Source organism: Schistocerca serialis, chromosome 11 (assembly GCF_023864345.2).
Source record: "Schistocerca serialis cubense isolate TAMUIC-IGC-003099 chromosome 11, iqSchSeri2.2, whole genome shotgun sequence".
Classification (NCBI taxonomy): Eukaryota; Metazoa; Arthropoda; class Insecta; order Orthoptera; family Acrididae; genus Schistocerca; species Schistocerca serialis.
In genome coordinates, this window is record NC_064648.1 from 64,505,549 (window position 1) to 64,649,727 (window position 144,179).

Consider the following 144,179-nt stretch of genomic DNA (forward strand, 5'->3'; position numbering starts at 1 on the left):
CATCTAAGACACAATTAGGAATGAACTACACACCCACAAGTAATATATATATATATATATATATATATATATATATATATATATATATATATATATATATGTGTGTATTGATCGTGACTGGGCCAAATATCTCACGAAATAAGCGTCAAACGAAAAAACTACAAAGAATGAAACTGGTCTAGCTTGAAGGGGGAAATCAGATGGCGCTATGGTTGGTCCGCTAGATGGCGCTGCCATAGGTCAAACGGATATCAACTGCGTTTTTTTAAATAGGAACCCCCATTTTTTATTACATATTCGTGTAGTACGTAAAGAAATATGAATGTTTTAGTTGGACCACTTTTTTCGCTTTGTGATAGATGGCCCTGTAATAGTCACAAACATATGGCTCACAATTTTAGACGAACAGTTGGTAACAGGTAGGTTTTTAAAATTAAAATACAGAACGTAGGTACGTTTGAACATTTAATTTCGGTTGTTCCAATGTGATACATGTACCTTTGTGAACTTATCATTTCTGAGAACGCATGCTATTACAGCGTGATTACCTGTAAATACCACATTAATACAATAAATAAATGCTCAAAATGACGTCTGTCAAGCTCAATGCATTTAGCAATACGTGTAACGACATTCCTCTCAACAGCGAATAGTTCGCCTTCCGTAATGTTCGCACATGCATTGACAATGCTCTGACGCATATTGTCAGGCGTTGTCGGTGGATCACAATAGCAAATATCCTTCAACTTTCCCCACAGAAAGAAATCTGGGGACGTCAGATCCAGTGAATGTACGGGCCACGGTATGGTGCTTCGACGACCAATCCACTTGTCGTGAAATTTGCTATTCAATACCGCTTCAACCGCACGCGAGCTATGTCCGTACATCCATCATGTTGGAAGTACATCGCCATTCTGTCATGCAGTGAAACATCTTGTAGTAACATTGGTAGAACATTACGTAGGAAATCACCATACATTGCATCATTTAGATTGCCATCGATAAAATGGGGGCCAATTATCCTTCCTCCCATAATGCCGCACCGTACATTAACCCGCCAAGTTCGCTGATGTTCCACTTGTTTCAGCCATCGTGGATTTTCCGTTGCCCAATAGTGCATATTATGCCGGTTTACGTTACCGCTGTTGGTGAATGACGCTTCGTCGCTAAATAGAACGTATGCAAAAAATCTGCTATCGTCCCGTAATTTCTCTTGTGCCCAGTGGCAGAACTGTACAAGACATTCAAAGTCGTCGCCATGCAATTCCTGGTGCATAGAAATATGGTACAGATGCAATCGATATTGATGTAGCATTCTCAACACCGACGTTTTTCAGATTCCCGATTCTCGCGCAATTTGTCTGCGACTGACGTGCGGATTAGCTGCGACAGGAGCTAAAACACCTACTTGGGCATCATCATTTGTTGCAAGTCGCGGTTGACGTTTCACATGTGGCTGAACACTTCCTGTTTCCTTAAATAACTTAACTATCCGGCGAACGGTCCGGACACTTGGATGATGTCCAGGATACCGAAAAGGAAACATAGCACACGCTCGTTGGGCATTTTGATCACAATAGCCATACATCAACACGACATCGACCTTTTCCGCACTTGGTAAACGGTCCTTTTTAACACGGGTAATGTACCACAAAGCAAATACCGTCCGCACTGGCGGAATGTTACGTGATACCACGTAGTTATACGTTTGTGACTATTACAGCGCCATCTATCACAAAGCGAAAAATGTGGTCCAACTAAAACATTCATATTTCTATACGTACTACACGAATATGTAACAAAGAATGGGGGTTCCTATTTAAAAGAACGCATTTGATATCCGTTTGACCTATGGCAGCGCCATCTAGCGGACCAATCATAGCGCCATCTGGTTTCCCCCTTCAAGCTAGACAAGTTTCGTTCTTTGTAGTTTTTTCGTTTGATGCCTATTTCGTGAGATATTTGGCCTGGTCACTATCAATGGACCATCCTATATATATATATATATATATATATATATATATATATATATGTGAATACGTAATCATTTATATACTAACAACTGAAGTAGTGTACTTTGAGATTGACACAGCATTGAATAAAGCTACTTAGTCACTGAGTGGATCACTACATCATTGTGAACGTGACTGAGAAGGTTACTTAACTAGTAGTTGAATAGCACTAGAGTTGCTTTATTCTGCCAGTAATGCTGTCGATTAAAGTAGATAACCTAAATCTTTTAGACTCTGTGTACAACCTCTCTTTCTTCGTATGCATCTCCAACTCTGGTAACCCTTGAGAAATCATTAGAAATTATCATCAAGAGTCATTTAAAATACTCATGCGCTGTACTCTGCTGAGACCCAACATCTGTCAAGATTAGCAATGAAGCTGTGACGAAAAAAATATTTCCAGATCAACATTTTATTAGCAAACAATTTGTATAAAAAAGTAGGAAGACAGAATACTACAGTTGTATCATCAAACACAAAGTTGTCAGACAGTCAGTTGAGCACAGTTATCAAAGATAGTCAACGCCCTTGCTCTCCTCAGGTGGCAGAGTCCTCGGGTAAATGATAACCAGACCCAACTGGGCCACTGATAAGACCAAAACAATCACATTCTGGAAAATCAGAAAAGCACTTCCAATCATCACCCCGTAAAGCAGCCACAGTAGGGTTACAACAGTACCCGACAGGACCATCGGCAGTGGTATGCTGATGCTGTTCTTGGTTCTGATGATCTCTCGCAGTGAAAAGAGTGGTGAAGCGACTAGGAAGAAGAACAGGACAGTGAGGATGGCACCGAACCGGAACTCGACCACTGCGGGGTCCTCGAGGCGGGCGTAGGTGAGCAGCCCCGCAGCCAGGACGGTGGCTTTGGTCAGTGTTCGGTAGAACAGGGGCCGGTCGTCGCAGTAGTACCAGTAGCAAGCCAGGTAGCCCAGGTTGAGTAGCATGATGGCACGGTTGGCGCGCAGCATTGCCGCGTCCTTCATGATGCGGGCGAACTCCACCATGACGACGCCCAGCGTGCCACCCATGACGAACATGGTCGGGGGCATGCCACGTGTGGTGCCCTGGCGAGCGAAGTTGCGGCACATGATGATGCCAGAGAGCATCTGAGCGATGGCAGCATAGCTTGCCACGGTGCCCACCAGGTCTTTATAGTCCGAGAGTGGCATTCCGTGCTCTCTGTTCCAAACTCTGGTCTTCACTGCTCAACTGTGGAAGGAGACATGTAGTTAGTTACAGTATTCTCTCAACACTATAGTCTGGTACCTAGTATTCTACAGTTAACCACATGAAAATTACGTTTCTATAAGGGAATTAAATGTTCAGACAGCTTATTGGGATGCAGCTTAGTGGCATCTTCAAAATGCAATGAGAGGGTTCTGGGCAATGAAATTTAAACCCTTTGTAGGTGAGCTACACCAGAGAAAAGCCATAAGGCAGCATATGTGGACAGACAAAACACACACACACCGTAAACAGGTAGCACCACCACATAACCAAAGATGACCAAAATGAATAATAATAATAATAATTACCAACGAGTGAGTAGCTACCAAAATCCATCATTTCTATTTTTGATTTGACTTGCTAATTTAATTTGAGCTTGCTTCCTTAATACCACTATCTCAATACCTGGAAGCGCATACCACAATATTCGTGTTGTTATCCTCCATATGATAACTAGTACTGAGGCAAAACTATGCAATAACTAATTTGTCACTTGTTGTAAGCGTGTGTGACGCTTATGCTCTACAGTGAGATGACAAAAGTCATGGGATACCTCCTAATATAATGTCCAATCTTCTTTTGCTCGGAGAGTAGTACAGCAGATCGACGTGGTAGGGATTTAACAAGTCATGGGAAGTCTCCTGGAGAAATAGTGAGCCATGACACCTCTACAACCATCAATAATTCCGAAAGTGTTGCTACTGCAAAATTTTGTGCATGAACTAACCTCTCGATAGTGTCCCATAAATTTTCGATGGGATTCATATTGGGCGATCTGGGTTGCCAAATCATTCCCTCGAACTGTCCAGAATAATCTTTAAATCAATTGTGAACAACTGTAGCCTGATGACATTGTGCATTGTCATCCATAAAAATTCCGTTGCTGTTAAGAAACATGAAGTCTGCAAATGGTCTCAAAGTAGCCAGAAATAACCATTTCCAGTCAATGATCGGATCACTTGGTCAAGAGGACGCAGTCCATGCCACGCAAACACTGTCCCACTGCCCACAGAATTATGGAGCCACTGCCAACTGGTATAGTGCGTCGTTGACAACAGGTAACAGCTTTCCAGTCGTCAGGGATCCAATCGAAATGGTCACGAGCCCAGGAGAGGCGTGGAGGCTGTGATGACTTCAAACCCCCAGGAAAAATAATTATCAAAATCTGAACTGTGAAGTCATCCAAAATTCTAGTTGGAAAACCACACTCTTTGTTATACTTCTCAATTGGTCACGATCACACTTTGTTTATGAACTGAAAAGTCTAATATTCACGAGAAACTGCTCTGAAATTTCGTGAATCACACACAATACTGTTAATAATTGCATGAACACTGGGGGGGGGGGGGGGGTTCACCATACATCTACCCACTTTTGAGTATAACGACTGTCTCTTAATACTAGGATTCGTAGCAATACAATATCAAAAAGTTTTATTACTGGGTAAACAATCCCTACGTGATTTGACAGCTGACATTTATAATTCACGCTCACGTCAGGAAATGCACCATTACGGGAATAGCAGCTCCTACATTATTGGTCAGAACGCAACCAATTATGGCGGTCTCCGTAATTTTCGCGCGAAGCCATATTTCGCGACAAAATACTCTTATTAGTCACTGTCATATATCTAGTCTCATAACAATACATAAAACTACATAACATAACTACAATAAGTAGTAAGTGGGTCACTTGTGTGCAGTTGCAGGTTATTTTTTAATGATGTCTTTCACTGTCTTATAAACTGCTAGACTGCGCACACTAGCTACTAAAATTTTTTATTAATGGATGCAACAACAAAAACTGAAAACTTTCAACTAAAATTCTATGCTGCGAATCATATGTCAAATTGTTTTTACTATACATTACCACATACATAAGCGTATCTTTCGGAATTTTATCAGTAAAATTTGCACACAACTTCATTGAAGTTTTCTGTGTAGCTAATACATTCATTCTTCTAGACATATTTATAACATAGATAGGATAATTTTCAATAAAGCTGAATGGACTCACATTAACATCACCATTCAATTGTTTAGTTTCTTAAAATCTAAGAAAGCATCATAAGCTTTTAAATAAATATTTGGCGGATCTAGATACCGCATTTCTTGAGGAAAAATCTCGTTGCTGCCATTTTTAATATAGATATTCTGTAATTTAACATGATCGAATAAGGAAGAGTCAATGAGCTGATTGTTTTAAAAAAATTCTACACAACAAACTCTAGATCATGAAATTCGTTATCATTATTTTTAGTTCTCTTCATTCCTTTATATTTTAGTTTAATTTCACCATCTTTAAAAAATTGGAAGTCCCAGTTATCTATTATTTTATTAAACGTTTCTGGCAAAATAATTTTAAATTTATTATTGAGCTCTAGACAAATTTTATTACCATATCTAGTTTTTAAATGTTCAGAGTCAGTAATGTAATAACGCTCATTTACATCAAACTAACTAATCTTTTTAAACAGATTAGAATTGCTGACATTATTGAGCTTCTTCAGTAGATTTTCCATTTATATAGAATAAAATTTTAATAATCTTTTAAATTTTTATTCTATATAAATATGACTAATGTTTGGGATGAATTTAAGTTTGACATCTTTGCGAAAGAAGTAATAATCCAAGAGAGAAACAAGTTGAGTGTAATACTTGCACAGAATATTTTAAACCATCATTAATTATAGAACACTTGAGAAGTCAGAAGCATAGTAAACATGGTCGTGCATTTAACAGAATTTATAAAGAAAAACACGAAAAGTACTTTGATAACTACTGGGAAACAGATATAGAAATATGGGAGGAGATAGAATATTCCAATTCTCTCTTTTCTATGACAGTAAAACAAATAGTAGATTCTAATTTACCAATTAATAATTTACCTACAAAATTACATTAAAGTTTATTTGTTATTTTTAAAAGTTTATCATTCATAACTAAAAAGTTAGACATCTTAGAATACAACAAAATGCAACTAAGTAATTTATTCTATTTGTATAAGGAATGTGGTATGAATTCTTTATTTACATTAGAAGATACAGATAATTTTTAGTATCCATAAGGCACTGTATCATAGTTATCCAGAACAATTCTTTTATCATACTGAAATGAAAATTCTTTCTTAACCAGTTTGTTTACTAGATTTTTAGTATCAACATCTCTAGTTATCTGATTGTATTCTAATTGTATCTTTTCTTTCACTTCTTTCACTTCTGAGCATAGATGTGCCATTCTACTTTGGAATATTCTTGTAATTTAATCTGATTTCTTTTACTTTCATTTCTGTCTTTTTATCATTTTTCTCATAATAATAACTTTTTGGACCTGTTGAAGCCCAAAGTGTAATCCAATTATTTCCCAATTCATCTGTCCATTCACCTAACATACAACCTGTTTCCACAGTATTTTTATCATCATCTATATACACTACAGAATCAGTATTGAAATATATAACATTTTTTCCTAATTTATCTAACATATCATACAATCTAAGTCTTGCATTTGATGTAGATAGTGCAGCTATAAAGATATTCGTTGCTGCATTGTTTTCCACATAATAATTTTTGGAATTATACCTCATCTGGACCATTTCCTCTGTAATAAAATTTACATCTAAGTTATCTAATTGACCATCCAACAGTATCTCATAAAATTGTTGCAAATTTGTCACATATTCTGTTTGACTCATGTTTTGTCTTTGTCCAAATTTGCCCCATAATGAATTCAGACAGATCTTGGCAACAGCTCGCTTTCCAGGATTTTCTTTTATTCTATCACGATCCAAGTCAATATCCACTTCTCTTTAACTGTTTTGATGTATTCTTCGTCAGTCTCAAAATTATGTGAACTAATTTCTAATTTTATTTTCATAAAGTGTTTCACATAATTTATAAACAGTATATTGCTTTTATTTTTAAAGTCCCATACTTTATAAACTTCTAAAACTTTATCTCCTTTTTCTACAGCTTTCTTTACTTCATCTGTCGACCAAGTTCCAATAAAACTTCTTTCTTCATCACAGTGATTGCATTTACATAGCTGTTCTTCTGCACATTTGACACACAGAGGAAACAATAGTTTTTCATTTTTATCGATTTGCATGCATACAGGTAAAACTGGATGATACAATCTTCTAGGAGCGAATACTTTACATTTTATTAACCCATACCAATTTTTAGAATAGTATCTTGGTCTATATATTTTCCTTGGATGTTGTTGAGGATAATAATCATAATATTGCACGGTTGGATAAATACTACATACATCAATATATTTTATTTTTGAGCTAATACCATCTGCTTTAGCTCTTAATTTTGTCTCATCTGTTCGTCCAACATAAAATGCATCTCTTGAATTCAATGGTTCAACAATTTTAGGTTACTGTATAAGATTTTTGTACTGTACTGAGTTCACTGAATCACATTCCCACATTTCCACCAGATTCTATCCAGTATTTCGTATTTCTTCTCTTGTCTTTTGATAAAGATCACTCATATTTTCCTTATTTCTGTTGTTAATTGTTGCACTTTTAAAACATTTTTTACAACCATGCCAGAAGCAACCATGATATTGGTAAACAGTATTAGTTGCTTTATCAAATCCACCTACTTTTGCTCCTGCAATTCCGACTTCTCCAGCGTTAAGAGCATGTGAGATGTTGCTATTATTTAAACTATTCAACCAGGCTATCGATTGTTTACAGTAATTCTCATTCTGTTCTTTATCCAATACAGCGATTGTATTTTTCTGTAAATATTTCGATCTGTAAATTGCTATACAAACGCCAGCAATTGTTAACTGACAGAATGCATCAATGTTAGCAATTTCCAGAAACTGTTTTCTTAATTCTAAACAACCTCATCTTAATATATCTCTATCTTTTGGCTTCATACTGTCAACACAATAATATTCAGTATCAGGAATCAGTCCTATATAGTTTTCATTTGCTGGCGTATTGAATAAATGTGGGAAGTAGCCATCTTCAAATCCTTCAAATCAAAAGTTTTTGGAAAACTACTAAGTGGACCTTGTAAAAAATTACTGCTGTCTTTAATTTTTGTGCCTAACTGTTTGATCTCCAATAATATTACTTTAGTTCCTGTGTAGATGGTAGATGGCATTATTGTGTTTTCAACACAGTACTTCAGAATGAATTGGGAATCATAACCTTTTGCATAGTGAGCTATGAATGTGTGATAACTGTTCTTTTGAGATATCATCCACTTACAGAATTCATCCTTTGTCTTAAATTTATAAACAGTATCACCTTTAAAATTGTGAACAATTATAAGATTTGGAATGTGTGTTCCAGTTTCTTGAGTTGCTTCATAATCAAACCACATGTATCTTTCAGTATAGGTACAATTCATTTTCTTTGGAAAGCCTTTTTCACAACATTTAAACTCTTTACCACCAACTATTTTATTACACACGAAGCACTGGTAAATAAAAAAATCTTGGAATTCAACATTAACATAGCAACCTTCTTTATTACAATTTGGGCAACCTTGCACTATAAATTCATCACCAAATTTTCATTCACAGATACCACCTTTTTGCAATACAAGTTGCATATAACATTTATGATTTCCAATTTCCACTACTTGTTTACAATTTCTGCAAAGTTCAAAGCCACATTTATGTTCTTTAGATCTTAAACAAATCTTTTTACATCCTTCACACTTGTAAGCTGTATCACAAACTTCTTGGTGATTGTTTAAGCATTGTTCATTATAACAGTATCTCTTACATTTCTCACAATAAATCTTATTTTCTTCACTTTCATGTTCTGGTCTTTTGCATAATATACACACTTTTCGATCTATTTTACATATGTGTTTCTCCTTGTTGTGATATGGTTTCTTGCATTTATCACAGAAATATGATGATCCTAAGAAAGCAGTCATACTGTTAATTACATCAAAATGATTGTGATCTTTGTACAGATAAATCTTGATGTCTTTCTCAGGACCACTATAGATAATTGCATTAAAATGTTCAGCACATACTACATTTATTTGGATATCCAACAATTCTTCAATATTTTTAATGTCATCCAAAGTAAATCCTTCTTCTCTGTATTCGCCCAACTGATTACATAATATATTAGTTAACTCTTTCTGTAATTTGTATTCATCTCCAACTCTTAATTTCATTATCACTGAGTTCTCTTCCCAAAATATTATTTGTGTGATATGCCAAAGCCACAATTACAGCTCTAGGACAACACAAATTATCATTGTTATGAATTCTTGTGATGCATCTCTTAGGCTTTTTGTCTTCTGCCAGATTTATTATTTTTTCATGCCCACTACCTCTAGGAATTGCTAAAACCTGAATATTAAATCATGTTTTTACTATATCAACAGTTTCATCTTATGTTAAGATATCCCTCATTTTGTTGCACAAAATTTGAACAGACTCTTGTGTATTATTCGATGCATCATAACCTGTAGAAATTGGAGAAAACATTTTTAGGTCGTTGGTTGTTATATTCAGATTATCTCCTTTCCTGAAATTATTCCTCTTTTTAGCTACATCTACCACGGAATTGAGTGCTTTTGTTGTATAATCTGTTTTCTCACTAACAATATCGACTTTGACAATGTTAGCATTGTTAAAGACAATTTTATAGTCAACAGACCGTGCTTTAAATTTTTCATTAAATTTCGATTTAATTTCTTTTATCTCAATTAAATTCTTTTCAGAGGGCTCAGCTTCCTTTTCTTTATCAAATAATTTACTACTAAATGGTCGTGGTCTAAGGGTAGCGTCTTTGATTCATAATCAAACACGTCTACAGTTCCGGGTTCGATCCCCGCCACTGCGTAAATTTTGATAAATAATCAGCATTGGCGGCTGAATACATTGAAAGCGTCTATGAGGGTGAAGATTTGTCTCATGTGACAGAAGAAGAAACAGGAGTCGATTTAGAAGAGATAGGGGATCCAGTATTATAATCGGAATTTAAAAGAGCTTTGGAGGACTTATGGTCAAATAAGGCAGAAGGGATGGATAATATTCCATCGGAATTTCTAAAATCATTGGGGGAAGTGGCAACAAAACGACTATTCACGCTGGTGTGTAGAATATATGAGTCTGGCGATATACCATCTGACTTTCGGAAAAGCATCATCCACACAATTCCGAAGACGGCAAGAGCTGACAAGTGCGAGAATTATTGCACAATCAGCTCAACAGCTCATGCATCGAAGCTGCTTACAAGAATAATATACAGAAGCATGGAAAAGAAGATTGAGAATGCGCTAGGTGACGATCAGTTTGGGTTTAGGAAAAGTAAAGGGACGAGAGAGGCAATTCTGATGTTACGGCTAACAATGGAAGCAAGGCTACTGAAAAATCAAGACACTTTCATAGGATTTGTCGACCTGGAAAAAGCGTTCGACAATATAAAATGGTGCAAGCTGTTGAAGATTCTGAAAAAAGTAGGGGTAAGCTATAGGGAGAGACGGGTCATTTACAATATGTACAACAACCAAGAGGGAATAATAAGAGTGGACGATCAAGAATGAAGTGCTCGTATTAAGAAGGGTGTAAGACAAGGCTGTAACCTTTCGCCCCTACTCTTCAATCTGTACATCGAGGAAGCAATGATAGAAATAAAAGAAAGGTTCAGGAGTGGAATTAAAATACAAGGTGAAAGGATATCAACGATACGTTTCGCTGATGACATTGCTATCCTGAGTGAAAGTGAAGAAGAATTAAATGATCTGCTGAATGGAATGAACAGTCTAATGAGTACACAGTATGGTTTGAGAGTAAATCGGAGAAAGACGAAGGTAATGAGAAGTAGTAGAAATGAGAACAGCGAGAAACTTAACATCAGGATTGATGGTCACGAAGTCAATGAAGTTCTGCTACCTAGGCAGTAAAATAACCAATGACGGACAGAGCAAGGAGGACATCAAAAGCAGACTCGCTATGGCAAAAGAGGCATTTTTGGCCAAGTGAAGTCTACTAATATCAAATACCGGCCTTAATTTGAGGAAGAAATTTCTGAGGATGTACGTCTGGAGTACAGCATTGTATGGTAGTGAAACATGGACTGTGGGAAAACCGGAACAGAAGAGAATCGAAGCATTTGAGATGTGGTGCTGTAGACGAATGTTGAAAATTAGGTGGACTGATAAGGTAAGGAATGAGGAGGTTCTACACAGAATCGGAGAGGAAAGGAATATGTGGAAAACACTGATAAGGAGAAGGGACAGGATGATAGGACATCTGCTAAGACATGAGGGAATGACTTCCATGGTACTAGAAGGAGCTGTAGAGGGCAAAAACTGTAGAGGAAGACAGAGATTGGAATACGTCAAGCAAATAATTGAGGACGTAGGTTGCAAGTGCTACTCTGAGGTGAAAAGGTTAGCACAGGAAAGGAATTCGTGGCGGGCCGCATCAAACCTGTCAGTAGACTGATGACCAAAAACAAAGGATAAATTTCATCTAGTCTTACTATTTTTTCCTCTCTTGGTGGACGAGGCTTTTCAATAATATCATCATCAGATCTGTAAAAGTAATTTATATTTGGTACACATTTTGCTCTTAATCTAGTTTTTTGAAATACATCTGGATGAAAATTAAACTCTTGTAATACAATGGCATTAATTAACTCTGATTTCTTTAATGTATTGTATCCTTTAATACCAAGATCTTTAGCTTTATCTATTAGTTCACTTACTTTCAAATTTTCTAGAGTTCTTGTAGCAACTTGTGAATTATTTGAAATAATTAAGTTGATAAGACCATCCTTTCTAAGTGCACTATACCCTTGTTAATTAATCCTTTTGCAATAATCATGAAGTTGAGCAACTGTTAAATCTCTCAGAGAGACTTACATTTTTCTATCTTTTATTATAGAAAAATTTTCATTAGCTTCTGACAAAATGGGTGGTGGTGGTGGTAAATAATTTGAAACAATTAAGTTGATAAAACCGTCGTTTCTAATTGCACTATATCCTTGTAAATTATTCCTCCTGCAATAATCATGAAGTTGAGTGACTGGAAACTTTCTCAGAAAGGCTTCCATTTATTAAAGATAAATTTTTAATAGATTTGAAAACATTGAAGATCAACAGCAAAGATGACTTCTAATTTATTTAAGATAATTTTTAGAAGATTTGCAAAATTGGAGAGCAGCAGCAAAGATAGTTCTAATTTATTAAAGATAAATTTTTAATAGATTTGAAAAATTGCAGAAATAGTTCTAATTTATTTAAGGAAAATTTTTAATACTCTAAGTATGTAGTTCATTTTTGATGTGTCTATTTGTTTGTAAATGTTTTTTATAATTAGATATAAACTGTTCAAAACATTCTTTTTTGTTATTATATGTATTTTTTGTAATCATTTTATGACATTCTTTACACATATATGAAAACTTATCCTTTGAGTATTTGTTTTGATAAAAGTTATCAATTGATTTCTCTACTTCACATTTTTTACACTTCTTGTATGCTTCCATATATTGAGATGAATTTTCATTAATAATTAAAATTTTTCCTTAATAAATGAATCCTCTTTCATGTTGCTGTTGGGTTGATAGCTGCATAGATAAAATGTTTACACTTATAATTTTCCTTCTCTCATTAGTATTTCTACTGATTTTTTTATTTTATTTATGAGTTTTTAGTACAATACACATTTGATGAAAAGGAAATTGTTATCTTTAATGACACACTCTTAAGGAAGTTGCAGATGCCTAAAAAATTTTAATTTACTAATGTATTTTTATTCTATATTAAATGGAAATATCTAATACTGAAATTTTAAACTGATTGAATCGTTCACCTTAAGAGGCAACGAAAAATTTTAATTTACTAATGTATTTTCATTCTATATAAATGGTCGTTGTCACTAGTTCAGAATTGAACATTTTCGAATTCATTCAAGAAAGGAATTATGAATTATGTTCAGGAAGTTGGTTCAATGACATTTGGATTCCTTTGTTTGAAGAGAAGAACGTGTTCATCACGAATGACATTCTTGAGTTTTTGTATGGAAATACAGTGGTCAATAACTTGACCTCTGAAAATTTAAGACAAAACAAGAAACATTATGTTAAATTCCTCAAGGACAATGCAATCCCATTCATCGAAATCCAACATGATAATCCTCTCACGAATACATTCAAAAAGAGAAGAAACTCTTGAAACCCAACAATCTTTATTTACCCAACTATTGTGCGAATTATCAAAACCTAACCATTTAACATAAACTTTATCTCCTTTCTTTCTTAAAACTTTTTCAACTAAGTATACATCCGGATATTTTGTTTTCTGTAGCTCTTGTTCATAAAAATTACCTTCAATATCTTTCAGTTTATATGTGATCGGATTAGAACGAATAACATCTTCAATTTCAGATATTTCTGTTGACCAATTAGCTGTATTTCCTTTTTGAAAGAGACCTTTAAGGTTACTAATTCTAACTTTATCACCTTTTTTAAATTTCACTTTTTCTTAGTCCTTTACCTTTCCAAAATGGGCGACTTTAAATTTTTTTCATTAACTTCTATTGGTTTCCTTTTTATAGTTCGATGAACTGTGTTATTGTATTTGTCACTAGTTTCGAGTTTATGTCAACCCATTCGTAATCTCCTTGTAAAGCAAATTTCTTCCACATCTTTTCTTTAAGTGTTCTGTTCAATTGTTCAACAACAGATGCTTTTAATTCTGAAAAAGTTGAATAATGATTAATGTTATATTTCTTGATCAGTTCTTTAAATTATTTGTTATAAAATTCTTTACCATTATCTGTCTGCAGATTTTTTGGTCTCCTGGAGCTGAATATTTTTTCAAATGCATAAGCCACATTCTTACCTGTTTTGTCTGTAGCTGGAACAGCCCAGACAAATTTCGAAAATACATCGATAACAGTCACATAAATATTTATATCCATTGTTTATTTTAGAAATTCCTTTCAACTTGCCCAAATCCGTTTCTACTAAGACAGCTTGCCATAAATCATCTACACTGAGAGAAATTACATTTCTTTGTGTAAAATTTTTCTCATTGGTTTATGTAATTCATTAATAATTTCTTCAGGAATATTATATAGACCATTGCCTACAAATTTTTTTGACGAATTTACTTTTCTTCTTTTTACAAACTCTGCAATGACTTTCCAATTCTTTGTCTTCCATTTTTTGTTGTTAATCTGTATGGATTATGTGTATCAGTAAATTTTTTACACTTCAAGCAATGAATGTGACAGTCATGTGAAGTATGATTTTCCATTTATATAGATTAAAAATTTAATAAAGTTATAATCAATCTAATTTTTCCAATACTTCGAGATCTTTACTTACTTTTTTTTCTAAGCTATTTTTAATTTCTGATTCTAATGATTTAGTATAACTTTCTACTGAATCAATTTTCTTTAATGCAATAATAAGATTTTTTCATATCGTTAATTTCTTTATTATTATGCGCCATAATACCATCTATAATACCATTTCTTTCCTTTAAAAGAAACTTGTTATATTATTCTCTATTAACATAGTTATTAAATTGTGTTAAAATGCTTGTATATTCTGGTATTATAACAAAGTTTAATAGTTCATTACCAAAATAATGTTTGTTAACTACATCTTTTGCATCAATTGGATCATATACATTAGCAAGTCTTCTACATTTAAAACCTATATAACCTTTAGTTACTTTAAAAGTAGCATTAAATTATTTTTGAAATTGTTTAATCGAATTAGTTATCTTTGGATCAGATTGTTTAATCATATTTTCTTCTCGATCGAATGAAAATGTGTTAACTACATGTTCACTTTGTTTAAATAAATGTATCTTATTTCTAAAAATGTCCATTTATTAAATCTAAAATATCATTAAAATTATAATTTTCACAAAGCAATTTTAAAAGAAAAAGACACAAATGGCCACATATTACTTTATCAAAATTTTGTATTCATTCTGTATTGTAATATAATTCATCTTTCCTAAATAATTAACTAATTACTTTGGTATATTACCACCAAATGAATCAAAAACAAATTTTTTATCTTTATTTTTATAATAACAAATCCAATGTGTACCAGGCTTATCAGATGTATCTAAATTTACTATACCACATTCAATTTCAAATGGCTTATTTGCTAATTCATCAATCATACATACTCCATGGAAGTCTTTAATTTTTAATTGCTTAGCAAATTCTTATATATCAAAATTACTTAATGCATTAGAATATTTATTAATTACTCTTTCGAAATTTTTTTGTTTTCTTTATTCCAGTTCCAGCTTTCTTTTCCATTTCTAAGTTATGTCTTTTTTGTTCTTCTAATTCTTTATCAGCTTTCTTCTTGTTTATAACAGCATTTGCAATTGCTGCAGATCCACCAGCTAAAGAACCAATTGTTGCTAAATATGGTAATGCAGCCAATAATAATGGTAAAAATCCGCCTTCATGTTGTGTTCATCCTTTACCATCTTTCTTTTCTGTCAGATATTCAATAATTTTTTTAACAACAGGAATACCTAATGTAAAAGTAAATTTCCACCAACTTTCTTTTTTTTCTTTCTTTTTTGAACATCTGTTAAAAATGGTTCAATTACATTTAATTGGTCATTGTTTAACTTTAATTTAATTGACTTTGTTTTTGTTTTGCCACTAGGTAGCAAAGTATAATCAATTGTAAACTTATTCATTTATATAATTAAAAATTTAATAAAGATTAAACTCCCCATCCATTTCATCCACACCTAAACCCATTCCTCATTTTCGTTTTCCATACATTATTCCTCCAACTGCTGTTGCTGCGACTTTTTCTCCTAAAGAAGCATCACTGCCATGCATTCTTTCTTTTGCAGTTAACTGGAGTTGTTTATCTGCATCATTTCTAGATTGTACATCTTTATGATCTCTGTATGCGATATCATGCTGGTCACAAGCTTCATCTAATGGATTTATTCCTGGATCACCACGTTCTAATCTTTCTTCAAGTTTAGTAAATTATATCCTGGTAAATGCATCTCAGGCTTTGGAACATTATTTAAAACCAATTGACTAATCCTTTACCATGTTTTTCGCTCTTCCAAAATGTGTGAGGAAGATTATTCAAAATTCTAATTAAGTATGGAATTCCTTTTGGATTGTTGACAACGAAATCACTAAATTTATTAGTCAGCCTTTGCATTATTCCAACTTTTTCATTGTGATAATTCTTATTTCCAGCTATTTCTTCACCATGAATTACAGCTAATCTATCAATTAATTGTCTAACATCACTCATGCAAACATATTCAATGGGTTTTTCTGTATATTTTTTAACAAAGCCTTCACCAGTTTTTTCATCTGAATCTGATGATGCCATTTTTTTCAAAAATAAAGTTCAACAATCTCTTTTATCAAATTTTTGTATTTATTACCTTTACTTGATTTTATTTTATTTGGATTATTGTCAGAATATAATGCTCCTGATTCAATCAATATATCTGCATAATTTGACAGATCAGAACTTGTGAATAGTGTGTTCATATCATCCATAATTATTTGCTTTTTAGTTAAAAGATTCATTAAGCCATCAGTTCCTTCATATGTTCTATTACCAATTGTCAATTTATTGCCTTCAAATTTTACATGCAATCTACCTACAAATTTAAATGTACCAACATGCTTTAATCCAAAAACTTTATCTTCACTATGTTTAATGTATTCTAACATTCTTTCACTTATTTTTATTTTTTTAACATCTTTCTGTTTTCTTTCTTCATCATAATTATCTAACAACTTTGTTATTTATGATTCGCTTGATTATAATCTCTTTTATCACTTTCATAATGTTTAATTGCTGGAACATCGTTAAATTCATCAAAATAATAAGGAACCATTTGTTTTTCAACTTCTCTATTTTCTTTAATTGCTTTCAAAACATTTCACCTAAGCCTTCAATTCCTTGTTTGACTTGTTCAATGGCATCAATAACTGGTTGATCTTCCTTTTTAAATTTTTCATATTCTGTTCTTGGTTGTTTTTTCCATTTTCTAAACTCTTCTTTTAACTGTTCTTTTACTCTCCTGTTCTATCAAGCTTTTTTAACAGTTTCTGGATCGTATTTTGCAAACATTTATTTAATAATTAAAAACATTAATTAAAAAAGAAATGTTGTATTTTATTTCTAAATTAACCTTCATTTGATTTTCTAGTCATGTCTATTGTGAAAAGTCCAAATTGATCATTCCAACATTTACTACACATTTCTTTAAAATTATCAGACTTTAAATCTCCACCAACAAACTCATGGTAAAAATGATTTAAATTTTTATCATCCTCTCAAAATATATTTAAAAAGTTTAAATTATCTCTAACTGACTGTTTTGGTATTTTTGAATAAGTTTGAGCTAGTAAAAACAATCTATACCTTTGTGTCTTCCTCTAGTGAAATATTCTCTAACAACATCCTGATTTTCAAGAATAAAGTCATCAAATACAACAACTGAATTGTCTAGGCATTGATCTAATGGGACAATTTCTTTATTATTTCCGATGAATGTAGTTATTTCATCTTGAATTTTTTCACATCCTTTCATAAATTCCAAGTATTTTGGTTGATCTAAGCTTTTTGAATAAACATATAAATGATTAATTTTATTCCAGTTTAACCATCCTGGAGCTAAAATATAATTATCAATCATTAATGTAGTTTTTCCACAACCACTTGGTCCAATTATCGTACATCTAATAGAATTTGATAAAAGTTTACCATGTTTATTTTTCGACTTCTTATTTTTGGTTCCCAATCTGTTTTGCTTATTCACTAATAAAAATTTGTAATAGTAAATGAGTCACCTATTTCAATTAATTGGTAAGTCATCTGTTCTCAAAAAAAGATTAACTTTTCCAATAAGGGACAGTTTTAGTAGTGTTTCATTAGTTGGTTTTTATTCAACTTTCCTAACTCCAAATATTACACCGAGAAATAATTAACTTTATTGTGATGGTGAAACGATAGAAATTCCTGTAGATCAGTATAGTTTGAAAAACTTGGAAAAATTTATTCATTTGGAGAAGCCAAATATCCACATTAAAGCAGATGAAATTTTAAACAGAATTGTTATTGAAAGTAATGTAAAATTGTATATGGATATAAAAGATAGTATTGGTAGTGTGCTTGGATTGGTAATCAAGTTGTTCAAGCTAAAGAAATGGCTATTGCTAAAGATGTTCCTAAAATTACTACATTTGGATTAATAAATATAAATTTCAATCTTGCTGATGGAATGTATGTAAAGCATACTGATCATTTTCACAGAGAAACTAATGTTATTGCTTAATTCAAGCCTAATGCAGAATTTGGTGGACCAATAATTCATGAACCAAATTATCCTGTAAATATTCCTATGTTTGACCCAATTCAGGACTTGGAAATTATTGTAACTGATGAAAACGATATTTTAATTGACTTTAATGGTGGTTGTGTAACAGTTATTTTAGAAATTGCTTAATATTTTTTATTTTTAAATAAATCATGGACAAAGTCGAAAGTTATCAGTTTTATTCATTCTCTGTGAATGAAAAGACTAAAAATAATATGAATCTCCCTAGCAAGAACACAGAGATTAATATAAATATTGGAGATGGTTGGGTTCATCTACATCATGCTCAATTGTACATGAATTTTAGTATTATTGGAACTGATGCTACAGATTATCCAACTTATGATGGAAAACCCAATAAAAAATTAATCGATAATTATGTAGCAAAACTGTTTGATGTTATCACCATAAAGGAAGGTAACAATATTTTGTCTAATGTGGCTACGAAGTCTTTCGCGACGTATTTCTTGAATAAAAATCTCACGATGTACATGCCGTGTTAATTCAGGATAAAACTCCAAGCGTTCGACCACTACCTCCATGGTCGTCGTCAGCGCTGAAACTGACTGTCGTGAACTAACGAGGTTCCCACTTTTATATGTAAAGGATGGCTTCTGATTGGCTGAAATACGTCATAGCAACAGCGATATGGCGCGTAGTGAAGTGGTGCCCTCTACTTCCATAGATGTAGTTTCTATCCCGCGTTGCTTGCAGCGCCATCCCTTGAATCAGGAGGTAATGTGCAGGAAGTTTTTCTCTGCGATTTTTCTTTATCCAGTGCACTCTTCCAAGTGTTGCTAAGTGCATAGCCGTTGTCTCTGTTAAAGTTATTATCGCTAAGTCTAATTTCGACTGCTTCCCGGATCACAGAGTCCCAGTAATTCGATGCGTGGGCTATTACTCTGGTTTCTTCAAATAAAATCTTATGCTTGTTAAGCAGGCTATGTTCAGCCAACGCTGATTTTTCCAAATACCTGTATTTCAGGTGGCGCTGGTGCTCGATGCAGCGGTCGGCAACGGTTCTTACAGACTGCCCCACGCAATTCTTGCCGCATTCGCAAGGAATAATATAAATTACCGGCACTCTTAAGCCGAGACTATCTTTGACTGATCTCAACATTTCCTTAATTTTCCTAGGTGGTCGGAAAACTGGTTTTATTCCTTGCCTCTTCAGGACTCTGGCTATCTTGCTCGTTGTAGCACCGCAAAAGGAAGCCGCACTATGTGTTGGTCCTCTTCTTGTATATGGCTGGCATCGTGTCTTACTTTCTTGGACAATACTGATTTAATTTCACCGGCAGAACAACCATTCCTCTTGAAAACAGTAGTCAAATGGTTAATCTCGGGACCGAGGTGGTCCTTGTCGGAAATAGTCCTGGCTCTGTGTACTAAAGTATTCAGCATAGCTCTCTTCTGAGACGGATGATGGAAGCTGTGGCTATGCAGATATAAGTCTGTATGGGTTGGCTTCCTGTACACAGAATGGCCCAGTCGTCCATCCGGCTTTCGCTCCACCAACACATCTGAAAAAAGTAACTTCCCTTCCTTCTCTACCTCCAATGTAAATTTTATGTTTCGATGTACACCATTTAAATGTTCGACGAACTGCTGCAGCTTGTCGCTGCCGTGTGGCCAGATTAAAAAAGTATCGTCGACGTACCTGTAGAAGCATGATGGGCGGAGGTGAGCACTGCTCAACGCTCGTTCTTCAAAGTCCTCCATGAAAAAATTCGCTATTGCTGGTGACAGTGGCGAACCCATGGCTGTTCCATCTGTCATTTCATAATAAGTTCCACTGTATAAAAAGTAAGTGGTCGTCAAGGTATGCCAGAACAACTTCAAACTTTTTGAGGAAAAATGAGCAGCCAACAGTTGTAATGTGTCATCCACAGGTACTTTGGTGAATAGAGAAACCACGTCGAGTCTGACCATGATATCACTTGGGTCTATCTTCATCTGTTTTATGATATCAACAAACATTTTTGAATTCTTAATATGATGTGGGCAGTGACCTCGCTAGTTCACGACAGTCAGTTTTAGCCCTGACAACGACCATGGAGGTAGTGGTCGAAAGCTTGGAGTTTTATCCTGAATTAAAGCGGCATGTACACCGAGAGATGTTTATTACCGAGCGAGAGATGTTTATTACCGAGCGAGGTGGCGCAGTGGTTAGCACACTGGACTCGCATTCGGGTGGGCGACGGTTCAATCCCGTCTCCAGCCATCCTGATTTAGGTTTTCCGTGATTTCCCTAAATCGCTTCAGGCAAATGCCAGGATGGTTCCTTTGAAAGGGCACAGCCGATTTCCTTCCCAATCCTTCCCTAACCTGAGCATGAGCTCCGTCTCTAATGACCTCGTTGTCGACGGGACGTTAAACACTAACCACCACCACCACCATCACCACCAGAGTTTTATTCAAGAAATACGTCGCGAAAGACTTCGTAGCCACATTAGTTTCCTCTACGGGGAGGATATAGCGCGCAGCGTTCGTCACCTGGAGAAGCTGCGCCTGAAACAGTCTCAGTTGCTGAGCAATCTGGCTTTTTTACAACGCTGTCGTCAAACACCACATCAGAACCGCTGCAGTAAACAGAATTTTACGAAAGATCAGGCATGCTATTGTGAAAGAGAGGATACGTCATATCAGGTATGAACTAGACATGAACGCTCGCCTGTTATTTAGTTGCCATTTATTTCTGGCCGGAGTCCTCTCACCATTGGACTGGGAATAGGTGGATGTGACTTTGGCGGCACACCAACGAGCCAATTTAAGCAGGACTATGGCGAAGCAGGCCGATAAATTTGAGCGACTTAACCGTGATGGAGGAACTACTGGGTCCAACGGCATTCACCGCACTGTTATCAACTTCTCTGACAAGGAACTAGATGAAGCTACCATCTCGGCTCTCAGTAAAGGATTTAACTTTGCCCCAGCCCCACGTAAGTTACCGGTGGTTGAGATTATTAGTGGAGTGGAACAAGCAGTTCGTCATATTCCTCAAGAAGCAGTGGATGACGTAAGGCTTGCTACTAGCCGGATTTTAGCGACATCCAAGCCGCCTAAGTCAAACATCAGCAGAGAGGAGAGACAAGGACTGAAACTGTTGCAGAAGGATGAAGATCTAGTTGTTTTACCTTCTGACAAGGGGAACGCCACGGTAATCCTCAATGCTACAGATTACCACAAGAAACTTGGATTATTACTGGAGGACAGCACATACCGGATTCTCAGACGGGATCCCACATCGGGGCTCAGCAGGAAGACAAGGGAGCTACTAAAACACTCTGGCCTCTCCGACGAACTGGTGAAGAACTTACTGCCGAGAGCACCTAGGCCACCAAGACTCTACGCTTTGCCAAAGGTTCATAAGGAGAGCGTCCCATTGAGATCGATTGTTAGCTTGTTAGCGCTATTGGCTCTCCTACGTACAGGCTTGCCAAACACTTAACTACACTGTTGGCGCCTATACTTGGTCACTGCCCACACCATATTAAGAATTCAAAAATGTTTGTTGATATCATAAAACAGATGAAGATAGACCCAAGTGATATCATGGTCAGACTCGACGTGGTTTCTCTATTCACCAAAGTACCTGTGGATGACACATTACAACTGTTGGCTGCTCATTTTTCCTCAAAAAGTTTGAAGTTGTTCCGGCATACCTTGACGACCACTTACTTTTTATACAGTGGAACTTATTATGAAATGACAGATGGAACAGCCATGGGTTCGCCACTGTCACCAGCAATAGCGAATTTTTTCATGGAGGACTTTGAAGAACGAGCGTTGAGCAGTGCTCACCTCTGCCCATCATGCTTCTACAGGTACGTCGACGATACTTTTTTAATCTGGTCACACGGCAGCGACACGCTGCAGCAGTTCGTCGAACATTTAAATGGTGTACATCGAAACATAAAATTTACATTGGAGGTAGAGAAGGAAGGGAAGTTACCTTTTTCAGATGTGTTGGTGGAGCGAAAGCCGGATGGACGACTGGGCCATTTTGTGTACAGGAAGCCAACCCTACAGACTTATATCTGCATAGCCACAGCTTCCATCATCCGTCTCAGAAGAGAGCTATGCTGAATACTTTAGTACACAGAGCCAGGACTATTTCCGACAAGGACCACCTCGGTCCCGAGATTAACCATTTGACTACTGTTTTCAAGAGGAATGGTTGTTCTGCCGGTGAAATTAAATCAGTATTGTCCAAGAAAGTAAGACACGATGCCAGCCATATACAAGAAGAGGACCAACACATAGTGCGGCTTCCTTTTGCGGTGCTACAACGAGCAAGATAGCCAGAGTCCTGAAGAGGCAAGGAATAAAACCAGTTTTCCGACCACCTAGGAAAATTAAGGAAATGTTGAGATCAGTCAAAGATAGTCTCGGCTTAAGAGTGCCGGTAATTTATATTATTCCTTGCGAATGCGGCAAGAATTGCGTGGGGCAGTCTGTAAGAACCGTTGCCGACCGCTGCATCGAGCACCAGCGCCACCTGAAATACAGGTATTTGGAAAAATCAGCGTTGGCTGAACATAGCCTGCTTAACAAGCATAAGATTTTATTTGAAGAAACCAGAGTAATAGCCCACGCATCGAATTACTGGGACTCTGTGATCCGGGAAGCAGTCGAAATTAGACTTAGCGATAATAACTTTAACAGAGACAACGGCTATGCACTTAGCAACACTTGGAAGAGTGCACTGGATAAAGAAAAATCGCAGAGAAAAACTTCCTGCACATTACCTCCTGATTCAAGGGATGGCGCTGCAAGCAACGCGGGATAGAAACTACATCTATGGAAGTAGAGGGCACCACTTCACTACGCGCCATATCGCTGTTGCTATGACATATTTCAGCCAATCAGAAGCCATCCTTTACATATAAAAGTGGGAACCTCGTTAGTTCACGACAGTCAGTTTTAGCGCTGACGACGACCATGGAGGTAGTGGTCGAAAGCTTGGAGTTTTATACTGAATTAACGCGGCATGTACACCGAGAGATTTTTATTCAATATTTTGTCTAGAATGGAATTTCCATTTATTTCTTCATCGGCTCTTATTAGATTGACTTCAATTATAGCCAATGAGTTAACCATGGAAGGTCATATTCTTAGTAATGGAAAGATAAAAAGTAAGAAAAATGAAGTAATTTATCCATTAGAATTATTCGGTGGATTTTATAAAGATTATGAAGAAACAATGTGGGAAGGAGATTTAACAGTTATTTTTACATGGTCATCAAGCTCTGGAGATTGTATTCTTCGTTGACCTGATACCAATGATGCTGGTGTTGAAGATGTGACTACACTGCCAAAAAAGGTAAAATTGTTGTAGAATCAATGGAAATTCGTGTTCCTGTTGTTAAATTTGAACCAGAATATTCGCTTGAACTAGAACAAGATAGACTTAAAAATCCAAAAATTCCCATATCTTTCTTTGAACCACAGACTGTAGAGATTGCTGGATTAGATGAAAAAAGAAATTTTGAGTTAGATATTACAAATTTTTTATAACTCTGCAGAATTTGATATTCCTTATTTCATCTTTGTTGTTTTCCAGACAAAAAGGAATAATAATCAGCTCACTGACTCTTCCTTATTCGATCATGTTAAATTACAGAATATCTATATTAAAAATGGCAGAAACGAGATTTTTCCTCAAGAAATGTGGAATCTAAATCCGCCAAATAATTATTTAAAAGCTTATTATTCTTTCTTAGATTTTAAGAGTACTACACAATTGAATGGTGATGTTAGTGTGAGTCCATTCAGTTTTATTGAAAAATATCCTATCTATGTTATAAATATATCTAGAAGAATGAATGTATTAGCTACACAGAAAACTACAATGAAGTTGTGTGCAAATTTTACTGATAAAATTCCGAAAGATACGCTTATGTATGTGGTAATGTATGGTAAAAACAATTTGACATATGATTCGCAGCATAGAATTTTAGTTGAAAATTTTCAGTTTCTGTTGTTGCATCCACTTATAAAAAAATTTAGTAGCTAGTGTGCGCAGTCTAGCAGTTTATAAGACAATGAAGGACATCATTAAAAAATAACCTGCAACTGCACCCAAGTGTCCCATTTACTACAACAATAATTTTGACATGCAAGGAGAATTAGTTCCAATGAGAAGAAGAAGTTAATATTTACTGGTGTTTCAACAATGACTACCAGGCAACTTTTAATTCACTGATTGTAATTTTATTTTCGTTAGCAGAAAGCAAGCATAAACTAAACAAAGGATTTATTTGAATAGAGTCTGTAATTCTTATACTTTTAATAGAGAGGGGACTGCCAAGGGGGAGGTTACCATGAGAAAAAGATTGAATAATCAACGAAAGGATAACGTTCTACGAGTCGGGGCGTGGAATGTCAGAAGCTTGAACGTGGTAGGGAAACCAGAAAATCTGAAAATGGAAATGCAAAGGCTCAATCTAGATATAGTAGGGGTCAGTGAAGTGAAGTGGAAGGAAGACAAGGATTTCTGGTCAGATGAGTATCGGGTAATATCAACAGCGGCAGAAAATGGTATAACAGGTGTAGGATTCGTAATGAATAGGAAGGTAGGGCAGAGGGTGTGTTACTGTGAACAGTTCAGTGACCGGGTTGTTCTAATCAGAATCGACAGCAGACCAACACCGACAACGATAGTTCAGGTAGACATGCCGACGTCGCAAGCTGAAGATGAACAGATAGAGAAAGTGTATGAGGATATTGAAAGGGTAATGCGGTATGTAAAGGGGGACGAAAATCTAATAGTCATGGGCAACTGGAATGCAGTTGTTAAGGAAGGAGTAGAAGAAAAGGTTACAGGAGAATATGGGCTTGGGACTAGGAATGAAAGAGGAGAAAGACTAATTGAGTTCTGTAACAAGTTTCAGGTAGTAATAGCGAATACCCTGTTCAAGAATCACAAGAAGAGGAGGTATACTTGGAAAAGGTCGGGAGATGTGGGAAGTTTTCAATTAGATTACATCATGGTCAGACAGAGATTCCGAAATCAGATACTGGATTGTAAGGCGTACCCAGGAGCAGATATAGACTCAGATCACAATATAGTAGTGATGAAGAGTAGACTGAAGTTCAAGACATTAGTCAGGAAGAATCAATACGCAAAGAAGTGGGATACGGAAGTACTAAGGAATGATGAGATACGTTTGAAGTTCTCTAACGCTATAGATACAGCAATAAGGAATAGCGCAGTAGGCAGTACAGTTGAAGAGGAATGGACATCTCTAAAAAGGGCCATCACAGAAGTTGGGAAGGAAAACATAGGTACAAAGAAGGTAGCTGCGAAGAAACCATGGGTAACAGAAGAAATACTTCAGTTGATTGATGAAAGGAGGAAGTACAAACATGTTCCGGGAAAATCAGGAATACAGAAATACAAGTCGCTGAGGAATGAAATAAATAGGAAGTGCAAGGAAGCTAAGACGAAATGGCTGCAGAAGAAATGTGAAGACATCGAAAAAGATATGATTGTCGGAAGGACAGACTCAGCATACAGGAAAGTCAAAACAACCTTTGGTGACATTAAAAGCAACGGTGGTAACATTAAGAGTGCAACGGGAATTCCACTGATAAATGCAGAGGAGAGAGCAGATAGGTGGAAAGGATACATTGAAAGCCTCTATGAGGGTGAAGATTTGTCTGATGTGATAGAAGAAGAAACAGGAGTCGATTTAGAAGAGATAGGGGATCCAGTATTAGAATCGGAATTTAAAAGAGCTTTGGAAGACTTACGGTCAAATAAGGCAGAAGGGATAGATAACATTCCATCAGAATTTCTAAAATCATTGGGGGAAGTGGCAACAAAACGACTATTCACGTTGGTGTGTAGAATATATGAGTCTGGCGATATACCATCTGACTTTCGGAAAAGCATCATCCACACAATTCCGAAGACGGCAAGAGCTGACAAGTGCGAGAATTATCGCACAATCAGCTTAACAGCTCATGCATCGAAGCTGTTTACAAGAATAATATACAGAAGAATGGAAAAGAAGATTGAGAATGCGCTAGGTGACGATCAGTTTGGATTTAGGAAAAGTAAAGGGACGAGAGAGGCAATTCTGACGTTACGGCTAACAATGGAAGCAAGGCTAAAGAAAAATCAAGACACTTTGATAGAATTTGTCGACCTGGAAAAAGCGTTCGACAATATAAAATGGTGCAAGCTGTTCGAGATTCTGAAAAAAGTAGGGGTAAGCTATAGGGAGAGACGGGTCATATACAATATGTACAACAACCAAGAGGGAATAATAAGAGTGGACGATCAAGAACGAAGTGCTCGTATTAAGAAGGGTGTAAGACAAGTCTGTAGCCTTTCGCCCCTACTCTTCAATCTGTACATCGAGGAAGCAATGATGGAATGGAGTGGAATTAAAATACAAGGTGAAAGGATATGAATGATACGATTCGCTGATGACATTGCTATCCTGAGTGAAAGTGAAGAAGAAGTAAATGGTCTGCTGAACGGAATGAACAGTCTAATGAGTACACAGTATGGTTTGAGAGTAAATCGGAGAAAGACGAAGGTAATGAGAAGTCGTAGCAATGAGAACAGCGAGAAACTTAACATCAGGATTGATGGTCACGAAGTCAATGAAGTTCTGCTACCTAGGCAGTAAAATAACCAATGACGGACAGAGCAAGGAGGACATCAAAAGCAGACTCGCTATGGCAAAAAAGGCATTTCTGGCCAAGAGGAGTCTACTAATATCAAATACCGGCCTTAATTTGAGGAAGAAATTTCTGAGGATGTACGTCTGGAGTACAGCATTGTATGGTAGTGAAACATGGACTGTGGGAAAACCGGAACAGAAGAGAATCGAAGCATTTGAGATGTGGTGCTATAGACGAATGTTGAAAATTAGGTGGACTGATAAGGTAAGGAATGAGAAGGTCTACGCAGAATCGGAGAGGAAAGGAATATGTGGAAAACACTGATAAGGAGAAGGGACAGGATGATAGGACATATGCTAAGACATGAGGGAATGACTTCCATGGTACTAGAAGGAGCTGTAGAGGGCAAAAACTGTAGAGGAAGACAGAGATTGGAATACGTCAAGCAAATAATTGAGGATGTAGGTTGCAAGTGCTACTCTGAGATGAAGAGGTTAGCGCAGGAAAGGAATTCGTGGCGGGCCGCATCAAACCAGTCAGTAGACTGATGACCAAAAAAAAAAAAAAAAAGAGAAAGAAAGTTTCTAGGTCAGGGGATAGCATTCGGCGAAATGTCTTAACTTTTTGTCTCATACGAAGCTTTGCGTTGGGCAGCACGATGTCGCCGGGTTACGATGATGAGAGCAGGATACAGGCAGCTCCGCTGGTTAATCTTCTGCGGCGAAACGAAAATAAATTTATGGCACAGATGTATCATTAACCCCGTGGTGATTAACAAACCACAAGACGCCAGTATATGAACGTTGTTGACATGTCCGCTCTTTCGAAGTACATTACGTAGACATCGTTCGTTTTTACACTTTATGCACTGTCAGTGACAGTATCGTCCATAATTACACAGTTCGTCACATTCATATAGTCTTAGCCACAAATACACAGTTCATAGAATTGTTCTTGTGTGTGAAGCGCACCGTAAACAATGTCCACTCTGTTCTCGCATTTCAAATTTCGACAACGTCACTGAAAGTAATTTATATTGCACAGTTAATTAAAGTCTTCACTTTCACGGCTTGATAGAATGTGATAGACATCAGTTCCACCACCCAAAACCAATACCAGCAAAGTTCATTCGCATAATAACACAGTTCGTGTCGGCGACAACAAAGTATTGTTAGCGGCACCTTCACAGTCCGGTTTATTTGCTCTTAAAGTTCGCTGGCGATGGCATTACATACCGCTGTGGTAAAGAGAATTAACAATCTGATAGTTGGGTATCACTGTCTATACAATTAGGTATACTTTTCATAAAACACAGTACTATTTTTTCCGCGCACGCTTCACAGACACACCATCCACCATTCCCTCTACTAGACAACAACCTTTCGACTATCGATATCACTATCGCTGTCCCCTGTCTATAGATGTTATATCGTTATCGTAAATTACATAAATCTTTATAAATGTTATTTGCATTTTTCACAATTAATAATATTCCAAAAGAGAACTTTACATACTTTACCACAGGTACGAAGCAAGAAACATATTTATCCATTGGCAAACGAAATAATCACAATTACATCTTTACATTTAAAAACCACAGTAGAATGTTATATAATCACAATTAGAAATGCCCATATGAACAAAAGAGAAAGAATAGAAATCTAAAGAAAATCAGGAAAAAAATTTTATATGCGTAATTAGCAATGCCTTCACAAGGCGATGTCGAGCTGTTAACAAAGGCACTCGAGTTCGCTGACATAGCCCGTTGACACCAAATTTTACCGCACTGTCCCAACCGATAAGTTCGTCGTACATCTCAAATTGATTTCTGCTCTCATTTCATGCAGTGTTGCTTGTCTGCTAGAACTGACAACATTAAGCAAACGCCACTGCTCTCTCTTTTTAAGTGAAGGTCGTCGGACAGCGCTTTATCCGTAGTGACAGGTAATGAACGTTGTGGATCTCGCGATATTGAATCCTAAACGATTTCCGAATCGGAATTTCCCATGCATCTAGCTGCAATTAGCATTCCACATTCAATGTCTGTTGTCCGCAGCTCGTGGTCCCGAAGTCGCGTTCTCGCTTCCTGAGCACGGGGTCCCAGGTTAGATTCCTGGCGGGGTCAGGGATTTTGACCTGCCTCGAGGTGACTGGGTGTTTGTGTCGTCCTTATCATTTCATCATACGCTGGCAACCGCGCAGTTGAGCGCCCCACAAACCAAAAGATCATCTCATCAATGTTTGTTAATTCCCGTTGTACGGCCGCAATCATGTCAGATACCTTCTCGGATGAATCGCCTGGGTGGAAATAACAGCTCGCCAATGCAGTGCCATTTTATATCTTGTGTACGTGATCCTACTATCTGTACATGTCTGTGTCACTGTCCCACATCGTTTGTTAGCTCTGCTTAAATGCTCTATAGAGTGATCCTTCATAGTCTTCATAGTGTGACCAATGTATGACATGCCAAAATTGCATGGGGTACATCAAACTGAGATCATTCTTTACAAATTGAAGGAGTATCCTATTCTTAGATGGTGGTCGAGAAACCGATACACATCTTACCTCCACAGGATGTGACCAATCCTGTTGGAAATGCTCCCTGTGTGAAGCTTCCCACTAAGTGTGGCAGTAGTGGCAGCCAGTAGTAAGTTGGTAAGTTCCTGTGGGACCAAACTGCTGTGTTCATAGGTCTCTAGGTTTACACAGTACTTAATCTAACTTAAACCAACAACAACACACACACCCAAGCCCGAGGGAGGACTCAAGGCTCCAGCCACTGGCACTAGCCAGTACTGGCCACTAGCAGTTGTCCCTCCACTGACTCTGTGTGCAGAAGCACTTCAACTTCACCGCCCAGTAGGCTGCTGGCGGCCAGCAAAGTCAAGCATTTTTGAGTTTGGTGGACACTGAAGGACCAGTAAGATGGTCATGTGATTTAGCGGTCGCCATTACTGGAAGTGTGCTAAAAGGTACTGGCTACCAGCAGAGTGCTGGATGCTGTTCAGGGAAGAGCTACTGTTGTCTGCATTGTTGTGAAATATCTTCAGTATCTGAAGAAGTGCAGTCAAAACCAACTGCTAGTGTAAAACAGAGTGTGGACAACATAGGTAAATTTTTAAAAACTTATAATAACTATGATCTACACACAAAGTTTTACATCACCCCAGTTCCCAGAACTACTGAAGATAGACGTTGACTGTGGATATTGTATCACAGACACAGTCCTTTTGGCTGTACAGAGATGTCACTAAACCCACCCAAAAATGTAAACAAACATACATGAACAGCGCCTATTACACAGAGAGTTCCGACAGCCGATCAGTTCCAGTCGTTCCACTAGGAAGTTGTCTGTAGTTCAACCAAGGGAAGTGTTCAGGCAACTCGGAGTGAACCAGAGCGATGTTTTTCGGACATGAAGACATACAGAGAGATAGGAACTCTCGATAATATGCCTCGCTCAGGCCGCCCAAGGGCTACTACTGCAGTGGATGACCGCTACCTACGGATTATGGCTCGGAGGAACCCTGACAGCAACGCCACGATGTTGAATAATGCTTTTTGTGCAGCCACGGGACGTCGTGCTACGACTCAAATTGTGCGGAATGGGCTGCATGATACACAACTTCACTCCGACGTCCATGGCGAGGTCCATTTTTGCATCGACGACACTGTGCAGCAGGGTAGAGATGGGCCCAACAACATACAAAATGGTTCAAATGGCTCTGAGCACTATGGGACTTAACTGCTGTGGTCATCAGTCCCCTAGACTTAGAACTACTTAAACCTAACTAACCTAAGGACATCACACACATCTATGCCCAAGGCAGGATTCGAACCTGCGACCGTAGCGGTCACGCGGCTCCAGATTGTAGCGCCTAGAACCGCACGGCCACTCCGGCCGGCTAACAACATACAGAATGAACAGCTCAGGACTGGCAACATGTTCTCTTCACCGATGAGTGTCGCATATGGCTTCAGCCAGACAATCGTCGGTTTGGAGGCAACTCGACGTTTTAGACACATTGTTCAGAGAGTGCAGCATGGTGGACGTTCCCTGATTTTTTAGGGTGGCAATATGTGGGGCTGACGTACGCCGCTGGTTGTCACGGAAGGCGCCATAACGGCTGTACGATACGTGAATGCCATCCTCCGACCGATATTGCAACCGTATCAGCAGCATATTGGCGAGGCATTCGTCTTCATGGCCGACAGTTCGGGCCCCTATCGTGCACATCTTGTGAATGACTTCCTCCAAGATAACGACATCGCTCGACTAGAGTGGCCACTTTGTTCTCCAGACATGAACCGTATCGAACATGCCTGGGATAGATTGAAAAGGGCTGTTTATGGACGGCGTGACCCACCAGTCACTATGAGAGATCTATGCCGAATCGCATTGGGGAGTGGGACAATCTGGACCAACAGTGCCTTGATGAACTTGTGGATAGTATGCCACGACGAATACAGGCATGCATCATTGCAAGAGGACGTGCTACTGGGTATTAGAGGTACCGGTGTGTACAGCAGTCTGGACCACCATCTCTGAAGGTCTCGCTGTATGGTGGTACAACATGCAATATCTGGTTTTCAGGAGCAATAAAAAGCGCGGAAATGATGTTTATGTTGATCTATATTCCAATTTTCTGTACAGGCTCATGAACTCTTGGAACTGAGGTGAGGCAAAACTCTTTTTGATGTGTGTATTATGGAACATATGTCGCTGTGATTATGTTACCAAGGCGAAGAGGGAGACTTCTGTGATAAAGTTAAAGAGTGACTTAATGCGAGTACAAGTCGCAGTTCCCGACGTGACAGCGAGTTCAATTAATGCTGACGAAGGAGAGACTCAAATTGTTGGTAGCGCTGTAGCTATCAACTACCCTGATGTTATCCAGAACCTCGTCGAATGCTGGTGACTCGGATGATGAATTAGTCCGTAAAGAAATTCTCCTTCAGCTATAAATGTCATTGCCTGATAAGCACGTTCTGTTCTGTAAAATATGTTTAATAATAAATTGTACTAAATAAAATTTACATATTTTGTTTAATCACCTCTTGTATGGCTGACATAGTTGTTGGGAGTGGCAATCACAAAATATACAAGGACATTTCTGCACTTAATTACTTTTAACACACCAATATTGGTAAGAATGTGCTCCTTTTTTTAGGACTGTTCATTACAAGAAGTACAGGCACAGCCCCACTATTAATTTTTCTTATACCACAGACTATAAATTAACTATGTGAGACCCGAGTTTCTCCTGGCGTATACAACTTCCAAATAACTTCCGGGAATTCAGCCAGGTAACACTTTCAGCGCCCGCCGATATTTCGGCGGGAGAACACCCCACCATTATCAAAGCAAACTGCAACGGACAGGAGGCGTACATGCGAATTTAAAACCTCGGTTCTCGGACTGAAGCGGGAAAGATAAGACACACACTGAACACTAGTGTCTCCAAAGATGACCAAAGTCAGAGCTTTCGATAGTGAGACTACTAGGTGAGGTAACATTGACTCTGTCCCTCTGTTTTCTGACAAGGAAGAGAGCCGGATTCCAAACAGAGTTTAAACAGAAACCTCCATCCCTTTTAACGAGGTTGTTCGCTAAGTTAATCTCAACTGCCTCCCTAATAACACTGTCCCAATAGCTGGACGTGCATGCCAATATCTCGGTGTTATTATATAACATGGGGTGACCAGTATCCAAGCAATGTTCGGCAATAGCAGATCTACTTGTCTGCTGTAATCGTGTGTGCCGTTTATGCTCAGTACATCGGTCCTCTACGGTCCTGATAGTTTGACCAATATATGCCATGCCGCAGCTACAAGGAATACAATATACACCCGCCTTACGCAGTCCAAGATCATCCTTAACGGAACTCAAAAGTGCTCTAATTTTAGATGGAGGTCGGAAAACACATTTCACATCGTATTTCCGTAAAATACGACCGATCTTGTTGAACGTGTTTCCTACGTAAGTCGAAAAGGCAGTAGACTTAGGTGTTGACTCAGAATTATCATCAATCACCTGATGTACAGTTGGTCAAAATGGTTGTAGTGATAGACAGATTGAACGTGCGTTGCGCTATCGACCAACTATACATCGGATGATTGATGATAATAAACGGCACACACGATTACAGGAGCCAAATAGATCTACTATTGCCGAACACTGCTTGGATACTGGTCGCCCCATGTTATATAATAACACTGAGATATTGGCATGCACGTCCAGCTATTGGGACAGTGTTATTAGAGAGGCAGTTGAGATTAACTTAGCGAGCAACCTCGTTAACAGGGATGGAGGTTTCTGTTTAAACTCTGTTTGGAATCCGGCTCTCTCCCTTGTCAAAAAACAGAGGGACAGAATCAATGCTACCTCACCTGGGAATTCATAGTCTCACTATCGATAGCTCTGACTTTGGTCATCTTTGGTGGCACTAGTGTTCAGTGTGTGTGTTATCTTTCCTGAACCGAGGTTTTAAATTTGCATGTACGCAACCTGTCCGTTGCAGTTTTCCTTGAAAATGGCGGGGTGTTCTCCCGCTGAAAGTGTTACGTGGCTGAATTCCCGGAAGTTATTTGAAAGTTATAAATTAACTAGTTAACAAGCAATAACTTATGAGATCTTATCATCATATTTTCTTGAAATGCTGTGGATACTGCCGTAAGTGCTTCTGACATAAAACTTGAAATGGTGTTTGTTGGTGTTCGAAACATGATGGGTAGAGTTTGGTAACTGTCACCAGTAGCTAAAAATCGTAAGGCAGCCTCTAATTTTGGCCGGGCAGGTCCTACATTTCTCACTTTGATACTTTACATTCAGTTAAATTACACAACTCGTTAAATTGTCTCACACTCATTCTCATAATTCTCTTGTATTATAGAGGATTCTTTAAACTAACACGACATATTTTTGGTCAGTACTTCTTAAAGCTCTTCACTTACACAATGCACAATTTCACTCACAGCCTCATCAACAGCTTCCTCGTACTCTTTCCAAATCTTCTCAATGTTCTCACACATCCTCGGACTACGTTGCCATCACCACATGCACACAAAGCTACTGAATACCATTAGAACAATTTCTCGGGAGGCATTACTGTCGTTGGTGTAAGCTTACTATCCCGGCCAATTCCCTGGCTGCCACTACTGCCCACGTATGCAGGGGGCTTAAGTCAAAATGGGTGTAGACTTTGGTGCCACTTCTCTACTTTCATCATTCACCCGACCCTGGTTCGCTAACAGAGCGATGCCTTTCTAATCTGTCTCTCATTATAATCATTCTGGTGAATGGATGGTGCTGCTGTTTTTTTTGAGAAAACAGAGTGGGCTGAATAGTACTCCCTTGTTGCATCCGTGCCTTAAAAATGACGGCTTGTTCATCTGCTGAAATATCGGCGGTTGTTGAAGATGTCACCAGGCCGGAGTCCTGTAATATCTTTGCACAGTAGACCGTATTTTACACCTACAACTTCTGTAGGTGGGAATAAAGGATCATGTGGTATAAGGACCCTCACAGAGTTTTTGAAGTGACTGCCATAGATTCAGGAGTTCACCACCAGATGGCAGGTTTGTCTTTATTGTAACTTATTGTTCCATGAAACTTTGTTCCCACTTGAAAGGCTAGAAAATGAGGTAAGTCTGTTTCTTACTACTTACATTTAACTTCTCTGATGTTTTACTTGAACATTGTGTAGAGTAGGATTTGAAAAGAAGAACCAACAGATTTATCGTTGACACTGCTGCATTTAATGTTGACTTTCATATGGAAGTAATGGTTCCAATTGGTCTCCAAAATCAATAGTGACACATTTGTCAGAAAATGCGGCAACTTGGTAAATCTCTGCAGGTGTTTTGGGATGAATATCCGCAGTTCCAACAAAGTAATGACAATTCTCTCTCCTGAAGAGATAATTCCACCGTCTAAAATAAAGATTTAGTGCATGTAATGCCTGTTGGTCGAGCTTCATCCACAGTCCATTGAATATTCAATGAACTGTGGATGAAGCCCGACCAACAGGCATTACATGCACTGATCAAAAATGGTAGTGCATTGAGAATGGCTAGTTTGTAGCTGAAATCAAGATCTGCCAATAAAATTTCAAAAGGACGACTGATAGCTGAAATCTATTATTTACAAGTCAGTAACAGTCGCTGCGTGCAACAGCCTCTGAGTGGAGGGTGACCTGATGAAGAAAAAGGTTGTCTGTTAAATGTAGGTTGTAAAATGCGTATTTTAGGAGCTGTGAGGACTTGTTCAGTAGAAGAGATGTGTTTTACAGTAGCGAAGAGGAACAAATGCTCACAGCTCTGGAGGTATGTATTTTAGAAACGATGTTCACTAAACTTTTTGCTTCGAATGATTATTTCTGTGATATCCCTGAATACTGACCATTCCTCCTTCGACATTCCGTTTATCCTACCACCCTAATGCATCCTGGTGGTTTTTTTACCTGTCACAGAGAATTGCGACTCTGGTCATTGACATACCCACCGATGGTTTGTGTAGGTACACTGACATCCAACCATATCTTCTGTATGCTTCACTTTTCTTGTTAGGTACTGCACACGCTTATTAAAACTAAATTTTCCTCACATGAGAGGGCTCCTATGAAAAACGAATGATTGCACGTCAATTAAACTTTGTAGTGTGGCGTATCGACCATATTATTTCATAAAACAGCATACCCAGACACTCTGGGATGATCGCATTGCAACAGAGGATGACACGCGTAAAGCTGAAATACTAAACACCTTTTTCCAAAGCTGTTTCACAGAGGAAGACCGCACTGCAGCTCCTACTCTAAATCCTCGCACGAACGAAAAAATGGCTGACATCCAAGTAAGTGTCTAAGCAATAGAAAAGCAACTGAAATCACTCAACAGTGGAAAGTCCACTGGACCTGACGGGATACCAATTCGATTCTACACAGAGTACGCGAAAGAACTTGCCCCCCTTCTAACAGCCGTGTACCGCAAGTCTCTAGAGGAACGAGAGGTTCCAAATGATTGGAAAAGAGCACAGGTAGTCCCACTTTTCAAGAAGGGTCGTCGAGCAGATGCGCAGAACTATAGGTCTATATCTCTGACATCGATCTGTTGTAGAATTTTAGAACATGTTTTTTGCTCGCGTATCATGTCATTTCTGAAAACCCAGAATGTACTCTGTAGGAATCAACATGGATTCCGGAAACAGCGATCTTGTGAGACCCAACTCGCTTTATTTGTTCATGAGACCCAGAAAATATTAGATACAGGCTCCCAGGTAGATGCCATTTTCCTTGACTACCGGAAGGCGTTCGATACAGTTCCGCACTGTCGCCTGATAAACAAAGTAAGAGCCTACGGAATATGAGACCTGCTGTGTGGCTGGATTGAAGAGTTTTTAGCAAACTGAACACAGCATGTTGTTCTCAATGGAGAGGCGTTTACAGACGCTAGAGTAACCTCTGGCGTGCCACAGAGGAGTGTTATGGGACCATTGCTTTTCACAATATATATAAATGACCTAGTAGTGTCGGAAGATCCATGCAGCTTTTCGCGGATGGTGCTGTAGTATACAGAAAAGTGGCAGCATTAGAAAATTGCAGCGAAATGCAGGAAGATCTGCAGCGGATAGGCACTTGGTGCAGCGAGTGACAACTGACCCTTAACATAGACAAATGTACTGTATTGCGAATACATAGAAACAAGGATCCTTTATTGTACTATTATATGATAGCGTAACAAACACTGGTAGCAGTTACTTCTGTAAAATATCTTGGAGTATGCGTGCGGAACGATTTGAAGTGGAATGATCACATAAAATTAATTGTTGGTAAGGTGGGTACCAGGTTGAGATTCATTGGGAGAGTCCTTGGAAAATGTAGTCCATCAACAAAGGAGGTGGGTTACAAAACACTCGTTCGACCTATACTTGGGTACTGCTCATCAGTGTGGGATCCGTACCAGGTCGGGTTGACGGAGGAGATAGAGAAGATCCAAAGAAGAGCGGCGCGTTTCGTCACAGGGTTATCTGGTAACCGTGATAGCGTTACGGAGATGTTTAGCAAACTCGAGTGGCAGACTCTGCAAGAGAGGCGCTCTGCATCGCGGTGTAGCTTGCCCGCCAGGTTTCGAGAGGGTGCGTTTCTGGATGAGGTATCGAATATATTGCTTCCCCTTACTTATACCTCCTGAGAAGATCACGAATGTAAAATTAGAGAGATTCGAGCGCGCACAGAGGCTTTCCGGCAGTCGTTCTTCCCGCGACCCATACGCGAGTGGAACAGGAAAGGGAGGTAATGACAGTGGCACGTAAAGTGCCCTCCGCCACACACCGTTGGGTGGCTTGCGGAGTATAAATGTAGATGTAGATATTAAATTACGACGGCCGACGTAGTAACTCCAGCCGGGGATGACACAAGAACGCCTTTCGGGCAGCAAACTTCACATAAAAGAACTCTCTGAGTCCCTGAAGCTAAACATTAGGCCAGTCAAGATCGTCGACAGACTCAGAAAATGAGAGAACATTCGGTCACACATACAGTTGGTATCACGTCATCGACTGATATAAAACGCTCTCCTCTCTACCAGTCACTCTCAGAGTTGGACCACGCCATCTGCGTCACTGGTATCAATGGAAGGACAGCTGTGTTAGCTGCACGATGCCCCGGTAACACGACGACGTATCCACAGCCGGCGCCACAACAGAGTCTACAGTGTGTTAACTGTAACACGGCAGAGTTGTGGGGGGAGTGTGGGGAGAGGAGGAAGCAAGCATTGGCTGGCGAGGGGAGAGGAGCCGTTGGGGGGGGGGACATAACTATGCGCTCACAAACCATTCATCCGACTGCAATGAAACTTTGGTGAGTTGTTCTCCGAACGACCGAAAAGAGTAATGGACAATGTTTCAACGAATATGTCACTGTAACATGTGCAGCGCAATTGATTAGGTAAAAGCAGACTCTGGTTCGATTCCCAGTGCTCACATTCTTTTTTTATTTTATTTCATCCCCAAGAATGTTAAACTATTAATTATAAAATTCGAATATACTTAAACAGGTCATACAGTATAACGTAACTGTCAATCTCTATTTATAAAAGTGAATGGATGTATGTCTGTCCTCTGTGCGTTCCCAAACCGTTCATCTGATTGCGATGAAATTTTGGTGATTTGTTCTCCATATGCCCACAAATGTACTGTAATATGAATGTGTTTCGAAATAATACAGTAACCAGTGGTGTTCCCATACAAAGCAATACGGTAGCAAGGAAAAATGAAATATAAGGTAATTCGGACGAAATAGGGGGCTCCTTCAAAGTGATCGCGAACAAAATATCTGAAATGGAAACTCACCTTTTCTTGCCAGGCGTTTGTGGTGATACGCCAGGATGATTCTTGGAAAACTGTTTGAAACTTCCAATGATACGCATGCTTTGTCCTGTGTATGTAGCAGCTCTCACTGAAGATTTGTAAGTGGGGTGAAGCAATTTTTTCCGCTCCCTTTCCCTTTCGCAGCATTCAATCACACGCAATATAATTTTGCGAGCATCGCTACGTAATACTGGTTTCCTTCTAACCGTATGACTACCGGTAGGGGTTGTTGGCAACTCCCGAATTGGGCCAGCAACTGCCTGTTCACTCATTTTGATAATGTTTAGCACAACTGCACAATAAAATCACGCAGAGCAGTACAGCGCAAAACAATAACGAAGCAGACGACAATGGCTACCTTGTACAACACAGTCAGCTACGTAATGTTGGCAGCAGTCGAAACTGCGTGCCTACCGAAGCCTCCCGACGTTTATCGACTTCTACCGATTCAGGACTAGGGAGAGGTCTGCCATGTAAAAGTTTACACACTGTGCTGCTACGAGTCAGCAACTGTCTGGCTGCAGGGGGAACTTGGACTGTGCCGTTCACAACAGTGGCTGACTAAAGGTGAGGGCCGGTCTGGCCATTTGTGAGCTGTTCGACTCTGGAGCACGGCGCCTGAGCCGCCATTCCTAAGCGGTACAAGTACCGTCTTAACCACCGTGCGCTGCGAGCTCCTCCCAGACTTTCTTTCATGTCACTGTCGGGTTTTCCGCCTACACTCCATCTCGACAGCTGCAGATTTCTGGGGTCTATCCTAAGCACAGCTTTACTCACTGAATGAGGCTGTGACAGACGCGTGGAGGTAAAAATAAGAGGAGTTGTCATGACGTCACAAACTTGAAGCCGACCCAAGTGAACATCCGCCATGTTAGCTACCCCGAAAGATTCGTGATTCGTGGCGGCTCGGGTTTGATCCAAGCCCCTACCACGCCGTAGCGGAAAAGCGAGGCAACTGTCCCAAAATTGAAGCAGCTGATCGCCGCCATTTGCAGGGATGAATCCTAGTACTGGGGTTGTGATTTGAAGTATGTGAGACGCAACAAGAGCAAATTGAAGCACAAATTAAACACATGTTTGTTTAAAAAAATACTGAGTATTCGAGTCTATTTTAAAAGTATACTTAAATGAATGAAGTTTCCTAATTTCCGAAATACGTCTGCATAGAGACGCGAAATTTAAGAGTGTAAGGCTCTTTCCTGACAAGGTGGAGCGAGTTTACATCGAGCTATTTGCGTTAGATAATTACATGAAACTTTTAAAGTAGCAGACAGTACGATTTAATTCACATAATTTTCCTGTCAGGTCCTGTTTGATTTTTGCCAACTACTGTGTACATTTTGCACAGTTACTTTTGTTTAGCACAGTATTGTCTACACTCGAATATTGCTATGATTAATTGTAATAACCCATATCACTTTAAATAACGTAGGAATTTCATTCACACATTAGTTTTTAACACTGATAGCACCTCTGAAAGTGGTTGAGTTTGCAACATTTCATCAAATATTTGACCATTTAGGAATTAAAATCACCACCTGACAACACGTGTTAAGTATCTAAACGCAATTATTCGACCTACCTCTGATTCATACTTAATATATATTTGATTAAAAATCTAAATACCTAACATGTGCCTAGTTCTTCATTGAGTTCAACTTAGTATATTAATCCTGTTAATATTTTAGTAATTTATATGCAAATACAATATAAGTACTTGACATGCAACAAAATACCTTTGTCTGTAATGTAACACTGCAAATTTTTCCCTATGTAGCTTGCAATTTTTGTAGCTCTGAGCACTATGCGACTTAACTTCTGAGATCATCAGTCCCCTAGAACTTAGAACTAATTAAACCTAACTAACCTAAGGACATCACACACATCCATGCCCGAGGCAGGATTCGAACCTGCGATTGTAGCGGTCGCTCGGCTCCAGACTGTAGCGCCTAGAACCGCACGGACACTCCAGCCGGCGCAATTTTTGTAGCAGAAAGTTTATTAGATACAGTATAACGTGTAAATATAGACATCAGGTTAGGCTATAGAACAATCTGCTGTCACCTACATTTAGCATTTGCATTAATTGGCTTTGCAAACACTATACCTTTTTCAAATGAGTTGGAAATCCAAATACTGTCGGTATAGCATCGTCCTTCAGTTGACGTCTATTTACATAATTTTCCATGTAACAATTCTCTTCAAAATGAAGAGAGCACGGCAAAAGATTTGCTGTCAGTTGGAAGTTCTCTCTCTGAGTAGCAACAATCCATTTCCGATTTAGAAAATCATTTGTAAGGGGATATCTAAACAATAACAAACGCCCATGATGTATTATTTCTCTATGAAAATACTATATACAAATAATAGAATGTAACAAACAACCAGAAATGACTGACCTGTGAAATGTAACATTGTTTCCGTCTTCGTCTTTGCTTCCATTCTTACTGTTACAATTAAAAGCAGCCCACGAACGAACCATGTTTACGCACTGTTTCCCTGCAAATGGCGGCTGCTATCATGTTCAATGTGGGGACGCGACACTAGCGCCAATCTGCGGTCTAGTTTTTATTTAGTAAGTCTATGGTTTGATCTATCAAACGTACCGCGTATAATATTATTGCTGTATCGCGGAGGAAAGAGAGAAGTGGTGCCCCCTCGTGGGAGAAGTCGACGAGACACCTGTGACAGTCGACTAGTTGGATTTTGGAGGACGAGCAGAAACAGGGAGATAGGCTGTAGAGCGTGGAGCATGAAGCTGTGTCTGCCGACGCCATGTGTGGTGGCGAGAGGAAAGTTTGCCACGTTACCTCATTGTGTTTGGGCATTTGCAGCGGACTTCGTGGGTAGAGGCGCCAATGCTGTCGGGAACATGCTGCTTCCTTGTTTATGATGGTGTTGTGTACATAGTTCCACGTAGTCAGCGCGTACACAACTTTCCCACTAGAGAGCGCCCCGCTAAGCACAACAGTGCAGGCGCAGCACTCGTCCATGTCTGCACTACGAGATGGCGCTGCCTTAGAGACGGACCAAATTCTGCTTCCGCCGATGCGCGTATTAATATTGAGAGGTCTCTGTTGGATTCCTTTCATGTTAATTTCATAAATCTGTTGTCATTTAAGGCATAAATTCCTCTTCTAAATTTACTGTGGTGTTTCTGACTATCTGGGAGGAGACTGAGCAGTGTTACCTTTACACATAAACAAGAACGATCTGTCACACTACTACACTTTAAAACACAGTTTATATTTAATTCATGTCACACAGTCTCATACGGAACCTACATCCGCTTTCTTTTATATACTGTATATGATAAGATACTGTCATCCCCCTTACCTTCTGTGTGAAAGAATGAATGAGCAAATGTATTTCTAGTTGCATGCTGGATGGTAGCAGACAAGCCTGTCTGCTAGAGAACAGTAGGACCAACGTCGGAACAGCTAGCTACGCTTTCTAAAAGCAAAGAGGTTTCTATCCTTAGTATGGTCCTGTCCGTCCTTGTCATGTTGGTATAGGAAGCTGCGTCTCTGGTCACTTCCGTTTTGTATACGGAAGCACCCTTCGTAGGAGCGCAGGTCAGTCTGTCCGTGGCAAGCATCTGAAGTGGTAAGATCTCCAGCTAAGCGCGTGTCTGCTAAGTCCGTAGGACAATGGATTTCTTAAGTTCAGCCTTACTGAAAATTTAATCACCTTTATTTCAGGCTTAGCTCTAAAATATCTAATGTTATCTTAAACTGCAACGCAGTGTAATTCGAGTGTGAAGTTCAGAATATATTCCGGTAGTTGCTTTGTCACTACTTTGTGAGTAAAGTGGAACCACGTGTTGATCAGTAACTCTAACTAAGATCATCAATCTTAAATGCGAATGTGCGTGAGATTATAACGTCTCGTCTTGACAATATTTTTCAATATTGCAATTTTTCTTTATGTTCAATTCACGTGCTTATACAATTGTTTGACCCATCAGGTTAATAGTAAGACGATAGTAACCAGTTTGAGGTTTTTCTTTTGTTAATTACTTTTCGATCTAATTTATTTTAATTAGCAAAATTATTGTGGAGTTACACTCTTTGTGTAAACCAAGTTGACCACGTGAAGCATGTGGTGTAATCATCAAAGTAGCCCTCAGCTATTCTTCTCGGGAAGATTTCACAGAGAGTTAGTATGAATTTAGTATACCAGTTTGTGGTAATTACATGACGGACAGGATTGCACTACGAACGTAACTTCTTTGGGTGAAAATTGAATCGGTTGGTTGTGGTTAATTTCCTCTTGGATATGTTTCAACGTTCTTCGTGTGTTATTTTATGAATGCAGTGTTGTATGCAGTCTCCCAATCTTGGCTCCATATTTGATGTGTTCCATAAGATTACAGTCTCACATTTTCACAATACTAAATAAGGCACCAGTTTAGTTATGAATCAAGTTTAATATGCTGAAATTTCAATGATCAATGTTAAAATAAATTTCCAAATATAAACTGATTTATTTCTTTTATTTAAATTCTGTTGTATATATATATATATATATATATATATATATATATATATATATATATATATATATATATATCACCAGTTGTCGTATGATTATTAAAAGATTATAATTAATGTTAGTTTGGTTGGGAATTTGGTAAGCTAGACTGGATACCTGGTGAAACAGTTGCTCAGTAATGCAAGGTTAACTTCGCAAGACAGCTCACAGCTTTTAACCCGCTTTTATTGTCTATCAGCACCGCTTTCATAACAAATTAATGCAACAACATTACAATATGTAGCGCAGCCAATTAGATTGCTGCTAATGTAGATCCTTTTCACCTCGCAGATCACACTCGCGCAGTGATACCTGAACGCGCGAGGTATTGTAACAAGTGTACAGACCTCCGATTACTCAGTCTACGTTTGTCTGTACCATTCTATAGTCAAGTTTCAGTCTGCGCCTAATAAGATTATCATATTCCTGTACATAGCCACGAAGATAAAAGAATAGACACATTGTCAAGTATCAGAGATATGTAAGAATAAGATTAACGTACCAAGACCAAAGGAAATTCAGATTGTCAATTGTAAACAGCATCCAGAATCAAGTTACGTAATGTGTATGCTTTTTATTATTTTAATAAATGTGTGTGAAAATTAATCAAGTTCTATTTAAGGTTGGTCACCGTCAATCTGCTACTCTAAGCGTGCAAGTGGCATTTCTATCGTCTGACCTAACGGCAGAAGATAAACACGCCACGATAAGACCACGAGACATATTGCTGACACTCGCCTACTTCGTTAGAGCGACAAGTCAAATAATCTGATGGTGTGTGTACCGAAGGTCTTACAGTACGCACACCGCAGATGGATTTACCGTTTGCTTCTAGTGACTACATTCTCGTCTCTATGGCTCTGTGACTGATGTGATGCCATTGCGAGCACAGTTGGTTTGTTCTCAGTGTCCATCATTCTGGCGATTACTGAGTGTGCTTGCCGTTGTGGTGTATTTATTGAGCAGTGTGCTTTGGACGCTTCACCTTACTATTAGGAGTCCACTGCGTAAGGCCGCGTTTATCCTGTGAGGACTTGTGTTCTGCATTTAAAAACTTAGTTGTTGTCAGTCACTGAATTGCTGAAATGCATTCATACTTCTCTGCTTAAGTGTTATTGTTTTACGCCCCTCTGAATGGGAAAATGATAAAGGGCCTTACTATTACTGACCTTCTTGTGTGCCACTGACTTGGTTGTGTTTTTCAGCCACGTAATTTGCCCGTTTATTGTAACGAACAGATGTCTGTTTCGGATAATGTTTCCCTGTGTTAATCTGAGTGTTAATCTCGTAACGAACACTGTTGTAGATATTTTAAGCAGTGTGTTGCAGGACATGCCCTATTTGTGCCTCGCTAGTGGGGAGCGGAGGCGGTTTATTGGCCGTGATGATGTGTCGATAGATCCATTTCACGAGTCCAGGCCAGTCACCCGGAGATTTAGAAGTTGTATGTTGTGTTAAGTTAATACTCCTTATTTTAAGCGTAGTGCGCTCATTCAGGAAGTTTATGTGGTTTTGCGCAGATTGCGCGGTATGTTTAGATGACTCTGAATTCACTGTGTTAAGTGGTGTCCTCTGAGGTGCTGGAAGTAGTGGATAGACAGCTGTTTTGGACACGTTGGATATGCAAATAATTTATGTCCTTATTACGTTGGTGATTTGCTTGCCCTTTGTGTCACAGGTGGTGCTAATTTCATTAATTTCGCCACCTGTCTTCACAGAGGCTGCGGGAGGAACCGACCCACTGTGGAGGCCGGAGTGGCCGAGCGGTTCTAGGCGCTCCAGTCTGGAACCGGGCGACCGCTACGGTCGCAGGTTCGAATCCTGCCTCGGGCATGGATGTGTGTGATGTCCTTAGGTTAGGTTTAAGTAATTCTATGTTCTAGGGGACTGATGGCCTCAGAAGTTAAGTCCCATAGTGCTCAGAGCCATTTGAACCATTTATTTGACCCACTGTGGCAAGCAGTTATGTAGTCGCGCCCGCCCACCGTAGCGGGCGTTGTTGACTAGCCCGACGCTTTCCTGTACTTGGTGGCGGCAGTGTGATGACTGGTGTCTTACGGCTTGCCTTTGGTGTACACGTGGAAGACATGTGTTTTGCTTCCAGTACCTCAGAGTGACTCTATGTGTGTAATGAGAACGACTTATGTTGTTGATGCCTGAGGCAGAAAGTGGTTCCTTTGCTAAACAGAAGGTGTATATTCATTTCTTTCCCATAATTGTGTAAACATGTGTAGGGGGTTGTGTTTTTTTTTTAAGTCAATTGAATTGTTGTTCAGAGGTTACTATGTATGGCCATTAACTTATGCAGACATTTAATAGCAAGGAACTCCCTTGAGCTCTGGTTTCAAGTTGTGTTGATTATGTGGGGAAATTGCTTTGAGCAGACATTTAATTAATTAGTAAACAACTGAACGCTGTTTGTGAGTTGAAGTTTCTTGTGTTCCTCAACATATTAACGATTGTTTTTACTAGTTCACTTATGTAGTTAGGCGATTTACAAGGCCTGTTGTGTTGTTTCCTTTTAAAAGTATTATCAATGTTATTAATAAAGAAGTGTGTTGTAAAAAAAATAAACAGTGAATGAAGAGTGCCTCAAATCCCTTTGGTCCACACCTTCCGTCATTCACCCTTGGGTGGTATTAACAAACCGTGATAGCCCATTACAGTTCGCGTCTGGTGGTTTGATTCCGTGTAGTCGTGAAGTCTTTTGATAAAAAATGCTGGCTTGCATCGCTTCCGGGTGTACTAATCGTTCTGATTGTAGTCTAATATTTAAACATTTCACATTTCATTCGTAAGTGGGCTTATTTAAGCGCTATTTACTTATATATACTTGAAATTCTTATGCACTGTAAAGTTTTACAGTATGGTTTTATTTCTGTGATTTGACTTTAGATTTCCTATTAATCCAAGGCGAAGAGCTTTCTGGACGTGAGCAATACACTTGGTTTCCATTGTATGGTTATTTTCAAGTAACTGAAAAGTCCTGGCAAGAAATTTCCTGGAAATGGAGACATGTTTTAAGATGCAATCATTTATTATAAAAGTAATGTAGCTACACGTAGTTAATTAAATCTTCAGAGCGATGTGTGGAACACCTGTTACAGTGGTTAAATTATAAGTACTTAAATGGTTACATATTTGTTAGAGCAAAGATCTCTGTCTAAGTCCAGGCTTAGAGCATTACATGAACCACTGTGTTACCCTGTAAACTGCTGTTGTTTGCCACACTGAAAGGAACTTCGTAGGTGAAATTTAAAAACAGAGCAGATGTGTAAACTACAATGGGCCTGACAATCTAAAATTCAGTTCTTTTCCTTCGTAATTTAACGTATCTTTCACTTTGTTAACATGACAGCTGGCTTGTTTATATCATCCCTGCATACATCTATGGGACACCAAAGGAAATATGGTAAGTTTCTTGCAAGATTTAGCATTTAAAATTTGCATTTGACTTGAAAAACTGTCAATCACTGCTTTTGGAGCTCTGCTTTTATCAGTTATCGACACAAACACAATAAAAGTGAATAGAAATGGATTATGAAACCGCGCAACCGCTACGGTCGCATGTTCGAATCCTGCCTCGGGCATGGATGCGTGTGATGTCCTTAAGTTAGGTAGCGACTGATGACCTTAGATGTTAAGTCCCATAGTGCTCAGAGCCATTTTTGATTACGAAAGCAAGCTTTTCATAGCACATACTTCTCTTCTCGGTTATTCGAAGTGTATAAACAAAAAGGAACTACGGTACTGAGACCAGAAGCGTCATATTTTCGTGTCGTATTACTGTATCGAATACGCATTTAAGACCAGAAAAACGTTTGAAGTTGCGTTCCTTACGCTGTGTTGTTCACTAAAACAGTGTAACGTTTACAATACAGGGTGTTACAAAAAGGTACTCCCAAACTTTAAGGAAACATTCCTCACACACCAATAAAGAAAAGGTGTTATGTGGACATGTGTCCGGAAACGCTTAATTTCCATGTTAGAGCTCATTTTAGTTAGTCAGTATGTACTGTACTTCCTCGATTCACCGCCAGGTGGCCCAATTGAAGGAAGGTAATGTTGACTTCGGTGCTTGTGTTGACATGCGACTCATTGCTCTACAGTACTAACATCAAGCACATCAGTTCGTAACATCAACAGGTTAGTGTTCATCACGAACGTGGTTTTGCAGTCAGTGCATAGTTTACACATGCGGAGTTGGCAGATGCCGTGGCGCGGTACGTTTGTATCGAGACAGATTTCCAGAACGAAGGTGTCCCGACAGGAAGACGTTCGAAGCAATTGATCGGCGTCTTAGGGAGCACGGAACATTCCAGTCTATGACTCGCGAATGGGGAAGACCTAGAACGACGAGGACACCTGCAATGGACGAGGCAATTCTTCGTGCAGTTGACGATAACCCTAATGTCAGCGTCAGAGAAGTTGCTGCTGTACAAGGTAACGTTGACCACGTCACTGTATGGAGAGTGCTACGGGAGAACCAGTTGTTTCCGTACCGTGTACAGTGTGTGCAGGCACTATCGGCAGCTGATTGGCCTCCACGGGTTCACTTCTGCGAATGGTTCATCCAACAATGTGTCAATCCTGATTTCAGTACAATTGTTCTCTTTACAGACGAGGCTTCATTCCAACGTTATCAAATTGTAAATTTTCACAATCAACATCTGTGGGCTGACGAGAATCCGCACGCAATTGTGCAATCACGTCATCAACACAGATTTTCTGTGAACGTTTGGGCAGTCATTGTTGGTGATGTCTCGATTGGACCCCATGTCCTTCTACCTACGCTCAATGGAGCACGTTATCATGATTTTATACGGGATACTCTACCTGTGCTGCTAGAACACATGCCTTTACAAGTACGACACAACATGTGGTTCGTGCACGATGGAGCTCCTGCACATTTCAGTCGAAGTGTTCGTACGCTTCTCAACAACAGATTCGGTGACCGACGGATTGGTAGAGGCGGACCAATTCCGTGGCCTCCACGCTCTCCTGACCTCAACCCTCTTGACCTTCATTTATGGGGGAATTTGAAAGCTCTTGCCTACGCAACCCCGGTACCAAATGTAGAGACTCTTCGTGCTCTTATTGTGGACGGCTGTGATACAATATGCCATTCTCCAGGGCTGCATCAGCGCATCAGGGATTCCACGCGACGGAGGGTGGATGCACATATCCTCACTAACGGAGGACATTTTGAACATTACCTGTAACAAAGTGTTTGAAGTCACACTGGTACGTTCTGTTCTAGTGTGTTTCCATTCCATGATTAATGTGATTTGAAGAGAAGTAATGAAATGAGCTCTAACATGGAAATTAAGCGTTTCCGGACACATGTCCACATAGCAACTTTTCTTTATTTGTGTGTGAGGAATGTTTCCTGAAAGTTTGGCCGTACCTTTTTGTAACACCCTGTATAAAACAAATATCGCTTGCACACGACAGAAATAACAAACAAGAATCAATTGTAAACATTCGTCTGCTAATGTTTTGGTGGATCCAAGATGGCGGAAGGCGCCTCCTACTGCCTTCAAAACAACGTACAGCGCAAGTCTGTAGCGCCATCTCCACTTATTCTACCTCCATGGACAGACGCCCACACTCGTGGTGGGCTGTGGGGACGTAGGGCTGCCACATTTTGCAGCTCGACCCATTCTGCATCGCTGGGGTATCGTGAGGGACATATACGATTGGCAGATGTTAAATACTTGAAGGTCTCTCGGGCATGCAGCCGGGTTGACTGGTCGTTGTAGAACGAATTTTTGACGGCGTAACGTGCCATCATCATCAGGTTAGGCCGGTATTACACTATCAAATTTCTTTGTCAAAGATTTGATCAAAGATGTGATCAGATATTCCGTCAAATATATTTGACAAAGATCTTTGACGTAGCGCTAGAAGGGGTATTACACTGTCATCATATTTTTCGTCAAAGTTCAAGATGGCTGACAACAGCAACTTGTTATTAACCGCAGCAGTTGCATGTACCACAATTACACTGTGTGCATATGTGGAAGAGAAGGGGGGGGGGGGGAAGGAAACATAGCTGGGTGAAGCCGTGGGTTTTACAACGAGACGATAAAAGCATTCAACAAAACTTGTTATGTGAACTTGTAGTGGAGGACGTCAAATCGTACATCAATTACTTGAGAATGGATGAGCATTCATTTCTGTATGTGCTCAATGAAGTGTATCCTCATATCACAAAGCACAATTTTCACTTAAGAACTGCTACATCTGCAGAAGACAGGCTCACTATAACACTCAGATTGCTTTCTACAGGACAGGGTTGGGTTAGGTTAGGTTAGATCAGGTCAGGTCAGGTCTCCAATCTTCGTAATCTATTTTTGTATTCAGCATGCCTCACGTTGTAAAGCACCTCATCAGCTTCAGACATCTCTATTATTTTTGTAGTTGTTGGCACACACCAATTGTGTTTACCCGCAATGTTTATAAAAACACTACAGACAACAAAATGCAGCGATGCTAGCGCTCCGTGTAGTAACATGTCACATTGCAGTGAACAGAAGACAAGCGACTTCTTTGATCAAATCTATGGCGAGGCCCTAGATTTGATCAAATATTGGACGACATTTGACACAGTTCCCTATTACACCATCAAATATCTTTGACAAAGATAATGGACAAAGATATTTGACAAAGAAATTTGATAGTGTAATACCGGCCTTACTCCTGTTGACTGACGTCCTAGGCCGGCGGGTGGTGTGGTATATATACCTGTCGCCTCTCCCCTCCACTGACTCCGCGTATGGATCGAGGGGTGTGCAGGCTGCGGTGGTGGGGGTAGCTTGTGCAGACGAGATGACTGATGGGCATCAGTACGCATGCCGCCTTCGGCGGGTGTGGTGCCCCGTTTCTGCTGCTCCTGCAGAACTTCTATTGCTGGATTCCACGATTGGCTGAGTTGAAATCTGTTGTCCTTGTTAATAACGTTCTCGTGCAGCCGGATTTCAACTGCCTTCTTGTATACACATTCACAAAAGTAGGATGTGTTGTGCAGGACTTCTGTGTTCTCGTATTTCATACGATGATTTGTCTCGAGGCAATGTTCTGCGATTGCAGATTTTGTAGGCTGTTGGAGATCAGTGTGCCATTTGTGTTCAGTACAGCTTTCCTCGATCGTGCGAATGGTTTGTCCCACATAAGCTTTCCGACACTCGCACGGTATGAAATAAACTCCAGATTTCCTGGTCCTAAATCGCCCTTCACTGTCCCTACAAGGCGGGCGGTAGACGCATTTGATCTTATGACGTCCTAGAATCCTGCCTATTTTTCCAGATACTTTGCCCGCGTTTGGTATGTAGGCTGTCGCTTTCGGTGGATCATCATCAGGTGTCGGCTGTGGTGTGGTCTTCTGCTTGAAGGTGTGTCGAATTTGGCGGCCACTGTAGCCGTTTTCTGGAACACATCCTTGAGGTGGTCTAGTTCCGGTTTTAAGCTTTCTTCGTCGGAGATCACACGAGCTCTGTGAACCAATGTATTTAGTACTCCTTCCCTTTGTGACGGGTGATGACATCTGGAGGCGTGAAGGTACAGATCCGTGTGGGTTGTCTTTCGGTAGATGCTGTATCCCAGTGTTCTATCAGGCTTTTTCCATACCGGAACATCCAAGAATGTTAGCTGCCTGTTTTTCTCCACCTCCATGGTAAACTGAATTTGGGGGTGGATAGAGTTCAGATGTTGTAAGAACAGTTGGAGCTCCTCTTCCCTGTGAGGCCAAATGACGAATGTGTTGTCAACATATCTGTAGAAGACTTGGTTTTAGTGGTGCTGAATCTAACACTTTCTCCTCAAATTCTTCCATGTACTGACTGATGACCATAGATGTTAAGTCCCATAGTGCTCAGAGTCATTTGAGCCGTGTTCCATGTACATGTTGGCCACCACAGGTGACAGAAGGCTACCCATAGGTACGCTGTCTGAGTGTTTGTAGTAATGTCCATCAAAAAGAAAATATGTTGACGTTAGCATAAAGTTAAATACTTTCGTGAATGTGGCCCCAGATTTCTTCTCAATAAGATCCAGCGAATCCTTGAGTGGAACTCTCGTGAAAAGTGATACAACATCGAAACTGACCATAAGATCTGAGCTGGCCAACTGGAGTTTCCCCATACGTTCCACAAACTGAGCCGAGTTTTTGATGTGGTGCTCACATTTGCCAACCAGTGGACTCAATACTGCGGTCAAGTGTTTGGCAAGCTGGTATGTTGGCGCTCCTATAGTGCTCACTATCGGCCTCAGAGGAGTGCCCATCTTGTGTACCTTTGGAAGCCCGTAGAGTTTCGGTGGTGCAGCGCTCCTATAGTGCTCACTATCGGCCTCAGAGGAGTGCCCATCTTGTGTACCTTTGGAAGCCCGTAGAGTTTCGGTGGTGCAGCAGCACGCGGCCGAAGTTTCTTCGCTGTCTCGTCTGCAAAGGTGCTTCGAAGAAGCTCAATCGTCTTGCGCTGTATCCGTCTGGTTGGATCCGTCGCCATCTTCCTGTAGGCCGGGTCGTCCAAGATCTTGTACGTTTTCTTTTTGTATTCTGCCGCCGTCAGTAGAACGGTTATGTTCCCCTTATCCGCTGGGAGGATGACAATGTCTGGATCGTCCCGTCTGGAGATGTTGTGTTTCTGGGGCGCAGCCCTGACGAGTGTGGGCCGCGTTTCCCGTCGTGACTCCTCCGTGGCAGCTGGGAGGCGACTTGTTCCACTCCGCTCATTATTTCAGCGACAGGGATTGCTGCTGGTGTTGCAGCAAAGTTTAAGCCTTTTTCTAGGACGGACAACGCAGCGTTGTCGATGGTTTTCCCTGTAAGATTCATAACCGTGCGTTTACTCTCCTGTTTCGGCTGTTTTGATGCAAGCCGATCAAATTTTGATGACTGTTTCGTAGCTGCATTTCGTTGAGCCCTCTCGGCCTGTGCCCAGGAGGAGCATTCAACCCATTCCCAGGTGACAGGAGAGAGCAGAAGCGCCAATTCTAGATGTAGGGCTAAAAGTTTGCGCCCTATGGAGTCGAGCTGGCGGCGTGTGTCTCTGATACGTTCACGCACTAGGGTCAGGCTAGCTCTTCTGGTAATTCGGTTCGCCGCAGGTGTCTGTATATGATGTACGATCTTGGCAAAGGTTGGCACAATGCGGACGTCACGGCACCTCTTCAGGAAGACGAGAGCACTCAGAAGCCGTTGTTTCTTGTTCCGAAGCTCATCAAGCTTCTTCACTTGCCGTACCATTTCCTCCCCGTAGAGGAATCTGATGTGTGTTCGTAGATTTTCCCGGCGAATGAGATGCTCGAAGGTCTCTCGGGCACGCAGCCGGGTTGACTGGTCGCCGTAGAACGAATTTTCGACGGTATAAATCTACGAACACACAGATGTTAAATAGCTTGAAAAATAGGACATGGCTGCGTGATACTACCACAGTATACTGTACGTCACACACACTAGCGCATTTTTTTCGACACTGCTTGTTTTGCTCATACTAAAGTGAGTCATGCTACGAGGGTGCTTTGAAAAGTTCTCGGAATCGCCAAGAGAGGTCAGCGCTAGCTCAACGAGTTGTTCACGTGATAATCATTGGACTGTTGCCTGTAAACACGTGCCACGTCAGAGCTCGTGGAAGACAGCTGTGGCGGACACATGGCTCCGTTATTGTTCCCGTGTAGTGATTTGCGAAGATGCAAAATATCGAGATTCGAGCAGTGATGAAGTACTTTGTAGAGAAAGATATGAAAGCAAAGGTCATCCATACTGATATCAAGAATATATTGGGGGACTCTGCTCCATCATATTCAACTGTTGCCAAGTGGACCAATAAATTTAAATTTGATCGGGAGAGCTTAGATTGTGATACACGCAGTGTTCGGCCAAGATGTGTCACTACTCCAGAAATCATTGCAAAAGTGCACAAAATGGTCACAGGCGATTGCCGATTGAAAGTGCGTCAAATTGCTCACGCTTGCCAGATGTCATCTGAAAGGGTATATCACATCCTAACTGAAGAATCAGAAGTGAAAAAATTATCTGCAAGATGGGTGCCGCGGCTCTTGGAGCTGGATTAAAAACGTATGAGATCAGAACAACGTTTGGCCCGTTGTAGGAGAAACGAACAAGTTTTTTTTGTGCCGTTTTGTGACCACAGATGAAAGTATTGTGCACTACCATACCCCAGAGGCAAAACAACAGTCAAAGCAGTGGAAACATGCTGATTCTCCACCACCGACGAAAGCAAAGACAATTCCTTCGGTAGGAAAGATCAGGGCGTTAGTGCTGTGGAATGCGAAGGCGATTCTGTTTGTAGATCATCTCCCTACTGGGCAAAAAATTACTGGAGAATGCTATGCTAACCTCCTGGACAAATTGCAACAAAAGATACGCGAAAAAAGACCAGGTTTAGCAAGGAAAAAGTCATCTTCCATCAAGACAATGCGCGCCCGTACAGATGTCCCATCACCATGGCAAAATTACACGAATTGAGGTATGAACTGTTGCCTCACCCGCCTTATTCACCTGACATGGCTCCATCTGACTTCCACCTCTTCCCAAAAGTGAAAATGTTTCTTCGTGTGCGAAAATTCACTTCAAACGAAGAATTGATAACTGGAGTTGTGAACTATTTTGCAGGCCTGGAGGAAACTCATTTTCGAGATGGGATCAAGACATTTGAACGTCGTCGGACCAAGAGACTACATTGAAAAAATAAAAAAAAATTGTTTCAGTGATGTAACTACACTACTCGTCATTAAAACTGCTACACCACGAAGATGACATGCTACAGACGCGGAATTTCACCGACAGGAAGAAGATGCTGTGATATGGAAATGATTAGCTTTTCAGAGCATGCACACAAGGTTGGCGCCGGTGGCGACACCTACAACATGCTGACACGAGGAAAGTTTCCAACCGATTTCTCATACACAAACAGCAGTTGACCGGCGTTGCCTGGTGAAACGTTGTTGTGATGCCTCGTGTAAGGAGGAGAAATGCGTACCATCACGTTTCCGTCTTTGATAAAGGTCGGATTGTAGCCTATCGCGATTGCGGTTTATCGTATCGCGACATTGCTGCTCGCTTTGGTCGAGATCCAATGACTGTTAGCAGAATATGGAATCGGTGGGTTCAGGAGGGTAATACGGAACGCCGTGCTGGATCCCAACTGCCTCGTATCACTAGCAGTCGAGATGACAGGCATCTTATCTGAGCGGCTGTAACGGATCGTGCAGCCACGTCTCGATGCCTGACTCAACAGATGGGGACGTTTGCAAGACAACAACCATCTGCACGAACAGTTCGGTTGAAGCTGCATGGGCAGCTGTACCTGTACATGCCATCCAAGCTCTGTTTGACCCAATGCCCAGGCGTATCAAGGCCGTTATTACGGCCAGAGGTGGTTGTTCTGGGTACTGATTTCTCAGGATGTATGCACCCAAATTGTAATTACATGTCAGTTCTAATATAATATATTTGTCCAATGAGTACCCGTTCATCAGCTGCATTTCTTCTTGGTGTAGCAATTTTAATGGCCAGTAGTGTATTATATGTAAGGACAAAATCCATACTAATGTTATAAATGCGACAGTAATTCTATCTATTACGTTTCCACGGCTAAACCGATGAAACGATTTCGATGAAATTTGGTACAGCGATAGGCTGAACCCTGAGGAAGAACACAGGTTAATTTATAAAAAAATGAGTCGACCTGTAGCATGCTGAGCACTATGGGACTTAACAACTTAGAAGCACTTAAACCTAACTAACCTAACGACTGCACACACATCCATGCCCGAGGCAGGATTCGAACCTGCTACCGTAGCGGTCGCGCGGTTCCAGACTGAAGCGCCTAGAACCGCTCGGCCACAGCGGCCGGCATCACCTAACATAAACCACGTGCAGGGCGTACAGTAGCCTACTTCCCAACCACCACTCATCATAACAAAACTACTGAGACGCGAGCGCAGCGGTGGGTAGTAGTTAGTAAACTATAATCAAAACTTAGAGGCTGCTAATTTCACTGATGAGTGCTGCAGTAAGAAAAACTGAAATGGTTTCAGAACACCTGAAATAAAGCATGAAACTCCATCTGTTCAATTCCATTATTCCTAGAACGTTAAGAGAAGTTTAATAATCACTAATATTTCACTATTCTTGTTATTGATCCGATACTGCTTCCCACCAGAATGTTCGGTATACTCTACACTGAATGTGTAACCTCACACCGTCGATATTCCCAATGTCCACGTACCAATTAACAACCTAGAAGTGATATTTTCATCTCACTTGTCAAACTGATTTCTTGTTACAGCCAGTAGGTGACTATATATCACGTTGCAATGACACCTATACGGTTGTACATCTCGAACAGCCACCTGAAGACCACCCACGCTCTTTATGCAAGGTGTAACGGAAACAGATGCAATATTTCTATTGGTGACTGAGGACCGCGGACTGAGCAACATTAAATCAATGTTTACGTCATTTGTAGACTAATATTTATAGCGGTTGCAGGTCATATGTTTTCAGGTTGGGTGGTGCCTCCAAGCAAGTCGTTAATGCTTATTTTCACGTGGGTAACAAAAAAATGTGTGTGAACTCTTATGGGACTTAACTGCTAAGGTCATCAGTCCCTAAGCTTACACACTACTTACCTAAATTATCCTAAGGACAAACACACACACCCATGCCCGAGGGAGGTCTCGAACCTCCGCCGCGACCAGCCGCACAGTTCATGAATGCAGCCCCCCTAGACCGCTCAGCTAATCCCGCGCGGCCGTGGGTAACAGGTCAGGTGTTGAAGTGTGGACAGGAGGACGCAAAACGGATAGTCTATACTGCAAGACATCGTTCACCTCACGGACCAGGTACGTCCAAGCAGAAAACATCAGGTCGTCAAGTTTGTGACGTGTTTGTGGGAAGGTTGTTCAACACCGAAAAACAACCAACACCATGATATGGGTACATATTATAGTGATACATATTAAAATATCTGTATAATTATAAACCCTCTACTGTTCCCTAACCAGTAAGCCCAGCATCATATATTTTGATAAGTGTTCATCTTTGTTTTAGCAATGAAAGGAAAGTTAATGAATCATCACTTCACAATAACAAATACTGTTCCAAATTGAAGATCAGTTAAGTTCAGTTCTGCAACGATAAAAATGAGTAGTGGCTTATACTCAATAATGTTACACTAAAGTTCTTTGGAGAATTCAGAAAAAGTATCTACCCCAGGTAAGATGCACTAGATAATTATTCACTTCCCCCCCCCCCCATGAACCATGGACCTTGCCATTGGTGGGGAGGCTTGCGTGCCTCAATGATACAGATAACCGTACCGTAGGTGCAACCACAACGGAGGGGTATCTGTTGAGAGGACAGACAAACGTGTGGTTCCTGAAGAGGGGCAGCAGCCTTTTCAGTAGTTGCAGGGACAATAGTCTGGATGATTGACTGATCTGGCCTTGTAACATTAACCAAAACGGCCTTGCTGTTCTGGTACTGCGAACGGCTGAAAGCAAAGGGAAACTACAGCCGTAATTTTTCCCGAGGGAATGAAGCTTTACTGTATGATTAAATGATGATGGCGTCCTCTTGGGTAAAATATTCCGGAGGTAAAATAGTCCCCCATTCGGACCTCCGGGCGGGGACTACTCGAGAGGACGTCGTTATCAGGAGAAAGAAAACTGGTGTTCTACGGATCGGAGCGTGGAATGTCAGATCCCTTAATCGGGCAGGTAGGTTAGAAAATTTAAAAAGAGAAATGGATAGGTTAAAGTTAGATATAGTGGGAATTAGTGAAGTTCGGTGGCAGGAGGAACAAGACTTTTGGTCAGGTGATTACAGGGTTATAAATACAAAATCAAATAGGGGTAATGCAGGAGTAGGTTTAATAATGAATAAAAAAATAGGAGTGCGGGTTAGCTACTACAAACAGCATAGTGAACGCATTATTGTGGCCAAGATAGACACGAAGCCCATGTCTACTACAGTAGTACAAGTTTATACGCCAACTAGGTCTGCAGATGACGACGAAATTGATGAAATGTATGATGAGATAAAAGAAATTATTCAGTTAGTGAAGGGAGACGAAAATTTAATAGTCATGGGTGTCTGGAATTCAAGAGTAGGAAAAGGGAGAGAAGAAAACATTGTAGGAGAATATGGATTGGGGCTAAGAAATGAAAGAGGAAGCCGCCTGGTAGAATTTTGCGCAGAGTATAACTTAATCATAGCTAACACTTGGTTTATAAATCATGAAAGAAGGTTGTATACATGGAAGAACCCTGGAGATACTAAAAGCTATCAGATAGATTATATAATGGTAAGACAGAGATTTAGGAATCAGGTTTTAAATTGTAAGACATTTCCAGGGGCAGATGTGGACTCTGACCACAATCTATTGGTTATGAACTGTAGATTAAAACTGAAGAAACTGCAAAAAGGTGGGAATTTAAGGAGATGGGACCTGGATAAACTGAGAGAACCAGAGGTTGTACAGAGTTTCAGGGAGAGCATAAGGGAACAATTGACAGGAATGGGGGAAAGAAATACAGTAGAAGAAGAATGGGTAGCTCTGAGGGATGAAGTAGTGAAGGCAGCAGAGGATCAAGTAGGTAAAAAGACGAGGGCTAGTATAAATCCTTGGGTAACAGAAGAAATATTGAATTTAATTGATGAAAGGAGAAAATATAAAAATGCAGTAAATGAAGCAGGCAAAAAGGAATACAAACGTCTCAAAAATGATATCAACAGGAAGTGCAAAATGGCTAAGCAGGGATGGCTAGAGGACGAATGTAAGGATGTAGAGGCTTATCTCACTAGGGGTAAGATAGATACTGCCTACAGGAAAATTAAAGAGATCTTTGGAGAAAGGAGAACCACTTACATGAATATCAAGAGCTTTGATGGAAATCCAGTTCTAATCAAAGAAGGGAAAGCAGAAATGTGGAAGGAGTATATAGAGGGTCTATACAAGGGCGATGTACTTGAGGATAATATTATGGAAATGGAAGAGGATTTGGATGAAGATGAAATGGGAGATAAGATACTGCGTGAAGAGTTTGACAGAGCACTGAAAGACCTGAGTCGAAACAAGGCCCCCGGAGTAGACAACATTCAATTAGAACTACTGACAACCTTGAGAGAGCCAGTCCTGACAAAACTCTACCATCTGGTGAGCAAGATGTATGAGACAGGTGAAATACCCTCAGACTTCACGAAGAATATAATAATCCCAATCCTAAAGAAAGAAGGTGTTGACAGATGTGAAAATTACCGAACTACCAGTTTAATAAATCACAGCTGCAAAATACTAAGCGAATTCTTTACAGACGAATGGAAAAACTGATAGAAGCTGACCTCAGGGAAGATCAATTTGGATTCCGTAGAAATGTTGGAACACGTGAGGCAATACTGACCCTACGACTTATCTTAGAAGAAGGATTAAGGAAAGGCAAACCTACGTTTCTAGCATTTGTAGACTTAGAGAAAGCTTTTGACAATGTTGATTGGAATACGCTCTTTCAGATTTTGAAGGTGGCAGGGGTAAAATAAAGAGAGCGAAAGGCTACTTAGAATCTATACAGAAAGCAGATGGCAGTTATAAGAGTCGATGGGTATGAAAGGGAAGTAATGGTTGGGAAGGGAGTGAGACAAGGTTGTAGCATCTCCTCGATGTTATTCAATCTGTATATAGAGCAAGCAATAAAGGAAACAAAAGAAATGTTCGGAGTAGGTATTATAATCGATGGAGAAGAAGTAAAAACTCTGAGGTTCGCCGATGACATTGTAATTCTGTCAGAGGCAGCAAAGGACTTGGAAGAGCAGTTGAACGGAATCGACAGTGTCTTGAAAGGAGGATATAAGATGAACATCAACAAAAGCAAAACGAGGATAATGGAATGCAGTCGAATTAAGTCGGATGATGCTGATGGAATTAGATTAGGAAATGAGACACTTAAAGTAGTAAAGGAGTTTTGCTATTTGGGGAGCAAAATAACTGATGATGGTCGAAGTAGAGAGGATATAAAATGTAGAATGGCAATGTCAAGGAAAGCGTTTCTGAAGAAGAAAAGTTTGTTAACATCGAGTATAGATTTAAATATCAGGAAGTCATTTCTGAAAGTATTTGTATGGAGTGTAGCCATATATGGAAGTGAAACGTGGACGATAAATAGTTTAGACAAGACGAGAATAGAAGCTTTCGAAATGTGGTGATACAGAAGAATGCTGAAGATTAGATCGGTAGGTCACATAACTAATGAGGGGGTATTGAATAGAATTGTGGAGAAGAGGAGCTTGTGGCACAACTTGACTGGAAGAAGGGATCGGTTGGCCATGAAGCTTATGTCGCCTTTTCTATCTTCCAAGACATGGAATAACTCATTATCCAATGCCTTATCCACAGTTTTTACAACATATGACGCCCTGCCCTACCAAAAGCTGCTCACGCTTTGAAAATTCCTGTTAGGTTCTTTGAATACTGGCACACACTCTTCCACCGTGTGCTACGTCTTTGCTTTCACAATCTTCTGCCTCCTACGTTTTTTCTACGTCAATCCTAGCATTTCTGATAATCGATTGCTTCAGATGGGCTACCAACACCTCGATTTACAATATAAAATTACACGATACATGTGTATTTTGAAAAAGAGAACAGTCAGACATATGTGAAATGGTTTGTCTAAAAGTAAGAAATAAAACATATTAGGGTAACATTTGACTCACATTCAAATGATACTCGATATGGTACAGCAAATGACGCGCCTACTGAGAATATAAAGTGCAATGTTTAACTAAAAATTTGAACCAGTGCCAGAGGATCCAAAATGAAATTTTCACTTTGCAGCGGAATGTGCACTGATATGAAACTTACTGGCAGATTAAAACTGTATGCTGGACCGAGACTCGAACTCGGGACCTTTGCCTTTCGCAGGTAAATGCTCTACCAACTGAGCTACCCAAGCACGACTCAAGCCTCGTCCTCACAGCTTTAGTTCCACCAGTGCCTCATCTGCTGTCTTCAAGACTTCACAGTAGCTCTCCAGCGAAGGAGAAGTCCAGGTTATGGCGGAAGTAAAGCCGTGAGGATGAATCGTGAGTCGTGCTTGGGTAGGTCAGTTGGTGGAGCACTTGCCTTCAAAAGGCAGAGGTCCCGAATTCGAGTGTCAGTCTGGCACACAGTTCTAATCTGCCATGAAGATTCATATCAGCGCATAGGGCGCTGCAGAAAATTTCACTATAGAAACATCGCTGAAGCTGTGGCTAAGCCATGTCTCCGCAGTATTCTTTCTTCCAGGAGTGGTAGTCCTGCAACTTTCACAGAACTCACAGATGGCTTTTCTCAGATTTGCATTAAGCTTTGAAGCTTATGTTCCCTTTTCTATCTTCCAAGACATGGAACAATTCATTATCAAGTGCCTTGTCCTGGAAGGCAGGTGACGAGGTACTGGAGGAAGTAAAGCTGTATGGGTGGGTCACAGTTCGTGCTTTGGTAGTTCATTTCGTGCCGATATGGTAACTCAGCGTGTTAAGCCAGAGCATACTGTAAAAAAAATAAAATTTAAAAAAAATTAAATGAAATTAAAAAAAGGCTGAGTAAAATAAAGTTCAATGATAAACTTCAAGGGATGGTCTATGACGTCCGCCCAGACCAAACGCCAAGAATAACAACGATAACAACGATTAATATAGGGGGAGAGGGCGGGGGGGTAAGGTCGGTAGAGCACTTGCTAGTGAAGGGAAAAGTCCTGAGCTCGACTCTCGGTCTGGCACACTGATTCAATCTGCCGGGAATTTTCAGTATCTGAAGGGTCTTTGCCTGGTCGAGTATGTGGATTGTGTAGTCTGCTGCTGTGCAGCCTTGAGATGTGCATCATTTCGAGATTCATTCAGAGTCAAGTGAAATATTTTCTCTAACATACTTTGTTTCTTACTTTCAGACAAATTATTTCGAAAAACATTTGACTTTTTTTTCAAACAATTTTTATTTTGAAGTTTTGTTCAGAAAAAAAATTTCGCAATTAAATACAGGGTTAGCCAGTGAAATGTGGAGATTTAAGTAAGTAACTAATTCTTCAAGAAAAGTTATTTTTTTTAATTTAATGGTTATAAATATAAAGTACAAAGGTAGCCATTTACTGTACAATAAGTGAAAAAATTATTTTTTGAATATAACATCTGCCAAATGTCCTGTGTTGGAATCTATGCACTTCTGCAGCCGAGCCTGGAAGTTTCTCATGACATTTTGCAGCGTATTGTCTGGTATTCCTTCAAATTCGTCCCGAATTCGTTGTTTTAGGGCTGGGATAGTTCTGGGTGGATCGTTCTGAAAAACTCTTGTTTTTAAGTAACCCCATAGAACAAAGTCGCGGGTTGTCAAATCTGGAGATCGAGGGGGCCAAAGAATATCCCCGTTTTGGCAAATGACACCGCCTGGAAACAAAGCATTCGCAGCATTCGTGGCAACTCTTGCAGTGTGGCTTGTTGCCCCATCTTGTTGGAACATTGTGTGTTCATTCGCTGGAAAACGAGCGAGTTCTGGCGTAAGAAAGTTCTAGATCATTGCAACGTAACGCACAGTCACAGCACTTCCACTGATATCCTCGAAGAAAAATGGGCCTATGATTCCTCTTGCCGACATTGCGCACAAAACCGTCACTTTTTGAGCATGAAGAGGCGTTTCGTGAAGTGCGCCAGGGTTTTCCTCCGACCAGTATCTGAAGTTTTGTTTATTAACAAACCCAGAGAGGTGGAAATGCGCCTCATCGCTCATCCACAAGTGGTTTACTTAGTCGTCATTTTCTTCAAGTCTTCTGGCCATTTCCTCACAAAATTGTAATCATTTCTGATAGTCACTTGATTTGAGATATTGTACAATCTGTATTTTGTATGGGTGAAAATGTAAATCTTGTCGAAGAATCCTTCTCACCGAAGTCCCAAGCCGTAGAGCATGTTGTTTGGCAGATCGGCGTGGACTTCTGAGCATTGCCTGTTGAACAGTAGCGATGTTTTGAGGGGTTCGAACGGTTTTTGCGCTCCCACCTCGTTTTTTAGACGTTGATCCAGTTTGTTCAAGGTTGTTTATCCACGAACGAATAGCGTTATCCGAGGGAACAGGCCTGTTGCGCGGTATGTTGAAATGGCGTCGAAAAGCACGTCTCGTTTTCACCAAACTCTCACCATTCGTATGATACGCTTTAACCGTGTAGCTGTGATCCATCGCAACTAAATCGCGGGACATACAGTTAGAACATAGCTAGCCACCATCACCCCCACCATTCACATTCCAGCTGTCAAGGCCATCTGTAATCTGCCCTTCTCACTGGCTAACCCTGTATTACAAGAATGTTAGTTCTTACGCTCTGTTTTCCTCACATCACTAATTAAGTTTTTTTCTTAATTCCCCTTTTTACTTTCAACCAACTAAACCTCTTTTCACAAACAAGGCAGGCTCATCATTTCGATGCCTCATTTGTCCAATTTACTTTCTTAATTTTGCTATAAAAATTGTGGCAAACATTTATCGTGCACATTTCCCTCAAATTACCAAGTTTCTCGTAACTACTGTGTTTACTTTGGAGCTACTGAATCTTTTTTGCGAAACGCGACGCCATTCTGGTCAGTTTGTCGACGTCCCTCTCTTCATTTCGATGTAAAAATTTGGAGAAATTTCTGGATCGTCTTGTTTTCACTCCACTCAAACTAATGACCAAAGAATGTAAAATACGAGGGTGGTTTAAAAGTTATCGGAACAGAATAGGGAAAAAGTACTTACATCACTGAAAATTATTTTATTTTTCAATGTAGTCTCCTTATAGATTAATGCATTTGGTCTAACGATGTTCCAGCGCCTTGATCCCATCTCGAAAATGAGTTTCCTCCAGGCCTGAAAAATAGTTGTCAACTCCGGCTAGCAATTCTTCGTTTGAAGTGAATTTTCGTACACCAAGAGAAATTTTCAGTTTTGGGAAGACAGAGCCGTATCAGGTGAACAAGGCGGGTGAGGCAACAATTCATACCTTAGTTTGTGTAATTTTGCCATGGCGACGGCATATCTCTGCGGGCGCGCATTGTCTTGATGGAAGATAACTTTCTTCCTTGCTAAACCTGGGCTTTCTTCACGTATCTTTTGTTGCAATTTGTCCACGAGGTTAGCATAGTATTCTCCAGTAACTTTTCGCCCAGTGGGAAGATGATCTACAAATAGAATCGCCTTTGCATCCCAGAACACTGATGCCATGACCTTTCTCGCGGAAGGAATTCCCTTTGCTTTCCTTGGTGGCGGAGAATCAGCATGTTTCCACTGCTTTGACGGTTGTTTTGTCTCTGGGGTATAGTATTGAACCCAAGTTCCATCTATGGTCACAAAATGGTTCAAATGGTTCAAAATGGCTCTGAGCACTAGGAGACTTAACATCTGCGGTCATCAGTCCCCTAGACTTAGAACTATTTAAACTAAGTAACCTAAGGACATCACACACATCCACGCCCGAGGCAGGATTCGAACCTGCGACCGTAGCAGTCGCGCGGTTCCAGACTGAAGCGCCTAGGACCGCTCGGCGACATCGGCCGGCTCTGTGGTCAGAAACCAGTGCAAAAAATCTTGTTCATTTCTCCTAAAACGAGCCAAACGTTGTTCCGATATGTCCATTCTCATACGTTTTTGATCCAGCGTCAAGAGGCGCGGCACCCATCTTGGAGGTCTTTTTTTCATTTCTAATTCTTCAGTTAGAATGGGATATACCCTTTCAGATGACATATGGCAAGCGGAAGTAATTTCACACATTTTCAATCGGCGATCCTCCGTGGCCATTTTGTGCACTTTTGCAATGATTTCTGGGGTGGTGACACATATTGGCCCATCATCTCTCCCGACCAAATTTAAATTGATCTGTCCACTTGGCAACAATTGAATACGATGGAGTGGAGTGTCCCAGTGTATTATGGAAATCGGCATGAATGTCTTTTGCTTTCATATCTTTCCGTCTTCGCAAATGACTAAACGAGAACAATAACAGAGCCACGTCGCCGCCACAGCTCCCTTCCAAGAGCCCTGACGTGTCACGTGTTTACAGGCAACAGTCCAACGAGTATCACGTGAACAACTTGTTGCGCTAACGCTAATCGCTCGTGCTGATTCCAAGAACTTCTCAAACCACCCTTGTACACCTGGAGACGATATTCTGGACGTCCACGCAGCACAGGCGCCCACTGGGTTGCCATATTACTGAGACAGCAGTGGCTGGTCGTACAGTTACTACAGCACAAAGAAGAGCCCAGATGTGTCCACATAAACTGCTGCAAACAGGTTATTACCAGTGAGACTAAGGGCACACATGCCTCCAGCCCCTCTTTCATCCGGCGGGGCGGTTCTAGGCGCTACAGTCTGGAACCGTGCGATCGCTACGGTCGCAGGTTCGAATCCTGCCTCGGGCATGGATGTGTGTGATGTCCTTAGGTTAGTTAGGTTTAAGTAGTTCTAAGTTCTAGGGGACTGCTAACCTCAGAAGTTAAGTCCCATAGTGCTCAGAGCCATTTGAACCCCTCCTTCATCCACGCCACAGCATCGACTTTCGTCACGTCACAGCATCGATATGCACCGCTCAGCTGGTGCCGTCAGAGGATCACTTGGAAGATGAAATGGCGCGCCGTGGTCTTCAGCGACAAAAGCAGATTCTGGCCGGACGCAAGTGATGTTTTCGCGTATGACGTAGACGTGGTGAGTCCTGTCTGATAGAGTGCATTCGTCCACGACACAGTGGCCTCACACCACGCCTTATGGTCTGGGGTGCGATAAGCTACAACTCCTGTTCACTTACAATGTTTCTGGAGGGGACGCTGACCAGCGCACGGTACCTGCAGAATGTTGTCAGAACCATTCTTCTGGTGTTCTTGCGACAGGAAGGCGTTGTGTTGTTCCAGCATTATAATGCTCGCCGTCACACTGCCTGTGAAACTCAATGTGCGCTGCAGGACGTGCGCCAACCTCCCTGGCCAGCATGATCTCTGGACTTGTCTCCAATCGAGCACATGCGGGATATGACCGAATGAGGAGAGAATCTTGCGACCTGTCAATCAACAAATCTTACAGAACTATGTCAACAGGTCGAGCAAGCATAGAATAATGTATCTCAGTACAATATTGGCCATGTGTATGATCCACTGGATGCCAAAGTCAGCACCTGCATCATTGCCTGTGGAGGCTACACCACGTGCTAATGTGCATGTTTCGGCATGACACGATACCTGGTACCTCAGAACAGCTTGTGCAATCGATCTGAAAATGTCATCATTTCATGTACTCCATGTACACTGTTGCAACAATAAATCTTGAGTGAATTGGAAACGTCTGAAATGGTGTACAAATTTACTACAGACAAACTACAAGACGCAAATCAATTTTTTCACGTTAACAAATCACTAACACAGGTGAACGCAGCAGTAATTGAGGAAAAAAGTTGAACTGAGCGCGATTTTAAGCGGACGTCATTGTAGTTAGTCACTATACCAATAGCAACGAACATTCACACTGAGCTACAACAGTAACTACTTACGAGAAACAGCGTGTTATGCATTAAATGAAAAATTTCAATATTTCAAATGGTTCAAATGGCTCTAAGCACTAGGGGACTTAACATCTGAGGTCATCAGTCCCCCGGCCGGCCGAAGTGGCCGTGCGGTTAAAGGCGCTGCAGTCTGGAACCGCAAGACCTCTACGGTCGCAGGTTCGAATCCTGCCTCGGGCATGGATGTTTGTGATGTCCTTAGGTTAGTTAGGTTTAACTAGTTCTAAGTTCTAGGGGACTAATGACCTCAGCAGTTGAGTCCCATAGTGCTCAGAGCCATTTGAACCATTTTTTCATCAGTCCCCTACACTTAGAACTACTTAAACCTAACTAACCTAAGGACATCAGACACATCCATGCCCGAGGCAGGAGTCGAACCTGCGACCGTAGCAGCAGCGCAGTTCCAGACTGAAGCGCCTAGAACAGCTCGGCCACAGCGGCCGGTTTTCATTGTTTGTAGGCCGCTACTAAAATCATCGCATGGCAATGGTTTCATAGCGAAAATGTAGCTTTTCTATTCGTTCGCGTGCTAGCAACGTACAAAATGTCCATTGCAACACTGAATAGCCTTGGAAGAAGAGCAGGTACAACGAAATGTTATTAGTTAGACATTACTAGTGATACGTTAGCCACAAAACACGTACTTCATACTAAATGTTATTGTTTAGATGTTACGACTACTAATTACTGACCTTCAAAATTACGTAATCCGTGTTAGTTACTTTCAATAAATCCCTTATCAATAAAAATTTAGTCTACAAAAATTGATGTGAAAGTCTAATGCGATCATCAGAGCTGCAGATTCGGCTTACAACAGGATTCTTTTCTTGATATTAAACTGTGCAAAATGAACCGAGAAACGACATGCAGAAGTGCACCAGTACCTATGGTATTTTTACCAACATTTTCCCTGCTCTAATGACACAGAAACGGTTCCGTTGCATTTGACGTGGGTTCCGCTTTGACGAAAAGTCTGATTGAAGAGCGAACGACATGTTAGAACCTGTAAGGCTTCCGTGGGAAAAGTGGGTGGGAACCATATAATTCGCGAAAGATCCTGGCAGATTAAAACTGTGTGCCGGACCGGGACTCGAACCCATGACATTTGTATTCCACAACCAAGTGCTTTAACAGAAATCTCTTGCCCGCAAAGCACAAATGTCCTGGGTTTGAGTCCCAGCCACACAGTTTTAATGTGCGAGGATGTTTCACATCAGTGGAAATTTCAGTCTGGATATATAATTTTTGTATAAATTGACCACCGATGAGTAAATGAAACCTTAAATTTAAAATTTAATAATTTATGAACTTTGACTCTTAAATACCAATCGGGTCACTATGACACTAAAGAGCAGTATATGTATATGGGGTAAATCCGACTGGGTGGGTAAACCCGACCGCCCTCTGTGAAAAACGGCAAAGCGGAGCGATTTCGCGTTACTGTAACCATATAGGGCATTCGAAATAACGAAAATGTCACATTAACAGCTTTGCCGCATTTGACATTTAGACACTTAAACACTCAAAAGACAACAAGTGTGCTCTCGATTGCTTCAATTTAATTTTCGTGCAAATTGCATCACTCAATTTACCTTATTAAATAAGACGATTGCAAAACAAACTGTAATTATTTTGTTGTGCATTTAGTGACCTATTCAGTGCATGTATCGTTTTTGTTGGAAATTTGGTGCAAATTGTTGCTATGTGAGTTAAATGAAAAATGGCATGGTGGGGTAATGGCTCTGAGCACTTAGAACTACTTAAACCTAACTAACCTAAGGACATCACACACATCCATGCCCGGGGCAGGATTCGAACCTGCGACCGTAGCGGTCGCGCGGTTCCAGACTGTAGCGCCTAGAGCCGCTCGGCCACTCTGGCCGGCCATGGTGGCGTAAATCCGACCGCATATTTTTATCGTTTATGTGCATGGAATTATTTATTTATGGAAAGGAAGTGAATTTTTGCTTATTTTTAGGAAAATGGTACGAAATTACGAAAGAAAAACGACAAAACGCAATCAAAACGATATTCGCCGAGCAGTTGCTGCAATGCAAATGGGAATGTCTTTACGAGCTGTCGCTCGCGATTTTAACATTCGGAGATCGACATTGCTGTTGCACCGCCGTGCAATCAAATCATCTTTTTTCAATTATAATTTACATTCATTTAACTTCCAGTACGTTTAGTACTCTAACAAGGGAACCTCCCCATCGCACCCCCCTCAGATTTAATTATAAGTTGGCACAGTGGATAGGCCTTAAGAAACTGAACACAGATCAATTGAGAAAACAGGAAGAAGTTGTGTGGAACTATGAAAAAAATAACCAAAATATACAAACTGAGTAGTCCATGCGCAAGATAGGCAACATCAAGGATAATTAGAGCTCCGGAGCGCCGTGCTCCCGTGAATAGCGTGAGCAGTTGCGGAAGGAGAGGTCCTTGGTTCAAGTCTTCCCTCAAGTGAGAAGTTTCCTTTCTTTATTTTCGGAAAGTTACGATCTGTCCGTTGGTTCATTGACGTCTCTGTTCATTGCAATAAGTTTAGTATCTGTGTTTTGCGACCGCACCGCAAAACCGTGCGATTAGTAGACGAAAGGGCGTGCCTCTCCAATAGGAACCGAAAACATTTGATCGCAAGGTCATAGGTCAACCGATTCCTCCACAGGAAAACACGTCTGATATATTCTATACGACACTGGTGACGGCATGTGCGTCACATGACAGGAATATGTTGTCGACCCACCTAACTTGTACACTTGGCGAATGGGTAAAAAGATTCTTCTACCTTGACCGATTTAGGTTTTTTTGTGGATGTGATAATCAGTCCCAAAAAAGTGATGAAACATAAGAGTTTGTCACGTAAACTGCAACAAATGAATGCAACAGTTTCACAGTCGCACAGCTTTCCCTGTGCTCTGTCAAAACATATGTTTTTAACGTTTTCAAATTTTTCCGTGTGTAGACCGTCAAATCCTGCATATGTCCAAGCAAATCTGAACATGTCCTGGAATTTTGGAGAGCGAAGTTGGTTATGTGTGAGAGCCTGAACTTTGATAATTGTCTGAAAATAAAAAATTTAACTTTTCACTGGAGAGAAGACTTGAACCAAGGACCTTTCGCTCCGCAGCTGCTCACGCTAACCACGGGACCACAGCGCTCCTTAACAATCATTATCCTTAATATTGCTTATCTTACGTATGGACTACTCAGTTTGTATATTTTGCTTATTTTTTCATAGTTCCACACAACTTCTTCCTGTTTTCTCGATTGATCTGTGTTCAGTTTTTCAAGACCTATCCACTGTGCCAAATTATAACTAAATCTGAGGGGGTTGCGCTGGGGAGGTTCCCTTGTAAGCATTGTTATTTTTCTGAATACATTTTGTTCATTTATGTAAAAAACATAACTTCTTATAATTATTTCCCAAAAAAACCGTTCATTTAGAACTATTCCTGTAAAAACCAGCCAAACAAATAGGGGTCGGATTTACCCCACCATTTTTGCAAATGGCAAAAGTGGGCGTTCCTTAAAATACGGATATCTCAAAAGCTATTGATGGTAAAACAAAAATATTTTGCAAACAGCTGCTCCTTTATATTACCTATAATTTAACTTATGTAACGTCGAGATCCGACCTCGGATAAGCGTTTTATAGCCACAAGAAATTACTAGGTCGCATTTACCCCACCGTACCCTATACATACGTTTTTGGAAGAAATGACAGGGGATAAATTTAGCGTTGGCAGCTTTTTCTCAAATTCAGTGACGCAAATATCCGTATCTCTCACATTTACAGCAGTGAGGGAAGCACATTGTGGTGGCACTTATGTATCTTCCTTAGTAAAAGAGCATTTCAAAATGGAGCTCAGCAGTTCTGCTTTAAGTTTGCTTGTAACTGTTCTGAAGAAGCGATATTATCAGGCAGGCAATCAGTGCTGTCGTGTGCACTGCGCCACGTGGCATTGCAGTCTCGCTTAGCGGTTATCAGAAGTGGGCTAGATGTGGTCTGCGTGTGACCTACAGCTATACCGTCACATGACAAACGGCCACACACTCGATCGCCACCGATAAGGACATCGAACAAGGATTTCAGGTTTCCCTGATGAATGGCGATCCACACACACAAGCATTTCAAACCTCCAGACACGTAACAGCTGTTTGTCACGTCATCGTACAAAACCGGAAACTCACCTTTCAGGGGAATTTGTGCTATCATAAAGATGAGAAAACTTCTGTCTTTTGCAACTGGAAGTTGTAATGAATCATCCTCCTCTAACTTTAACTTTTTTTTTATGGAGATAACCGATTCGATGTATAATCTCGAATCTCGCATAGGTTAAAATTATCTCAGCCGTTTCATTACAAGAATTCATGATTTTGTATTCGATGTATTATATTTCAGGCTAAACTGCATAAAAAGAAATTAATGTGTTACTATCGATATGTACTAACAGTTAAATTTACTCTTGCCTTAAAACTATTTAAAATAACAACATTCGTGACATACTTACAATTCCCATTATTAACTGCATAATGTAACACTAATTATTAAATTTGTTTCTGGATTAATTTATGAAATAATGATATATTTTAGCAATGATTCATCTTTTGTTTTGTAAATTCTTTTGCTTAGTCCACAACTAAAGCAACAAAGGGAAATTTTGTTAGGTTACCTTTATTTTACCACAAAAGAATGTAAACAGGTGATAGCAAAGTAGAAAGTTCACGACTGGCCATTCAAATTGCTACAACACGAAGATGACGCGAACTTTAACCGACAGGAAGAAGATGCTGTGATGTGCAAATGATTAGCTTTTCAGAGCATTCACACAAGGTTGGCGCCGGTGGGGACATCTACAACGTGCTGACATGAGGAAAGTTTCCAAACTATTTCTCACACACAAACAGCAGCTGACCGGCGTTGCCTGGTGAAACGTTGTGATGCCTCGTGTAAGGAGGAGAAATGCGTACCATCACGTTTCCGACTTTGATAAAGGTCGGATTGTAGCCTATCGCGATTGCGGTTTATCGTATCGCGACATTACTGCTCGCGTTGGTCGAGATCCAATGAGTGTTAGCAGAATATGGAATCGGTGGGTTCAGGAGGATAATACGGAACGCCGTGCTGGATCCCAACGGCCTCGTATCGCTAGCAGTCGAGATGACAGGCATCTTTTCCGCACGGCTGTAACGGATCGTCCAGCCACGTCTCGATCCCTGAGTCAACTGATGGGGACGTTTGCAAGACAACAACCATCTGCACGAACAGTTCGACGACGTTGGCAGCAGTCCGGACTATCAGCTCGGAGACCGTGGCTGCGGTTACGCTGCATCACAGACAGGAGCGACTGCGATGGTGCACTCGACGACGAACCTGGCTACACGAATAGCAAAACGTCATTTTTTCGGATGAATCCAGGTTCTGTTTACAGCATCACGATGGTCGCATCCGTGTTTGGCGACATTACGGTGAACGCACATTGGAAGCGTGTATTCGTCATCGCCATACTGGCATGTCACCCGGCGTGATGGTATGGGGTGCCATCGGTTACACGTTTCGGGCACCTCTTGTTCGCACTGACGGCACTTTGAACAGTGGACGTTACAGTTCAGTTGTGTTACGACCCCTGGCTCTACCCATCATTCGATCGCTACGAAACCCTACATATCAGCAGGATAATGCACGACCGCATGTTGCAGGTCCTGTACGGGCCTGTCTGGATACAGAAAATGTTCGACTGCTGCCCTGGCCAGCACATTCTCCAGATCTCTCACCAATTGAAAACGTCTGGTCAATGGTGGCCGACCAACTGGCTCGTCACAGTACGCCAGTCACTACTGTTGATGAACTGTGGTATCGTGTTGAAGCTGCATGGGCAGCTGTACCTGTACACGCCATGCAAGCTCTGTTTGACTCAATGCCTTGGCATATCAAGGCCGTTATTACGGCCAGAGGTGGTTGTTCTGGGTACTGTTTTCTCAGCATCTATGCACCCAAATTGCGTGAAAATGTAATCACATGTCAGTTCTAGTATAATATATTTGTCCAATGAATACCCGTTTATCATCTGCATTTCTTCTCGGTGTAGCAATGTTAATGGCCAGTAGTGTATATAAAGAATACACAGCGTAGACAACCACAACATGCATAGCAGCAGACTCAAATGTTCTTCGTTTTGTTTCCAACTTAACAGATCTGCACACACATTCCTACAACTGGTTAACGTGCTCACTACGGGGTGCGACCCCTTCTGGCAGCAATACAGGCCTGACAACGACGGAGCAAGCTGTGAATAACGTCACCAATGTCATGTTGAGGCAATAACGCCCGGTCTTCCTGTGGAGCTGCTCGCGAGTGTTGGAGAGTGGTTGATGGATGCTGACGTGATGCAGGCTGTATGCCTAGTGCATCCCAGACATCCTCTGTTGGATACAAATCGGGAGAGCGAGCAGGCCATGCCATGTGTGGAATATCTTCTGTTTCCAATGAAACAACTGCCCATGCTGCATGAGGTCGAGTATTATAGTAAATCAGTACGGTGTCTGGGCCTACAGCACCTCGCAACAACCATGCTTTTGATCCCAATTAGTATTATCACCCACGTCATGTAATACAGGAATCTCGTCAAGTAAAGTAACATGATACATGATGTCGTGTCGTGGTCTGCAACGTGGCACATTTCATCATCTCATCCAACGTGGCGTTTGTCACCCCATTCAATACGACACAATGTGTGGTTAATGTTTAGGATGCATGCATCTGCACTCTGGGACGCTTTCTATTACAGATGCACACCCACTGTCCCCATTGTAGACGCATCCCACTCTCTAGAGGCACACAGATCTGTGTCTATTTGTTTATACACCCCTCACCGCACATGTAACATTTTATCCTCCCACAAAAACATTTTTAGCTATTACATGTACGCTCTTCAGCCATCCGATATTATGTAATGTTCACTGTGGATGGCGAATAATCTGGATTTTGGGCGCAGGATCAGGGACTTTAGCCCATACAATTGCAAGATGCAGGTGTGCCAACACCTTGCAGCTGAGAGAGCTCTACGGTATAGTTTTTTTTAATTGTCTTTCGAGCCATTTGCTTATATCGTGGCAACGGATAAAGCTTTCACAATAAAACACGAGGCCCATTAATTACATGTATTTTTCTACCTTCTTATAAAATCTGAACCTGTTCCAAAAAATCGAAACCTAGAAGTGACGCGCGTAAAAAAACTCACAAAAAACGTTTTTTACACGTAAAATTCGAATGAAACTACACTTTTAAAGTGAGTTTTCAGTTTTATCGTAAGAATGAATTTTTTATTTATTTGATTCACTTTAAACCGTTTCCCCGAATTCAGCTGTCGTAAGACGCTACATGTAGCTCGACTTTAAACCATCGTATGTCGACAACGGGTAAAGATTATTGGATAAAAAAATTTCGTGTTTTTATCCATTTATCTACCTTCGGGCAATGTCAGAGCCCATTGGGACAATCTTAAATTATAAAACATTTTTGGAAGCTTACTGTCAACAGCCGTTAAGAAATGTATAAAATGTATATTTAAACCATCAGCTCTTTTCATTTTAAAATCAGAGATCTTTTAGATCTTGGACCATGATCACGGATGAAGGGTTAAAATGGTTTAAGCCACTGTATAGAATTAGTCATTACTTAAAATGTGTTGTGTATGTCATGAATGTAAATACACTCCTGGAAATTGAAATAAGAACACCGTGAATTCATTGTCCCAGGAAGGGGAAACTTTATTGACACATTCCTGGGGTCAGATACATCACATGATCACACTGACAGAACCACAGGCACATAGACACAGGCAACAGAGCATGAACAATGTCGGCACTAGTACAGTGTATATCCACCTTTCGCAGCAATGCAGGCTGCTATTCTCCCATGGAGACGATCGTAGAGATGCTGGATGTAGTCCTGTGGAACGGCTTGCCATGCCATTTCCACCTGGCGCCTCAGTTGGACCAGCGTTCGTGCTGGACGTGCAGACCGCGTGAGACGACGCTTCATCCAGTCCCAAACATGCTCAATGGGGGACAGATCCGGAGATCTTGCTGGCCAGGGTAGTTGACTTACACCTTCTAGAGCACGTTGGGTGGCACGGGATACATGCGGACGTGCATTGTCCTGTTGGAACAGCAAGTTCCCTTGCCGGTCTAGGAATGGTAGAACGATGGGTTCGATGACGGTTTGGATGTACTGTGCACTATTCAGTGTCCCCTCGACGATCACCAGTGGTGTACGGCCAGTGTGGGAGATCGCTCCCCACACCATGATGCCGGGTGTTGGCCCTGTGTGCCTCGGTCGTATGCAGTCCTGATTGTGGCGCTCACCTGCACGGCGCCAAACACGCATACGACCATCATTGGCACCAAGGCAGAAGCGACTCTCATCGCTGAAGACGACACGTCTCCATTCGTCCCTCCATTCACGCCTGTCGCGACACCACTGGAGGCGGGCTGCACGATGTTGGGGCGTGAGCGGAAGACGGCCTAACGGTGTGCGGTACCGTAGCCCAGCTTCATGGAGACGGTTGCGAATGGTCCTCGCCGATACCCCAGGAGCAACAGTGTCCCTAATTTGCTGGGAAGTGGCAGTGCGGTCCCCTACGGCACTGCGTAGGATCCTACGGTCTTGGCGTGCATCCGTGCGTCGCTGGGATCCGGGCCCAGGTCGACGGGCACGTGCACCTTCCGCCGACCACTGGCGACAACATCGATGTACTGTGGAGACCTCACGCCCCACGTGTTGAGCAATTCGGCGGTACGTCCACCCGGCCTCCCGCATGCCCACTATACGCCCTCGCTCAAAGTCCGTCAACTGCACCTACGGTTCACGTCCACGCTGTCGCGGCATGCTACCAGTGTTAAAGACTGCGATGGAGCTCCGTATGCCACGGCAAACTGGCTGACACTGACGGCGGCGGTGCACAAATGCTGCGCAGCTAGCGCCATTCGACGGCCAACACCGCGGTTCCTGGTGTGTCCGCTGTGCCGTGCGTGTGATCATTGCTTGTACAGCCCTCTCGCAGTGTCCGGAGCAAGTATGGTGGGTCTGACACACCGGTGTCAATGTGTTCTTTTTTCCATTTCCAGGAGTGTATATGACAGACTGTAAAGTCAAACAAACGAATACTAAATGTATACAGAGCAACATTTACCTGGATGCCAGCTCCCGCTTTTCGTTCAGGTCTTGCTTAATAGTACTGTAACGTAGCTAGAGCAAAACAGATATTTGAGTGACTGTAGCCGGCCGGAGTGGCCGAGCGGTTCTAGGCGCTTCAGTGTGGAAGCGCGCGACCGGTACGGTCGCAGGTTCGAATCCTGCCTCGGGCATGGATGTGTGTGATGTCCTTAGGTTACTTAGATTTAAGTAGTTCTAAGTTCTAGGGGACTGATGACCTTAGAAGTTAAGTCCCATAGTGCTTAGAGCCATTTCAAGCCATTTTTGAGTGACTGTACATATGGCAGTACTGTTCTGTATACATTTAGTATACGTTGGTTTGCTTTGAAAGTCCTCTGTCATATATTTACATTCATGACATACAAAACAGATTTTAAGTAATGACTAATGCAATATGGTGGCGTAAACCATTTTCACCCTTCATCTCCGATGATGGTCCAAGACCGAAATGATGTCTGGGTTTAAAATGAAAACAACTGATGCTTCAAATATGCATTTTATACATTAAATAATAAAAGCGCCTTGCTTCAAGAAATTCCTAGAAAAAACATGCTTTTTGCATGTTTTTGCACGTATAATCCGAATCGTGGACATACAATGGTACCATTAGCTCAGGGCTTTCCAACCTTTTCAGCTGGTGGACCCCTTTTTCAGTCGAAAATCCACTCGTCAGTCAAGAGCACAGTAACTTTAAATTTCAGAGCGAAACCCATGGGAACTGGAAACTTCTTAATGCACGTGCCATGTTCTCAATCCGTCTAGCATGCAAGAAACAATATCATTGACACACGGCTTTATGAGATTTTCTGCAATGGTATGAGCTTTGCCTGTTTTTGCCACTCGATAACTAACTAAGAAAAAAGTTTTTAATGAATTTTTATTAATTGTTTTTGCATGAAGTTTTCCTGCAATGCTGAGAAGCAGCTAGTTCAGCACTCTTCCTTAAAAAAAAAAAAAAAAAAATCTGTGTCTTTAGTCTGGAAATCCGGGTGAGTACCTTCAAAATGGCGGTGCAACTTAACTGGAACCATTGAACTCTTCGGAAGGACTCGTACACACATTACACACTGGGCTTTACCCTTTTTTGTCTCCATAAAGCCCATTTCTAAATAGCTTTCGTTGTACTTACGCTTCTTGGTTATTCCACTTCCACAGGGTATTGCAGTCAATGGAATACTTCCAGAGTTTTCACATAATAAATCCGACAAAGCTCGCTCCGCGCATGCGTAAAAGGTTTCAGCGCATCTAGCGCCGTGAGCCGGCGCACAAACGACCCCCGTATTGTCGCAAAACAGTCGATCAGAGAAGCCGCATTCTCCGGCACTAAACTGTGTATTCGTTCTCACTTAGGAACCGCAAAGGCTGCTTGGGAATACGCATGTTTTTCACAGGGGAAAAAAAATGATGAATTTCATTTCCACATTTTTATTCAATAATTTTACTCATTATCTTACACGATTTGGTGAAAGGTGGTCACGGACCCCCTAGAAAGAGCCGGCGGACCCCTAAAGGGGTCCGCGGACCACACGCTGGGAAGCCCTGCATTACCTGATCATTAATTTCAGCCCAAATAAAATCCTTTGAAAAAGGAATTGGCCGATTCGCACGATTTACCTCGGTGCCAGCTCCGGTTCGTCGTTCAAACCTTGCTTAATACATTACAGCGCAGGCAAAGCAAAACAGATGTTGGAGTGACTACACATATGGCTGGTCTAAACTAAAAACCTTTTACACCATGTTTCTAACTCAAATAGAAACCGAGTACCAAGACTTCCCCAAACCGCAATTCTGCACGGGGCCTATTCACACATATTTGTTATACACTACTGGCCATTAAAATTGCTACACCAAGAAGAAATGCAGATGATAAACGGGTATTCATTGGACAAATATATTATACTAGAACCGACATGTGACTACATTTTCACGCAGTTTGGGTGCATAGATCGAGAGAAATCAGTACCCAGAACAACCACCTCTGGCCCTAAAACGACCTTGATACGCGAGGGCATTTAGTCAAAAAGAGCTTGGATGGGGTGTACATGCAGCTTCAACACAATACAGTCAAGAGTAGTGACTGGCGTATTTTGGCGAGTCAGTTGCTCGGCCACCATTGACAAGGCGTTACCAATTGGTGAGAGATCTGGAGAATGTGCTGGCCAGGGCAGCAGACGAACATTTCCTGTATCCAGAAAGGCCCGTACAGGACCTGCATCATGCGGTCGTGCATTATCCTGCTGAAATGTAGGGTTTCGCAGGGATCGAATGAAGGGTAGAACCACGGGTCGTAACACATCTGAAATGTAACGTCAACTGTTCAAACTGCCGTCAATGCGAACGAGAGGTGACCGAGACGTGTAACCAATGACAGCCCATACCATCATGCCAGATGATATGCCAGCATGGCGATGACGAATACACGCTTCCAGTGTGCGTTCACCGCGATTTCGACAAACACGGATGCGACCATCATGATGCTGTAAACAGAACCTGCATTCATCCGAAAACAATGACGTTTTGCCATTCGTGCACACAGGTTTGTCGTCAAGTACACCATCGCAGGCGCTCCTCTCTGTGGTGCAGCCATGGTCTCCGATCTGATACTCCAAGCTGCTGCAAAAGTCGTCGAACTGTTCGTGCTAATGATACAAGGCCGTTGGGATCCAGCACGGCGTTCCGTATTACCCTCCTGAACCCACCGATTCCTTATTCTGCTAACAGATCTCGACCATCGCGAGCAGCAGTGTCGCGATACGATAAACCGCAATCGATATAGGCTACAATCCGACCTTTATTAAAGTGAGAAAAAACGCGATGGTAGGCATTTCTCCTCCTTACACGACGCATCACAACGTTTCACCAGGCAACGCCGGTCAACTGCTGTTTGCGTCCGAGAAATCGGTCGGAAACTTTCCTCATGTCAGCACGTTGTAGGTGTCTCCACCGGCGCCAGCCTTGTGTGAATGCTCTGAAAAGCTAATCATTTGCATATTACAGCATCTTCTTCGTATCGGCAAAATTTCGCGTCTGTAGCACGTCATCTTCGTGGTGTAGCAATTGTAATGGCCCGTAGTGTAGTTCTTCAACACTGTAACGATTAGGTTCGTATGCAAACCTCAGTGTGCGAGTTCTTCCAACACTCGCCCGGATTTTTTAACAGAACAATACTCTTGCACACACGACACGTGTCTCTACGAACTGTACGCGTGATGTTGAATTACTCCTGTCGGCAGCAAGATCCTCAGATCTGTCACCAACACAACACGTGGGGAACCAACTTGGACGTCAGCTTCATTCCAGTGCTGTTATCCCAGGTATCGACGACCAGTTACATCAGCAGTGGGACAGCTTCCTCACGAAAGGGCACAACATCTGTAAGACACACTTCCCAACCGAATCAGTGCATATAACCAGGACAGACGGAGTGGAGCGTCATACAGATAAATGGCCGCACACTGCATTTGTAAATTTAATAACGCCACATTACCTCTGAGACCCTGAAGGTTCGTTTTACTTCCTTGTTCTCTTTTCGGTGTCTCACTTCTTGTGGTAAGCAGTGCATGATATTGTTGTTGTAGTCTTCGGTCCAGAGACTGGTTTGATGCACCTCTCCGTGCTGCTTTATCCTGTGCAAGCTTCTTCATCTCCAAGTAACTGCTGCAACTAACATCCTTCTCAATCTGCTTAGTGTATTCATCTCTTGGTCTCCCTCTACAATTTTTACCCTCCACGCTGTCCTCCAATATTAAATTGGTGATCCCTTGATGCCTCAGAACATGTCCTACCAACCGATCCCTTCTTCTAGTCAAGTTGTGCCACAAACTCCTGCCGAATTGTATTCAGTACCTCCTCATTAGTTATCTGATTTACCCATCTAATCTCCAGCATTCTTCTGTAGCACCACATTTCGAAAGCTTCTATTCTCTTCTTGTCCAAACTATTTATCGTCCACATTTCACTTCCATTCATGGCTACACTCCATACAAATGCTTTCAGAAACGACTTCCTGACACTTAAATCTATACTCGATGTTAACAAATTTCTCTTCTTCAGAAACGCATTCCTGGCCATTGCCAGTCTACATTTTATATCCTCTCTACTTCGACCATCATCAGTTATTTTGCTCCCCAAATAGCAAAACTCATCTACTAAGTGTCTCATTCCCTAATCTAACTCCCTCAGCATCAACCGACTTAATTCGACTACATTCCATTGTCCTCGTTTTGCGTTTGTTGATGTTCATCTTATATCCTCCTTTCAAGACATTATCAATTCCTTTCAACTGCTCTTCCAGTCCTTTCCTGTCTCTGACAGAATTACAATGTCATCAACAAACCTAAAAGTTTTTATTTCTTCTCCCTGGCCTTTAATTCCTATTCCAAATTTTTCTTTTGCTTCCTTTATTGCTTGCTCAATGTACACATTGAATAACATCAGGTATGGCTACAACCCTGTCTCACTCCATTCCCAACCACTGCTTGCCTTTCATGTCCCTCGACTCTTACAGCTGCCATCTGGTTTCTATGCAAATAGTAAATAGTCTTTAGATCCCTGTATTTTACCCCTGCCGCCTTCAGAATTTGAAAGAGAGTATTCCAGTCAACATTGTCAAAAGCTTTCTCTAAGTCTACAAATGCTAGAAATGTAGGTTTGCCTTTCCTTAATCTTTCTTCTAAGATAAGGCGAAGTGTCAGTATTGCCTCACGTGTTACAACGTTTCTGCAGAATCCAAACTGATCTTCCCCAAGGTCGGCTTCTACTAGTTTTTCCATTCGTCTGTAAAGAATTCGCGTTAGTATTTTGCAGCTGTGATTTATTAAAGTGATAGTTCGGTAATTTTCACATCTGTCAACAACTGCTTTCTTTGGGATTGAAATTATTATATTCTTCTTGAAGTCCGAGGGTATTTTGCCTGTCTTTACATCTTTCTCACCAGATGGTAGAGTTTTATCAGGGCTGGCTCTCCAACGCTGTCACTAGTTTTAATCGTATGTTGTCTATTCGTGGGGTATGAAGCACGTGAATTGAAGTGGCCAGCGGTTTGTTTAAACGAAACTTGGATTCACGCAAATTATTCAGTCAAAGACCCTGGCTGAATGATGTCGTTCAAAGAGTACCGTCAACCAAAAGTACCCATTCACGTTCGTTGGCCGTGCTACGCAAGACACTGGTGTGAAGACATGTAGTGGGCAGCAGCTGTCCACCTGTTACGATACCGGTATGTACGCTGTTGCTTCCTCCACTACCTGTTTCTTGGCAGTAAACACGACGGTGCTGCCATCCTTGTCAGGTACATCTACATCTACATCTGCATCTACATGGATGCTCTGAAAATTACATTTAAGTCCCTGGCAAAGGGTTCATCGAACCCCCTTCAGAGAAATTCTCTATTATGCCAATCTCGAACAACGCGCGGAAAAAAGACACCTACATCCTCCCGTGAGAGCTCTGATTTACCTTATTATGATGACGCTCTCGTTTATCGTCTAGTAAAGACATCAGAAGATAAAAAAAATTGCAAAACGATGTAGAAAAGATATCTGCATGGTACGAAAATTGGCAGTTGACCCTAAATAACGAAAAGTGTGAGGTCATCCACATGAGTGTTAAAAGCAATCCGTTAAACTTCGGTTACAGGATAAATCACCCTAATCTAAAGGCTGAGCTTATATCTGACTTTGGCCAGCTTTCACTGCCTATAACGACTTGAACAGTAGTGCTTTCTACTAGCTTTTGGAGCTCTGGGACTTTACGAACACAGCTACGACAATTTACAACTGTTACAACATAACTATTTCCAGTCAATGATTGGTTCAGTTGGACCAGAGGACCCAGACCATTCCATGTAAGGGCAGCCCACACCAGTTGTTACCAGCTGATATAGGGACTCAGCCCACCAGGCCGCAGTTTTCCAGTGGTCGAGGGTCCAGCCGGTATGGTCTCGAGCCCAGGTGATGTCGTGCTGTGTCGTCTGTTGCCATAGCCCTTTGCCGCCAGATTTCTCCCCACTCTCCTAATCGATACGTTCACTGTACGGCCCACGTTGATTTCTGAGTACTGCACTCCTGCTAGCGCCGACAGCTCTACACAAACGCTGCTGCTCACCGTCGTTAAATGAAGGTCATCGGCCACTGCATTCTCCGCTGTGAGAGGTAATGCCTGAGATTTGGTGTTCTCGGCACACTCTTGACACTGCAGATCTGGGAATAGTGATTATCATAACGGTTTCTTAAAAAATAGATTAAAGAAAGGCTAACCTACGTTTCTAGCATTTGTAGACTTAGAGAAAGCTTTTGACAATGTTGGCTGGATACTCTCTTTTAAATTCTCAAGGTGACAGGGGTAAAATACAGGGAGCGAAAGGCTATTTACAATTTGTACAGAAACCAGATGGCAGTTATAAGAGTAGAGGGACATGAAAGGGAAGCAGTGGTTGGGAAGGGAGTGAGACAGGGTTGTAGTCTCTCCCCGGTGTTATTCAATCTGTATATTGAGCAAGCAGTGAAGGAAACAAAGGAAAAATTCTGAGTAGGTATTAAAATCCATGGAGAAGAAATAAAAACTTTGAGGTTCGCCAATGACATTGTAATTCTGTCGGAGACAGCAAAGGACCTAAGAACAGCTGAACGGAATGGACATTGTCTTGAAAGGAGGATATAAGATTAACATCAACAAAAGCAAAACAAAGATAATGAAATGTAGTCGAATTAAATCGGTTGATGCTGCGGGAATTAGATTAGGAATTGAGACGCTTAAAGTAGTAAATGAGTTTTGCTATTTGGGAAGTAAAATAACTGCTGATGGTCGAAGTAGAGAGGATATAAAGTATAGACTGGCAATGGCAAGGAAAGCGTTTCTGAAGAAGAGAAATTTGTTAACATCGAATATAGGTTTAAGTGCCAGGAAGTCGTTTCTGAAAGTATTTGTATGGAGTGTAGCCATGTATGGAAGTGAAACATGGACAATAAATAGTTTGGACAAGAAGAGAATAGAAGCTTTCGAAATGTGGTGCTAGAAGAGAATGCTGAAGATTAGATGGGTAGATCACATAACTAATGAGGTGTTGAATAGGATTGGGGAGAAGAGAAGTTTGTGGCACAACTTGAGTGGGAGATGGAGAAGCTTCCACAGGATAGAGAAGCATCGAGAGCTGCATCAGACCAGTCTCAGGACTGACGACCACAACAACAACAACAACGATTTCCGAAGTGGAACATCCCATGCGTCTGGCTCCAACTACCACTCCGCCTTGAAAGTATTTTAGTTCGCGTCGTGTGGCCATAATCACGTCGAAATCTCTTCACATGAATCACCCGAGTACAAATGACACCGAGCGAGGTGGCGCAGTGGTTAGCACACTGGACTCGCATTCGGGAGACGACGGTTCAATCACGCGTCCGGCCATCTTGATTTTGGTTTTCCGTGATTTCCCTAAATCGCTCCAGGCCAATGCCGGGATGGTTCCTTTGAAAGGGCACGGCCATCTTCATTTCCCGTCCTTCCCTAATCCGATGAGACCGATGACCTCGCTGTCTGGTCCCCTTCCCCACAACACCCCAACCCAGCAAATGAAAACTTCGCTTTCTTTTTTTTTTTCCTTTATTGAATTTCAATTCCCCCCGAAGGGGGTGGGGCTGGCAGCAGCTTAGTATGCCGCTCTTCAGCCTACAGACTTTGTTAGAAAGATGAAGAGAGTAAATAATAAAAAATAGGCGATAAAATCGGAGACTTAAAGAGTAACATGGCGAAAAGAAATCGTGGAATTTAAAACAAAGAACAGAGGGATGATGACGCTAAGAAAATACATACAAAGCAGACAGGTAAAACAATAGACAGACAATTAAAAAAACACGGCGACAGTCTGGTTTCTGTTCGCAAAAGACATAAAATTCACACCCAGTGACAGCATGGTTTCTGTTTGCAACACGAGAAAGACGAACAACACTGAACAGTCACTGGAACACTGACTAAAAATGTGGCAAATGTGACACACTACAGCCGAGAGCAACTGGGGGGAAACTTGACAGATGATGGGAAAATAAAAAAAGAGAGGGGGAGCCGGGAAAGGAGCTGATGGAGGATGAGGACCCATAAGAGGAATGGGGGGCGCTGGGCAGACGCGACAGGGAGTGGGTTAGGCAGAGGAGGGGAATACAAAAGGACTCAGGGAGGGAAGAAGGGAGGTAAGGAGAGGTTTAGTGGGGAGAAAACAGGGCAGAAGGGGGGGAGAAGGAGCCCGGGAAGGACAGAGGAAAGAAGGGGGAGTGAGGATCAGAGTTGATAGGTGGGATAAATGGAGGTAGAGAGGGCATCATCCGGGAGGGGGAGTTGATGGAAGCCACCTTGGGAAAGGAGATGAAGGGTGTAGAGATGGAGGGTAGGGGGGACACAACGGTGAAGGTGTGGCAGGGGGCGGGTATGGGAGAGGAGAGGAGCAACCAGGGGGTGAGGGGGATCAAGGCGGCGGGAGGTGTAGAGGATGCGGATATGTTCGACGAATAGGAGCAGATGGAGGAAAGGAATGAGATCATAGAGGATCCGCGGGGGGGACGGGGACAAGTCCGCCAATGCACTGTTCCCTTATAGCTCATGTATGCGATACTACTGCCATCTGTATAAATGCATATCGCTATCCCACGAATTGTCACCTGTCTCTCCATTGAGAATTGATTATGTAGACATGAAGTTTAAACATGTAGGGAGATAGTTAAGTTTGTTTCATTTAAAAAGCTTTAAGAGTGTTTATGTAAAAAATTCGGAGGAATTAGTTTTCAGCTCGCCCTTGTATATTAAGTGCATGTTTCAGTAGCTTTCAGCCTAACCTGTGTCTTGTTGCACTACAGTCTGCGTGAGAATGATACAGATGGTGGATTAATAAATGCACTTAAAATAATGGGTCTGGTGATCTTCTTAACATGTGTGTTAGTCAGCTGCGGAAGCTGACAGCTCTACCAGTAATTATTACAAAATTTAATTAATTTTAGCCACTTGGACTGTTTAGTTAGTAATAGAGCTCACACTCGTTGGTCACATTCAGTTTTAACAATTTATGGCCATGTGCTCTAACCAATACAATCGCGGTTAAAGTAATTATTGTTACTGCTATTTTGTCAAAAACTGACATTTTTAGCCTGTGGCTGTGTACAAAATATGGGTTCACTCTTACACAGAAGATTACACCAAACAGGCACTTTTTACAGTGCTATTTATTTATTTAAACTGCGTCATTACCGGTTTCGAACCGACGGCTAGTTCACGTTTTACATTACATTTCGTGTTTTGTTTCCCCACCTGGCGAAACGTCCTTGGTGTGGTGATGCCCTACAACCAAAACAAGACGAGAGACAACGTCTTCTTATTTGTAATTGTGCCTCACGACGATTTTAAGTGACGATAACAATTTATTATTATTAAATGTTTCGGTTATTTACAATGAATAATCAGCGCCATTACGTTGCAGTGCGGGTTGCTTATCATCTTGCAGCGTTGAAAACTGTATAATGTACTTTTTTGTGTGTATATACGCAAATGATGTAATGCACGACTCACACTCAAGTTTCACTACATGGAGGTATGTATACAAAGATGGCGATATTAAGGTGCGTTTACACTGCGATTTGTATCGGCACATGTATGAGATACATGTATATGCGACTTTGCGACATGTATCGCGACTTGTATGAGTTGACAAGTATCGACTTCATACATGTATGAGCGTGCGTTTACACTGGTTGATATGTATCACTGTGCGATAGCTTCCGACGACGATTTGGAAGATTTCACGTTTTTATGTGCTGATACACTTGCTCTTTTGGAAGATGATAGGAAGAAAAGGCGGAGGAAGCGTAGATGGTGGCACAGAGAGTTTCTCGCGAATTAACGCTAGAGGGTGGCGCATATTTTAGAAACTATGTTAGGATGAGTATGGAGGATTTCCGCGGTTTGTTATCACTTGTGGATCCTCTTGCGTCCAAAACCAACACAAACATTCGGGAAGCGATTCCACCAGAGGATCAGTTGGCAGTAACACTCCGTTTTTTAGCCACTAGGGATTTCATGACAAAACATTTGCATTGTCGCGCGATTGCTAATGCCAACGTCTCACACACGATTGTCGGCATCCGTTGTCAACATTATCACGCGAGGCCACCGGAATAATAGCAAAACATTGATATACGTGCCAGATGCATGAAAAAATTATATAATGTATTACATACTCTGATATATATATAAAACTTTTACCTTCACTTCTTGGGATAAAACTTGCACAATGGCCTCGCAAACATGAAGAATAATGTTGCATATGGCACTTTTTGATATTCTATGCAGATACATTAACGTCGAAACGACAGTCGGCACCTTCAAAACTCAAACAGCCGCCAAAGAGCCTGGTACTACGCACGCGCTAATCGTCGAAATAAGCGGCAGTCGACAAGACGACAGGAAATGATAGTACTGCGCATGCGCGAGTTAAAATGTCGCTCATACATGTCGCGTATATGGCCAAAAAGCGATATACAAAATGTATACGCGACATGTATGAGCTCGAGGGTCCGCATACAAGTTCCGTGAATTTTTGTATGAGGTGATGTATCGCGACATGTCAAATTGACATGTCGTTCATACATGTCGCGATACATGTATCCCAGTGTAAACGTACCTTTATAACCATAACAATGCCAAAGAATTCCAATCTCAGAGATATTTCATTATGTGCATATAAGTGACAGGAGAAATTTACGAATTGGTAATGTTACTTTACTTACTATTTACATTGAAAGAGAACCGATTAAAATTAAGATAAACAAATAAAGCAGTCAGTTATAAAGTGTTACTGCAGTGATATTACGTAAATATTAAGGTATACATTGGAACAAAAGTTAATGATGAGGGCCAGATGTACATAAATAAATGTTACAATTATGGACATATTATAGCATACGTTGAAAGCACAGTAAACGGGTTGGGATAGATGTGCATATATAAATATTACAAATATTACAAAAGTGGACTTTTTTAAATTTTAAATTGGAAAGCATGTCAATGAAATTTTGAAGAAATGTAATTTAAAACGTGAACTAGCCGTCTGAATATGAACCTATCGGTTCGAAATCGGTAACGGCGCTGTTGGAATAAATAAATAGCATGGTAAAAAGTGGCTGGTTGCTGTAATCTTCTGTGTTAAGACTCAACATATACATTATTATTAGTGTGTACTATTACTGCCTGGGAAATTGTTGAATAATTTGTTCATGTTTCACCACCCTTTTGGAATTTACTATCAAATGTCAGTAAGTTTAATGTGTAGCTCTTACACGCACACTGCTGGACTTATAATACAACTTTAGCCTCTCCTCCAATTGTAATCTACCAATGATCTCTCAAACAAAACACCGTGCCCAGTTCTTGGAAAGAAGCACAGGCCACAACTGCCTATGAGAAGGGTAGTAGAAGTGACCCTCAAAACTACCCTCCAATATCCTTGGCATCGATTTCTTGTAGAATCGTAGAACATATTCTGAGCTGAAACATAATGAGGTATCTCGAACAGAATGACATACTCCATGTCTTTTTCTCACATGACAAACTGGAAGCTTTGGATCAAGGATGTCAGGCGCATGCAGTATTTCTCGATTTCCGAAAAGCATTTACCTCAGATGGGTAGATCACATAATTAATGAGGAGGCATTGAATGGAATTGCATAGAAGAGGAGTTTGTGTTGTGGCACAAGTTGACTAGAAGAAGGGATCGGTTGGTAGGATATGTTCTGAGGCATCAAGAGATCACCAATTTAGTACTGGAGGGCAACGTGGAGGGTAAAAATCATAAAGGGAGACCAAGAGATGAATACACTAAGCAGATTCAGAAGGATGTAGGTTGCAGTAGGTACTGGGAGATGAAGAAGCTTGCACAGAATAGAGTAGCATGGAGAGCTGCATCAAACCAGTCTCAGGACTGAAGGCCACAACAGCAGCAACATGTCCCAAACGTGTATCTACAGTAGTTTTCCAGAACATCCCCAGAAGTAAAGGTTATTACGCAAGTAAATTTGTTTACTTTCCATTAAGAATGTAGAAACGTTTATGTCATTGTTGGCAACCGTTAATGAGTTGTTTCAGTTGTCTCCTGTCCTTGAAGAGAGTTAGTTTTGTGTATGTACACTGTACAACTTCCTTAACACTGACTTTTGTTTTTACCGGTTTAACACGAATTCACATGTGCTATGCTAGTAATAAAAGCAGATTATCTGACACATTCATACAGTTTCATATAACGTTATTACCATAATTTTTCCATAATTAAATTCTCTACAACTTACGCTGAAAACTTTGTGCAGTTGTCTGGAATTCTTTTTTTTTTTAAAAAAAAACACACAGGTTGGGCCAAGTAGTTAATAAATTAAAATTTTTACGAAATTACTTGTTTGCTTCTCTGGATATTCTGGAAAACTACGGTAGTTATACGTCTGGGACATGGTTTATTAGCTTCACCAGATCAATAGCAACAAAATAAATGGAAATCGTGCTTTACTTTAGCCTCGTACAGTTTTGCGATGGCTTCATATTATCATAGTTGCTAAATTTCAGGCAAAATCTTTCATTAGCCGTAACTCCGTAACTACACATTTGCGGGCCTGCATGTATATGAACTTTTTTCTTTAGTTTTACTTGTAGTGTAATATATTAAAATATTTGCATATATTCATGAATCACCTTGCAGACGCAAACTGTCCAAATGAAGCCCCTGGAAGTACACAGAGTTGGCTTTAAGTGATGACTCTAGGAAACATATAGCTCGCATGGGGATAGTGAGGGTAGAATTACGCTACTGGCCATTAAAATTGCTACACCACGAAGATGACTTGCTACAGACGCGAAATTTAACCGTCAGGAAGAAGATGCTGTGATATGCAAATCATTAGCTTTTCGGAGCATTCACACAAGGTTGGCGTCGGTGGCGACACCAACAACGTGCTGACGTGAGGAAAGTTTCCAACCGACGCAAACAGCAGTTGACCGGCGTTGCCTGGTGAAACGTTGTTGTGATGCCTCGTGTAAGGAGGAGAAATGCGTACCATCACGTTTCCGACTTTGATAAAGGTCGGGTTGTAGCCTATCGCGATTGTGGTTTATCGTATCGCGACATTGCTGCTCGCGTCGGTCGAGATTCGATGACTGTTAGCAGAATATGGAATCGGTGGGTTCAGGAAGGTAATACGGAACGCCGTGCTGGATCCCAACGGCCTCGTATCACTAGCAGTCGAGATGACAGGCATCTTATCCGCACGGCTGTAACGGATCGTGCAGCCACGTCTCGATCCCTCAGTTAAGAGATGGGGACGTTTGCAAGACAAAAACCATCTGCACGAAGAGTTTGACGACGTTTTCAGCAGCACGGACTATCAGCTCGGAGACGATGTCTGCAGTTACCCTTGACGCTGCATCACAGACAGGAGCGCCTGTGATGGTGTACTCGACGACGAACCTGGGCGCACGAATGGCAAAACGTCATTTTTTCGGATGAATCCAGGTTCTGTTTACAGCATCATGATGGTCACATCCGTGTTTGGCGACATCGCGGTGAACACGCATTGGAAGCGTGAATTCGTCATCGCCATACTGGCGTATCAGCCGGTGTGATGGTATGGGGTGCCATTGGTTACACGTCTCGGTCACCTGTTGTTCGCATTGACGACACATTGAACAGTGGATGTTACATTTCAGATGTGTTACGACCCGTGGCTCTACCCCTCATTCGATCCCTGCAAAATCCTACATTTCAGCAGGATAATGCACAACCGCAAGTTGCAATTCCTGTACGGGCCTTCCTGGATACAGAAAATGTTCGACTGCTGCCCTGGTCAGCACATTCTCCAGATCTCTCACCAATTGAAAACGTCTGGTCAATGGTAGCCGAGCAACTGGCTCGTCACAATACGCCAGTCACTACACTTGATGAACTGTGGTATCGTGTTGAAGCTGCATGGGCAGCTGTACCTGTAGATGCCATCCAAGCTGTGTTTGACTGAATGCCCAGGCGTATCAAGGCCGTTATTACGGCCAGAGGTGGTTGTTCTGGGTACTGATTTCTCACGATCTATGCACCCAAATTGCGTGAAAATGTATTCACATGTCATTTCTAGTATAATATATTTGTCCAATGAATGCTCGTTTATCATCTGCATTTCTTCTTGGTGTAGCAATTTTAATGGCCAGTAGTGTAGAATAATTATTGCACGCGTTCTATACCTGAATGGAACGGGAAGAAATCCTAATAACTGGTGCACTGAGACGTGCCGTCTGCCATGCACTACACGGTGGTTTGTAGAATACAGGTGTAGATGTGCACGTAGAAGCACGTAAGTCCATTACCTGCGTTTTACTTTCCCAGATGTATTCAAAATCTGACATTACCGCACCTGACAGAACTCCACACTGCTGCGGCAGCCTCTCTACAGACGGCGGAAGAAAGGGTGCTCCATCACCAGCGAACGCCAACGCTGCGCTTGCAAAGCACAACGAGAACACGTTTATGAAGGGGCCGGCACACGTTCAATATTTATTGACAATACTAGTTTATCAAACCTTCAATATATTGAAGCGACCTTACACTATCGACACCAATGACAAAAACTGTAAGCTGATAAGCGCGATTTTACAAGAGAAAAGTTCGGAGGAGGTATTAAAATCCATGGAGAAAAAATAAAAACTTTGAGGTTCGTCGATGACATTGTAATTCTGTCAGAGACAGCAAAGGACTTGGAAGAGCAGTTGAATGGAATGGACAGTGTCTTGAAAGGAGGGTATAAGATGAACATCAACAAAAGCAAAATGAGGATAATGGAATGTAGTCGAATTCAGTCGGGTGACGCTGAGGGAATTAGATTAGGAAATGAGATGCTTCAAGTAGTAGGAGTTTTGCTATTTGGGGAGCAAAATAACTGATGATGGTCGAAGTAGGGAGGATATAAAATGGAGACTGGCAATGTCAAGGAAAGCGTCTCTGAAGAAGAGAAATTTGTTAACATCGAGTTTTGATTTAAGTGTCATGAAGTCGTTTCTGAAAGTATTTGTGTGGAGTATAGCCTTGTATGGAAGTGAAACATGGACGATAAATAGTTTAGACAAGAGGAGAATAGAAGCTTTCGAAATGTGGTGCTACAGAAGAATGCTGAAGATTAGATGGGTAGATCACATAACTAATGAGGAGTTACTGAATAGAATTGGGGAGAAGAGGAGTTTGTGGCACAACTTGACTAGAAGAAGAGATCGGTTGGTAGGACATGTTCTGAGGCATCAAGGGATCACCAATTTAGTACTGGAGGGCAGCGTGAAGGGTAAAAATCGTAGAGGGAGACCAAGAGATGAATACACTAAGCAGATTCAGAAGGATGTAGGTTGCAGTAGGTACTGGGAGATGAAGAAGCTTGCACAGGAGAGCTGCATCAAACCAGTGCTTGGACTGAAGACCACAACAACAACAACAACAACAAGATGTCGAATACCCAAAAGGAAGCGTTTGGTGCAATTAGCTAGCAAGCAACAGAAAACAACGAAAAAGAGGACATGGCTCCGAGATTGTGTGACGAAAGAAGGCACTGTTGTTGTTGTTGTGGTCTTCAGTCTTGAGACTGGTTTGATGCAGCTCTCCATGCTACTGTATCCTGTGCAAGCTTCTTCATCTCCCAGTACTTACTGCAACCTACATCCATCTGAATCTGCTTAGTGTATTGATCTCTTGGTCTCCCTCTACGATTTTTACTCTCCACGCTGCCCTCCAATGCTAAATTTGTGATCCCTTGATGCCTCAAAACATGTCCTACCAACCGATCCCTTCTTCTAGTCAAGTTGTGCCACAAACTTCTCTTCTCGCCAATCCTATTCAATACCTCCTCATTAGTTACGTGATCTACCCACCTTATCTTCAGCATTCTTCTGAAGCACCACATTACGAAAGCTTCTATTCTCTTCTTGTCCAAACTGGTTATCGTCCATGTTTCACTTCCATACATGGCTACACTCCATACGAATACTTTCAGAAAGGACTTCCTGACACTTAAATCTATACTCGATGTTAACAAATTTCTCTTCTTCAGAAACGATTTCCTTGCCATTGCCAGTCTACATTTTATAACCTCTCTACTTTGACCATCATCAGTTATTTTACTCCCTAAATAGCAAAACTCCTTTACTACTTTAAGCGTCTCATTTCCTAATCTAATCCCCTCAACATCACCCGATTTAATTTGACTACATTCCATTATCCTCGTTTTGCTTTTGTTGATGTTCATCTTATATCCTCCTTTCAAGACACTGTCCATTCCGTTCAACTGCTCTTCCAAGTCCTTTGTTGTCGCTGACAGAATTACAATGTCATCGGCGAACCTCAAAGTTTTTACTTCTTCTCCATGAATTTTAATACCTACTCCGAATTTTTCTTTTGTTTCCTTTACTGCTTGCTCAATATACAGATTGAATAACATCGGGGAGAGGCTACAACCCTGTCTCACTCCTTTCCCAACCACTGCTTCCCTTTCATGCCCTCGACTCTTATAACTGCCATCTGGTTTCTGTACAAATTGTAAATAGCCTTTCGCTCCCTGTATTTTACCCCTGCCACCTTCAGAATTTGAAAGAGAGTATTCCAGTTAACGTTGTCAAAAGCTTTCTCTAAGTCTACAAATGCTAGAAACGTAGGTTTGCCTTTTCTTAATCGTAAGTCGTAAGGTTAGTATTGCCTCACGTGTTCCAACATTTCTACGGAATCCAAACTGATCCTCCCCGAGGTCCGCTTCTACCAGTTCTTCCATTCGTCTGTAAAGAATTCGCGTTAGTATTTTGCAGCTGTGGCTTATTAAACTGATAGTTCGGTAATTTTCACATCTGTCAACACCTGCTTTCTTTGGCATTGGAATTATTATATTCTTCTTGAAGTCTGTGGGTATTTCGCCTGTGTCATACATGTTGCTCACCAGATGGTAGAGTTTTGTCAGGACTGGCTCTCCCAAGGCCATCAGTAGTTCTAATGGAATGTTGCCTACTCCCGGGGCCTTGTTTCGACTCAGGTCTTTCAGTGCTCCGGCAAACTCTTCACGCAGTATCTTATCTCCCATTTCATCTTCATCTACATCCACTTCCATTTCCATAATATTGTCCTCAAGTACATCGCCCTTGTATAAACCCTCTATATACTCCTTCCACCTTTCTGCCTTCCTTTCTTTGCTTAGAAGTGGGTTGCCATCTGAGCTCTTGATATTCATACAAGTGGTTCTCTTCTCTCCAAAGGCCTCTTTAATTTTCCTGTAGGCAGTATCTATCTTACCCCTAGTGAGACAAGCCTCTACATCCCTCCTTACATTTGTACTCTAGCCATCCCTGCTTAGCCATTTTGCACTTCCTGTCAATCTCATTTTTGAGACGTTTGTATTCATTTTTGCCTGTTTCATTTACTGCATTTTTATATTTTCTCCTTTCATCAATTAAATTCAATATTTCTTCTGTTACCCAAGGATTTCTATTAGCCCTTGTCTTTTTACCTACTTGATCCTCTGCTGCCTTCACTACTTCATCCCTCAGAGCTACCCATTCTTCTTCTACTGTATTTCTTTCCCCCATTCCTGTCAATTGTTCCCTTATGCTCTCCCTGAAACTCTCTACAACCTCTGGTTGTTTCAGTTTCAGGCACTAGTCGCATGTTAATTTACTGACTGAAATCAGAATCACAGACCCACAAGATTCTGTATATTATTTGTCGATGTCTACTGCATTGTACGACACTTACTAGTGTTGATACGAGATAAAATAGAGAAGCAAAATACGTTCATGAGAGAGGCAATCTTATTCGGCAAGAGATTAGGAGTAACTTGAAGATGTCTGGCGAGAGAAAGGTCATTCTAATGCTCGAAGTTTAGTTCTGTAGTATGAAGCACAATTAGTGAAATTATATAGAAACCTATGAAGGAACTATACCTGCCTAGCAAGGACCTGTTCAGCAAATTGACGTCGAGAATTTTTTTTTACGCTTTGCGATAATCTCCTGAAACTGACAGGCACTTCCTAGACCTGTCGCTAGTCGCTGCAGATGAATGACGCATTCTTAGAAATGGGAGCGTTTTTCAAAATTTCTATGTAACACAACAATCTATAGTATTATTGGTTAAAAACAGTCTTGGTTGCAATTTTAGCTTTTTATTTTTCAACTACGCATTTCGCATAATTTAGGCATCTTCAGGTTGATCTTAATTTGGTATTTCTTAGAACGATCTTTTTGACAGTGCAGCCAAAGGGCATCGTCGAATACATCAGGCCAACATGCCCTTTGGCTACACTTTCAAAAGGATCGTTCTAAGAAATACCAAATTAAAATCAACCTGAAGATGCCTAAATAAAGCAAAACGCGTAGTTGAAAAATAAAAAGCTAAAATTGCAACCAAGACTGTTTTTAACCAATACTGTTAAGCACTGGTTTGCTGTATGCCACATATGGACTGGAAAAATTTCTAATCTATAGTATATTTTCAAATTGATGAAGTAAACAATGTCATAGAGAATCCTCCGTTAATCATCCTAGAGTTGTACATACAATGATTACCCTTCTGTAGCCCTATTAAAATACTTTTGTGTTAAAAGGCTCCTTAAAAACTGAATCTAAGGTGTGGTATACACAATGCGAATTGGAAAAAAATAAAGAGTTCACGCTAACTCTGTGTGGCTGTTTCCTGAAGCTCTGTCAACATCTGAATGGAGAATAAAATGGTTCAAATGGCTCTTAGCACTATGGGACTCAACTGCTGAGGTCGTCAGTTCCCTAGAACTTAGAACTACTTAAACCTAACTAACCTAAGGACATCACACATATCCATGCCCGAGGCAGGATTCGAACCTGCGACCGTAGCGGTCGCGCGGCTCCAGACTGAAGCACCTAGACCCGCTCGGCCACTCCTGCCGGAAATGGAGAATATAGTCCAACAGTTAATATTTGTCCTTACACCTTCAGTAATTGAAGAAGTGGCATGATGATCTCTCCATTGGCAAAAGATTCCGGAATAACCCCCATTCGGATCTCCGGGAGGGGACTGCCAATGGGGAGGTTACCATGAGAAAAAGATTGAATAATCTACGAAAGGATAACGTTCTACGAGTCGGGGCGTGGAATGTCAGAAGCTTGAACGTGGTAGGAAACTAGAAAATCTGAAAAGGGAAATGTAAAGGCTCAATCTAGATATAGTAGGGGTCAGTGAAGTGAAGAAGGAAGACAAGGATTTCTGGTCAGATGAGTATCGGGTAATATCAACAGCAGCAGAAAATAGTGTAACAGGTGCAGGATTCGTTATGAATAGGAAGGTAGGGCAGAGGGTGTGTTACTGTGAACAGTTCAGTGACCGGGTTGTTCTAATCAGAATCGACAGGAGACCAGCACCGACAACGATAGTTCAGGTATACATGCCGACGTCGCAAGCTGAAGATGAACGGATAGAGAAAGTGTATGAGGATATTGAAAGGGTAATGCAGTATGTAAAGGGGGCCGAAAATCTGATAGTCATGGGCGACTGGAATGCAGTTGTAGGGGAAGGAGTAGAAGAAAAGGTTACAGGAGAATATGGGCTTGGGACAAGGAATGAAAGAGGAGAAAGACTAATTGAGTTCTGTAACAAGTTTCAGCTAGTAATAGCGAATACCCTGTTCAAGAATCACAAGAGGAGGAGGTATACTTGGAAAAGGCCGGGAGATACGGGAAGATTTCAATTTGATTACATCATGGTCAGACAGAGATTCCGAAATCAGATACTGGATTGTAAGGCGTACCCAGGAGCAGATATAGACTCAGATCACAATATAGTAGTGATGAAGAGTAGGCTGAAGTTCAAGACATTAGTCAGGAAGAATCAATACGCAAAGAAGTGGGATACGGAGGTACTAAGGAATGACGAGATACGTTTGAAGTTCTCTAACGCTATAGATACAGCAATAAGGAATAGCGCAGTAGGCAGTACAGTTGAAGAGGAATGGACATCTCTAAAAAGGGCCATCACAGAAGTTGGGAAGGAAAACATAGGTACAAAGAAGGTAGCTGCGAAGAAACCATGGGTAACAGAAGAAATACTTCAGTTGATTGATGAAAGGAGGAAGTACATACATGTTCCGGGAAAATCAGGAATACAGAAATACAAGTCGCTGAGCAATGAAATAAATAGGAAGTGCAGGGAAGCTAAGACGAAATGGCTGCAGGAAAAATGTGAAGACATCGAAAAAGATATGATTGTCGGAAGGACAGACTCAGCATACAGGAAAGTCAAAACAACCTTTGGTGACATTAAAAGCAACGGTGGTAACATTAAGAGTGCAACGGGAATTCCACTGTTAAATGCAGAGGAGAGAGCAGATAGGTGGAAAGAATACATTGAAAGCCTCTATCAGGGTGAAGATTTGTCTGATGTGATAGAAGAAGAAACAGGAGTCGACATAGAAGAGATAGGGGATCCAGTATTGGAATCGGAATTTAAAAGAGCTTTGGAGGACTTACGGTCAAATAAGGCAGAAGGGATAGATAACATTCCATCAGAATTTCTAAAATCATTGGGGGAAGTGGCAACAAAACGACTATTCACGTTGGTGTGTAGAATATATGAGTCTGGCGATATACCATCTGACTTTCGGAAAAGCATCATCCACACAATTCCGAAGACGGCAAGAGCTGACAAGTGCGAGAATTATCGCACAATCAGCTTAACAGCTCATGCATCGAAGCTACTTACAAGAATAATATACTGAAGAATGGAAAAGAAAATTGAGAATACGCTAGGTGACGATCAGTTTGGCTTTAGGAAAAGTAAAGGGACGAGAGAGGCAATTCTGACGTTACGGCTAATAATGGAAGCAAGGCTAAAGAAAAATCAAGACACTTTCATAGGATTTGTCGACCTGGAAAAAGCGTTCGACAATATAAAATGGTGCAAGCTGTTCGAGATTCTGAAAAAAGTAGGGGTAAGCTATAGGGAGAGACGGGTCATATACAATATGTACAACAACCAAGAGGGAATAGTAAGAGTGGACGATCAAGAACGAAGTGCTCGTATTAAGAAGGGTGTAAGACAATCCTGTAGCCTTTCGCCCCTACTCATCAATCTGTACATCGAGGAAGCAATGATGGAAATAAAAGAAAGGTTCAGGAGTGGAGTTAAAATGCAAGGTGAAAGGATATCAGTGATACGATTCGCTGATGACATTGCTATCCTGAGTGAAAGTGAAGAAGAATTAAATGATCTGCTGAACGGAATGAACAGTCTAATGAGTACACAGTATGGTTTGAGAGTAAATCGGAGAAAGACGAAGGTAATGAGAAGTAGTAGAAATGAGAACAGTGAGAAACTTAACATCAGGATTGATGGTCAAGAAGTCACTGACGTTAAGGAATTCTGCTACCTAGGCAGTAAAATAACCAATGACGGACGGAGCAAGGAGGACATCAAAAGCAGACTCGCTATGGCAAAAAAGGCATTTCTGGCCAAGAGAAGTCTACTGATATCAAATACCGGCCTTAATTTGAGGAAGAAATTTCTGAGGATGTACGTCTGAAGTACAGCATTGTATGGTAGTGAAACATGGACTGTGGGAAAACCGGAACAGAAGAGAAACGAAGCATTTGAGATGTGGTGCTATAGATGAATGTTGAAAATTAGGTGGACTGATAAGGTAAGGAATGAGGAGGTTCTATGCAGAATCGGAGAGGAAAGGAATATGTGGAAAACACTGATAAGGAGAAGGGACAGGATGATAGGACATCTACTAAGACATGAGGGAATGACTTCCATGGTACTAGAGGGAGCTGTAGAGGGCAAAAACTGTAGAGGAAGACAGAGATTGGAATACGTCAAGCAAATAATTGAGGACGTAGGTTGCAAGTGCTACTCTGAGATGAAGCACAGGAAAGGAATTCGTGGCGGGCCGCATCAAACCAGTCAGTAGACTGATGACAAAAAGAAAAAAAAATGTACTGGCAACAGTGAGAATATTTTGAGGTCCATCAATACTGCTCATCATTATTTCTAGGATCGACAATACGTCAATAAGCGCCCTGAGACGGACAGTTCATTGTCAGTTTGACAATATTACTGAACGTGTGAGGGCCCATTAAGGCGTACGATTACCTGAATGTTTCGGTCGGGAAGAACTTCGTCGTCGTCAGGTGTGACACCAGCGACGCTGGCGGCGCGGTGTCTGGCGGCGTTCAGCGCCTGTTGTGTGCGCTCTGGCTGACTTGGCCGCTGTATGCTTCCCTGCCATACTTTATCAAGCGTCGGCCGTCACGTGAGAACGGTGTATCTTCAGATAAGCGCCTGCCTGCTGCGCTATGCGATTCAACTTTTTGGTATCTGTCACACGGGTATGAACCGAATCACTTCCACGCTGCACCACTAACGCCTGGCGCCTCGGTTCTGAAATGCTCGCTCTGCTGGTGCTTAAGGGGCGCAACGAGGCACACGTCGATGCACAGGTTAGCCTAAAGCCGTGGGCAAACGGACCGTGCGTCCGAACGTCGAGCGAACCGTGTTTCTGACGTCACTGCGTGGAATAGCACGTTGGGAAGTGTTTCCGAACGTGAAGAGAAATATCTAGCATGTCAGATATCCTGAACGTGTGCTTGAATGTTGACCAACGAGGTGGCAGAACACCACCTACGCCACTTGCACGCCATCTCCATTAGGTGCAGAGTTGTAAGGCGCTTATTGGTTTCCAGTCGAAGCTCGTATGTATAGGGTGAGACAGAATAACGGGAATGTTTGAAATGAGTCGTGAAAGCTATTGGCAGGTGGCAGCGCTGCGGATTCGTGACAGATAGCGAGTAAACAGTCCGCTATTTCAGTAATCATGGATTAGTGGAACGGACAGCTGCGTGCGTTAGCCATAAACATGTTTTATAAAAACAATGATAGTTTGGTAGCGGCGCACTGTAAGCTTCGACTTTTTTTCTGATTTAGGACGTCGTGATGCCGTTCCATCGAAACTCGCAATGAAATGTTGGCTTAATAACTTTGAAGAGACTTAATCTGCCCCCGAGAAGAAACCAACAGGACGACCAAGAAGTGTGCGTTCTCCAGCGAACGTTGATGTACGCGAGTCTGTCTTGCGGAGCCCACGGCGTTCAATTCGTAACCAAGCAGCAGTGGTTGGAATGTCCCATGATAGTGTTCGCAGAATTCTTCATCTTTACATAAAATTTCATCTGTACAAGCTACAGATGGTGCAACAATCGAAGGACAGCGATTACTAGTTACGATTAGGTTTCTGTCAAAGAATGATAACAACAGTAAACAATGACGAATTTCTAAACTAGTTGTGGATGTGAGATGAGCTACATTTTCATCTCACAAGTTATGTGAATAAACATAACTGCCGTTACTGGGCAAACACAAATCCTAAATTACGTTCATTAGCGCCCTTTACACACTAGTAAAGTGACAGTATGGTGCGGTGTTTCATCACGTGGGATTATCGGACCGTATTTTTTCGCAAATGAACGGGGAAACACAATAACTGTCAACGCCGATCGTTACGTCCAGATGTCACGATCTTTCGTTGCACCTGCATTGAATAACTTTCCAATCGTTCAAGAAGTCTGGTTTCAACAGGACGGAGCGACATTACCCACTGCACCGCAATCAATGGCATGTGAGCGAGAATCTACATCTACATCCATACTCCGCAAGCCACCTGACGGTGTGTGGCGGAGGGTACCTTGAGTACCTGTATCGGTTCTCCCTTCTATTCCAGTCTCGTATTGTTCGTGGAAACAAGGATTGTCGGTATGATTCTGTGTGGGCTCTAATCTCTCTGATTTTATCCGCACGGTCTCTTCGCGAGATATACGTAGGAGGGAGCAATATACTGCTTGACTCTTCAGTGAAGGTATGTTCTCTAAACTTTAACAAAAGCCAGTACCGAGCTACTGAGCGTCTCTCCTGCAGAGTCTTCCACTCGAGTTTATCTATGATCTCCGTAACGCTTTCGCGATTACTAAATGATCCTGTAACGAAGCGCACTGCTCTCCGTTGGATCTTCTCTATCTCTTCTGTCAACCCTATCTGGTACGGATCCCACACTGCTGAGCAGTATTCGACCAGTGGACGAACAAGCGTATTGTAACCTACTTCCTTTGTTTTCGGATAGCATTTCCTTAGGATTCTTCCAATGAATCTCAGTCTGGCATCTGCTTTACCAACGATCAACTTTATATGATCATTCCATTTTAAATCACTTCTAATGCGTACTCCCAGATAATTCGTGGAATAACTATGAATTCTTTGGCAACCGTGTGATCTCACGATTCGGTAACAATCCCTGGCACCCTAGATCGCCAGCTTTATCCGTTTGTAATTTTTTCTTTTGGGGCTACCTCAAGAGCAAAGTCTACACGACTCGACCAAGAACCCTGGATGAGTTAAAACAGACAATTCGGGATGAAATTCACAGTATCCCAGATGATATGTTGCAGCGGTCAATGAGGAATCTCAACAGCAAATTTCACGAATGTATTCGTACAGGAGGACGGCATCTAAAGGACATAATTTTAAAAAGATGATAGATGACACCAATGTCTCTTAAATGGCAAAGTTGTAAGGTTTCAATAACTATGAATGCAATTTCTTTCCTTCATTACTTCTAGTTTTATTGGATTATGGAAACGTTCCCGTTTTTCTGTGTCACCCTGTACATATGCCGTTTCTGAGCACCAGCAAACTGGGGATCTCTCGAAAACCCTCAGTTAAATGTATGATTCGTTGTAATGAAAGAAACGTCATATTCGTGTTAAACGATTTATTGTAACTTGCCAGTTGAAATCAACAGCATGTTCAGAATCCACTACAAACGCGTTGCTATTGTACAATTTATTATAAATAAAATTTCAGTTAGTAATATAGCTACAAATTAAAGCTTCAGTGCAGGGTAAGAGCTAAATATGGTCTCTCGACAGTTACCGTCGAGGTGGCGCAATGCTGAGTGTCACAGTGTCCGAGCTATATTTTGAAATGTTCGTAGTTCGCATCCCAGTACATTCCAAAATTTTTCTTCTAACCTTCGTGTTTTTAATACGTTCTGACACTTTCTTAATAGTTTAATATAAGTACATACCAAAATATTCGACGTTATGTAAATATAAGGTCGCTGTTTTTGAGGCATCAGTTTGTTCGATTGGCTTAATCTACAGGGTACCTTGCACTACTTGCAGTAAGATATTTTGTCCTTTTTTTCTTTTAAGTTTTGTAATTGACATGTAGAGATTCTGCTATGGGTTAGGCACAGTGATCAGGTAAGAACTATAGTAAATTTGTATCGCAATACTTGTAATGGAAAGCAAACGCGTTGTGTGTGTGTGTGTGTGTGTGTGTGTGTGTGTGTGTGTGTGTTTGTGTGTGTGTGTATGTTACATCCCATCCTGGATTTTCCATTGGTTGATATTTCTAATGGAATTTTTATAAGCCGATGCCCTTGCTCACTGGACGTGGAACTTCTCTTTTTGCCTCAAAATATTTTCACTGATTTTGAAGTTTTTATTTATGTAGACTACAGATAGAACAAACTGACTAGCATACAGACAAGGGAGAAAACTACGTTTTAATAGACCTGATATGGGCATTTTACGCCCATCCATTTCGTAAACAGTGTGATTTAAGAGCCAGATACAGCCGACTTCTGCCGCTGAAGAGCGTTGCGACCACATAAACAACGTTGGGGTCCATGAACCGTATGCGTAAGTCACACTGTTCCTGTGCATTCAGCAGCACATTGATCTCAGTACGCCACATGTTGACGTTCGACAGCGCAGTCCGTATGCTAACTGTTTTGGACGTTTAAACTACAACAGAAAATCGTGAGGGAAAATCTGATACTTAAAAAAGAAAGACACACAACAGGAAGTTTTAGTTGGCTAGCAGACCATGCCTACTACCTTGGAGGCATACACCGAGGAGACAAAACTCATGACATTCATTCTAATACGGTGTCGGACCTACTCTTGCCCGCGCGTAGTACAGCAACTAGACATGGCATGGACTCCAAAAGCCGTTGGAAGTCCCCTACAGGAATACTGAACCATTTTGCCTCTAGAGCCATAACTGCAAAAGTAATGCTGACCGCTCGAATATCTTCCGTAAATGATCGATTAGATGCATTTCGGGCGATCTGCTGCAGATGATCTCCAAGAAACTGAACATAGCCATTTCCAGTCGATGATCTGTTCAGTTGGAACAGGTGACTCAGTCCATTCCACGTAAACGCAGCCCATACCATTACAGAACCACCAACTTGCACAGTGCCTTGGTGACCACTTGGGTCCGTGGCATCGTGGGGTCAACGCCATGCTTGAACCCTACCGTCAGCTCTTACCAACTGAAATCGGGACTCATCTGACCAGGTCACGGTTTTTCAGTCACGAAGGGTCCAACCAACATGATCACTAGCCAGGAGACATGCTGTGGGGCTGTCATGCTGTTAGTAAAGGCACCCTCATCGGTCGTTTTTATTTTTATTTACATGTCAATTTCTGTAGGACCAAACTGAAGGTCATGGAATGTGTCAGTAGACGAAATTACAAAATGAACCCGAAAAAAGTCAAGACGTAAGTTTCAGTAAACGTAGTCAACAATACAACATAAGAACCAGCTTAATTTTTCAAGGAATCCCTCAACAGAATAGAAGGAGTGACCCATGAGAAAACTCCAGTTTCGATTTGAAAGCGCGAGGATTACTTCTAAGATTTTTGAACTCTTGTGGTAGCTTATTGAAAATGGATGCAGCAGTATACTGCACACCTTTCTGCACAAGAGTTAAGGAACTTCGATGCAAATGCAGGTTGAATTTCTGTCGATTATTAACTCAGTGAAAGCTGTTTATTCTTGGGAATAAGCTGATATTGTTAACAAGAAACGACAGTAAAGAATATATACGAGGGTCGTCTACAAAGTAAGTTCCAGTTGATTATATAAAACAAACGTTTACAGATACAGAAAACACATTTATTGTACAAAATTCTTCAACCGTTAAACTACTTTTCTACACAGCTTCCGAAATTTTGTAGCCACTTGTCATAGCCTGGGACAAGTCTTTGTAAGCCTTCTTCATAGAAGGCTGCCGCCTGTGAATTCAACCATGTGGTAACATGTTCTTTCAGCTCGTCGTCATCGCTGAAGTGTTGACCACCAAGGACAGACTTTAGGTGTAAGAAGAGATGAAACTCGCTAGGAGTGAGGTCCGGGCTGTACAGAGGATAATCAAACGCGTCCCAGTGAAATTCCCGTAAGAGTTGTTTGGTCACATTCGCCATGTAAGGTCGGGCATGATCGTAGGGGAAGAAAAAAAAAAAAAAAAAAAACAAAAAAAAAAAAAACAACAACACACACACCACCTTTTGACCGTTATCCTCGGCGCTTGTTCTGCATTGCGCGGCGCAATTTCTTAGTGGTCTCGCAGTAACCATGTGCATTGATTGTTTGACCTTGTGGTATGAAATCAATCAGCAAAATGCCTTTTCGGTCACAATTAACGGTGCACATGGCTTTTCGAGGTGTCAAAATTTGCTTAGGCTTAACCTCCGTTGGGGATGAAGAGTGCCTCCACTCCACTGATTGCCATTTTGTTTCAGGGGTGTCGTAGGATACCCAAGTTTCATCCCCCGTGACTATCCGAGAAAGAAAACCATCGCCTTCTTCATTGTAGCGTGTCAAAAACTGAAGTGCACTGCCCATCCGTTGTTTCTTGTGTTGTTCAGCAAGAATTTTGGGTACCCAACGTGAGCAAAGTTTTCGAAATTTCAGTTTCTCAGTAACAATTTCATGAATTAGTGATCGTGAGATTCGCGGAACTTCCGTAGCAAGGGCACCGAGTGTAAACTTACCGTTGTGCTTAATCTTCTCTTCAGTTGTGTGAGCCAGTTCATCAGTAACCACAGACGGGCGTCCACTTCGTTCTTCATCTTGCACTTGATCACGCCCTTCATTGAACAGTCTGACCCATCTTCTAACCATTGAATCAATCATAGCATTTTGTCCGTAAACCTCGCAGATTTGCTGAAGAATTTCCTTTGGTTTAATTTTCTTTGCCTTTAGAAAACGAATCACAGCTCTGATTTCACACGCGGCGGCATTTTCAATTACGGCTGGCATTATAAAGAAGCGCTTCAAACCACAAGTCGGCAGCAGCGATCTGAAAATGGCGTACACGTCCTCTCCTTGAGTCAGAGTAACTGCCGCGCATGCTCGCTACTGCGATCGTAGCGCTGCCGCGGATAGAAATGGAACCGGTACTTACTTTGTGGACCACCCTCGTATATTGAGAGATCAATGTCAAAATACCCAGAGAACTGAACAGGAGTCGACAAGAGGTTCGCGAACTTACACCACTTATTGCCTGAACAGCCCGTTTCTGAGCCAGAAATACCCTTTTAGAAGGGAAAGAGTTACCGCAAAATATTATACCATACGACATAAGCGAGTAAGCAAAGTAGAGTAATTTTCGTGTCGAACGAACACTTACTTCAAATACCATTCGAATAGTATTTTTGTCAATAATTAAATCCCTGAAGACTAAGGACTCTCATGGTTATGATGGAGTGTCTAGCAGAATATTAAAGTACTGTGCTGCACATGTTAGCCCTGTATTTAACCATATTTGTAATTTTTCCTTTAGGAATGGTCAGATTCCTGAGCGATTAAAGTACTCAGTAGTAAAGCCGCTTTATAAAATGGGAGAAAGGGATAATGTAGATAATTTTGGACCTATTTCTATGTCATCAGTGTTTGCTAAAGTTATTGAAAAGGCTATGTATGTGAGGATAATTGATCATTTTATATCACACGATTTGTTATCAAATGTACAGTTCGGCATTAGAAGTCGTTTAACAACTGAAAATGCTATATTCTCTTTTCTCTGTGAGGCACTGCATGGGTTAAACAAAATGTTTCGAACGTTTGGCATATTTTTTGATATAACTAACGCATTTGATGGTGTTGATCACAAAATATTGCTCCAGAAGTTGGACCATTGTAGAATATGGGGAGTAGCTCACAATTGGTTCACCTCTTACTTTAGCAACGGGCAGCAAAAGGTCATCATTCACAATGTTAATGACGGCTGTGATGTGGGATCTGAGTGGGGTACTGCCAAGTGGGGGGTGCCCCAGGGATCAGTGTTGGGGCCACTCCTGTTCCTTATTTATATAAATGATATGCCCTCTAGTATTACAGGTAACTAAAATATTTCTGTTGGCTGTGACACTAGCTTGGTAGTGAAGGATGTTGTGTGCAACATTGGCTTTGTTTCAAATAGTGCAGTACATGACCTCAGTTCATGGCTTGTAGAAAATAAACTAATGCTAAATCACAGTAAGACACAGGTTTTGCAGTTTCTAACACACATTTCAAGAAAACCTGACGTTTTAATTTCACAGAATGGGCATATGGTTAGTGAAACTGAACAGTTCAAATTTCTAGGTGTTCAGATAGATAGTACACTGTCGTGGAAAGCCCACGTTCAGGATCTTGTTCAAAGACTTAATACTGCTATTTTTACTATTCGAACGGTATCAGAAGTAAGTGATCGTTCGACACAAAAATTAGTCTACTTTGCTTATTTTCATTCGCTATTGTCTATGGTATTATATTTTGAGGTAACTCTTCTCATTCTAAAAGGATATTTTTGGCTCAGAAACGGGCGGTTCGGGCAATAAGTGGTGTAAGTTCACGAACCTCTTGTCGACCTCTGTTCACGAGGTTGGATATTTTGACATCGGCCTCTCAATGCGTATATTCCTTATTGTCGTTTCTTGTTACCAATACTAGTTTATTCCCATGAATAAGCAGCTTTCACTCGGTTAATACTAGGCAGAAATCAAACCTGCATTTGGATCGAACTTCCTTAACTCTTGTGCAAAAAGGTGTGCAGTATACGTCTGCATCCATTTACAATAAGTTGCTCAAAAAATGGCTCTGAGCACTATGGGACTTAACTTCTGAGGTCATCAGTCCCCTAGAACTTAGAACTACTTAAACCTAACTAACCTAAGGACATCACACATATCCATGCCCGAGGCAGGATTCGGACCTGCGACCGCAACGGTCGCGCGGTTCCAGACTGTAGCGCCTAGAACCGCTCGGCCACCCGGCCGGCTCAATAATTTGCCACTCGAATTCAAAAATCTTAGCAGTAATCCACGAGCTTTCAAATCGAAACGTTCTATTCTATCGAGGAGTTCCTTGAAAAATTAAGCTGATTTTTATTGTATTGCTGATAGTGTTTACATAAAATTATGTACTGAGTTTTTTAAGGTTCATGAACATTTATTTTTATTTGTTATTATGTTTGTATTGTAATTTCATGTACTGACACGTTCCATGACCTTGGAGATTTGCTGCTCGATTTGGTCCTACGGAACTTGACGAGTAAATAAATAAAAAATAGTAAAAATGGCAGCATTAAGTCTTTGAACAAGACCCTGAACGTGGGATTTCCATGACAGTTTACTGTCTATCTGAACACCTAGAAATTTGAACTGTTTAGTTTCACTAATCATATGCCCATTCTGTGAAATTAAAACGTCGGGTTTTGTTGAATTGTGTGTTAGAAACGGTAAAAACTGAGTCTTACTGTGATTTAGCGTTAGTTTATTTTCTACAAGTCATGAACGTATGTCATGAACTGCACTATTTGAAACAAAGCCAATGTTGCATACAACATCCTTTACTACCAAGCTAATGTCATCAGCATCGTCTCTTGGTCTAACTCATTAATGGCAAATTTCGCCACACTGCCCCTACAGATATGTTATGTTATGTTAGCTGGGGGCCGCAGTCCACTTCACCCCTCTGCCGCCCCACACCGAACCCAGGGTTATTGTGCGGTTCGGCCTTTGGTAGACCCGCCCCCCCCCCACCCCCCCAGGCAACCTCTCACACCAGACGAGTGTAACCCCTATGTTTGCGTGGTAGAGTAATGGTGGAGTACGCGTACGTGGAGAACTTGTTTGCGCAGCAATCGCCGACATAGTGCAGCTGAGGTGGAATAAGGGGAACTGGCCCGCATTTGCTGAGGCAGATCGAAAACCGCCTAAAAACCGCCCACAGACTGGCCGGTTCACCGGACCTCGACACAAATCCGCCGGGCGGATTCGTGACGGGGACTACGCGCTCCTTCCCACCCGGCAAGCCGTGCGTTAGACCGCGCGGCCAACCGGGCAGGCTACAGATATGATACTCGTACATCTGAAATTTATTTCTGCGTTTATTTCAAGCAGAGTTGTTTGCCTGCCTGCACTGACAGCTCTACACAAACGCCGCTGCTGTCGGTCGTTGAGTGAATGCCGTCGGCCACTGCGTTGTCCGTGGTGAGAGCTGAACTCTGGTATTTTCGGCACACTCTTGACATTGTCGATCCTGGAGTGTTGAATTCCCTAACAATTTCCGAAATGGAATGTCCCATGTCTAGCTTCCACTACCGTTCCGCGTTCAGTGTCTAATCGCTACAGTCTGGAACCGCGCCACCGCTGCTGTCGCAGGTTCGAATCCTGCCTCGCCCATGGATGTGTCTGATGTCCTTAGTTTAGGTTAGGTTTAAGTAGTTCTAAGTTCTAGGGGATCCAGGGCCGCTATACGGCTGTCTTAGGAACTATTGCATGGAAAGAGAGGTCTGGCTATCGTCCCCTAGCGGGCGAATTGGTAAGAAATTCACGAAGGGGTGTCCACAGGGCTCTGTCCTGGGGCCACTCTTTTGGGATATAAATATGGACCCTCTTCTACAGAGCTTGGAGAACAGTGTGGATGTGCTAGAGGCGATAGCTTACGCAGACGACCTCCTTCTGCTGGTTGGCGGCCGGAGTCGCGAAGACCTTGAACCCAAAATCAATAGGACACTAACAATTCTCACACAATGGGGCCAGAACACGAGAATGACCACTGCGCCTAACAAGTCGACATATCTACTACTGAAAGGCCAATTGGCCAGGAATCCAACAGTAAGAATCGAGGGCTCACCGGTGATTCGGCGCCGCGAGGCCCGGTATCTAGGAGTGATAATTGATGAAAGGTGGAACTTCGCAAAACACATTGAAACTGCAACACAAAGATCATTGAAATGAAATGTCGTTACCAGGGCATCCCGTCGGGTAGACCGCTCGCCTGGTGCGAGTCTTTCGAGTCGACGCCACTTCGGCGACTTGCGTGTCGATGGGGATGAAATGATGATGATTAGGACAACACAACACCCAGTCCCTGAGCGGAGAAAATCTCGGACCCAGCCGGGAATCGAACCCGGGCCCTTTGGATTGACAGTCTGTCGTGCTGACCACTCAGCTACCGGCGGCGGACACAAAGATCATTAGAAGCCCTGAACAGTCTTATCATGATAGGACACAGCAGATTTCATCGTCCAGCAGAACTCATAAAGCTATACCACAACACCATTCTCGTTTCCATTGTTGTTGGGTTACGGATCTGGAGTGTGGGCACGCAGGCTCACGAGGGTCGTGCCCGCTATGGCTGTGAGGAGGGTGCAACGCAACATGCTTCTACCATCCGTTGAAGCATACAGAACGTCTCCGGGAGGGGCACTACTAACACTCGTGGGGGTGTGTCCCTTGGACATTAAAATGCGGGAACAGGCTGCCTGGTATTGCGTGAATAGGAGAGACGCAGAAAAAACTGAGAGCATCTTGGGAGTGCGGGTGGGGGACAAGTTTGCAATTAAAAGGAGAGGAGAAGAGCTATGGCAAGAACTTTGGACAGAGAGGCAACAGGCCGAAGGACTTACCAACTGCTCCCAAACATCAAAGAACGCCTCCAGCTTTCGCATTTCCAACCGAGCAAGGGACTGCTGCACTTCCTCACAGGTCACGGACCGTATCCGGCATACCTTTGCCGGTTCGGGAAAAGGGCTGCCCACCCCCTCGTGTGGCTGCCGAGCCGAACAGGGTGTTCCGGATCACGTGATCTACGAGTGCCCTATCTTCGATGACGTAGCCAGCGATTTAAGAAACCAGCTACCAAACAACCTCACCTATCAGCTAATCAGAGACCCTACCACATTCGATACAATAAACCGCCTTGCCAGCGAGGTGTCAGCAAAATTCCTGCGAGAATATCGAAGGGAAAATACGTGAACCACCAAATATGACATGACTGTAGGCGACCAATCCCATTCCGCCGGGGCGTGGACTGGCCAGTCGCCGCGACGGTAGGAATCCGCCACGCTCTGGAATAGGGGGAGGGAGCGCCAACACCCGAATTTGACAACTGCGCACAGATAGTGACCTAGTAGTTATTTAACCTTTCTCAGTAGATAGTAGAAAGAACACCCCAAACAGAGCCTGCAGCGATCTTCCAAAAGGCCAGCCCGGTGCCAGGGGCACGACCACTGGGATTAGCTCGGTTGTCGCGGCCACGTAGTAGGTTTACATACAACAACTGGCACGCCTGTAACGCTGCAGGAAGTAGCCCTTAGAATAGTTAGTTAAGACTAGACAGTAGATCTTACCCATTAACAAAGTAACTCCTCATTTCCTGTAGCAAGTAAGTTCACTAACAACTAGAAATAAAAAGTAAAAATGCTGCTAACACTATTATAAAATGTAATGTAGATTTAAGACGCACTAATGTATAAGGTGGTGGGTTATTATGTATGAAACTATTGGACAATAAAATGGTTCAAATGGCTCTGAGCACTATGGGACTTAACATCAGTGGTCATCAGTCCCCTAGAACTTAGAACTACTTAAACCTAACTAACCTAAGGACGTCACACACATCCATGCCCGAGACAGGATTCGAACCTGCGACCGTAGCAGTCGCGCGGTTCCGGACAGAACAAAGAAAATTTTTTTTTTTTTTACGTTCTAGGGGACTTATGACCTCAGATGTCCCATAGTGCTCAGAGCCATTTGAACCATTTTTTGTCTGTTACTACCCGTCGAGCGGCCACAATGACGTGGGAAACCTTTTCACTTGACTCACCTGAGTACAAATGACAGTTCGGCCAATCCACTGCCCTCTTATTCCTTGTGTTCGCCGTACTACCGCCATCTGTATGTGCACATATCGCTATCCGATGACCTTTGTCACCTCAGTGCATCCTACAGCGTGATTCCGTGATGATGGGGAGTATGGGGGGGGGGGGGTACACGTACGACGGCATGTTCAAAAGCAATTCCTCCGAAATTTTCAAATGAAAATTCTTAAAACCTTTCAAATAAAGCAAACTTTATTAACATTCTGTACCTTTATCCTTCATGTTTACGTGTCTATTTCTCAACATGGTCAACCTGGTGAGGAACACACTTCTCCAAACGAGAAACCAGTTTGTCGAATTCCACGACCTCATCTCTGTTTCTATCGCTTCACTACTATCAAAATGAAGCCTTCGGAGGTGTTGTGCTCGTTTGGGGAACAGATGAAAATCGGATGTGGCCAAGTCGGGACTATATGGAGGTTAAACGATGACAGTAAACGCAAATCGTGGGAGAGTTGCAGTTGTCTCAGGACTCGTATGTCATCAGGCATTTACATGGCCGGCCGTGGTGGCCGAGCGGTTCTAGGGGCTTCTGTCTGGAGCCGCGTGACCGCTACGGCCGCAGGTTCGAATCCTGCCTGGGGAATGGATGTGTGTTAGGTATAAGGGGACTGATGACCTCAGATGTTAAGTCTCATAGTGCTCAGAGCCATTTGAACCATTTTCATGATAAAGGAAATGTGCCGATTCCTATTCGAAACTCGATTACAGCACGCTCTTTCCCACGCACCTTCGCAGTTTCGTTACACACTGCCATGTTAGACGCTATAATTTTAAGTCCTCTAGCGGCAGAGTGTCGCAACGTAAGTCACTGAAGATGAAAAGTCTGCCTAGTAATATGCATGAAATGTAATACCTCAACCGATATGAGAACAGAATAAAAAACTCAGACACAGAGCCCTGCTCCGGAAATGACCGGGTCTTAAGTTACAAGCGAAAATCGTTCTGATACCTCCGACAATGGAATAGGGGAGAAGAGGAGTTTGTGGCACAACTTGACAAGAAGAAGGGACCGGTTGGCAGAACATGTTCTGAGGCATCAAGGGATCACCAGTTTGGTACTCGAGGGCAGCGTGGAGGGTAAAAATCGTAGAGGGAGACCGAGAGATGAATACACAAAGCAGATTCAGAAGGATGTAGGTTGCAGTAGTTATTCAGAGTTGAAGAAGCTTGCACAGGATAGAGTAGCATGGAGAGCTGCATCAAACCAATCTCAGGACTGAAGACCACAACAACAACAACCTCCGACAACGGATCCCTTCTAATGCCACCCCTTTTTTGCATATTTTGAGACGTGGTAGAAAAAATGCTCCTAAATATGAGCCATAGAAAGGACACTTTATCAGGTATGAGCACTGTTTATCATTGCCACTGTGAAACACATCTCTTCCACTGAACAAGTGCTCATATACTATGTGACACCTCATACCTCTTAAAGTGTCCTTTTCATGGCTCATATTTACGAGCATTTTTTCTACCACATCTCAAAATACTCAAAAAAGAGGTGGCATTAGAAGGAATCCGTTGTCGGAGGTATCAGAACGATTTTCGCTTGTCATTTCCGGACCAGAGCTATGTGTCTGAATTGTTTATTCTGTTCTCATATCGGTTGAGGTATTACATTCCATGCATATTACTAGGTAGACTTTTCCTCTTCACTGACTTACGTTGCAGCACTCTCTACCTGGACATTCTCTATCTGGACACCTGGCTGAAAATGACTTACAAGTTTGTGGCGCTCTCCATCGGTAATACTGGATTTCAGTATGGTGTTGGCCCTCCATTAGCCTTGATGACAGCTTCCTCTCTCGCAGGCATATATTCAATCAGGTGCTGGGAGGTTTATAGGGGGAACGGCAGCCCATTCTTCACGGAGTGCTGCACTAAAGAGAGGTATCGATGTCAGTCAGTGAGGCTTGGCACGAAGTAGTAGTTCCACAACATAAGAAAGGTTTTCTGTGCGATTCAGGTCAGGGCAATGTGCAGGCTAGTCCATTACAGGAATGTTATTATGTAACCACTCCGCCACAGGCCGTGCGTTATGAACAGGTGCTCGATCGAGTTGAAAGGTGCGATCGCCATCGCCGAATTGCTCTTCAAAAGTGGGAAGCAAGAAGGTGCTTAAAACATCAATGTAGGCCTGTGCTGTGATAGTGGCACGCCAAACAACAAGGGGTGCAAGACCCATTCATGAAAAACACGACCACACCATAACACCACCGCCTCCAAATTTTACTGTTGCCACTACACACACAGGCACATGATGTTGTCTGGGAATTCGCCATACTCACACCCTGCCATCGGATCGCCACATTGTGTACCGTGATTTGTCACTCCACACAACGTTTTTCCACTGTTCAATCGTCCAATATTTACGCTCCGTGCACCAAGCGAGGCGTCGTTTGGCATTTACGGGCGTGATGTGTGGCTGCTCGACCATGAAATCCATGTTTTCTCAACTCCCACCTAATGTCGTAGTACTTGCAGTGGATCCTGATGCAGTTTGGAATTCCTGTGTGATGGTCTGGATAGATGTCTACCTATTACACATTACGACCCTCTTCAACTGTCGGCGCTCTGTCAGTCAACGATCGAGGTCGGCCTGTACGCTTTTGTGCTCTACGTGTCCCTTCACGTTTCCACTTCACTTTTTTTTTTTGGTCATCAGTCAACTGACTGGTTTGATGCGGCCCGCCACGAATTCCTTTCCTGTGCTAACCTCTTCATCTCAGAGTAGCATTTGCAACCTACGTCCTCAGTTATTTGCTTGACGTATTCCAATCTTTGTCTTCCTCTACAGTTTTTGCCCTCTACAGCTCCCTCTAGTACCATGGAAGTCATTCCCTCATGTCTTAGCAGATGTCCTATCATCCTGTCCCTTCTCCTTATCAGTGTTTTCCATATATTCCTTTCTTCTCCGTTTCTGCGTAGAACCTCCTCATTCCTTACCTTATCAGTCCACCTAGTTTTCAACATTCGTCTATATGACCACATCTCAAATGCTTCGATTCTCTTCTGTTCCAGTTTTCCCACAGTCCATGTTACACTACCATACAATGCTGTACTCCAGACGTACATCCTCAGAAATTTCTTCCTCAAATTAAGACCGGTATTTGATATTAGTAGACTTCTCTTGGCCAGAAATGCCTTTTTTGCCATAACGAGTCTGCTTTTGATGTCCTCCTTGCTCCGTCCGTCATTGGTTATTTTACTGCCTAGGTAGCAGAATTCCTTAACTTCATTGACTTCGTGACCATCAATCCTGATGTTAAGTTTCTCGCTGTTCTCATTTCTACCACTTCACTATCACATCGATAACAGTGGACCTAGAGATGTTTAGGAGTGTGGAAATCTCGAGTACAGACGTACGACACAAGTGACACCCAATCACCTGACCCCGTTCGGAGGCCGTGATCTTCGCAGAGCACCCCATTCTGCTCTGTCACGATGTCTAATGACTACTGAGGTCGCTGATATTTAAAATTTAATTTCGTGGTTCCCATCTCGAAAAACATGCTCATCTGCGGCCGAGAAAGTCACGGACCGTCTGGGGAATGTTCTGGCCAAGTATGTGATCGAAACAATCTTCAGACCCACCAAGAAGGTTAAGGAATATTTAAGAACTGCAAAAGACGTCCGACACCCCCTAGCAACACCTGGGGTATACAAAATTCCATGCAGTTGTGGACAAGTATATATTGGAACAACGAAAAGAAGTGTCAACACCCGCTTAGCCGAACATACTATTGCTTAGGACACATTGAAAGTTGGACACAGTTGCACAAAATATGGATGTCGACATTGCGCCATCAGAGTGACAATCGATTACTCTTAATCGAGAATGATGACGCCTTCCAAATGGTTCAAATGGCTCTGAGCACTATGGGACTTAACGTCTAAGGTCATCAGTCCCCTAGAACTTAAAACTACTTAAACCTAACTAACCTAAGGACATCACACACATCCATGTCCGAGGTAGGATTCGAGCCTGCGACCGTAGCGGTCGCGTGGTTCCGGACTGTAGCGTCTAGAACCGCTCTGCCATCCTGGCCGGCTGACGCCTTCCAAAGATAGGCATACCGTCGGCATCACGTGACGAATGGTGGTGCCCTCTATTTGCTCTATAAAGTACCTGGATCCTCAGTGGCAGTAGCCGGACGACATCAGAAGATGTCTCCTGCAGGTGGAGACGAATCGTTAGTTGGAAATTTTATGCATCGACCATGGCCTCTCAGCTCGTAAGTTTCAACTGAAGACTACACCGGTCGGGAAGGCCTACATTGTACGATATGAACACATTTGACAGAATTGTGTACATGTGCAGCCGAGGACAAGTTTTGACGTGATAACTGTATCTAAAACTTTTATCCATTGTGGATGAGGATCACTGCGACTGTGATGAATAAAGGTTTCTTGAAATTACTGCAACCAGTCGACTTAGTGCTTAAATTTTTATCATCCCATGAGTGGTTTCGAACCGCCTAGCGATTCGTCATCAGATAGTAGATATTTATTAATTGTTTCTACCAGTGTCAGAGTTGTGTAGATCTGGCAAGATGTATAAACGAAACATGTACGCTCTGAGTGTGGCGAGAATTCTTCACATTATGAAATCGATATTGTTGCATTACTTATACGTAACAGTATCCGTTAGTTGGTTGTTGGTGCGCACAGTATTCTGGAAAACATAACGAATGTTTTCCAGTGACGTTAATTTCACTGCACTTCACAGACTTAGATACAGGTGACACGTTCCACATGCACTAGAAAACGTTAATAAACCAAGATGTATAGCTCAAGTTATGTGAAAGAGTTTGTGTTTGGCAGGGAGTCACTTTGTTTCGCACTGTAATACACACTGGCGGCAGTACGTACTTGGCTATTGCAAAAAAATTGATGCGTGCTATACATAAACACACACACACACACATTATTATTGGTGTTGCCATTAAAGAGCCCAAGTTAGACTAAACTACATGGCCAATTCCTTTTGCTGCCTTCCTTGCTGCCCAAACTTCCCTCATTCGCTCGCTGTGTTTCTTTTCCCGTCCTCTGTCCATGCTTCTTGTCGGCTTTTTTGTCCTCGGCTTCATCTTGACTGCCTTTTTGGTTGCCCATATTTCTTTCATCTTCCGGCTGTGATCTCCCTTGCGTTCTTCGGTTCATTTTACGCCTGTTCGTTTGTCACAGTATATCTCATGTTGTTGTTGTTGTGGTCTTCAGTCCAGAGACTGGTTTGATACAGCTCTCCATGCTACTCTATCCTGTGCAAGCTTTTTCATCTCGTAGTTTACTTTTCTTAATGATGTTTCTGAATTTTGTTCTGTCGTTTATTGCGTTTGGTGTGATGTTGAGTTGGTTGAGATCGTTTTTTTACCTCTGCCACCGATTTGTTATTTCTAGTGGCTACCCAGTCAAAGATCTGCTGGTGTGATGGCATTCTGTATAGGTGTCCATAGAATTGTAGTCTGCGTTTTCTAATCTTTTCTGTGATTGTCTCCGTGTGTTTGTATAGTTCCTCTGTAGGTTTCTTGAGCCATATTCCATTGCTGTTAATTGCACCAAATATTTTCCTAGTTCTTTTCCGTTCTACTTTTTCTAGTCTGATAGATGTATGCCCTAGGATTAGTGTAGTCTCTGCTGCATACATTGCTCGGGGAGCACCACCGTGTCGTAATGGCGTAATTTGGCTTTTTGTGAGATAGACTTCTTGTTGTAATGATTCCACACTACTTTGCGTGCGTTGTCCAGTTTAGTTTCTCTTTCTTCGTTTGAGTCTCTGTTATGTCCGCTCATTTGTATTGTTTCACCGAGGTATTTGTAGTTTGTCGTTTTGTAAATCTTGCCGTATTTTGTGTTTAGAGATGAGAGTTTCTTTGTGCTCATAAACTATGTCTTTTCGTAAGAGGTCTGTAGTCCAGTTTTGGAAGCGATTTCGTGTAGTTTATCAATAGAGTTTTTTGTTTCGTTTATACCTTTCGTGACAATCGCCAAATCGTCTGCAAGAGCCAGGAATTTAATCTGTAGGTTTCCTAAGTTTATCTCCTGTTGTAATATTTCCCATTCTTTTATTACCTTATCCAATACTAGATTGAAAAGGAGACGCAAGAGGCCATCGCCTTATCGGACACCTGTGCGAATTTCAAAGGGCTCTGATAGTTCCCCACAGAACTGTACTTTGGAGGTCGTGTTGGTCAAGGTTTGCTCTATGATAGTCCGTGTTTTGTTGTCTACTTTGTATTCAGCTGGAATTTTGAAGAGAGTGTTCCGGTCGATAGAGTCGTACGCCTTTTTGAAGTCGACAAAGGTAATGATCAGGTTGTAAAATCATTTTTAGGTTCCAAATTCGTTCCGCACAAGACCACCCTTTACGGAAGCGTGCTTGGTATTCTCCAATCAAGTGGTGGGTCTGGCAGTCTAGTCAGTACCTCATCTCAGACCTTCCAAACTACACAGAAGCATTCCTGCACACCTTGCAGAACTGGCACTCGTGGGAGAAAGGATACTGCGGAGACATGGCTTCGCCACAGCCTGGGTGATGTTTCCAGAATGAAATTTTCACTCTGCAAGGTCTTTTGTGATATTTTGAAAGTAGGAGACGAGGTGATAGCAGAGTTAAAGCTGTGAGGAGGGGTCGCGATTCGTGTTTGAGTAGCTCAGATGGTAGAGCACTTGCCCGTAAAAGACAAAGGTCCTGAGTTCGAGTCTCGGTCCGGCACACGGTTGTCTTAATTCGAGAAATATTTTATGCGATCTAGCCTGTTGAATGATTTTTGGCAGTAAAACAGCTCGCGACTTGAGTACTCTCAAAATGAGGGAAATCGATCTGTGTGATCACCTCGGGCTTCAGTATGTCCCAGGGCTGGTATCCAGCGTATAAAGGACGACTTGCAACAGTTGTAGGCAAGCGTGCCTCAGCGGAGGAGAACACGGATTCACGACACCTTCCCAAACCTAATCAGTGCACGCATTCAGGCGAGACGGGGTTGCAACGTCGTATTCCTAATTGGGCTCATAATGCAAGTTATTTACAAATTTGACTCGGTTTTGTAATCCCTGAAGTGGCGTCACATACCTCCTGAAGCAGTGAAGTTTCATTTCGTTTCCGTGTCCCATCTGGTTGCTCTATTCTTTTGCCATGCAGCGCATGATGCCTGCACTGAATGCTGCAACCATTATTTTGAACACATTCTGTAATGTGCAACACTACTGAGTGAACAACACATCAGCTTTGCCGAAATAATGGCTCGTGTCCATTGACTGCACTTCTTCTTTTTGACACTGGAGAGCTTTCACTTGCTCAGCATTACTTCCAAGACCATAAGTTTGTAGGGAGCACATTGTGATCATGTGGGACCGATCTAGATGGTTGTACAACAATAAACCGGTAGTCAAGATCGCAGGAATTCTTTTTATTCCGTGATTACCGGTTTAGACGAGACTGAAGCCGCCATCATCGGACCTTAGGACACATACAGGTTACAACATCAAGGCGTCTCCATCACACCCAAGCGCAAGCTAGGTACAAGTTGTAGTACGGGAATTGCGTGCTACTTCTCACTGAATAGGTTACTTTCATCACGGATATTGTCTAGGAATTTAAAGATTAGAATATACAAAACTATTATTCTACCAGTTATGCGGTATGGGTGTGAGACTTGGTCTCTCACTGTGCAGAATGAAAAGCCGTTTCGAGTATTTGAAAACAAAACTTTGAGTAAAATTTTCGGAGCAAAAAGGGATGACATTAGCGGAGAGTGGCGAAAACTGCATAGCTAAGAGGTTCACGAATTCTATTCAAGCCCTGTGTGATGGAGACACTTAACATTTATAATGTCATCTCTTTCGGACGCCTATGTGCTACGTATGTCAATTTCCTGAGGCCTGCGTGTTATAGGCAACTATTAATATCACCATTGTCTGCCTTGATCTTGTAACCTGTATGTGTCCTAAGATCCGATGTTGGCAGCTTTAATTTCGCTGAAACCGGTAATCATGGAATAAAAAGAATTCCTGCGGTCTTGGCTACCAGTTTATTGTTGTACAACTATAAGTCTGTGTTCCAAAATTATCGTATTTTCACTCCACTATCAGCTCAACCTTTTGAATCATCTTGTGTAAACAGACTTACACACTGCTACACTGCTACGTCTATTTTGCTCTGACAGGAAAGTGAATCGTAGACGTTGTACGTTATTTCTGGCTCTCTGTAGTCTTCTATTGTGATTACGGCAAGGCACTCGGCCGTTAATATTACAAACTGAAGTTATATTGAGTCCACGTGACTTAGAGATAGCCCTTATCGTGATAATCTTTGCAGTCGGTATCTTTTGTCGCCGCACGCTCTGACGTCACCGATAAGGCTACTATCAGCAGCTGCAAGATTTTATCAGGCGACAGACCCAAGAGAGAAGCAGTAGACGTAGCGTTAGGTAAATGGTCACCTTTGTCCGTGTGAGCTCACTTACTCACTCACTCACTGGTCATACCGGACTGTGGCGCAGTAGTTAGCACACTGGACTCGCATTCGGGAGGACGACGGTTCAATCCCGTCTCCGGCCATCCTGATTTAGGTTTTCCGTGATTTCCCTAAATCGCTTCAGGCAAATGCCGGGATGGTTCCTTTGAAAGGGCACGGCCGATTTCCTTCCCCATCCTTCCCTCACCCGAGCTTGCGCTCCGTCTCTAATGACCTCGTTGTCGACGGGACGTTAAACAATAATCTCCTCCTCCTCCTCCATACCGGACTCGAGAGTCCATTACCGCAGCAACGTATTTTCGCCACCTGTCCTTGTCTTGGACCATTTCCTTCCATTCCCCTTCAATACCCTAGTCTCCTCAAATCAGCCTTCACATTGTCCTCCCATCTACGCCTCGGTCTCCCCACAGGACGTTTTCCCTCTAGGTGCCCTACCAGTACTCTGCGCGCTGCCCTGCCCTCATCCATTCGAGCTACGTGACCCGCCCATCGCAGCCTACGTGATTTAATAATACTGATTATGTCAGGGCTCGAATAGAGTTCGTGAACCTCTTCGTTATGCAGTTTTCGCCACTCTCCGCTAATGTCATCCCTTTTCGCTCCGAAAATTTTACTCAAAGTTTTGTTTTCAAATACTCGAAACGGGTTTTCATTTTGCACAGTGAGAGACCAAGTCTCACACCTATACAGCATAACTGGTAGAATAATAGTTTTGAATATTCTAATCATTAAATTCCTAGACAATATCCGTGATGAAAGTAATCTGTTCAGTGAGAGGTAGCACGCATTTTCCGCCCGTAATCTCTTCTTCAGTTCGGATTCAATCTCATTTTTCGAAGTGATGTCCACGCCTAAATACTTAAATGTGTTCACTTTTTCAAACTGCATGTCTCCAACTCTTAACATTTCCTGATCTACTGCTGTTGGCATTCTAGTAGTAACCAGGTATTTAGTTTTGTCTTCACTTATCCTTAGACCTACATCTTCACTAGCCTTGATTAACGCATTCGCATTTGCTGTTACAGATTCCTTCCTATCGCTAATGATGTTTAGGTCATCTGGATACCCTAATATCTTAATATTTCCATTTAACTCCACACCCTCTGAAATATCTGCTCCCATTCGTACAATATATTCTAGGACTAAATTAAAATGTAGCCGAGACAGGGCATCTCCCTGCTTAAGTCCGTTCTTTATTACAAATTCTTCTGACTCCAATTTCCCCACGTGTACTCTACCTTTTGTGTTTTTCAAACTCGCTTCTATAAGTCTAACATACTTCTTTGGTATTCCAAGTTCCAAAAGATCTCTGCACTATTTTGTTTGCAATACTGAATCATATGCTTTTGTAAAATCTATGAAAAGATTATGAACTGGTTTATTGTATTCCCATTTCTTTTCCAAACTTTGACGCAGGGTGAATATTTGGTCTACAGTTGATCTGTTCCTCCGAAAGCCAGCTTGGTAATCCCCCACAATCTGTGAGCTACTTTACGGAAATAGGTCATTATGGCTTTGTATTTGATTACCCACGGTCCAGTCACGTTAATGAGATCACCGCCTATCTTTGACGTAACCTTGAAATAACCACTCGCAGATGGCAAGTGCACCACTAGGGTTGTTGTTGTGTTATTGTGGTCTTCAGTCCAGAGACTGGTTTGATGCAGCTCTCCACGCTACTCCATCCTGTGCCAGCTTCTTCATCTCCCAGTAGCTACTGCAACCTACATCCTTCTTAACCTTCTTAGTGTATTCATCTCCTGGTCTCGCTCTACGATTTTTACCCTTCACGCTGCCCTCCAGTGCTAAACAGGTGATTTATTGATGCTCAGAACATGTCCTAACAATCGATCCCTTATTCTAGTCAAGCTGTGCCACAAATTCCTCTTCTCCGCAATTCTATTCAGTACCTCCTCATTAGTTACGTGATCTACTCATCTAATCTTCAGCATTCTTCTGTAGCACCACTCAGTAGAGGGTATGTTAAGCGTATAGAGGAGGCCGTGGAAAACAGCGCAATCATTGTCGTAATGCGGAAACGGAGCGATATATCAGGGACCAAAAGGGCATGATTCTTGACTTTCGGGCCAAGGGTGGAAGTATTTCCGAAACGGCTAAATTTGCAAACAGTTCGAGAGCCATTGTGGCTAAACTTTGCCGTGAATGACAATATGGCGCTATCCAAAACCAGCACCTAGGCGACTGTGGTGCACCCCAGGCCATACTTAACAAGGCTGGAGAGAGGCTGTGGAGGTGTGTGGGCGAACAGACGTGCAGCTGTGGAGCAACTGACAGCCCGGATGAACCAACGGGCTATCAACACTGTCTCTTCAACGACCGTTCAGCGAACGTTGCTGCGTGTGGGCCTCTGCAGCAAGGTTTGGGTTTGGGTTGTTTGGGGGAGGAGACCAAACAGCGAGGTCATCGGTCTCATAGGATTAGGGAAGGATCGGGAAGGAAGTCGGACGTCCCCTTTCAAAGGAACCATCCCGGCATTTGCCGGGAGCGATTTAGGAAAATCACGGGAAACCTAAATCAGGATGGCCGGACGCGGGCTCTGCAGCAAGCTCCCGGTTCATCCACCAGTGCTGACTGCTGTTCGTCGGCGTCGGAGGCTGGGATCTGCACGCCAGTACCGCAGCCGCGCGTCCATTGAATGGCGCAGGTGGCCTTTCCAGATGAATCATTATCTGTACTCCAACAGAAACATGGCCATTGGGGTGTACAGCCTCAAATGACTTGAAAATAAACAAGGAGGGAGCATTATGCTCTGTGGAATCTTTCTGAGGCATTCCCAGTGTTTCTCGTCTTTCTGGAGGGCACAACTCGCTTTATTTGTTCATGAGACCCAGAAAATTTTAGATACAGGCTTCCAGGTAGATGCTATTTTCCTTGACTTGCGGAAGGCGGTCGATACAGTTCCGCACTGTCGCCTGATAAACAAAGTAAGAGCCTACGGAATATCAGACCATCTGTGTGGCTGGATTGAAGAGTTTTTGGCAAACAGAACACAGCAGGTTGTTCTTAGTGGAGAGACGTCTACAGGCGTTAAAGTAACCTCTGGCGTGCCACAGGGGAGTGTTATGGGACCATTGCTTTTCACAATATATATAAATGACCTAGTAGATAGTGTCGGAAGTTCCATGCGGCTTTTCGCGGACGGTGCTGTAGTATACAGAGAAGTTGCAGCATTAGAAAATTGTACCGAAATGCAGGAAGATCTGCAGCGGATATGCAGTTGGTGCAGGGAGTGGCAACTGACCCTTACCATAGACAAATGTAATGTATTGCGAATACATAGAAAGAAGGATCCTTTATTGTATGATTACAGGGTGTTACAGAAAGGTACGGCCAAACTTTCAGGAAACATTGCTCACACACAAATAAAGAAAACATGTTTTGTGGACATGTGTCCGGAAACGCTTAATTTCCATGTTAGAGCTCACTTTAGTTTCGTCAGTATGTACTGTACTTCCTCGATTCACCGCCAGTTGGCCCAATTGAAGGAAGGTAATGTTGACTTCGGTGCTTGAGCTGACATGTGACTCATTTCTGTGAACGTTTGGGCAGGCATTGTTGGTAATGTCTTGATTGGGCCCCATGTTCTTCCACCTACGCTCAATGGAGCACGTTATTATGATTTCATACATAATTCTCTACCTGTGCAGCTAGAACATGTGCCTTTACAAGTACGACACATTTGGTTCGTGCACGATGGAGCTCCTGCACATTTCAGTCGAAGTGTTCGTACGTTTCTCAACAACAGATTCGGTGACCGATGGATTGGTAGAGGCGGACCAATTCCATGGCCTCCACGTTCTCCTGACCTCAACCCTCTTGAATATCATTTATGGGGGCATTTGAAAGCTCTTGTCTACGCAACCCTGGTACCAAATGTAGAGACTCTTCGTGCTCGTATTGTGGACGGCTGTGATACAATACGCTTTTCTCCAGGGCTGCATCAGCGCATCAGGGATTCCGTGCGACGGAGGGTGGATGTACGTATCCTCGCTAACGGAGGAAATTTTGAACATTTCCTGTAACAAAGTGTTTGAAGTCAAGCTGGTACGTTCTGTTGCTGTGTGTTTCCATTCCATGATTAATGTGATTTGAAGAGAAGTAATAAAATGAGCTCTAACATGGAAAGTAAGCGTTTCCGGACACATGTCCATGTGACATATTTTCTTTCTTTGTGTGTGAGGAATGTTTCCTGAAAGTTTGGCCGTACCTTTTTGTAACACCCTGTATGTGATAGGGGAACAAACTCTCTGGTAGCAATTTTTAGCGCCCGAAAACCTCAGACCACACACATTCTGGTAGCAATTACTTCTGTAAAATATCTGGGAATATGCGTGCGGAACGATTTGAAGTGGAATGATCGTATAAAATTAATTGTTGGTAAGGCTGGTGCCAGGTTGAGATTCATTGGGAGAGTCCTTAGAAAATGTAGTCCATCAAGAAAGGAGGTGGCTTACAAAATACTCGTCCGACCTATACTCGAGTATTTGAACTATGGTTACCGAGTGTCCTAGTTTGTGGAAAAATGAAAGCCAAATAGTTAATTAAATAATGTTGTTTGATCGTTGGTAAGAAGGGAGTATTCAGATTTACTGAGGATTTAGTGAAATTGTGGGAGGTAGTAAATGTAGTCTTGTGAAAGCCTCCCAGTGATGGAAACAGTCCAATTTAAAGTTATTTTGGAGTTTCAAAGTCACCTATTTAATCATTTACTTGAAGGTATAAGACTGTGGTAATAAAGACAATTCGTTGTTTCTTTTAAAAATTGAAAGTTCTTAAAACTGAGACTTATAATGTTTTGCTTAGTTAATGATCGTAGTGCTGCCTGTAGTAAATTTAAAAAGGTGAATCAGTTTCTTGCAAATCTGTCAACATAGTGTCTCACTGCAGTCATGAATTGCAGTTGTGGAAAGTTATGTACTCATGCTTGCTAAGCACTTTTTTCTTTTGGGTATTGAAAGTGCATATTAATAGTGTAATAAGATCCACAGGTTATCTTTTACCACTATTTATGAAAACAATAATTTCTTCATTCAAAAGGCAGTGAGAAGTAACCTGTTAATGAATTCCATTTAACTTTCATTCTAAATCGAAACGTACTTAGTCGAGAGGTATTTAACCTGTGACCAGTTCATAATTTTGCAGTGAACTACATTTATAATTTATGTCAGCTAGAAAAATGTTTGAACAATAATACTGAACCTATGGCCAATTAATGATTCTGCATTGAATATTAATAGTAATATTATAAAGACCATTCAGTTTGAATAAGCCCTGAAAGTAATAGTGTGTTCCGTTATCTGTTATATTTATGCAAATAGTTTGTTTTGCTCTGTCAGCTCAAATCTTACCGTGAACATATGCAGGTGTCAGAGTTCATTGCACTCGCGTGTAGCAAAGTATAAGTTGTGTTTGTCCGTTAAAGTTACTCATACCTAATTTCTTAAACAAGAATGTTCAAAAAAATGGCTCTTAGCACTATGCGACTTAAGTTCTGAGGTCATCAGTCGCCTAGAACTTAGAACTCATTAAACCTAACTAACCTAATGACATGACACACATCCATGCCCGAGGCAGGATTCGAACCTGCGACCGTAGCGGTCGCTCGGTTCCAGACTGAAGCGCCCAGAACCGCACGGCCACTTCGGCCGGCAAAAACAAGAATGTTAATCATTCTCTTACCTAATTAGGCTGGCGACCGTTTTCTTTATTCTTTAAACAGTGTAGCTAGGTAAAATATTATTTGTTACTGTTTGAATATTTGCGTAGTTCTGACTTTCACTTCCGATAAGCCACCTCCGTTAGGTACAACACGGTCAACGTAACAAAATTCCTCTCAGAGGGTAACACTGCTCTGCTGCTTTATACCATAATTGCTTTAACAAGATAGTTTTATTTCACGACCTGCACCCAACTTTTAGCAGTCGCAAACGCGAGTGTTATAACCTCTTCCAGCGGTCTACACTGCAAAGTGATTCCTGGCGTTCCCCAAGGTAGTGTTACAGGACCTCTCCTGTTCCTTTTCTATATAACCGACTTGGGAGGCAATCTGAGCAGCCGTCTGAAGCTGTTTGCAGATGACGCTGTCGTTTATCGACTAATAAAGTCATCAGACGATCAAAACAAACTGCAAAACGATTTAGAACAGATATCTGAATGGTGCGAAAATTGGCAGTTGACCCTAAATAACAAAAAATGTGAGGTCATCCACATGAGTGTCTAACAACCCTACCACAACAAAGGTCAAAAATTAATAATGATTGTAGTGTTGCTCACGCTGCTAAATATTGCATTTTCAGGCAACAACAAAGTTATATTATGTGGCAGGTGTCGTTAGAGCACAGATAATAAAGTCATTTAATGAAATAGTGGATAAACTAGGCACCCATCTTTTCGTGTTTCCCACGCTGGTCTCGTGGTGAACTCATGGCTCAATCGTCGAAAATCTAGGTAGTGATGATTCCAAGCTCGGATGCAAAGAGGCCTAGGTGTTATTCTGCGATATTCAAAAGTTTTATAGATGTGTTTCATAAACCATTCTTGAAGATTAAACTTTTGCAACTTAGGACAATGGTGATGTAAAAAAGTAATCAGCACTTCGAATTTAAGTTACACTTCTTTTTTATTACTTTTGTTGCAATATCACTTCACAATATAAAACATACTTGAAAATATCTTCCTCACTGTTGAAGTTCACATTTCATAAACTGACTGCAATTTGCGTCTTTTCAACATGACGACCAAGACTTGACTCTCTAATAACCGCTTACGGGCCCAAAAATCAGAGTTACAAGTACGTCAAAGATCATAGTGACGAAAGAAAGAATACACATAAGAATAATATCGTTGCAATATAAACATATCGATGCATCAAAATACTTCTACATTAATGAAATCAAATCTGAAGGTTGTCACAGAAATATGTTAACTATTTTACAGAAACACAGTAGAATATTGCTGGTATCGAGAAGTTGAGGTGAGGTGCGGTAATGGTTGCGTAATTCAAGTACCATTACAAGTGCTAAAAGGAATTCGTTAAACTTCGGTTACACGATAAATCAGTCTAATCTAAAAGCGGTAAATTCAACTAAATCCCTAGGTATTACAGTTACAGACAACTTAAATTGGAAAGAACACACAGAAAATGTTGTGGGGAAGGCCAACCAAAGGCTGCGTTTTATTGGCAGGACACTTAGATGTAACAGACCTACTAAGGAGACTGCTTACACTACGCTTGTCCGTCGTCTTTTAGAATACTGCTGCGCGGTGTGGGATCCTTACCAGGTAGGACTGACAGAGTACATCGAAAAAGTTCAAAGAAAGGCAGCACGTTTTGTATTATCGCGAAATATGGGAGATAGTGTCACTGAAATGATAGAGGAGTTGGGCTGGAAATCACTAAAAGAAAGGCGTTTTTCGTTGCGACGGAATCTTCTCACGAAATTCTAATCACCAATTTTCTCCTCTGAATGCGAAAATACTGGATGATCAAAAAGTCAGTATAAATAAGAAAACTGAATAAGTCACGGAATAGTGTAGATAGGTACAAATTGATACACATGTTTGGAATGACGTCGGGTTTTATTAGAACCAAAAAAAAAAAATACAAAAGTTCAAAAAATGTCCCACAGATGCCGCTTCATCTGATCAGAATAGCAATAATTAGCATAACGAAGTAAGACAAAGCAAAGATGATGTTCTTTACAGGAAATGCTCAGTATGTCCACCATCATTCCTCAACAATACCTGTAGTCCAGGAATAATGTTGTGAACAGCACTGTAAAGCATGTCCGGAGTTATGGTGAGGCATTGGCGTCGGATGTTGTCTTTCAGCATCCCTAGAGATGTCGGTCGATCACGATACACTTGCGACTTCAGGTAACCCCAAAGCTAATAATGGCACGGACTGAGGTCTGGGGACCTGGGAGGCCAAGCATGACGAAAGTGGCGGCTGAGCACACGATCATCACCAAACGACGCGCACAAGAGATCTGTCGGACATTTTGTGAACTTTGTTGTTTTTTTTTTGTTCTAATAAAACCCCATGTCATTCCAAGCATGTGTCAATTTTTATCTCTCTATCTACATTATTCCGTGGTTTATTACGTTTTCAAATTTATACTGACTTTTTGATCACCCGATATTTTGCTGACACCGACCTACATAGGGAGGGACGATCACCACGATAAAAGAAGGGAAATCAGAGCTCGTACGGAAAGATATAAGTGTTCATTCTTTCCGCGCGCTATACGAGATTAGAATAATAGAGAATTGTGAAGGTGGTTCGATGAACCCTCTGCCAGGCACTTGAATGTGATTTGCAGAGTATCCATGTAGATGTAGATGTAGATTAGGCTTCTGACAGGTGTTCACACTAACGTAACTGGACAGTGTATTATCAATACCTACACTCTGTAAGCAACCTCGCTATGTGTGTGTGTGTGTGTGTGTGTGTGTGTGTGTGTGTGTGTGTGTGTGTGCGCGTGTGTCAGTGAATGTGTGGTGTAGGGTACTTCTGATACCTCTCTCAGCTCCCCTGCCTTATTCCTTCTGCCATGGGTGTGTGCAAAGAAGGACTGACACAAAGCCTTCATATGACTAGGAGCTCCATGACCTTATGAGAACATAAATGGGCCTGTCCACTCTTACCTAGTGTAACCTTGTCTTCGCCCTCAGTTCGGTAGCGGCGCCTAGGGTGCTGCCGTATAGGGCTCGTCGTACATGTGGAAGTACACTACTGGCCATTTAAATTGCTACACCAAGAAGAAATGCAGATGATAAATGGGTATTCATTGGACAAATATATTATACTAAAACTGACATGTGATTACATTTTCACGCAATTTGGGTGCATAGATCCTGAGAAATCAGTACCCAGAACAACCACCTCTGGGCGTAATAACGGCCTTGATACGCCTGGGCATTCAGTCAAACACAGCTTGGATGGCATGTTCAGGTACAGCTGTCCATGCAGCTTCAACGCGATACCACAGTTCATCGACAGTAGTGACTGGCGTATTGTGACGAGCCAGTTGCTCGGCCACCATTGACCAGCCGTTTTCAGTTGGTGAGAGTTCTGGAGAATGTGCTGGCCATGGCAGTAGTCGAACATTTTCTGTATCCAGAAAGGCCCGTACTGGACCTGCAACGTGCGGTCGTGCATTATCCTGCTGAAATGTAGGGTTTCGCACGGATCGAATGAAGAGTAGAGCCACGCATCGTCACACATCTGAAATGTAACGTCCACTGTTCAAAGTGCCGTCAATGCGAACAAGAGATCACCGAGATGTGTAACCGTTCGCACCCCTTACCATCACGCCGGGTGTTACGCCAGTATGGCGATGACGAATACACGCTTCCAATGTGCGTTCACCGCGATGTCGTCAAACACGGATGCGACCATCATGATGCTATAAACAGAACCTGGATTCATCCGAAAAAATGACGTTTTGCCATTCGTGCACCCATGTTCGTCGTCGAGTACACCATCGCAGGCGCTCCTGTCTGTGATACAGTGTCAAGGGTAACCGCAGCCACGGTTTCCCAGCTGATAGTCCGTGCTGCTGCAAACTTCGTCGAACTGTTCGCGCAGATGGTTGTAGTCTTGCAAACGTCCTCATCTGTTGACTCAGGGATCGAGACGTTGCTGCACGATCCGTTAGAGCCAGGGGCATAAGATGCCTGTCATCTCGACTGCTAGTGATACGAGGCCGTTGGGATGGCGTTCAGTATTACCCTCCTGAACCCACCGATTCCATATTCTGCTAACAGTCATTGGATCTCGACCAACGGGAGCAGCAATGTCGCTATACGATAAACCGCAATCGCGATAGGCTACAATCCGACCTTTATCTAAGTCGGAAACGTGATGGTACGCATTTCTCCTCCTTATACGAGGCATCAGAACAACGTTTCACCAGGCAGCATCGGTCAACTGCTGTTTCTGTACGAGAAATCGGTTGGAATCTTTCCTCATGTCAGCACGTTGTAGGTGTCGCCACCGGCGCCAACCTTGTGTGATTGCTCTGAAAAGCTAATCATTTGCATATCACAGGGTCTTCTTCCTGTCGGTTAAATTTCACGTCTGTAGCACATCTTCGTTGTGTAGCAATTTTAATGAGCAGTAGTGTGTTATTCTGTACTGAACAGCCAAGGAACCTAGCACGCCTGTCTAATATCGTGTAGAGCCCCCGCGACGACGCAGTAGTACAGCAACACGACGTGGCATGGACTCGACTAATGTCTGAAGTAGTGCTGGAGGGAACTTACACAATGAATCTTGTGGGGCTGTCCATAAATGCGTAACAGTATGAAGGGTTAGGGCTCTTTTGAACGGCACGTTGCAAGGCATCCCAGATATGTTCAATAATGTTCATGTCTTGGGAGTTTTGTGGCCAGCGGAAGTGTTTAAACTCAGAAGAATGTTCCTGGAGCCACTCTGTAACAATTCTAGATGTTTGGGGTGTCGCATTGTCCTTCTGGATTTGCCCATGGCCGCCAGAATGCACAACGGACATGAATGCATGCAGCGAATACAGAGGGGATACACCTGTCAGAGTCGCATGTAGACGTGTAAGGGGTCTCATATCACTCCAACTGCACAGTCCCCACACCATTACAGAGCCTCCACCAGCTTGAACAGTCCCCTGCTGACAGGCTGGGTCCACGGATTCATGAAGTTGCCTCCACACCCATACACATCCATCAGCTCGATACAATTTGAAACGAGACTGTTCCGACCAGACAACACGTTTCCAGTCATCAATAATCCATTGTCGGTGTTGACGGGGCCAAACGAGGCTTAAAGCTTTGTGTCTTGCAGTCGTCAAGGGTCCAAGAGTGGGACTTCGGCTCTGTAGCCCATATTGATGATGTTTCTTTGAATGGTTAGCACACTGACACTTGCTGATGGCCCAGCATTGAAATCTGCAGCAATTTGTGGAAGGGCGACCGCTGTGAGTCTGTGTGTCACAGGAGACAAGGGGCTGCACCAAGGCGTACATCAAAGCTGCATGTCAGATTTGTTTGACCAAGTTGCAGTATCAAAGTGGTCACAGATATTTCTATTGATCGCCAGACTCACCCTCATAAAATGAATAGACTTACGCCTCTTTTGTATGCTGGCCAACAGCAATCACTAAACAGTTTCAAAGCCTGGTACAAAATTTTATCTACTGGAAACATTTCAGACAATCTTGCCAAAAAACTTAAAGTCTCGCAACTACATTCATTTCATTATACCAGAAACATATCAAATTATTTAATAGCAAAGACAAAATACAAACCTTGGCACAGAGTGGCGTATATACACTCATGGAAATGGAAAAAAGAACACATTGACACCGGTGTGTCAGACCCACCATACTTGCTCCGGACACTGCGAGAGGGCTGTACAAGCAATGATCACACGCACGGCACAGCGGACACACCAGGAACCGCGGTGTTGGCCGTCGAATGGCGCTAGCTGCGCAGCATTTGTGCACCGCCGCCGTCAGTGTCAGCCAGTTTGCCGTGGCATACGGAGCTCCATCGCAGTCTTTAACACTGGTAGCATGCCGCGACAGCATGGACGTGAACCGTATGTGCAGTTGACGGACTTTGAGCGAGGGCGTATAGTGGGCATGCGGGAGGCCGGGTGGACGTACCGCCGAATTGCTCAACACGTGGGGCGTGAGGTCTCCACAGTACATCGATGTTGTCGCCAGTGGTCGGCGGAAGGTGCACGTGCCCGTCGACCTGGGACCGGACCGCAGCGACGCACGGATGCACGCCAAGACCGTAGGATCCTACGCAGTGCCGTAGGGGACCGCACCGCCACTTCCCAGCAAATTAGGGACACTGTTGCTCCTGGGGTATCGGCGAGGACCATTCGCAACCGTCTCCATGAAGCTGGGCTACGGTCCCGCACACCGTTAGGCCGTCTTCCGCTCACGCCCCAACATCGTGCAGCCCGCCTCCAGTGGTGTCGCGACAGGCGTGAATGGAGGGACGAATGGAGACGTGTCGTCTTCAGCGATGAGAATCGCTTCTGCCTTGGTGCCAATGATGGTCGTATGCGTGTTTGGCGCCGTGCAGGTGAGCGCCACAATCAGGACTGCATACGACCGAGGCACACAGGGCCAACACCCGGCATCACGGTGTGGGGAGCGATCTCCTACACTGGCCATACACCACTGGTGATCGTCGAGGGGACACTGAATAGTGCACGGTACATCCAAACCGTCATCGAACCCATCGTTCTACCATTCCTAGATCGGCAAGGGAACTTGCTGTTCCAACAGGACAATGCACGTCCGTATGTATCCCGTGCCACCCAACGTGCTCTGGAAGGTGTACGTCAACTACCCTGGCCAGCAAGATCTCCGGATCTGTCCCCCATTGAGCATGTTTGGGACTGGATGAAGCGTCGTCTCACGCGGTCTGCACGTCCAGCACGAATGCTGGTCCAACTGAGGCGCCAGGTGGAAATGGCATGGCAAGCCGTTCCACAGGACTACATTCAGCATCTCTACGATCGTCTCCATGGGAGAATAGCAGCCTGCATTGCTGCGAAAGGTGGATATACACTGTACTAGTGCCGACATTGTGCATGCTCTGTTGCCTGTGTCTATGTGCCTGTGGTTCTGTCAGTGTGATCATGTGATGTATCTGACCCCAGGAATGTGTCAATAAAGTTTCCCCTTCCTGGGACAATGAATTCACGGTGTTCTTATTTCAATTTCCAGGAGTGTAAAATCACTTGCAAGCAGTGTAAAAAGCACATTTGGTGAAAAAAAGCAGAAAACTGATCATATTGAAAATAATGCAAATCAGTGTTGACGTGACAGAATGTCAGCCGAGTATTAAATGATCAATGAAGATGTCAAGTTAAATTTTCTGTACAAAGTCTAGATTCATTTTATTTGTCATCACTTGTTATACACACATCAAAAAAAGTTTTGTATCAACCTGGCTGGTTCCCAGGGCTCGTGAACACAGACGTCGACTGTGGATACTGCATCACAGACACAGGCCCTCTGACTGTTCAGAGATGTCACTAAACTTGCCCAAAGATATAAACAACCATGAATGTGCAGCGCGTATTAGAAGGAGGGGGTTCGACAGCCGATCAGTTCCAGTCATTGCACCAGGAAGGAGGTACACGGCTCGTGTTGTCTGCAGTTCAACCATGCCTAGACAGTCAATACTGCAGTTCGATTGCATCTGTGTTGTTGCTTTGTGCCACGAAGCGCTCTCAACATGGGAGGTCCAGGCGTCTCGGAGTGCAACAAAGCATTGTTGTTCGGACATCGAGGAGATACAGAGAGACAGAAAGTGTCGATGACATGGTTCAAATGGCTCTAAGCACTACGGACCTTAACATCTGAGGTCATCAGTCCCCTAGACTTAGAACTACTTAAACCTAACTAACCTAAAGACAGCACACAAATCCATGCCCGAGGCAGGATTAGAGCCTGCGACCGTAGCAGCAGCGCGGTTCCGGACTGAAGCGCCTAGAACCGCTCGGCCTCAGCGGCCGGCGCGATGACATGCCTCGCTCAGGCCGCCCAAGGGCTGCTACTGCAGTGGATGACCGCTACCTACAGATTATGGCTCAGAGGAACCCCGACAGCAACGCCACCATGTTGAATAATACTTTTCGTGCAGCCACAGGACGTCGTGTTACGACTCAAACTGTGCGCAATAGGCTACACGATCCGCAACTTCACTCCTGACGTCCAAGGCGACGTCCATCTTTGCAACCACGACACCGCGCAGCGCAGTACAGATGGGCCCAACAACATGCCGAATGGACTGCTCAGGGCTGGCATCACGTTCTCTTCACCAATGAGTGTCGCATATCAGTTGAACCAGACAATCGGAGATGTGTTTGGAGGCAACCCGGTCAGGCTGAACGCCTTAGACAAACTGTGCAGCGAGTGCAGCAAGGTGGAGGTTCCCAGATGTTTTGGGTGGCATTATGTGGGGCCGATGTACGCCGCTGGTGGTCATAGAAGGCGCCGTAACGGCTCTACGATACGTGAATGCCATCCTCCGACCGAAAGTTCAACCCTGTCGGCAGCATATTGGCGAGCATTTGTCTTCATGGACGACAATTCGCGCCCCCATCGTGCACATCTTGTGAATGACTTCCTTCAGGATAACGAAATCGCTCGAGTAAAGTAACCATCATGTTCTCCAGACATGAACACTATCGAACATGGCTAGGATAGATTGAAAAGGGCTGTTTATAGACGACGTGACCCACCAACCACTCTGAGGGATCTGGCCGAATCGCCGTTGAGGAGTGGGACAATCTGGACCTACAGTGCCTTGATGAACTTGTGGATAGTATGCCACGACGAATACAGGCATGCATCAATGGAAGAGGACGTTCTACTGGATATTAGAGGTACCGGTGTGTACAGCAATCTGGACCACCACCTCTGAAAGTCTCGCTGTATGCTGGTACAACATGCAATGTGTGGTTTTCATGAGCAGTAAAAAGCGCAGAAATGATGCTTTTGTTGATCTCTATTCCAGTTTTCTGTACAGGTTCCGGAACTCTCGCTTCCTAGGTAATGGAATTTTTTTAATGTGTGTAGTTGTCCTGAACAGAAAGTCATAGTGTTGGTAGAAACGTCGGTTTATAATATTTTCTTGTCATGGCTCGCCCTGTAAGGTTTCCTTTAAAGAACGTTGAAGTGTGTATTTGACTTTGATTACTGCTTAAACTTTGTACAACTTGACTATTAATTATACACTCCTGGAAATGGAAAAAAGAACACATTGACACCGGTGTGTCAGACCCACCATACTTGCTCCGGACACTGCGAGAGGGCTGTACAAGCAATGATCACACGCACGGCACAGCGGACACACCAGGAACCGCGGTGTTGGCCGTCGAATGGCGCTAGCTGCGCAGCATTTGTGCACCGCCGCCGTCAGTGTCAGCCAGTTTGCCGTGGCATACGGAGCTCCGTCGCAGTCTTTAACACTGGTAGCATGCCGCGACAGCGTGGACGTGAACCGTATGTGCAGTTGACGGACTTTGAGCGAGGGCGTATAGTGGGCATGCGGGAGGCCGGGTGGACGTACCGCCGAATTGCTCAACACGTGGGGCGTGAGGTCTCCACAGTACATCGATGTTGTCGCCAGTGGTCGGCGGAAGGTGCACGTGCCCGTCGACCTGGGACCGGACCGCAGCGACGCACGGATGCGCGCCAAGACCGTAGGATCCTACGCAGTCCCGTAGGGGACCGCACCGCCACTTCCCAGCAAATTAGGGACACTGTTGCTCCTGGGGTATCGGCGAGGACCATTCGCAACCGTCTCCATGAAGCTGGGCTACGGTCCCGCACACCGTTAGGCCGTCTTCCGCTCACGCCCCAACATCGTGCAGCCCGCCTCCAGTGGTGTCGCGACAGGCGTGAATGGAGGGACGAATGGAGACGTGTCGTCTTCAGCGATGAGAGTCGCTTCTGCCTTGGTGCCAATGATGGTCGTATGCGTGTTTGGCGCCGTGCAGGTGAGCGCCACAATCAGGACTGCATACGACGGAGGCACACGGGGCCAACACCCGGCATCATGGTGTGGGGAGCGATCTCCTACACTGGCTGTACACCACTGGTGATCGTCGAGGGGACACTGAATAGTGCACGGTACATCCAAACCGTCATCGAACCCATCGTTCTACCATTCCTACACCGGCAAGGGAACTTGCTGTTCCACCAGGACAATGCACGTCCGCATGTATCCCGTGCCACCCAACGTGCTCTAGAAGGTGTAAGTCAACTACCCTGGCCAGCAAGATCTCCGGATCTGTCCCCCCTTGAGCATGTTTGGGACTGGATGAAGCGTCGTCTCACGCGGTCTGCACGTCCAGCACGAACGCTGGTCCAACTGAGGCGCCAGGTGGAAATGGCATGGCAAGCCGTTCCACAGGACTACATCCAGCATCTCTACGATCGTCTCCATGGGAGAATAGCAGCCTGCATTGCTGCGAAAGGTGGATATACACTGTACTAGTGCCGACATTGTGCATGCTCTGTTGCCTGTGTCTATGTGCCTGTGGTTCTGTCAGTGTGATCATGTGATGTATCTGACCCCAGGAATGTGTCAATAAAGTTTCCCCTTCCTGGGACAATGAATTCACGGTGTTCTTATTTCAATTTCCAGGAGTGTAGTTATCAGTCATTATTCTCTGTCGATCACTCAGATTTCTTTTTTTATTTTGTTTTGATGACTTATTTGAAATAGCATTCAAAAAATGTTCTGTTTCATAATAGTAAAACACGATTAACGTAAAAAGAATGATTATGTGTTGCTCCAAGGTAGATTACGCTAAATCACTACACTCAGTAGTCAACTCCTGACATACTGCATTTCTGATCAGTACTATTTGTCTATAAATAACAGAACTACCCGTGTCATGTAATTGTTTTAAGAACTATTAAGAACTATAATAACAACAAACATTGAAAACTTCGACACATTCATAATTTATAGGGCATAAAATCGAAGTGTGTGCTTATATCTAAGATAGCACTAGTATACAGACTAAAATTATATAAGCGTATAGATGGGGAAATGCTTTATCGTCTTGACGTTTCCATCGACATTCAGTAAAATCAGCCTTTTAATTATTTTTTATTGGTAGACGATCTTTCCCCTTTCCTAAACCTTTTCTTGTTTTTCGGCCGTACATGCCCTAACACAAACTGTGTGGGATTCGTTGTTGGCAGCCTGTAAATGCAAAATGATTGTGTTACGTGGCTGGAAAAAAATTTCAGAAAAGTTTAGTAACGTTGTGCAATACACAGTCAACAGGCAAAAAATGGGCGCCTTCGCAGTTGTTGTGTTGTGAACCAAGCGAGGTAAGGAGAGGCGAGTGGCCCTGAAAACAAGCAAGAAATTTGTCATTGTTGGAGGGGTAGCGAGGGAATATCATAGTACGTTTCTAGAGTGACTAAGGAGCACTTATGATGTTAAATTTTAGACTGACAGTGAGGGGAATAATAGAGGTCAATCTAAGACAGTAAATTCGAACTGTAAATTATTTTCTGGACAAAGACGGGATTGGTCAGAAACAGCCTGAAAAGCTTGTAAGGGTGTTACAGTAGGTTCTGGAGAGCAATAGTTTTAAGAAAAAAATTGAATACGTTACGCCGTTTTCGAATTAATTAGCACTGATGTTAGCCAATCAGGTGTGGCGCGCAAATTCGAGCGGCCCGCCAGTGTTAGCTGTTCACAGACCGCAGATGATGGCGCACGGCGCTGGTCAGCGTTCGGCTTCGATGCGGCCCTGACCACCATCCCACGTCCCACCTTTCTGTCGCTGTCTTGTTCGGGTTTTGGAAACCAAACGGAAAACACGTTTGGTGACACAGTCTGTGGTCGGCCACTTGAATCTGCGCGCAGTACTGCCTAATTGGCGAAGTTCAATGCTAATTATCTCGGTGCAACGTATCGATTTTTTTTTTCTTACAAGGGAACCTCCCCATCGCACCCCCCCCCCTCAGATTTAGTTATAAGTTGGCACAGTGGATAGGCCTTGAAAAACTGAACACAGATCGATCAAGGAAACAGGAAGAAGTTGTGTGGAACTATGAAAAAATAAGCAAAATATAGAAACCGAGTAGTCCATGCGCAACATAGGCAATATCTAGGCAAAAATGAACAGAGGAGTGCCGTGGTCCCGTGGTTTGCGTGAGCAGATGTGGAACGAAGGGTCCTTGGTTCAAGCCTTCGCTCGAGTGAAAATTTTAATTTTTTATTTTCGGTTTACATGACACACTCTGATGTTTTCATCACTTTTTTGGGAGTGACTATCACATCCACAAGAAAACCTAAATCGAGCAAGGTAGAAGAATCTTTATACCCATTCGCGAAGTGTATAAGTTAGATGGGTCGACAACATATTCCTGTCGTGTGACGCACATGTCGTCACCAGTGTCGTATAGAATATATCAGACGTGTTTTCCTGGATCAAATGTTTTCGGTTCCCATTGGAGAGGCACGTCCTTTCGTCTACTAATCGCACAGTACTGCGGTGCGGTCGCAAAACACAGACACTAAACTTATTACAGTGAACAGAGACGTCAATGAACGAACGGACAGATCATAACTTTGCGAAAATAAGGAAAGTAAAATTTTCACTCGAGAGTGGACTTAAACCCATGACCTTTCGTTTCGCAGCTGCTCACGCTACCCACGGGACCACGGCGCTCCTGGGTTTACACTATCCTTGATGTTGCCTATCTTGCGCATGGGCTACTCAGTTTGTATATTTTGCTTATTTTTTCATAGTTCCACACAACTTCTTCCTGTTTTCTTGATTGATCTGTGTTCAGTTTTTCAAGGCCTACCCACTGTGCCATCTTATAACTAAAAGTGAGGGGGGTGCGATGGGGAGGTTCCCTTGTTAGCAGTTATTCCTGAGGACAACCTCCCCTGCAACACCCTTGTATTGTACTGTACTGTGTGCAACTGGGAACCTAGAAACGACGGAGAAGCTCCGTCCCCGCCTAGCCCGCAGTGGTCCACAACAGGCTACAGCAGTCCACCACTCAGCCCACCGCCGCCCTACACAGAACCCAGGGTTGTTGTGCGGTTCCGCCCCCGGTGCAACCCCCCCCCCCCCTCCCCCTCCCCTTGCACAAGGGAACGTCTCACACGAGACGAATGAAACCTCTATGTTTGCGTGGTAGACTAGTGGTGGTGTACGCGCACGTGGAGACAGTGTCTGCGGTCTGCACACCAATCGGAATAAGGGGAATCAGCCCGCATTCGCCGAGGCAGATAGAAAACCGCCTTAAGGAACCATGCCGTGGTTCAGGTCGAAAAAAATCGATTTTCGGTTTTCATCATATTTTGACGGATTAAGGTTTTATTTAAATACTCAGAAAAGGATTTTGCTGAAGAAAATTTTTTTCAAGCATGTAAAGAGCATTTTCCTACCACGTGTGTTTATGTGCCACGCACACTTCTCTGTCATCCACTTTTCTGCATATATTTTAGATCTTTATATCCCCTACATTGCGCGTTAGGGATTTTTTTTTACTCTCGAGTGTGTTGCCTATCCTTGGAATGCAACGGTCGGTATTCTTTTGTTTCGGCTGTTTGTAAACAACACGCTTTCAAACACGCGGTTAGTTTTGTTCAAGTGTGATTACGAGTAGTTGTTATAGAAAACTTACAGGCATACTATGGGCAGGCAATTAGGAGAAATAAAGAAAATCTGGAGGCAATGAAGAGAGACGTTTGGGCCATATTCTTCCATAAGTCCTCTACTGATGATGAGGCATGTCATGGATTGTGTCCATCAGGAGAAAATTCATGGTGCAAATACAATAGGGCTCAGGCAACTGGAGAATCTTATTCTCACCAGCATTCTCTTCCTGCTGCTGTTGTTACAGCAATTAAACCTATTTTTTGAGACTTGGCTTATCCTGACCTTCTAAGGAAATGTCTGCGTGGGCAAACACAGAACCCAAATGAATGTTTCAACAGCATAATTTGGAACCGCCTTCCTAAAACTGTATTTGTAGGCATACCTACAATGAAACTAGGAAGCTCATGATGCTGTTATTACATTCAGTTGTAATATTGGAAAGTGTTGGGTACTGGAAATTCTGGGAATTAATCTTGGTGAAAATATAATCACTGAGCTGCAACATTGCGATAAATGAGGATAGCCGATGCAGACAGGTATTCATCTAATATGGCCAAGAAAGCAAGACAAACATCCAGGGAGGTGAAAATAAGCTGGAAGACCTGCTAGAGGCCAAAGAAGGGCCATCTTATGCAGCAGGACAGTTTTAATTAACTGAAACAAATTTCAAAAGCTTTTTCCTTAAAGTCCATTTCCCACAAACTAAAATTTTCAATACATGTGCCCAATTATATGAGAAACTATCATAGATAAATGAATGCAATTTTCAGAGACTCTGCATAACATAAAAAGGCACCTCTGGTACTACATTCATTAATATTCCACCATTAGGAAGTTCACAAAAAATATTTTCTACAGAAAAAGCTTAATATTTATTGTTAATAAATGTAAAAAGTATTTCTAAAAACTATAAAATGGATAAAGTAAATTTTAGTGCAGTTGACTCTATTAACATCATGGAACATACAGTAAAAATACACTACTGGCCATTAAAATTGCTACACCAAAAAGAAATGCAGATGATAAATGGGTATTCATTGGACAAATATATCATACTAGAACTGACATGTGATCACACTTTCACGCAATTTGGGTGCATAGATCCTGAGAAATCAGAACCCAGAACAACCACCACTGGCCGTAATAACGGCCTCGATATGCATGGGCATTGAGTCAAACAGAGCTTGGATGGGGTGCACAGGTGTATAGGTACAGCTGCCCATGCAGCTTCAACACGATACCACAATTAATCTAGAGTAGTGACTGGCGTATTGTGCCAAGCCAGTTGCTCGCCACCATTGACCAGACGTTTTCAGTTAGTAAGAGCTCTGGAGAATGTGCTGGTCAGGACAGCAGTCGAACATTTTCTGTATCCAGAAAGGCCCGTACAGGACCTGCAACACGCGGTCGTGTATTATCCTGCTGAAATGTAGGGTTTCATAGGCATCGAATGAAGGGTCGTAACGCATCTGAAACGTAAGTCCACTGTTCAAAGCGCCGTCAATGCGAACAAGAGGTGACCGAGACGTGCAACCAATGGCACCCCATACCATCATGCCAGGTGATACGTCAGTATGGCGATGACGAATACACGATTCCAATGTGCGTTCACCGCGATGTCACTAAACACGGATGCTGTAAGCAGAACATGGATTCATCCGAAATAAGCGACGTTTTACCTTTCGTGCACCCAGGTTCGTCGTCGAGTACAACATCTCAGTTGCTCATGTCTGTGATGCAGCGTCAAGTGTAACGGCAGCCACGGTCTCCGAGCTGATAGTCCGTGGTGCTGCAAACTTCGTCGAACTGTTCGTGCAGACGGTTGTTGTCTTGCAAACGTCCCCATATGTTGACTCAGGGATCGAGACGTGGCTGCACGATCCGTTACAGCCATGCGGATAAGACGCTTGTCGCCTCGACTGCTAATGATACGAGGCCGTTGGGATCCAGCACGGCGTTCCGTATTACCCTCCTGAACCCACCGATTCCATATTCTGCTAACAGTCATTGGATCTCGACCGACCCGAACAGCAATGTCGCGATAGGATAAACCGCAATCGCGATAGGCTACAATCCGACATTTATCAAAGTCGGAAACGTGATGGTACGCATTTCTCCTCCTTACACGAGGCATCACAACAACGTTTCACCATGCAACGCCGGTCAACTGCTGTTTGGGTATGAGAAATCGGTCCGAAACTTTCCTCGTGTGAACACGCTGTAGGTGTCGCCACCGGCGCCCAATTTTGTGTGAATGCTGTGAAAAGCCAATCATTTGCATATCACAGCATCTTCTTCCCGTCGGTTAAATTTCGCGTCTGTAGCACGTCATCTTCGTGGTGTAGCAATTTTAATGGCCGGTAGTATATTAAGGTCGTGCATCAAATAGCTTTTTTTTTCAGAAATGGGTCAAATACTTGCCTAAATTAGCATGGGTTAGATAGGCAGGTAGTGGTCCCATTAAAAACCGTCCACAGGCTGGCCGGCACACCGGACCTCGACACTAATCTGCTGGGTGGATTCGTGCGGGGAACCGGCACGCCTTCCCGCCCGGAAAGCAGATCGCTAGAGCGCACGGCGAACCGGAAAAAGCTTGTGTTGATGACCACCCCATATGTTAAAACAAAAGGACGCAAAAAACAATGGGAGTGTCCCTTGGTGCAGAAAGGCTTACAAGGGAACCTCCCCATCGCACCCCCCTCAGATTTAGTTATAAGTTGGCACACTGGATAGGCCTTGAAAAACTCAACACAGATCAATTGAGAAAACAGGAAGAAGTTGTGTGCAACTGTGAAAAAATAAGCAAAATATACAAACTGAGTAGTTCATGGGAAGATAGGCAACGTTAAGGACACTGGAAACCCAGGAGCACGGTGGTCTCGTGCTAACGTGAGCAGCCGCGGAACGAAAGGTCCTTGGTTCAAATCTTCCGTCAAGTGAAAACTTTAATTTTTTATTTTCAGTTTATGTGACAAACTCTTATGTTTTCATCACTTTTTTGGGAGTGATTATCACATTCACAAGAAAACCTAAATCGGGCAAGGTAGAAGAATCTTTTTACCCATTCGCCAAGTGTACAAGTTAGGTGGGTCGACAACATATTCCTGTCATGTGACGCACATGCCGTCACCAGTGTCGTATAGAATATATCAGACGTGTTTTCCTGTGCAGGAATCGGTTGACCTATGACCTTGCGATCAAATGTTTTCGGTTCCCATTGGAGAGGCACGTCCTTTCGTCTACTAATCGCACGGTTTTGCGATACGGTCGCAAAACACAGACACTAAACTTATTACAGTGAACAGAGACGTCAATGAACGAACGGACAGATAATAACTATGCAAAAATAAAGAAAGTAAAATTTTCACTCGAGGGAAGACTTGAACCAAGGACCTCTCCTTCTACAGCTGCTCACGCTACCACGAAACCACAGCGTTCCTGAGTTGACAGTGTCCATCATGTTGCCTATGTCGCCCATGAACTACTGAGTTTGTATATTTTGCTTATTTTTTCACAGTTCCACACAACTTCTTCCTGTTTTCTCAATTCATCTGTGTTCAGTTTATCAAGGCCTATCCACTGTGCCAACTTATAGCTAAATCTGAGGGGGGGTGCGATGGGGAGGTTCCCTTGTTAGAACAGAGCTGGCAAAACTTTGCTCGCAACATATTCCCCTGCAGTGTGCGCATCAGGGCTAGCCGCATTTGTTTTATCACCAGTCAAGTGGGCCGACTTGTCTTCGACTTGGAAGAGCCTTCCCTGTTCAGTTAGTCAGCTCGCTTTAGGCGATTTTTTCAGATTTGCTCTCCTTAATATCGTGCTATCTTCCACGTTGTCACTGTGTTTACTGCTGTGGCTATTATTCTAGTTTTGATTCCGGTTATTTCTGTGGCTATTTTTCTGTGTCGAAAAGAAACAACACCGAGGTGTGTTTTTCGTGAGGAGTGAGAGATGAAGTACTTTATTGTACAGAATCAGGCGAAAAATCTCAACGTTTAATATGTCAAAAATGCTTAAGTCAAAACAAAGGTAATAAACTTGCTCGGCCTTTCGCTTCGCTCTTCGAAGCAATACACAGGCGTTACTCTCATGACGCACGATGATCTTTTCTCCATAACAAAAGAAGAGGTACAAGAGTTGCCTGAACCATCGAATTTAAAGAGAAGCGTTTCACAGCGTCGTATGTCGTACGCTTAAAATTAGCTAAAGCTCAGAAATGCGCCAGCGATGGCTTACTCTTAAAATAACCTGCAGTAGAAATAGCGAAAGTATTTGATTTCGATGAAGCCGCCATACATTTTAAAACAGCTGCTTTGCCACGTAACACTGTGAATTCATGATACTTTAAAAAACACAGGAAAGAAACAAAAATTTTGTTGTAAACTGTTGGTACTACATCTTCGTGTGTGGACGAGATATTGATCGAACAGATTTTAGTCAGTTACTAACTTTTTCTGTAATAAAGGATGGCTTTTCAGCATATGAAGAGTTACTCGCTTTATTTTCGATGTTCAGAGCAACAGGTTTGGATATTTTAATGCCGTTTAAATGTATACTGACAAATTTCGTGGTTCCAAGAAATCTAATAATTTTACCTAGAGTGCTCAATCTATGGCCAGCAGCGAAAATGGTTTAGCAGGTCGGTTAAGAGAAGACATAGTAGTTTAATTTTTCATCGCATTATTTATCAGAAACCACGCTGTGCGAAAAGTCAGACTGCTGTTACTTTTGAAACGTCTCCTTTGGTAAACCCCATACTTTATTTGATTTTCAAACAGTTGAGCAAAACTAAACGTACTCAGACATTTCGCTCTCTACTTATTCTGATCAACACTAAACTGACACACAATATTTTTAGCGCATCGCAATCTGACTTTCAATAATCCGTACAAAAGAATGGCCCTGACTAACAATAACCTATACCTTTCACAAATCACTTACCTCACAAAAATCTTCGTTACTCGAACTACTGCAATACAGCGAGCGCCACTACCGCCAGCTAAATAAAAGATTCAAACTACGGAAGGCACTAACTACTGATAGGCATAGTCACCAAATGAAAGATTTTGATAGAGAACAAATAATGTATTAATAATATTCAAAAATCGTCATATAAATATGTCAGTTCATGGTATCCCGTATTACAAATTTACTCTTTCTGATGGACACACGTCCAGATCGTCCTCTCTCAAAATTCTGCCATCTCTCTCCCCACATCCACCACTGCGAGCGGCTCACCTCCAACTGCGCAAAGCTATGCGTTGTTCACATCCAACTGCCCAACATTACAACAGCGAATATTCCATCAATGCCACAGACTGCACACAGCACAGTCAGTGATTTTCATACAGAGCGCTACGTGACGTTAGCAACATAAAAGCCTAAACAGCCTACTTACATAGCCCCCATGCTCCCCACAAAAAATTTTACAAATTGTTTTGGGCAGTGGCCAATACAGATTTGAAAAAAAATTTCATAATTACAATAACAAAGAAATCAAATGCCCACACTTATTGATACACTGTTGAGCAAAAATTGTTATCATAAAGACAGTCCTGATCATTCATCATAGTAGTAATTGCATTGCACAAAGTCTGATCAGAAAAAGAAAATGCACATGGAAGTAGTGGATTTCCATGCAGTCTTGAAGAAGTAGTGTTGTCCTTCCAACGGAAAGACAGTGCTGACTCTTGACATGCAGACAGGTAATGGGCCACAACATTGCAAACCCACAGCAGAGTCAGTCGAAGTTTTGTAGGATATTGGTAGGTAGGTCATCACAGAGCAGACCCACTGTAGTCCTGGTAGAGATTATGGTATTGGTGGGCCACCAGAGGTGCAGACCCACTGCAGTTCTTGTAGAAATAATGGTATTGGTGGGCCATCAAAGGTCTAGGCCCACAGTAGTCCTTGTAGAAATGGCCAGCAGCCATCTGTTGCGACTGTATGGGTGCACAATCACCATCGAAGAATCTTGCAGACAATATAGCAAATCCATAAACCACCACTTGTGCACTCACAAAGTTTTTGGAATTGTCCTTAGAACCAGCAATGTTGTTAACCAGTCCCTTGCTGAATTATTAACACACGTGCAAACACTAACAGTACCAACTTCTCACATATTGTGCATATACTATGACCAACAGAAATGTGTGCACTGAAATGAATGCTTACAAGTTACTTAATTTGATGAACTGGTGACAATTACAATTTTATAAAATGATAATACAATTACAAAGGTACAGATAACATCATTAAAAACATAATAATACAGATAACATTTGTAGTAGTACGGGGTTTACAAAAGAATAGAACTAAACATATACATCTACATCTACATCCATACTCCGCAAGCCACCTAACGGTGTCTGGCGGAGGGTACCTTGAGTACCTCTATCGGTTCTCCCTTCTATTCCAGTCTCGTATTGTTGGTGGAAAGAAGGATTGTCGGTATGCCTCTGTGTGGGCTCTAATCTCTCTGATTTTATCCTCATGGTCTCTTCGCGAGATATACATAGGAGGGAGCAATATACTGCTTGACTCCTCGGTGAAGGTATGTTCTCGAAACTTCAACAAAAGCCCGTACCGAGCTACCGAGCGTCTCTCCTGCAGAGTATTCCACTCGAGTTTATCTATCATCTTCGTAACGCTTTCGCGATTACTAAATAATTCTGTATCAGAGCGCGCTGCTCTCCATTGGATCTTCTCTATCTCTTCTATCGACCCTATCTGGTACGGATCCCACACTGCTGAGCAGTATTCGAGCAGTGGGCGAACAAGCGTGCTGTAACCCACTTCCTTTGTTTTCGGATTGCATTTCCTTAGGATTCTTCCAATGAATCTCAGTCTAGCATCTGCTTTACCGACGATCAACTTTGTATGATCATTCCATTTTAAATCACTCCTGATGCATACTCCCAAATAATTTATGGAATTAACTGCTTCCAGTTACTGACCTGCTATATTGTAGCTAAATGATAAGGGATCTTTCTTTCTGTGTATTCGCAGCACATTACACTTGTCTACATTGAGATTCAATTACCATTCCCTGCACCGTGCGTCAATTCGCTGCAGGTCCTCCTGCATTTCAGTACAATTTTCCAGTGTTACAACCTCTCGATATACCACAGCATCATCCACAAAAAGCGTCAGTGAACTTCCTATGTCATCCACAAGGTCATTTATGTATAATGTGAATAGCAACGGTCCTACGACACTCCCCTGCGGCACACCTGAAATCACTCTTACTTCGGAAGACTTCTCTCCATTGAGAATGACATGCTGCGTTCTGTTATCTAGGAACTCTTCAATCCAATCACACAATTGGTCTGATAGTCCATATGCTCTTACTTTGTTCATTAAACGACTGTGGGGAACTGCATCGAACGCCTTGCGGAAGTCAAGAAACATGGCATCTACCTGGGAACCCGTGTCTATGGCCCTCTGAGTCTCACGGACGAATAGCGCAAGCTGGGTTTCACACGATCGTCTTTTTCGAAACCCATGCTGATTCTTACAGAGTAGATTTCTAGTCTATACTCGAACATAATA

At 42.3% G+C, this 144,179-nt stretch overlaps 1 protein-coding gene across 1 annotated transcript; it reads right to left on the minus strand.

The window, feature by feature from the left end:
• Positions 1 to 2,447: 2,447 nt before the first annotated feature.
• Positions 2,448 to 97,187, minus strand: LOC126427079 (sugar transporter SWEET1-like). Its single transcript, XM_050089250.1, has 2 exons — positions 97,077 to 97,187; positions 2,448 to 3,224 (listed from the first exon to the last, which is right to left on the minus strand). Exon 2 carries the CDS (start codon positions 3,182 to 3,184, stop codon positions 2,522 to 2,524), a length of 663 nt encoding a protein of 220 aa, XP_049945207.1. The 5' UTR covers positions 3,185 to 3,224; positions 97,077 to 97,187; the 3' UTR covers positions 2,448 to 2,521.
• Positions 97,188 to 144,179: the final 46,992 nt, after the last annotated feature.

Excerpts from the sequence above, each read along its gene's own strand:
- LOC126427079 (XM_050089250.1), bottom strand. The coding sequence starts at position 3,184 with ATGCCACTCTCGGACTATAAAGACCTGGTGGGCACCGTGGCAAGCTAT.